This window comes from Pelodiscus sinensis, chromosome 22, assembly GCF_052426305.1.
Source record: "Pelodiscus sinensis isolate ZL-2025 chromosome 22, ASM5242630v1, whole genome shotgun sequence".
NCBI lineage: Eukaryota > Metazoa > Chordata > Testudines > Trionychidae > Pelodiscus > Pelodiscus sinensis.
In genome coordinates this window covers 14,595,073-14,715,766 of record NC_143073.1, presented here as the reverse complement: position 1 = coordinate 14,715,766, position 120,694 = coordinate 14,595,073, and the positions used below count along the sequence as shown (strand labels likewise).

Here is a 120,694-nt window from a genome sequence, read left to right as displayed (position 1 = left end):
TTTTTCTGAATAGTACATTCCCCTACTCCAAAATGCAATGTTTTGGCTCTGTCAAATGATTCATGAATTGCGGCTAAATAGTCTGGCTAAATAGTTTTGATAGAAGAAAAACTGGAATTTTGTATTTTAACAGTACAAATGGGTTGTTGTGGCCATTTGGAAATGACTTATCACAAAATGGCATCTGGCATATTTAGCTTTTCTAAAACCAACAAGAGGGACAAAAAGTCCCTGAAAAAGATGCAAAACTAAATGAAAACCCCAAAGAAACTTTGCTGTGGCAAGGAAAATGAACAAATTCAGTTTGTTTGAACCAAAAAGCTTTCTTTTCCCCCAATTCCACTCCTGACCAAAAAATCAACCAGATCAGCGCGGCTCTGAACTGACTTGGTATTTTAAATCAGGGACAGCTGCTATACTGTGCATCCCTTTCCTTGGCCAGGTTGTAACCCATGTAAGATCAGTGAACAACTTGTACTTGGCAATGCTGTTGATTGGGAATTTCCTCTTGGGTTTGCATTGCATTTCGATTAATTTCTCTGGCTCTGTCTATCAGACCGCTGAGGTGGTCATCTGCCCAGCTCCTACCAGTGCGTCTACATGCTAGCATGTCATCAGCCTGGCACTGGTGCCAGCCAGTTCTGGTAACACATCTGGGCGTGTCATTCCAGTGCAGGCCTGGTCCCAAAGGGCATTCTTCATTAGCTGTCCTTGCCTACTGTGTCCAGAAGATGGGGAGTAGCCTCATCCAAAACCATCTTTGGCACTGAGCAAGGAATATCTTTGCTTTTGCCAATCAGGGAATATTTCATCCCCCGGGTAGCATCCACTGGAGGACTCCTTTCGGTGCTTGGGTTCGGTTATTTCAGCCTATGCTGCTTGCTTGTCATCTCTACGTCTGCCCTGCTTTGTACCTCGTGTGGCTGCTGCGATTGGAGAAGCAATCCCTCCTTTTCCCATCCATTTCATTACTCCTATAACTCCGTGCCTCCATGCAATGGGTCATCGTGAGGTAAGCATTGGAATGGCCACACTGGGTCAGAACAAAGGTCCATCCAGCCTACTGTCCTGTCTTCTGACAGTGGCCAGTGCCAGGTGCCCCAGAGGGAATGAACAGAACAGGGATCATCGAGTGATCCATCCTGTCGCCCATTCCCAACTTCTGGCCATCAGAGGCAAATGACAGCCGGAGTAAGGGGTTATGTATGTGACCATCTTGGCTAAAAGCCATTAATGGACCTACCCTCCATGAACTTATCTAGATCTTTTATGAGCCCAGTTGTACTTTTGTCCTTCACCACATTCCCTGGCAAACAGTTTCAGAGGTTGACTGTGTGTTGGCTGGAGAAATATTTCCTTTGGTTTGTTTTAAACCTGCTGCCTGTTAATTTCATTTGGGGACACCTAGTTCTTGTGTTATGGGAAGGAGCATATAACACTTCCTTATTTACTTTCTCCATACCGGTCTTGATTTTATGGATCTCTATCATATCCCCTCTTAGTTGCCTCTTTTTTGAGCCAAAAAGTCCCAGTCTTATTAATCTGATGTCATAAGGAAGCTGTTCCATACCCCTAATCATTTTTGTTGCCCTTTTCTGTACCTTTTCCAATTCCAATATATCTTTTTTTTTTTTTTTTTTTTAAAGATGGGGTGGCCACAGCTGCATGCAGTATTCAAGATGTGGATGTATGGATTTATATAGAGGCAATATGATGTTTTCTGTCTTATCTATTCCCTTCCTTACGATTCCCAACATCATGTTAGCGTTTTTGATTGCCACTGCACAGTGAGTGGATGTTTTCACACAACTGTCCTCTGACTCCAAGAGCTCTTGAGTGAAAACAGCTAATTTAGCCCCCCAGCATTTCATAGGTAGAGTTGGGACTTAGATTTCCTACGTGTGTTACTATCAACATTGAATTTCATCTGCCGCTGTGTTGCCCGGTCACCCAGTTTAGTGAAATCCCTTTGTAACTTTTGGCAATCCACTTTGGACTTCAGTAGCTTGAGTAATCTGCAAACTTGACCACTTCACTGTTGTTCTGTTTTCTGGAACATGTATGAATATGTCGGACAGTCCCAGTCCAAACCCCAGGAGGACATCATTTACCTCTCTCCCTTCTGAAAACTGGCTCTTTGTTTCTACCCTTTCTTTCCTGTCTTTCACCTAGTCACTGGTCCATGAGAGAACCGTCCCTCTTATCCCACAACAGCTTACTATGGTTAAGAGCCTTTGGTGAGGGACTTGGTCAAAGGTTTTCTGGAAATTTAAGCACACTTTACCCACTGGATCCCTCTTGTCCACATGCTTGTTGACCCCCCTCAAATAACTCTAGTAGATTATCGAGGCATGATTTACAAAAAACGTGTTGACTCTTCCCCCAACAAATTGTGTTCATTCATGTGTCTGATAGTTCTGTTTTTTACTATCGTTTCAATCATGTCCCTGGTCCTAGAGTCAGCCTTCTTGGCCTGTTAAGTGCCAGGCGCCTGCCTGGCTGATCCCTTTGTTCTGTTTCCAGATGAATCGTGTCTGGTAGGTATCACAGGGTTTGAATATGTGGGATGATCTTTTAGCAGCTTTGTGGCAGGAAACCATGGTACCTCGTTGGCTCTGGATGTGTCTTTGGGTCCCACTGATGTGTGTGTTTGTGTGAATTTGGCCCAGGTGTAAAAGTTGCTTTTTTGAGCTGTGAGCTGTGGTATTTGCTATCTGCTATTTCAGCTGGGATATTTTCCCATGCAGTGTGCTTTGTTGCAGTGGCATTAGGATCACACTGTTGCACTGTTTTCTTTTAGCGTTGGTTGTGATTTCATTTTTTTTTGTAAGGCCAAAATGGATTCTTGCAACCTCACGTCATAGCCGGGGCTCGAGTCATCAAGGTTGGGGCAAATACTTTCTGCCACTCTGCTTGCGTTCAGAGAGGACTGATGCCAATCTGGGCCACGAGGGAAACTGTCAGTTCAGCCTGCTGCGGTGGTAGGTAGCCCTTTTGGAGATCAACAACACTGGAAGTGTGTGGCAGTATTCCCGCTAAGCTGTGTGTTTGAGTGGCTGCCCAGGAGAGATTCAAATGCTGCCCATTAAATTAGCAGAGCGTCCACAGCTAGGTTGTGTGTTTCTACTGGTGGTGTACATTTACACAAACTTGGGGTATATAAAATTTATTCTGCACACTGGTAGAAAAAAATCTGCCCATGGATGGAAGAGATTAGAGAGAACGTTGCTGTACGGTGATGTGTTTGGCCCTACCACAGCTGACAGATCCTGTGCCCTGAATGCCAAATAGAGGCACATCAACCAATTCCCTGTTGGGTCCTGCGCGTCAGTCTCGTCTCAGCACCGAGGGCCTAGAGTCACCTATTTCTTTTTCTGCCTTACGTTAATATCATCTGCCCACCAAAACTCGTCAGATTCGTTGGGGGCACCCACCATTTAAGCCCGATTGATTTTTTTTTTTTTTCTTGAACTCTCTTGGCTGCTGGCTTTGGTGTTGCCCCAGTGGAAACCAAGGGTATTTCCCATTATTGTATGTTTCTCCACAGGGCTTGTGGGTCGTCATCTGCATTTTTAGTTTCCTCCTCTGCATTGGGGCTGCACAGATGTGGGTATAAGAAAGTGGATTCTGAGGGCACTAAAGGTCTCAAGGGCACAGTGGAGAGCAAGAAGTCACACAAGCAATCCGCTTAGACACTCCAGTTCTCCTGTGCCACTCCTTGTACAGATGCAAGGTTATGAAAATCAGTCTCACCAAGGCTGAAAGAGTTCTTCTAATCCCAAAGGCGCAGCCACACTCCAGCTCAATTTATACCTTAGATCTTACCCAAAAAATCTCATTGCATAAAATCAAAGGCTATGTCTACACTACAGGTATTTGTCGGCAGAGAGTATGCTAATGAAGCACTCATTAGATTAGTTGCGCTGTCATTTGCATATTCTCTGCCGATGCTTTTTGTGCAAGAGGTTTTTGTGCAAAAACAAGCAGTGTAGACAGGTCCATTTTGCGCAAAAAAACCCTTTTGCACAAGATCTTTTATGCCTTAAAAAAGGAGGTATACAGGATCTTGCACAAAAGGAGGGTTTTGCGCAAAACAGACCCATCTACATGGCTTGTTTTTGCGCAAAAACCTCTTGTGCAAAAAGTATCCGCAGAATATGCAAATGACAAATGCTAATGAGTGCTTCATTAGCATACTTTCTGCCGACAAATACCTGCAGTGTAGACATAGCCTAAAGGTTTATAGAAAGAAGGAAAGAAAGTTAAAATTGTTAAAGGTATCAGATTGCATACACCAATTGCAAAGTTCTGGGTGCAGGCTTGTAGCAGAGGTGGAATAATCTGCTAGTATAAATCAAATCCTAGCAAAGATCCTCCAGAGATGAGAAGCCAGACTGAAGCCAAAATGCAGGAACTTCCAGGACCTTTTATATGAGGGGTGGGCAAAGGGCTTTCTGCGGGCCAGATTCAGCCCAAGCAGGTTAATCCAGCTCACGGCCACCTGCTGCTCCCACGCCCCCAGGCCAATTGAGACTTGGGGAAGGGGGAGTGTGCAAAGTCCCCTCTCCCCACCAGGGGCACAGAGCACCAGAGGGAACCACTTGCCAAAGGCTGCAGCAGCTGGCGCCCTAGGCAGAGGTGCTATCAGCGCCCCTGCAATGGCCGTGATGTCATCATCGGGCGCCCGGGCCAGCAGCGCCCTAGGCAACTGCCTAGTTTGCATAGGCTCATGGGCCGCCCCTGCACATGCCCCTGGTGGGGGTGGAGGGAAGACTTTGCATGCTCCCCGTCCCCTCAGGCAGGGCCGGATCGAGCCATTCCGGCGCCCCGGGCAGACAGGTTAATTGCGCCCCAGGTCGGGGGAGGGTGCACACGCGGCCCCTCTCCCGCGCTGGCGCATGGAGGAGTGCGCATGTGCGGCCCTGCACCGGTGTGTGGGGGAGGGTGCGTGGAGCTGGTGGCGGCAAGACGCACATGCCCGGCACAGCCTGACTACCACTGCTGGCGCATAGCCCGGGGCAGGCCGAGCCTGGCTGTCCAGGGCCCTGTGGCCATGGGGGGAAGGGCGCTGCTGGCTGGCGCTGCAGGGGTTAATGTTGCCCCCATCCCGGGTGGCCACTGCAGGGTGGCCACTAGGAGCTGCTGCAGCCCGTGATCCGGGAGTCGGGCGCGCGGCACCTGATGGCAGCTAGAAGGGGCACTGTGCGCCCCTTACAGCTGCCATCAGGTGCCCCCATAGGTTGGCGCCCTGGGCAGCTGCCCGGCTAGCCCATGCCTTAATCCGGCCCTGCCCTCAGGCCAATCAGGGCTTGGGAATGGGGGAGCGCACAAAGTCTCTTGCTACCCGCCCTCCCCTGCCAGGAGGGAACCACTCGCCCCTGGCAGGGCGGGGCGGGGCAGGGAGCAAGAGATTTTATGCACTCTACTGCACCCAGCCCCTGATTAGCCTCGAGGGAGGGGAAGTGTGCAAAGTTTGCTCCCCCCCGGCATGGGTGTGCTGCACCAGCAGGAGCCATGTCTCCTCCCCTGGCCCTTTCCAGTGGCTGGGAGGCAAGGCACCTCCCTTCAGCTCCCCTCCTGATGCTCCTTCCTTCCTTCTGGGGGAGTGCACCCCCCGATTGGCCTGGGGGGAGGGAGTGTAGGAAGTCTCCACGCACCACCAGGGCTGCACGGCACCTGGACGGAACCACCAGCTGTCCAAAGCTGTCTAGGTGCTGGGTGCCCCTGGCAGGGTGGGAGGCAAAGATTTCACATGCTCCCCCATCCCCAGGCCAGTCAGGGTCTGTGAGCGGGGGAGGACTCTAAGTCTCCTGGCCTCACTCCTTCCACCTGAGGCCCGTCTCCTTCTGGGGCAACTCACAACCACTTCTGAAATTCCCGAAGTGTCCCCCCTTTAAAAAAAATGATTGCCCACCCGTTTTATATCCTCAGCCGTGTGGTGGGAATCCCGTTGTTCTCGCTGTGTGAAATGATGTCCCAAGATGGAGCTTGTCACATGAGCAAGTCAGCTGCCCTTGCATGGCCTTTGCCATCGCCTACATGCTGGTCTGAGTACTCACCAAAGCTCCGCAGCTGTGGATCGGCACCACCTGTGGTACGTTGTCAGTGAAGTGCTGCTCCCCACTTGGTGTCTCCAAGAAGCAAGCATGTGAAATACAAGTCCAGAGCTAGAGAAGTGCTTAGGATTGACGGGGCCCTATGCAGGGCTATTAAACTGGTGCCCTATGCCCAATGGCAGTCCTGCAGGTTGATTTTTTTTAATAATGTGATTTTTATCATCTTCAGCAACACACTGATGAAATATTTTTAAAGCTAATTTTAAACTTAGGTCCTGTCAACTAACACTGTAAATTCAGAAATGGTCCAGATCTACCACGGATTGACAAAAGCCTGTTAAAGGGCCTCATTATCCCTCGAATGGCTCTTTCACAGATCAGTGTTGGCTAGTAGGTCTGGCAGGCTTTGTCACTTTTAAGTTAACTAGATCCTTTCCGGAGGAAGCGGAGCCACAAGGGAGAGGCGGGTGGGTGAACGTTAAGGCCCAGTGGTGCCCCAGATTTTCAGGTGCCCTACGCAGCTATGTATGGGTAAGGATGGCCCTGCGCTTAGCCAATACTCTCAGCTTCAGATTAAAAAATGATACCTGCATATGAATGGCATAAACAGAAACGTAAGCTTTTTACAAATATCTCACTTGGCCCACTTTTGTATGTGATTTGTTGTCAACGTATAACAGTGGTTGCTACAATGATCAGTAAGGACATACTGGAATCCAGTAACATCACTGCAGGCCTGTTTTTTTCCTTCGTAGTTTCATGCTGCCTCTGGACTACCAAGAGAATCCCTCTGGACTGCATGAGCTCCTTGTTGGGCTGGGGCCGGGGGCATTGGTTTGCACCCATCTGCAGCTTTTGGCTGGTTTCCTGTCTGTGCTTGCCTCTTTCCTTTATTCGCGCATTGTTAGTTCTCTCCAGCTAGGAGGTCCCACTTTGCCTTGCTTCTGTTGCTCAAGCACTTTCACCACCACCACACACTCACTCTGTGCCCCTTGCACACTTCTCCACAGGCGGGTCTCTGCGTCCAGCCATCCCCTCCTTTTATATGCCCTCCCATTCTCCAGGTGTTTTACATGCCCTCTCATTCTCCTCTTCCCCACAGGAGGGCCCCCCATGCTCTCCCGTGCCAGCGGTGGTGTGTACCCCTCCTCCTCACCTTTATCATTTCTTTTCTTCCTCTCTGGGAAACAGGTCTTTCTCAGCTTCTGACAAACAGAGGTTAGGGACACCATCCCTGCCCATCCTGGCTAATAGCCGTTGATGGATCTATCCTCCCTGAATTTATCTAGCTCTTTTTTGAACCTTGTTATAGTTTTGGTCTTCACAACATCCTCTACCAGGGAGTTCCACAGGTTGACTGTGTGTTGTGTGAGGAAGCACTTCCTTGTGTTTGTTTTAAAACTTTTAAACCATTCATTTCATTGGGTGATCCCTAGTCCTTGTGTTATGGGAAAGCATAAATATCTCTTCTTTACTCTGTCCACACTAGTCATGGATTTTATAGACCTCTATCATATTTCCCCCTTAGTCATCTCTTTTCCAAGTGTAAAAGACCCTCCCTTATTAATCTCTCCTCATATGGCAGTGGTTCCAAACCCCTAGTCATTTTTGTTGCCCTTTTCGGAACCTTTTCCAATTCCAGTATATCATTTTAGAGATGAGGCAACCTCATCTGCAAGCAGTATTATATAGAAGCAAAATGATATTTTCTTTCTTATCTATCCCTTTCTTAATGATTCCCGACATGCTTTTTTGAATGCCAGTTTCCATTGAGCGGATGTTTTCAGAGAACTGTCCACAGTTACCCCAAAATCTCTTTAGCTGTTACCATTCAAGAATTTATACCCTGTCATTTTCTGTGTCTCATTGGGATGTTTTCCAGCGTGCACAACTTTGTATTGATCAACATTGATTCTGTCCAGGGATGCCTGGAACAGTCTCTGACGTTGGAGCAGGTTGGGTGTGGTGTTCAAAGCAGTCACATCCTGCCTCCACTAGAGAAACGTCATCCAGTTGAGCGCAAGGCCCTTGGTGAACTGAAGATGTGACGGTCACTTGGATCAGACACCTTGGCAACACACGCTGCTTGTTCGCTTTTCTGGTTTTTTGGCCTCATTGGCAGAGGAAATATCTGTCACTTACTGACTCCAAGACCAAGGAGTTGGCTGGAGAACAGCCCCTGGATAATTCCCAGAGCAGATCTTCTAAAAAAACCTTCTAATCTGGATTTTAAAAAATTGCCAATGATGGAGAGTCTGTCGCAACCCTTGGGAAATTCTCCCCAGTAGCTAATTACTCTCAAGGTTAAACATTTTGCACTTAATTTCCATCCTGAATTTGTCTAAATTCAGCTCCCAGTCATTAGATCATGAACTACCTCCCTTTCTTGGCTGGATGAAATATTTGTTCCCTACAGCAGGACTGGGATGAAGTCACTCCATAGACTTCTCTCTAAGCTAGATAGAGGGTGCTCCTGGAGGATCTCAGGGCTAAGGCTGGTTTTCTAACCCTTGAATTGTTCTTATGGCTCTTCTTTGATCTCCATCTCCAAATTAGCCTTGTCCTTCTTGAGTGGCCGGCACCAGAACCGGGCCCAGGATCTCAGCTGCGAACAGAGTTAAATCCAGATGTAAATTTGCCCCTCCGCTCTGTCTCCAGACTTCCTGATTGATGCGTCGCCAGGTCGCGTTAGCGCTCTAGTCGATTCTCCACCACCAACCTCTGAGTCTTTTCTCTAGTCCCTGCTCTGCAGGAAGGCCTCCCTGGGCCTGGCGGCCTGGCGGCCTGGCTTGTATTTTCTGTTCACAGGCATATTTGGGCTTTCATGTAGGATATTTTTGAGACCACGTTGGGAGCTCTGCCAGGGTTAACAGCTCCTCCCGTGTGGCAGCTGTTGGAGCAGCTGGTGTGTTTGCCCAGACTGGCTTCCCAGGCTGCCTGCTCCTTTCCCTGTCGGGCTGGCAAATGCTGGGTAATGTAGCGAGAGACTCCAGGTGCGCTAATGACTTGGATGGGTTAATAGTTGGATTGTGCAGCATGCAGAGCCATGCGGGAGGCACATGAAGAAGCTGTGGGTGGCTTGTGAGCCACAATCTCTGTGTCGCTGAGCTATTGTAGGCCGAGAACACCTCGTGGCTCGCAGACAGCTCTGGGGCCTGGGAGAGACCTGGCACTGTAGGGGGTGTGTGTGTGTGTGTGTGTGTGTGTGTGTGTGTGTGTGTGTGTGTGTGTGTGTGGGGGTGTGTGTCCTCAGTCTATAGGGTGCGTATGTTTGTGTCTCTTGGCTCTGCAGGGGGTACATGTGTGGCTCTGTATGGTAGGGGGGCAAGCTCTATAGGGTTGCACACCGTGGCTGCCACAGATACAATCTCCCTCCCCTTATGGGTATCTCTGGGCCCGCCCTCACTCCACAGGTGGGTTAGGGCAGCCCAGCCCCTATCTTTCCGGGGTGATCCAGGCAGGACCCTACACACACCTTCTGGACCCTGACTGGGGAGCTCTCTCTGGAAATGAGGGGCTGTCCCCTGGCTCAGGACAGGCGAGGTGGCTAACTGGGGCAGTGGGGGCCATCATGACTGCAATGGGGCTGGGGAGGGGTGCAGTGAGGTAGCTGTGGGGCTGAGGAAGGGAACCCTCCTCTCTTCTTGCAGCCAGGAGCATCCTTGCGGAGGGGGGGAAGGGGCTGGTTCTCCTCAGAGCCCACCTCTGACTGGGGGGTCAGGTTGAAGGAGCTGGAGTGAGGATCAGAAGGGGGGGCTGTTTGAGCTGTGTACCATGGGTCCTGCCCCTCCCCATCCATCCCTTTGCTGCTGTCTGTCTGGCCTGGTACGTCATTCTCTGGCTGGCTGTCCATGCCCCCTCCAAGACCACTTCTTCAATCTGTCCATCCCCCTCACTACTTTCTCCATCCATCCATCCAGTTATCTATACATTACCCCAAACTTCGTTCTCCATCCATCCGTCTATCCAGCTATCCATCCATCCCCCCATGTCTCTTTCTCATTCCATCCATCCATTTGTCTATCTAGCTGTCCAACCCTCCCTCCATCTGTCTGTCCATCCAGCCATCCAGTACTGAAGAAGAAACACTATGTAATCCCCAAGGACTCAGTACCGAAGACTTCCTTTTCCCTGCTGCCGAAGCTGAGTGTTTTGGCTGTAGCTCCAACATGATGTATGGTACCATTGGAGCCAACAGTGAATATGTCTCCTGCATTGTCACCTGCCAAGGTTGGGTGTCTGCGTGTTGCTTTGCTTAGACGACTGGCTGGTGGGAGGCTGGTACAGGTGTTGTCCAGTTTGGCTGTTTATCCCACTTTCCTTCTACGTGCTGGGAGGCTGGTTATGGCCATGAAGCAATTGATCCCGACTCCTGTACTGGGAGGAGAAGTCACTGTGTGTCGTCCTGGTTTCTGCCATGGCCAAGTTTCCAAAGGGCATGGATGGCTGTGCACGTCCAGGACAAAAGTATCTTTGGCTTGTAGGGCATGAGGCCACGGGTGTGTACATGGTGCTAGATGGCTCTTCAGGCAGCTACCAGGCTGGGGTGGTTTCACCAGTCAGACGTTAGGCAGGGTTGATTCAAGTCCCCACTCTTGCCTTGTCCTCCCTGGGCTGGTGGGCAGAAGGACCGAACATTGACATAGGGGCCCCCTTCAGGACAGAAGAAGTGCTGTAAAAGTGTGTGGGGGGGAGGAGGGGGGCACAAGTGGCCAAACAGAGGCCCCATCCCCTGTACCACCCTGCCTCTGTACTACCTCCCTCCCAGGCCCTACCACCCCCCAGCTGCCTCTCCGCTGAGTCCCTGCCCCCACCTCTCCGCCACTCACCCTTCTGGCCAACACAAAGTGCAGGAGCCATGGCATCCCTGGCATCCTTTGCTTCTCCTCAACAGTCACCTTAGTCCCCAACTCATTGCCTGTGCATCGGGGTTCCTGTGCGGACACAAAGTCTCTGGTCTATCTAAAAGTTCAAGTGCTGTAGAAATGTCCAAGAATGGGGAGCCAGCTGCGTGGCTTGGGCAGTGTGACTCATCCAGGGACAAGCAGGGCATCAGGGCTAGCAGGGGACCCAGCAGCCATGCCGATGAACAAGGCAGCGCCCGATCCAAACCTTTGTGCCTTAGGAATTCCACATCGCCACCTCCGGCCACCTGAAAGCTGGTTGGCTTCAAGGTGTCCAAGGACAGCAGTTCTGAGTCCTGAGCAGATGTAAGGCGTTTCACTGAAAACCCGTCCCTCTGACTTTCTGGGAAGCGCTGCTATTACTGCCACCCCTGTGCAGCAGCCTGTTGGTGGGCTAAAGACCAACACTGCAAGTTGGGAGTGGAAGCGACCCTGAGGAGTTTTCAGTGGCTCTGGTGAAGGGCCACCATGAAAACAGGCAAAAAGCCACAAGACGATCTCCCTAAACAGGGCAACTGGGCCACAAAATGGCAGATGAAATCCAATGTTGGTTCATGCATGCTGAAAAACATAAAATCCCAACTACATTGGGGCCAACAGCCACTCCGGGGCAAGCTCTGTGCCCCTAGAAGGGGTGGAGCCAAGGGCAGTCAGCCCTTAGACCGTGGCACCTTGGAGCCACATGGAGCGCTGGGCACAGCACTCAGGTGCTCTAGAGACAAGTCAAAGGGGCAAAGGCCACTGATCACCACTGTTGTCACAGCAGCAGGGGTGGAGGCTAGAACTCCAGGCCCTTTTGAATTGCTGGGACCCGGGGCAATTGCCCCCTTTGCCCCCATCTCCTCATTGATGGGCCTGCCCAACTATGCCTATAAAATGATGGGGTTCAAGAGAGAAATCTTGGAATCACTTGTGGATAGTTCTCTGAAAACATCTACTCAATGTGCAGGAGCGGTAAAAAGCCTACTATTAGAAACTGCTAGGAGTGGGGTAGATAAGAAGACAGAAAGTATCTTAATGCCTCTTTATCAATCCATGGTATACCCGCAACTTGAAGACTGCATGCAGACATGGTTGCCCCATCTCAGTAAAGATCTATTAGAACTGGGAAAAGTACAGCAAAGGGCAATAAAATGATGAAGGATATGGAAAACTTCCATATGAGGCAGGTGTGGGCAATAATTTTTAAAATGGGGCCACTTCAGAAATTTCAGGTTATTGGTCTGAGCTTTGCTGTTGTTTCCACAAGATGCAGGTATGAACTCCCAGGATCACAGCCAACTTGTCCACCCCAGACTGTTGATCCTTCACCTTATAGCCTGGTTGCTTCAGGTCTGCTGCCTTTGGAAGGGGGTTGTACTATGGGCATGTTTCTAAATAGCAGAAAGCTTTTAGCTAGGAGCACTGAAAAGATTCTCCACCTGGCCCTGGGTTTCCCCATCTGGGGCTTCTATTCAGCACGCATCGGACTTTCTTCTCTTGGTGAAACAACCAGAGTTCGTTGTTGGCTCCATCTGAGTCCACCTAGCTGTTATCGTAGCTCTCCATGGATCCTGTTCATAACCACTCTCTCTTCGCTGATCCCATGTTTGTCAGATCTTAGAAAGCCTGGGGCAGATTGCATAGACTGGGAGAAGAACATGTTGCCCTGAATCTAGTTCCCATCTAGTTGATGGGCTCCCCAGCTGAGCCCTGGGTGATTTTTTTAGCTTCTGCAACCTTCATGAAAGTGGGTTTTGTTAAATTGCTATTTCCTTCAGCATGAGAGTAGGGAAATTGTGAGTTCTAGAATGGGAACCTCCCTATTTGGTCATCTTCAGAGACAAAGTTTACCTTCCCCCTCACTCCAAGTTCCTCATTCAAGTGGCTTCCAGTTTTCATGTTAACCAAGCCATTTATCTCCTGTCTTTCTTTCCAAAGATTCATGCATATGAAAATGAGGGAGAAACTCCATACGCTAGACTTTAGAAGCAACTTGGGTTCTGACTACAGAAAGAATGAAAGGCCATCTGGTGTCCTCCCAAGGGTCTCTTCGTGGAGATCCAGTTGTGTTTGTTTATGCTGCTGGAGGGTTGATGTCTCCTCCACCGAGTAGAGTAGTGCCCCATTCAACCAGGTCTCGGGGCTTTTCTGGCTCGTGAGTGTGTGTGTGTGTGCGCACGTGCGTGTGAGTGTGTGGGCGCGTGCCACCCGCTGCACCATCTCCCAGCCATCCAGAGCCTGTTCAGACCTCAAGCCCCTCTCCGGGGAGGGCCACGGGCTGGTCACCTGCAGTAGAATGGATGTTTGTGATTGCCTAAAAAGTAAAAAATGGTGACTAACCTTTCCCCTCTTCCCCATAATTGTTGTTCTTCAGGGTCCCTTCCACGGCTAGCCTCCCTCCCCCCTCTCTATCAGAGTCTAGGGCTGGCAATTCCCTCATGGTTGCCAGAGGTGGCTGAAATATCTCTTCCATTGTCCAAGGCGGAGGACTTTTGTTGGCTTTGGGACCTCATAAAGCAGGGTGCAGATACGCTTGAGATCCCCGAGACCTATTCTGGATGTTTCACATGCCTCAGCTTTGTCACAAGGGGCACTTCCGATGAACGAGGCTCTTCTCAAGCTGGCCAATATGACCTGATTCCCAGCCACAATGACTCCCGATCTCTCTCCGAGTGCTAACCTGCTACAGCACTCCCTACCTGCAAACAGAAGACGGTAAGAATAGCCAGACAGGGTCAGACCAAAGGTCCATCTAGCCCAGGATCCTGTCTTCTTTTGTCAGTGGCCTGTGCTAGGTGCCCAAGAGGGAGTGGACAGAGCAGGGAATCATCAAATGATCCCACCCTGTCTCCCATTCCCAGCTGCTGTCATACAGAGGCTAAGGACACTCTGCCTGTCCATCCTGGTTAACAGCCATTGATGGACCTAGCCTCGGTGATAGGGCCCCAGGACGAGGCAGCAGCAAACAGCTGGGAGTGGCAGAGGAGGGCCGCTCTGGATAGGAGAGAAGGAACTGCTTGGTGGAGAAGTGACTCCAGCGGTTTTGGGATGGGTTCTTTAAATTGTGCCTCCTCCAATTGTCAGCAGGTACCAGCTATCTCCACCCAAAGGGACTGAACCATTCCATAGTGCCACTTTGAGGCTGGGCGAGGGGGACCAAAGGATGAATTTTATTACAAATATCATGAATTTGTTTTAGAACAAGACTGAATTAAGAACCCCACTAACTTTTTCCACTCATGAGCGGAATGAACTTTATGTGCACCAAGGCATGCGCAGATGCGCACTACTAATAGAAACACATGCTGCTGCCCGAGGGCGCTCTGCTAATCAGTTGGGCGCCATGCTAATCTCTGTGGCTGCCCAGTCGCTCATCTTACAGGGAACACTGGACTGAATCAGATGCAACTTGATTACTGTGAGGGGGACTCTGAATGGCTGGGTTCTGTTAGGTGCCTGTGGAAAGGCCAGTTCTCCCCCCCCAACTTTGTGCCTCAGTTTCCCCTCCAAAGCTCCATCAGAGCTGTGGATGAACCATGGATTAGAGAGTTCTAAAAATGATTCTTTTTTGTGTGTTTGTTTTATTAGATGAAGAGAAGAGGGAAAGAGAAAACAAAATGGCAGAGGAGGAAAAAACTGAGTGTAGAGACCTTTTAGGTGAAAAATGTTGGGGGTAACGGGAGAAGAGGGTGAGAACAACTCTGTTAATTGATTTTTAGTAGAAAGTTTCTCCCTGTCTCCAATGCACTGGCCCTGCACCCTCCGTTCTACCCATTAAGGCTGCCCCTGTATGGTTAGAAGCGAGTGGGAGCCAGGCATGGAATCAGAGTTCCGTCCCTGACCTGATGGCTGAATGGGCTTGCAGGGCTGTGTGCGGAGGTCAGCATTTGACTGTCCTGATTCAGGGACTGTGTTGTTGGACGCGGTGGAGGTTGTGGAGTCTTCAAAGCATGTGGTTTTGTGTAACCCAGCCAGAGCAATGCTGAACTATGCGATGGTGCTGAAAGTTAGAGTGAAACTGGGGAGACTGGCTGGTGGATGGGTGGTGCTGCCCCTGCTATCTGCCCCAGAGACCATCCCTTCTGCCCTCCTGTCAAGACCATTCTCCACCCTGGTACTTCGAGTGCAGCAGGTGGAGGCCTACAAGAGACTTTAAAATACCCTGCAACTAACAAGTTGTGTTAAAACTCCCTAGGGTCACAGATTCCCTGGCCTTGACTTGGTATTGCCGCCACCACCCAATGCAAAATCCCTTTAAGAACCCAGGAAGGGGCACTTGAAAATTCCTTCCGGTGTGGGCACCCTCAATCTTTTTATCCCTCCCTCTGGAGAGAGGTTGGAAAACTGTAATTTCTTTTAATAGTCTGGCTTTGTGGTCTTAGGCATGCACACACAGAACCTCCTGCCCTCTAGGAGACAGGAATCAGGTCAGGGAGATAAAAGGGTGATTTTTATTAACAAAACAAAGAACCACAGGCTTGGATGGCCAGATGCAAAGGTGTGTGTGAAGGTGGGTGGATTAAAGCACAGAGAATTGCTGCCCTAGGATCCAGTTTACAAAGTCACAGTGTAAGGAGTTAGTCACATGTGATCTGCACAGAGATGTCCAACAAACCCCAGAATAAAGAAAATAACCTGATTTTGTCTGACTAAACATACAGGCTCTATCTACACTGGCGGCTTCTTGCACCAGAAATATGCAATTGAGGCTAAACGAGGAATATTGCCGAGCTTCATTTGCATACCTAATGAGACGCCATTTTTTCAGAAGAGGCTCTTGCGCCAGAAGGAGCGTCTACACTGCCCCTTCTTGCACAAGAAAAACCCTCTTGTGCAATGCCGTTATTCCTGAAAATAATCAGCATAGTGGCATTGCGCAAGAGGGTTTTTCTTGTGCAAGAAGGGGCAGTGTAGATAGCTCCTTCTGGCGCAAGAGCCTCTTCTGAAAAAAATGACGGCTCATTAGGTATGCAAATGAGGCTCGGCAATATTCCACATTTAGCCTCATTTGCATATTTCTGGTGCAAGAAGCCGCTAGTGTAGACATAGTCTCACTGTTCTACTCACATAGCTATGGTTTCAAGATTTAGTCCTTCCCTAGGCATGGATTTCACTGCATACTCCCTGCCTTGCTCTCTGGCTTAGTCTCCTAGTTCTCTTCTGGTCACACAAGAACAGGAAGGTCACTGCTTCTAATTCAAAAACCCCATGCTCTGTTTCCATTGGCTTTCCTGGTCTCCTGCCAACTCACTTCCCTAGCATTCCTGGGATTCCCTAGCACTCTCTGTCAATGGCTTTAACCTGTACAGGCAAGACAGTTAGGGTTAGGTCTCAAGAGTTAACCACCGTGAAAAGACTTTAGTTATCTGAATGGCTAGAACGCTCAGAAAAGGGTTTTACCCCTCCCATTCACAAGGTCCAGTGAAGACACCCTCTCAGTCATGCCTGGTTATGACAAACACAGCTGTGTGTGTCTGACTTGTTCTATCCTCACCTGAGCAAGGGTCTTCTGCCTCCAGCCCTGCTATGCTGGGAAATCCAGGCAGTTCTCCCAGAATGCATCAGTCAGCATGAAGCCTATATTGAGCAAGACATGATGGGGACATTCAAGCTGTTCTCCCAGGTGTGTCTACACAGAAAAGTTATTTCAGAATAATGGTCATTATTCCGAAATAACTATGCGAGTGCCTACACAGCAATTCTGTTATTTTGAAATAATTTTGAAATAATGGATGGCTTATTCTGACTTCTGCAAACCTCATTCTATGAGGAATAACGCCTGTTCCAAAATAGCTATTTCGAAATAAGGCGTGTGTAGATGTGCCACTTCTGCTATTTTGAAATACGAGAACCATTCTAAGTTATTACTCCTGGGGCTCTAAATCAAGATAACACATCTACATTAGGGAAGCTTTCCTAGGACTCATTTTGAGGCTTCCCTGCTGTGTAGACTTGCTATTTTGAAATACAGGTGGTCCCCGAGTTACGAACGCATTGACTTAAGACTGTTCGTACTTACGACCAACCTCCCATTAAGCGCATTACAGCCGGTCCCCGAGTTACGAATGCGCGATCTGCACTTACGAACAGCGCAGTCACATTTAAATGAATGGAGTCTGACTTACGAACAAATCGAGTTACGACCAAGTGTTTGGTATGTAACTCATTTGTAAGTCGGGGACTATCTGTAAGCTACTTCGGAATAACTATTCCGGAATAGCTTATTCTGAAATAACTGTGCAGTGTAGACATAACCCCAGAATACTTCAGCTGGTGTGAAGCCCTGTGTTAAAATTCTCCAACAAGTGGGAAAGCCAGGCAATTAATTCTCCCAGAATGCATCCGCTAGCAGGCAGCCCACAGTGAGCAACACATGCTGGGAAAATTCAAGCAATTCTCCCAGAATGCGTCAGCAGGCATGAAGCCAGAGCAATGCCATGGGGGATGCACAGAGAACCAAGAGTTGCGGTGAGGCTGGTGAGGACCAGTTGTGTGGCTGTGGTGCTAAGGGCTTGCCAGCAGGAAACGAACGACCAGGTGATGGGGGTGAAAGACCTGAAGATATTGCCAATTGCTGGGTGTCTATGAGCTGCCAATGGGAAAAGCAGATGCTCTCCAGGAATCCCCCAGATGTGGTGTTTTCAGTCAGACCAGGCACTGCTGGAAACTTGAGTTTGGCTCTGGTCCTCTGTAGTGAAGAAAGCTGCCTCCAAACTGGCCCAGGTGCAGAAAGATGGGCTGTGAGGAAGCCCAGGAGACTAGAGAGCCAGTCCCACCAGAGGAGACTACTAGAGCTTGCCTTTTTGGTCTGAGACGCAGCCAGCAAGGGATAAGTGTCATAGCTGTTCCTAAATCCATTGGCTAGGGGAGTTGGCAGTGTTGGTACCAAGCTGAACAGAGATAAACAGGACAAGAATCGATGGAGGCTGGAGAGCAGAAGGTTCCTACCCACTGGAGACAGGAGGGCCTGGTACAAGCTATGTCAACACTACAGAGTTTTTTTTGGAAAAATGGCCATTTTTCGGAAAAAACTTCACTTATGTCCACACTGCAATCGCGGTCTTTCGAAAGAAAATTGAAAGAACAGAGGAGTTTTTCCAAAATTGGAAAACCTCTTTCTATGAGGAAAAAGCCTTTTTCCAAAAGAGCTCTTTTGGCTCTTTTGTTTGTGGACAGGGAAGAATGAGTTCTTTTGAAAGAAAAGGAAAGAGGAAAAAGCACAGGTGCCCTGGTGCTTAAATGTGAGATAGCATCCATTCAGTGTGGACACTATCTTTTGAAAAAGCAGATCGCTTTTTCGATGCGCTTTGGCAGTGTGGATGCTCTCTTTTGGAAGAAGTTTTTTCGGAAGATCTCTTCCAGAAAAGCTTATTCTGAAAGGAGCCTGCAGTCTAGACGTAGCCACACCCACCCACAAATTGTCATGGGGCCTGAACGCATACTTTGTGTTGTAAAAGAGCTGGAGAAATATCTGAGTGGGGCTGCTCACGATGATTAGGGGCAGGGCTCACCAGTCTTGGGTTTTTTTTCCTCCCCTGGATTAGGTTTCATGTTTGTAGTGTTCATGCTTCAGGGCTTTAGCCTATCATCTGCAAGGGTCAGGAAGGGTTGTCACTCTGGTGTCTCCTGGCATTGTCTGTGTGTGTATAAATGTGTTTCCCTCTTCTGAGGGAAGAGCTTGGACACAGCTGAGATGGGACATAGGGCAGGGTGGCTGATGTGTTGAGCAGGTTTGAAGAATCCTGTCCCCAACTGTTTGCCTAAACAAATTCCTCCTGGGGCTCTAAATCAAGATAGCACATCTACATTAGGGAAGCTTGCCTTGGACTTGCCTCGGATTTGGGCCAGGAAATAATCCCTCCCTCCCCCCAGGTCAGTGGGGTGGGAACATTGGAGGTATCGGGTTATGCCTTCCTCTGTGCCATAGGTGCAGCTTGACTGTGCAGCTCATCTGGGCATGTCTCATGTAGTTGGTTTCCTTCCATGGCAAGGCCTCAGGCACGGGGGGCACCTTGGTTCCGCCTGTTCTCAGCCAGTTGAGTCCCTTATGTCAGTGGTACCACAGTCAAATGTTGGTGGTTGGGTGCAGTAGTTAGTGCAATGCAGGAAGTCAGTCTAGATAACAAGGTGGTCTCTTTTAAGCTCAGATTTGGACTTGAAGAGAACACCCCTGTTTAGTCCCTACCCCATTCCCTGCCCCCACAGAACCCCTTACCTGACCAAGGACCAAAGTCTGCACTGACCTTCCCAACTACCCATCAATCCCTCCGTTCTACCCTGCCCTCCCCATGGTCGCCTCCTTCACTTCCAGGCCCATCCACGTGGGACAGGCGACATGCAGGCTTGGGCCGCTGGAGATGAGCCAACACGTGGCTGCCAGGACCACTGGGCTGCTTCACACCTAATGCAACCAGGCATTTGGGGCCAAAGAGTTAATCCCAGTTTAGTTCATCTATGAGATTAGGATTGAAGGGGGAGGGGAGGGAGCAGGTTTATGGAGGCGCCGGGCGGCACGTGGAGTTGTGATTTGGCTAATTCCAGCGAGGCTGATGAGATTGGGTGGATTTAGGCCAGGACAGCTGTCTTCACCCACCATGACCCTCCACCTCGTCCTGCCATGGAAACGAGCCATGCAAGGCCCCGTGTGTGGAGTGGGAGGACAACTGTTCCTGCATGGAGGGGTCGATTTGCTATCAAGACAAAGGACACCTCTTTGAAGGCCCTGGTGGGCAGGTCTGGACTGTCGGACCCATGCACTGGAAAAGATGGTTGCATTGTTAACATCATAGCCATATTGCTAGCATCTTGGTGACAGAGCCGGTGTTGTTCACACATATGGTTGCTGCACTTGGTAACATGGCTGCCGTTGTTAACAATATGGCTGCTGTTCCCAATAAGGCTGCCATTATTCACAATATGTCTACTGTTCACAATATAGCTGTTGACAATATTGCCACTGTTGTTAACAATAAGGGTGCTGTTCGCAATATGCCTGCTCTTGTTAATAATGTGGCCACTGTGCACAAGATGGCTGCTGTTGCTTGCAATATGGCTGCCATGATTCGCAATATGGCTACTATTAACGACCATATTGCTGACACAGTGACAGTATGGTCATCATGCTTGGGGGTGGTGATGGCTACAAATGATGTAACATGATTTCCTGGTGATTGTCAACAGCCATCTGCCTCTTATAATGCTTTTTGATGCTGAAACAAACCTGCAGAAGTAAGGACCCACTCATTAAAGCACTAAATTGTGTAATTTAAGCACAGTACCTTGGTAATATGTCTGCCAAAGTTAAGGCTAGGGCTGCTGCTAGTGAAAATATGATTGGTGTGTTTGCAATATGGCCACCATGGTTAACAATATGGCTACCATGGTTGGCAATATGGCTGACCTTAGTGATAATTCAGCTGGCATGTCAGCAAATATGGCCACCATTGAGAACAATATGACCACCGGGGTTAGCAATGCAGCAGCTTTGGTTGGCATGGCAGGCCCAAGATGGCATGGCAGCAAGCCAACCAAGGCAGCTTTGGTTGGCATGCTGGCCCACATCAAGATGGCCTCTATCAGCCATTACAAGCCACAAAATGACCAGAACTGGCAATAGGCTGGTTGCTACTGGCAAGAGTAGGGGAGCCCTTGGATGTAAGATGGCTGCTGTCTAGTAACCAGACAGTACAATACACCTCAGTCCCCTCCCAGCTCTGGGGTTAGAATCCAGGAGTCCTGGCTCCCAGCACCCCCAGCTTTAACCCACCAGCCCCCATTTCCCTCCCAGAGCCAGAAAGAGAACCCAGGAGTCCTGGCTCTAAGCCCTTCTCTCTCCACATCCCTTTCTGACACGTCTCCTCTCTCTTCCAGACGCACCGTTTCCCTGCAGCTGTGGTAGCAGCAACCTCCCCTCCATGATGTTGGCTGTGATGAACAGACCCCTTTCTGCCAAAGGCTTTGGGCTCTGGGCCCCAAGGGACTAAATAGCCTGGTGCTGCCCCCCCCCCCTCCTGCCCCATTGTGCCCAGCACCCTTGCACTATGTCTCCTGCTTGGTTTGGCTTCCACAGGTTCCTTCTACGCCTCTCCAACCACCCCAGGTGGGGGCGGCGGCGGCGCCAGACTCTCCTACTCTGGCTCCTGCTGTTATGCTGGCCTGCTTGGGTCCACCCAGCCACTTTCAAAGTGGGGGTCATGGGCCCCTGGAGCTGTGACCCCATCTTTGCCCGGGCGTTGCCCGAAGCAGCTGCCCAGTTGGCTGTGGGGCGGATCAACAAGGACCCGGAGGTGAACCAGGGCTACTGGTTTGACTATGTGCTGCTGAACGAGGAGTGCCAGACCAGCCAGGCGCTGGTGGCTCTGGTCAACGCCGAACGCTATGCCTCCGGCTTCGTGGGGCCACTCAACCCGGTCGCATGTGGGATGGCTGGGCCATTGGGCCAGGCCTGGAACAAGCCGGTCTTCTCCTGGGCGTGCCTGAATAGGGATGCTGAGGTGGAGCGGTGGAACACCTTCGCCCGGCCTCTCCCGCAGGCCTCAGCCGTGCTCTACGCTGTCCTCAAATTTTTCCGCTGGGCCCACGTGGCCGTGGTCACCTCCCAGCAGGACCTGTGGGTGGAGGCAGGGGAAGGCCTGGCCCACTCGCTGCGTGACTTTGGCTTGCCCGTCAGTGTGGTGACCACCATGGAGGCTGGTGACAACGGGGCTCGCAATGTCCTGCGACAGGTGCAGAGGGCCGATAACGTCAGAGGTACTTTCATGGCAGGGGGACAGGAGTCCTGGGTTCTCTCCATGGCTCTGGGAGGGAGTGGCAGCTGGTGGGTTAGAGCAGGAAGGTTTAGGTGCCAGGACTCCTGGGTTCTCTCCCTGGTGCTGGGAGGGGAGTGGAGGCTGGTGGTTAGAGTAGGGGGTTGGGATCCAGGGCTCCTGGATTGTCTCCTCAGCCCTGGGAGGGGAGTGGATAGAGTGAGGGGCTGGAATCCAGGACTGCTGGGTCATGAATGGCTGGGAATGGACGCTGCACAAATTCAGACAGGAACTCTGGGGGCAACATTTCCTGGGGGGGGGGGGGGGGGGGGGAGATGTGGAATCAGCCCTCCAAGAGGGAAGAATGCCTCCTTGCTGGAGGGCTTTCAGCACTGAGGGGACTTGCTAGCAGAACTAGCAGCTGTGGGTTTGCAGGGCTCTGGGAGGCCCTCTGGGCTCTGGCCAGTCCTCTTGGGCCCTGCTGGCCTAGAGATGTGTGAATTTACATGGGGTGGGTGCCTGGATGGAGAGAGAAAGGTGTGTGTGTGTGTGTGTGTGTGTGTGTGTGTGTGTGTGTGTGTGTGTAGATGGACAGAGAGATTTGGGGGGTGGGGGCATGGAGGGAGGTATAGGGAGGTGTGTGTGTATGTGGGATGGTGGTGGTTAAAGGGGTGTGTGGATAACCAGGGTATCAAATGCAAAAAAACTGGGACAGGTTTTGGGGGAAATAGAAAACCAAAGAAAAAACTATAAGAAAAAACTCCAATATTGGAACTGTCCCTATGAAATTGGTCACCCTAGGTAAGGCAGAAGTGGGTGATAGATGAACGGACAGAGAGAGATGCGTGGGGATGGAGAGACAAAGGCCTGTATGTGTAAGGACAGATGGATAGATGGGGCAGTGGGACGGGGGATGGAAGGAGGAAGGGAGGGATATGTGGAGATGGATCGATAGAGGTGTATGGGTGGAGGGACAGGTGGATGGATACACAGAAAGGTGTGTGGTAGGGTAGATGGATGGATGGGAGTCTGTAGATGTGGGAATAGATGAATGGACAGATAAGAGAGATGTGTGGGAGAACGGATGGAGGAATAGACAGAGTTGTGGAGTAGATAGAGGCCTGTGGAGGAAGGAAGGATAGGTAGAGGTGTGGAAGGGGCGGATGGACAGACAGGGATGAGGGGAGGATGAAGGTGTGTGTGGGTAGATGGAAAGACAGATGGAGGGACAGAGGGGAATGGGGGTAGATGTATATACAGACAGGGGTGTGTGGGGATGGATGGCCAGATACAGCGGTGTGTGAGGGTGGTGGATGAATGGAGGTTTGGTGGTGTGGACGGAGTGTGTGGAGGGGATGGATGGACAGATGGAGGGAGAGATAGGGAGTTGTGTGTGTGGGGTGGATTGATAGGTACATGGGGGATGGGAGATGGCTAGACATAGGGCTGTGTGTGTAAGGACGGGAGGATAAATAAGGCAGTGCAGTGGGAGACAGAGGGATAGGTGTGGTGGACAGAGGTGTGCGTGGGGGGGTGGAGGAATGGACAGAGGGAGAGGTGTTTGTGAGGGTGCATGGATGGATGAAGGGATAGACAGGTGGGGGAGGGATGGATCCTGATGTCCTGGTGGAAAGGGGAAGCCCCTTCTCAAATCGTGAGAGGCCACAGACTACTGGCTTGACCCATTGCTCTCACCTCTGGGTGTTTTTCATCCTTCTGGTGTCTTCCTCCCCTCCTGCATTCCCTGACTGCCCCCTCCCCACGCACAGTGGTGGTGATGTGCATGCACTCGGTGCTTCTGGGTGGGGAGGAGCAGCGCCTCCTGCTGGAGAAGGCAGAGGACCTGCGCATGACAGATGGCACCTTTGTCTTCATCCCCTACGATGCGCTGAGCTACAGCCTGCCCTACCGCCGGACGCCCTACCCCGTGCTAGGCAACAACACCAAGCTGCGGCTGGCCTATGATGCTGTGCTCACAGTCACCATCGACGCCCCTGAGCAGAGCTTCCGCGAGGCTTTCCATGATGCCCAGCAGGCACATGAGCTGCCGGCTCACCTGGACCCTGCACAGGTCGGCTCCAGCTGCATGACCCTGGTCTTGACCCTGGCAGGGGCAGAGAGATGAAGGGGTGGGGACTACGACCAATGGGGAACCAGGTGGTAAAACTGTGGTCAATGGGGAGGGGAGATGGAGGTGCCTGGCTGTGGCCAATGGGTAGGTGGCATGGAGGTGCTGAGCCATCGCCAATGGGTAGGTGGGATGGAGGTGCCAAGCCATCGCCAATGGGTAGGTGGCATGGAGGTGCTGAGCCATCGCCAATGGGTAGGTGGGATAGAGGTGCCAAGCCATCGCCAATGGGTAGGTGGGATGGAAGTGCCAAGCCATCGCCAATGGGGAGGAGGGATGGAAGTGCCCAGTTGCAACCAATGAGAAGAAAGAAATAAAGTGGTGGCCAATGAGTCAGCTGATATATTGATGTCACCAATGGGGATGCAGAAAGGAGTCGCATTGGCCACGGTGGGGTCAGCTGGCATCCAGCCACAGCCAATAAGGATACAACACTGGAGGCCAGCTAGAAGACGTGTGCCAAAATCCAACCCCTGCCCTGCTCCCCCTCTGCCCTCAGGTGCACCCACTCTTTGGCACCATCTACAACTCCATCTACTACCTGGCCAAGGCGGTGGAGCGCACGCGACAGGCTGGCCGCTGGGTGATGGGCTCCAGCATTGCTGAGCACACCCAGGACTTCCAGCTGGAAGGCTTCTGCCAGCGGCTGGCAGCTGACCAGAACGGTGACCCTGTGGTGAGCTACATCATCCTGGACACTGATGGCAAGGGGAACCGGCTTTGGCCCACCTACAGTGTGGCCACAGGGCCCGAGGGGCTGCGCTTCATGGGTCATGCCATCCACTGGCCCCACAGCTCCAGCCCCAGCACCGACTCGGGGTGCTGGTTTGTGCCAACTACCATCTGTTCTGGGGGTGAGTACTCGCCATTCGTCCACCAGCCTCCCTGCTTGTTCCTCCTTGTAGGCATTGGGTCCATCTATCTGTCCATCTGTCTGTCCAGCCATCAGTCCTCACATCCATCCCCATGCACAACCATCAACTTGTCTCTCCTTCCATTCATTCCCATACATACTCATCCACTTGTCCATCCATCCATGTGTCCTCATATACACCCATCAACCTAAACATTCACCTGTGACAACGCACACCCACTTGTCCATCCATCCATCCATCCATCCATCCCCTCTCCCCCACACACACCTGTTAATTTGTTCATCCGTCCTTCCCTCCATATGGATGCCCATCCACCTATGTACCATCTGTTGGTCCCTCCGCCCATCCCCATGTACACCTGCCTTTCCATTTCTACTCATGCATCAAATGGTCTGTCTCTGTCCCATTCCTGCTTGTAGTGAAGGATTTTATTGGCACTAGGAACACAATAGACTGGCTATTTTTCTTTGAGTTGATCTTTATGGTCTGGACACAAAGCCCCCTCCCTTGTGTGACATAGACTCCATACTGATCCTACTCCTGGAGAGTTTCCTTTGGCTGGCGCCTGTGTTTTTGAAGCAGGCGATTCATGGCTCTGCGCCAGCCGTGAATTCTTCAGGTGGCCATGGATTTGCCCAGTTCCATGGGGGAGACAAGAGAGTCCCTTGAAGGTATTGGAGGGGGAGAGGAAGGGGGTTGGGACATGGGAACCCCTTTGTAAGGGATCGTGGGGTAGAGGGGAAACTGAGGTATTCCTGTGTGGTTTTCAGGGGGGAGAGGGAGGGCCGATCCTGAGTGGGGCTGGAGGAGCTGGAGGCATTCCCTCCCTTCCACTGTTAACCTCCCTGCCCCCAATCTTCCTCCTCCTCCAGGGGTGGAACCCAGCTTCATCCTGCTCCTGTTCATCTTGGCTTTCAGCTTGATCCTGGGGGGAACAGCTCTTGCTTTCTATGTCAGGTGAGTGCTAAGGAACCCCCATGCAACAGCCCTGGTGCCAGCAGGGAGCAGCTTGTCCAGAAGGGCCCTAGTGGGCAACTTCCTGCTGTGAGTGAATGGTGTCATTGTCAGCCATGTTGGATCCTGGCCCTTCCTGCTGTGGATTAATGGTGTCTTGTCTGGTGTTGCCACACCCCAGTGCTCAATGTGGGATGTTTTTCTCCCCATTTCCCAAGACGGGCTCCTGAGGGCCTTTCCTAGCAGTTAGGGGGGCAGCACAGTGGCCCTCCCATTACTTTGGGGTCCCCCCCATGTCTCTGTGTTTCTGCGCCTTGCAGGCGCCGGATCCTGCATGCCCAGCTCATGAAGGGCCCTGACAAGATCATCCTGACTATGGAGGACTTGACCTTCATTAACACCCAGAGCAGCAAGAAAGTAAGAGGCAGTGGGAAGGGGAAAGGATAGGAACTGCACTGGGGCCAAGGGGCAGAGGCTCTCCAGGTCGATGTGTGGGGTGGAGCTGGGGAGGTGGGTCATAAGAAGGGCTTGGGGGTCAGGATGGTGGGGCAAAGCAGAAGGCTGCTGACAAGCAGGGTCACAGATCAGGCCAGAGGGGGGATGGCCATGGTGACTGGGTGAGGGGTGTTTGGTGGTGGCGATCCGTGGGTCAGAGGGAGAGATTCCCCAATCCCCACCCCTTGTGAGGTCAGAGATGTCAAGTGGGGGGTCACAACCAAGAGGTCAGGGATCAGACACACCCAGCGGAGTCATGGAAGTCATGCCCCTTGGGGTCAGCAATCACAACCTAGGGGGGGAATCACAGCCTGGAGGTCAGGGGTCATGTTCTTAGGGGTCGAGAGCCACACACTAGAAGTCAGGGGTCAGAGACGCGGTCATGCCCTTGGGGTCAGGGGTCACATCCGTGAGGTCGGGGGTATGAGAGGCCAATGGGGGATCAGTGGGCAGCAGGACTGGACCCCGGGAACTGGGCTCAGCAGTTGTGGGCAGGTCAGAGGCGCTTAGAGGCCCCCTCTTCCCCACGCTGGGCTGACACACTACCCCCTCGCCCCGGCAGAAGGTGGACGACAGCCACACCAGCCTGGCAGGGAAGAGCGTCTCCGACATGAGGAGCTTCAAGAGCCTGGCAGCTGCTCCCGACAACACCAATGTGGCTGTAGCCCAGGTAACCTTCTCCTGGCGCCCCAGCGCCCCTCCCTCTGCGCTGGGGCGGGCAGGTGGCTCTTGGGTCAAAGGGCAGGGCCCCAGGGCCCCCAACCCTGCCAGGTCAATACCCCAGGCACTGCCCCCTGCTGGGCAAATGGCCTTTTGTGTATAAATACCCCAGGCACTGCCCCCTGCTGGATTCATACCTCTCCTGTATAAATACCTTGGGCACTGCCCCCTGCTGGATAAATCCCCCCCTGGGCATTGTCCCAACTGGGTCAATACTCCCTGGGAATTGCCCTGACTGAGTAAATATCCCCTGAGCATTGTCATCTGGTCCCCCTGCTGGGTAAAATTCCTGGGCATTGCCCATGGCAGCCTCTGCCAGGTATATACCCCTTCCTGGGTAAATATCCATGAGTAAGTATCTGCCTGGGCTTTGCTCCCTCCATGCCTCCCTTGAACCCTGGCCTCAGCCCCAGGGCAACGCAACCAGCCTTGGGACAACTCTGCTCCCCACCCCTATTCCTCCAGCTGCCATTCTTCCCCCACATCTCCACCACCTCCCAGTGTCCTACTGGCATGCCAATCCGATTGCCGCCTGCTCATTGCAGACCTCCCCTCCTCTGCCTGGACGAAGGTGACCCTCCCTTGCTCCTCCTCATCCAACCCCTTCCCCCCTGCTGCCGGCATTCAGGGAGACCCCCACCGCATCCTCCTGCCCTCCTCTTGCCACCACCTTGTGTGATTGACAGCTGCTTCCTGCCATCCCTAGGGAGATGAGAAGCAAAAATGCAACAGCCACGTCCCTTTCCTCCTCCTTTTGTTTAACAACCAAGGTCTAGTGGCAGCCGTGCAGGTAAGCGGCCAAAGGCTGCCAGGTGCTGCCTTTGGGCTCCCGTGTCCTCCCCCATCGGCTTCTTTCATTCCTCCCTTGCCTCCAGATTTCACTCCTTTCGCAAGGACAGGAGGGAAAGCAGCGGCTATGGCACCCGCTAGCCGCCCCCCAAACCTCAGATCTGCCCCCTCCCTTCCTGCTGAAATCAGGCATGCCACCGCCGGGCCTGGTTTCAATCCCCCTGATGGGCATTGCAGCCATGAGGTGGCCAGACCATGTTGTCCACCCACCGAATCCACCTGCCCCTGCAGAGGGGGGGAAGTCTCCCTTTGCGTGGGGGTGGGTATTTTGATTTTATTTTTTAATTAGAAGATTGACCTGGGTCCTTAACGCAACTAATTTTTGTTTTGCTTTATTTAAATCATTGCTCTGGGCTGGGGCTGGGGGTGAGGGGTTCAGGATGCAGGCTGCCATGGGGAAGGAGGACTACCCCAGCCCTCTGTCACTGCAGCAGCTTGGGACCAGGTGAGAAGCACCTCTCCAAGGCTGCTGCAGCTCCTGCAGGTGCAGCTGAGGGAAGGGGGCATGTTCCCTGGCAGGGGCAGGTCCAGGTTCCTCTGCCCCCTGTGCGCCCCAGCCAGAGTGAGGAATGCAGCAAATTGTGCACTTTCCATTGGCTCCCTGATGAGGGGGATCAGCCAGCAGTGTTTGTATGAATTGGGGGGAGAAAGCGTCAGCCTCCCCAGCCTTGCCCTCCCTAAAAGGCACCTGGGAGTGAGAGGCTCAGGACTGGGGCAGTCCCAGATGGGGGGAGGGGTGCACCTCCAGCCAGCTCCCTTCATTTGCCTGGTGATTCTGTCTCTTTTCTCTTTGGTTTTATGAGAACTAAGCAATCCCATTGCAGGCACATCCAGGCACATCCCGTTTTCCTGGCACAACCAAACCCTGACCTTGCTTTAAGTTATGATAAGAAGACACTCTGTATTGAATCTGGTGGTCCTAGTTCTTAACGTTTAGGAGGAGTTCTTGAACAAACAAGCACACAAACAGACAGACTCACTCTCAGTCTAAAATATACAATAGATAGAGTGAGACATGAGAATTTCTCCCAGCGATGCATCCGGTGTGCTGTAGGGGGTGCCATGGGGAGGTGGGAGTTGGTCTTACCATTGGCTTTCTAGGCTCCACCATGCCAGGCACTGCATCAATTCTGGCTGAGATCTGGGCCTCATTGTGTTGGGAGCTATGTGGACCCTGATGAGATCTGGGCCAATGTCCCCTCCAATCTTTTTCACCCATGTGTGGAGCTTTTCTGTCCATGTGCGGAATAAATTTTTGTAAGGTCACAGAGACATGTGTGAATGTGCACTACCCATAGAAAAAACCTACCTGTGGGCTCTGTTAACCATCTGGGCAGCACTGGAATCTCTTTTGAGTGGAAGCACAAGTGCACAGCTTACAGGGAATGCCAGTCTGGGACCTCTTGTGCCAGGTGCAGTATGTTGGAGCCAGGACTCTTCGGATCTTTCCCAAGGTCTGAGAAGAAATGGGGGCAGGAGGGTTAGAGCAGGGGGTGGGGATGGGAGCCAGAGCTCCTGGATTCTCTTCCAAGCTCTGGTAAGGTGGGGGAGGGGGGGGAGAGGGCTGTTGATTAGAGTGGGTTGGGGAGGGGCTGGGAGCCAGGACTCCTGGCTTTTCTCCCCAGCTCTGAGAGGGAAGTGAGAGCTGGTGGTTAAAGTAGAGGGCTGGGAGCCGGAACTCCTGGCTCTGGGATGGGAGTGGTTTCTAGGGGCTAGAGCAGGGAATGTCTGGAGCAGTGAGGAACAGACAGCCAAAGGTCCCAGGGCTGTAATCGTAGGAGGCAGCCCCCGTCCCTCCACTCCATACTTGCAGCATCTCTGCTGTCATCTCCCCACCATTGGAAGGCCTGTTTTCCCTGCCTTTTGCATGGATGCCCCTGCTGGGACCAGCTGGACACCATGAGACAGGATGGGGTGTCTGGCTTCTGACACTGCTGTTGGTTTAACAAACCTGGCTGGTTCCAGTCCCTTCCCCACTTCAGCTGGCTTCAGGTTTCCTCCACTCGCCTGGCTCTGGGGTTACGGGGGTGCTTTTCCATCTCCTTCTCTAGGGTGACTGGGTTTGGCTCAAGAAGTTCCCCGGAGACAAGCACACAGACATCAAACCGGCCACCAAAACCACCTTCTGCAAGGTGAGTGTGAATGACAGCAGGTGAATGAGTGTCATGGCTCCGCTGAGACAGGAAGCACTCCCCTGCCTGGCCACTGAGTGCCGCTGCTGCTCCGGGGCTGGGACTCACCCTGTGCAGTCCCCTGCAGGGCCAGCCACCGGGTGCTGCTGCTACCCTGGGGGAGGGCATATTCCCTGTTCATGACCTTGCCTGGCTATGGGGTTTCCCTCTTCTCCGTCCCAGCTCCGGGATCTGCGGCATGAAAACGTGAATCTCTTCCTGGGCTTCTTCTATGACTGTGGGGTGTTCGCCATCGTGTCGGAGCACTGCTCCCGTGGCAGCCTGGAGGACCTCATCCGCAACGAGGACATGAAACTCGACTGGATGTTCAAGTCCTCCCTGCTCCTCGACCTCATCAAGGTACGGCGGGGAGCGAGAAGGAAGCCTTAAGAGGCTTGGGGTGAGGAACTGGACCTGGTGGGGGAGGATCCTGGGAGTCTGCAGGCAAGGGAATTGAAGGTCATGGGACATCGGCAAGGAGGTGTGTACGTGTGTGGGGGAAGGTATCCGATTTCAGGGATCACCACCCAGAGGGGATCCGGTTCAGATGACAGATCTGCTGAGAGATCCACTCTCAGATCTGGTGGAGTAGGCCAGGGAATCCAGCTGCTGGCTAGGATCTGCTGCTCCAAGGGTGCGGGGAGGGGATGTCATGGCCATGTGGTCCCGGGGGGAACCCCCTTCTGTGCGACAGCCCCTTCTCAGGGGTCCAGTCCAGTACAACAGCCCCTTCTCAGGGGCTGTTCTCTAGGGGGTTGAGCCCCTCCTGGGACCGTGCCTTTCTGAGCCCCCACCACGCCTGCCCCTGCTGCGTGGGACCCCTCAGTGAGTCCACTCACTCTGGAATCCGGGCGCCTCCACCCTCGGAAGGCACAGAGCAGCCCTGTTCTCCAGTCCGGTGCGACTCTCAGCCAGCGTAAAACCAGAGGGTTTATTGAGCATTGAACACAGAAAAAACCTCAGACCTGCAGTCCTGGCCCCCCACAGCCCAGCATGTCGGAGTCTCCTCTGCAGCCAGGTGGGCTCTGCCTGCTCCCCCTGCCCAGTCCCCCTTTCCCTGCCCCAAAAAAACCCTCCTTATATCGGAGCCTCCAATATCCCTTTGCAGAAGCTCCTCTCTCCTCCTTTGTCTTGTGTCTGGGTTACCAGTGTCACCTGGGTCCCTCTCTCCTCTCCTCTCCTCTCCTCTCCTCTCCTCTCCTCTCCTCTCCTCTCCTCTCCTCTCCTCTTCTCTGCCCCCCTGCCCATCCCCCCCTTCCTCTGCCAGAGCCAGCTGGGCAGGTCCTTGGAGTCTTCTCTCCACAGCCCATTGTCTTCCCACTGGCCACATCCTGCAGTCTGAGCTGGGTTTCCAGTTGGAGGGGGATTTATTTTCAGGGAAATCCCCTTGAAGAGTGAGTCTGCTGCTGCTTCAGGCTGGGGTCCTGTCAGGCAGAGGGCTGAGCAGAGGGGATCTGTGGGGATCCCAGGAGAGGTCTCAGGAAGGGATCCTGATGCTTAGAGCACTTGCTGGAGGGGATCTGCTGGGAGATTCAGGAGAATCCACTCAGAAGAAGAAAGGGATTTATTTACTTCAGGGGCCTGGAGGCTGGAGTGGATCCACTCCCATTGGTGGGTTCCAGGGGATCCACTGGGCTAACCAGCCATTGGCCAGAGAGGTCTACTCAGTGATGGGATCAGACAGAGCCAGTGGGCTGCTCTTCTGACTGGAGATCTACTGGTACAACACAGAGACTGGGCAAGGATCCCCATGGCCAGTCAGAACAGAGGGGAGGAATCTCTTGGATCGACACAGGGTTGATCCATTATCCACTGGTACAACACACTGGGCAGAAAATCAAATGGCACTAGAGCTTTTGGCCTGACCATAGGGATTGTTCATGCAGCGGATGAGGGGGTCCATGGGATCTGCTGGCTACACACACTCAACAGCCAGGGAAGCCAGTTGGTAGATCTAGAGGTGACAGAAGGATCTCTTGGGTCAGGGAGGTGCTGGTAGGGATCCCCTGCACAGCCCAGTGCAGTAAAACTGGACAGGGGATCAAGTGGATAGACCATAAGACTGGGGCAAATGGATTGATTGGACCAATCAGGTTGGGGGATCCAGTTGGACCTTCAGGTTCAATAAGGTGATCAGACCAGAAACCCACTGAGTCGATCAGTTGATTCTGCGGATGGATCCGCTGGACCTGCCAGCCACTGCTGCCTGGGGGTTCACTAAGAACACAAACACCGCTCGATCATGGGTCAGTCAGAGGGATCCACTGGATCGCCCATGTGGCCAATCAGGGGCTTCGCACAGAGTGGATCTCAGTGCTGCTGATGGCACCGGGGACCAACCTGCAGAGGAAGCAGTTCTCACTCCTCTGGCTCTCGGTTCTCCCTCCCCAGGGGATGAAATATCTCCATCACCGGGAGGTGGTGCACGGGCGGCTGAAGTCACGAAACTGTGTGGTAGATGGGCGCTTTGTGCTGAAAGTGACGGACCATGGCTACAACGAGCTGCTGGAGGCCCAGAAGATCCCACATGAACCGCTCAAGCCCGAAGGTGATGCTGTGCCCTGGGTGGAGTGTCTGGGCTTGGGAGGGAGCATCTGGGTCCTGTGTGGGGATAGATTGGAGGGGTTGTGATGTGGGGAAGGGAAGGGCTAGAGGTGACTGAGCTGTCTCTTCTTCTTGGCCCCAGAGCGATTCTGGACGGCGCCGGAGCTGCTCCGGGACCCGACACTGGAGCGCAAGGGAACCTTCCGCGGAGACGTCTACAGCATCTCTATCATCATGCAGGAGGTGATCTGCCGCAGCACCCCCTACTGCATGCTGGACATGCCGGCCAATGGTACGTGGCAGGGAGGGACTACGCCCCCATCTCCTTCTGCTCCCCCCTCCCAACCCATCAGTCCTGCCAGTGCCACACACTCCCAACCCACAGCCCCTGCCAGCCCAGCCCTGGGCTCCCTCCAACCCTGCTGGTGCACCTTACTCCTGACCTGTAGCCCCTGCCAGCCCAGTCTTGGGCTCTCCCCGAGTTCCAGTGGAGAAGTACTTGGGGGTGGGACAGGGTGAGTAGGTGCCTGGGGTGACTGTGGGTCTCCTCTTGTGGGCAGAGATCATCCGGAAGGTGGAGAAGCCGCCCCCGCTGTGCCGGCCGTCAGTCTCAGTGGACCAGGCCCCGATGGAGTGCATTCAGCTCATGAAGCAGTGTTGGGGCGAGCAGCCAGAGCGGCGGCCGACCATCGACCAGATCTTTGACCAGGTAGCCAGGGGTGCCGGAGTCAGCATGGTGCCATAGGGTTGGGCGACAAGGGGTGCTGGAGTCAACCCAGTAGGTTGAGGGCAGACAGGAGGGTGCTGGCCCTGGCCCTGCTGACCAGGAGCAGAGCTGGGGGGAAGAACCTAGACACTTGAGCCAATAAGGAGTTAGGGTGCTAGAACGGGTTACAATTGGCCACGGGGTGCCAGAGCTGGTAGGAAGTGGGGATGTTGCAGCCAGTGCGCATGAGGAGCAGGGATGTTAGGGCGGGTGGGTGGCAGGGATGATGAAGCCTATGGGCAATGGGGCAGAGATGTTGGAGGCAGTTGATAGGGAGTGGGTATGCTGGAGCCAGCGGCAATGGGGAGCAGAGATATTGGGCAGTGGAGCACTGGAGCTGGTTGCAATACAGAGTGAAGGAGCCAAAGCAGGTATTTTTTGGGGGGGGGAGCAGGGATGCTGGAGCCAGTGCCCATAAGGTGCAGAGGTGTCTGAGTGAGAGCTGATAAGGAGTGGGTATGCCAGAGTCAGTGCCAATGGGGCACAGGGATGCTGGAGCTGGTGGCGATAGGGAGCCGGATTACTAGAGCCACTTCCAATGGAGAGCAGAGATGCTAGAGCCAATGGACAATGGGGATGCTGGGGCCAGCAGTGATGGCGTGCCGGAGCCAGGCAGAGTCACCTCTCATACCCCCTCCCTTCACCACCTGGCAGTTCAAGAACATCAACAAGGGCCGGAAAACCAACATCATCGACTCCATGCTGCGCATGCTGGAGCAATACTCCAGCAACCTGGAGGACCTGATCCGGGAGCGGACGGAGGAGCTGGAAATCGAGAAGCAAAAGACGGACAAATTGCTCACCCAGATGTTGCCTCCGTGAGTCCCAGCTGGGGAAGGGAGGGGAGTTGGACAGTGGGGCAGTTCGGGAGCCTGGAGCTGTCCATCCAGGTGGGAGGTGTCTTGGGCGCCATAAAGGACAGACTTGAGGCAGGCCCCAGAGAAACCACGTGGCACGGCTGCTGATTGGTGCAGGGGGCTAGCAGGTTGGTCCCAGCCCCACTGATGCCCCCTGTGGCCCAGGTCAGTGGCGGAGGCACTGAAGATGGGGACGCCGGTGGAGCCCGAGTACTTTGAAGAGGTGACGCTCTACTTCAGTGACATCGTGGGCTTCACAACCATCTCGGCCATGAGCGAGCCCATTGAGGTGGTTGACCTGCTCAATGACCTCTACACCCTCTTCGACGCCATCATCGGCTCCCACGACGTCTACAAGGTGCTACCCCGGTCCCAGCATGTTGGGGGGAAGGGTCCTGGCTTGGGCGGCAGAGCCTGACACAGGAGATTGAGGGGCCCTGAGATGGGGGGCAGTGTCTGGGGGGGCAGGGGCCCTGACATGGGGAGGGAAGGATCAGGGAGTGGCCCTACCAGAGGGAGGTGGAGGTTGGGGGCAGGGATCCAGAGTCCAGCCATGGAAGTGGGATTAAAGGGGGGAACAGGGATTGGGGACTCCCAGAATCAGGGCAGTGGTTGGTGGCACAGGGTGGGGGGATTGGAGGCACCAGCATGGGTGGTACAGGTAGGAGAAAGTGAAAATTGCTGGCAGGGTTGGGGGGAGCCCAGCACTGGGTGGTGGGGAGCAGGGATTTGGGGGCAGGACTGGGGAGTTCAGGTGCTCCAGGGGTTTTTGGGGGTAGGTGTGGAGTTCCCCACAGGGTGGGAACTGTCTCCCCATTCTGACTCCTCTCCTGGCAGGTGGAGACCATTGGGGATGCCTACATGGTGGCCTCGGGGCTACCGAAGCGCAACGGGAACCGGCATGCGGGTGAAATTGCCAACATGTCGCTGGACATCCTGAGCGCTGTCGGCTCCTTCCGCATGCGCCACATGCCCGACGTGCCCGTCCGCATCCGCATTGGCCTGCACTCTGGTATGGTGCGGGGGAGCCCTGGTGCTGGAGGCGGGGCCACAATGCCATGGCTACGCCTCTGCCCCGGAATTTTGCACACACCCCTCCTCCATAGCCACTCCACTCTGTCCTTTGCTCCTGCATGATAGCCACACCCCCTCCATGTACCTCCACCCCTGAGCCATGGCCACTCCCCTTCTCCATAACCATGTGTGCCTTTATCCCCTGTACTGTAGCTGCACCCCCTCCATGAGCCTCTGCTCACAGCCTTGGGACCAGGCCCCTGCCTTATGGCCATACTCCTGGGCTGTGTCTACATTGGCACCCTTTTCCGTAAAAGGGATGCTAATGAGACCAGTCGGAATTGCAAATTCCGCGGGGGATTTAAATATCCCCCGCGGCATTTGCATGAACATGGCTGCCGCTTTTTTCCGGCTCGGGGTTTTGCCGGAGAAAAGCGCCAGTCTAGATGGGATCTTGCGGAAAATAAGCCCTTTTCCGGAAGATCCCTTATTCCTACTTGAAAGGGAATAAGGGATCTTCCGGAAAAGGGCTTATTTTCCACAAGATCCCATCTAGACTGGTGCTTTTCTCCGGCAAAACCCCGAGCTTGAAAGTAGGAATAAGGGATCTTCCGGAAAAGGGCTTATTTTCCGCAAGATCCCATCTAGACTGGCGCTTTTCTCCGGCAAAACCCCGAGCCGGAAAAAAGCGGCAGCCATGTTCATGCAAATGCCGCAGGGGATATTTAAATCCCCTGCGGAATTTGCAATTCCGAAGTGTCTCATTAGCATCCCTTTTACGGAAAAGGGTGCCAATGTAGACACAGCCCTGCTGTGTGTGTCTGCCCCTTCATGATGGTCATGCTCCTTATTCCTTTGATCCCATGCCCAGGCCATGTCCCCATCTAGAGTGATAGCATCATGAGGTCCTTCATCTCCCCTGACTCCTCCCCACCCACCCCGGAGAGGTTTTGGTGTCAGCAGTGGGATCCTGGTACTTTCCCATGGTTTACCTGAACGTGGGGGAGTGGGAATCAGGGCTGCAGTGTTGTCCCCTCACAAACCCTCTTGTTCAAATGAGGCTTGCTGTGTTCCCCCCAGCACAGTGGGGTTGGGAGTTAACTCTGCCCCTCATCAGAGCAATGGGGCTTTTGGCAAACACAGGCACCACTGCTGTGTCTGCATGCCCTGTCCATCTGTCCATCCATTTGTTCCCCTTGTAAATCTCCCTCTCCCGGCCTTTCTCCCCTCAGGGCCCTGTGTGGCTGGTGTCGTGGGGCTCACCATGCCCCGGTACTGCCTCTTCGGGGACACTGTCAACACCGCATCCCGCATGGAGTCCACTGGCCTGCGTGAGTCTCCCGTGTCATTGTCACCCTCTGTCAGTGCAGCACTGGGTGGGAAGGAGAGAATCTCATGGCATGGAGCCATTCTTGTGCAAGAGGCATGGGATAGGGATGTCATGGTCTCACAGGTCATGCCCACACTTGGCCTGTACAGTTCCCGAGTGGAACCCCCTCCAGTGCGACAGCCCCTTCTCGGGGAATCCACTCCCTCCCGGGCATCCACCCCGCCGCCTCCTGGAACTGCCCCTCTGAGCCCCGAGCACGCCTTCCTCTGCCGTGGGCCCCTCCGGGACGGACGAGTGCCGCTGTGTTCTCCAGACCAGAGCGACTCAGCCAGCACAAAACAGGAGGGTTTATTGAGCTTTGAACATAGCAAAGGAACTCAGGCCTGTAGGCTTGGCCCCGCTCAGACCAGCACATCTGAGCCTCCCCTGCGGCCAGGAGGGCTCTGCCTGCTCCCTCACTGTCCAGTTCTGAAGCCCCCTTCTTCCAGCAGAGCCTCCAATATCCCCCTCCAGCAGCCCCTCCCCTGCCCATTGTCTTCTACCCAGGTAGCCAGGGTCACCTGGGCTGTCTCTTCTCCACCTCTCCCCAGACCTCTGTTCCTCCCTGGCTGAAACCAGCTGGGCAGGTCACTGAGGTCATCTCTGCAGCCCATTTTCCTCCCACTGGGTGGAACTGGCTGTGTCCCCCAGTCACCTGGTCACCAGTCGCTGGGGTCTCCAGTTCTGTGCTGGTCTCTGTCATAACAAATTCCCTCTCCGCTCCTCTCGTTAAACCAGTAACAGTCAGAGATGCTGAGTGCCCCCCTGTATGCAGCCCCTGCAACCCTTTCCCCCACAACTTCCCCATTTCATCATAGAGGGGTTGTGTTTGGGGATTCAGGGTGCTTACCTCTGTCTCCCCCGGTCTCCCCACCGCAGCTTACCGGATCCACGTGAACATCCGCACAGTCACCATCCTGCACTCACTGAAGGAAGGCTACAAACTGGATGTTCGGGGCAAGACGGAGCTCAAGGTAATGGTGCCCCTTGCTCCCAATCCGCTGTTGGGATTCAGTCTGGTCGGCAGCATAGGATAGGCTCCCTGCCCGGCTTCAGGGAAGTGACTGGCATGTCCCTCTGGCTCCCAAGTGAGGGGAAGGCCAGGACGGGGCTCTGTAGTGCCCATTGGCTGGGAACTACAGCCAATGGGAGCTGTTGGGATAAAACTTGAAGGTGGGGTGGAGTGTGGAGCTTCCTGTCTGTGCCTCCATGTAGGAGCCAGAGGGAGATTTGGTTCCTTCTGGGAGCTACATGAGATGGATACCCCTCCAGTACCACAAACTCCCTCCTGGAGCCTGCACCCCCTCCCACACTCCAACTTCCTGCCCAAGCCCTGAGTTTCCTCCCACACTCCAAACTCCCCATGGAGCCTGCAAACCCTTTCAGACCCCTAGTTCTCAGGCCTGCCCAGAGTCCCCTGCCCCCCAGCTTCCTGCCCCATCCCGGAGCCTCCTCCTGCACCCTGAATCCCTCATTCCTGGTCCCACTCCAGAGCCTGCAACCCTCCCACACTCCAACCTCAGCCTCAACCCTCCTCCCACAATCTGAACCCTTTGGCCCTAACCCCCAGCCCAGAGCTTCCTCCTCCACCCCAAACCCTTCAGCCTCACCCCAGCCCTCTGCCCCAGCCTGGTGAAAATGAACAAGTAAGCAAGGGTGGTGGAAAATGAGTGATAAAGGGAGGGGCCTTGAAGAAGGGGCAGGGCAGGCGCAGGGCCTCAGGGAATAGCTGGAGCAAGGGGGTTTGGTTTTCTGCAAATGGAAAGTTGGCAACCCTAGACTTGCAGACCCTCCCCTCAAGCCCTGCCAGTGCTACTCACTCCCCACCTGCAGCCCCTGATAGCCCAGCCCTGACCCCCAGCTCTACTGGTGCCCCTTGCTCCTGACCTGCAGCCCCCACTTCCCCAGCCTTGGCCCCCACCCCGTTCTGTCAGCGCCTCTTGCTCCCAGCCAACAGCTCACAGACTCTCTTTCCTAGGGCAAAGGTGTAGAAGACACGTATTGGCTGGTGGGACGAGAGGGATTCACCAAACCCATCCCTACACCCCCTGACCTGCAGCCAGGGTAAGAGCCCCAGGGGCCTGGAGCCCACAGATTTCTGGATGGGGATGGGAGGGGCAAAGTGGGGCGGGGTGGGGACCTGTTGCTCTCCATGCCTGGGCCCTGATGCCATCCCCAGAGGGGAGAGGAATGGGGTAGCCAGTGACCCCTGGTCAGAAGCAGGGCAAGGGGAGGCTGGAAGCCAGGACCCTTGGGCTCTCTCCCTGGCTCTAGGGGGTAAGTGGGGGCTGATGGTTAAAATAGGGGGGGCTGTGAGCCAGGACTCATTCTTCATTCCTTCCCCCACAGGGCAAGTAACCATGGCATCAGCCTAGACGAGATCCCAGAGGAGCGGCGGAAGAAGCTGGAGAAAGCGCGGTCAGGGCAGAATAAGTAGCAGGAGCAACCTGCGAGTGGGAGGCTGGGCTGTGTGGAGGTGAGGCCGCCCCTTCCCTGAATACACAAGTCCCCCAGTGACACCACTGCAAGGCCAAGAGGGGCTGGGAGCGTGGGCAGCTGCCAGGCCCCTCCTGCCCCTGCCTTCTTCAAGGCGGGGCTGCCATAGACTCCTCCCCCTTGCACCTCCCATTGGAGCCAGCCTGCAACCTTAGCTCTCCCCTTTCCCTGGGAGCGAATCCCTGAGTTCCTCCCTCACCTCAACCAGGTCTAGAAATCATGGGATCTGTGCAAATAAGCACAGCACTCATTTACATATTTGATTAATGTGCATTGGCTCATTTGCATAACTTCCCCATATTGTTCCTCCAACTCTTCGCCTTCCCTCCGAATTCTCCCACCTCCTATCATCCCCCCTCCCCAATCAGAGATCCTTGGTGGAAGCTCAGTTCCCCCCAGCCTGACCCATAGCCATAAAGACAGGGCTAGAATGTCAGACTGTAGCACCACTCTAGCGTCAGAACTGCTCAGCTCTATGGTCGTGGGTAACCTATATAGGCTGTCCCCATCCAGGGTTACCCTAGGATGTCTTGCACTTAGAGTCCTCCAGTGCTCTTTAACCATAGACATGTGACCTACAGCAGCCACTGACATGGAGCCACCATGCTGCCCAGTGCCTTGACTCTGTCTCTATGGTTGTGGGCAAGACCAAGGGTTGTGGGCAAGACCAGTGCCACAGGGTTACCCTAGGGCTGGATTGCATTTGGAGTCCTCCAGCGCTCCTGAACCAAAGAGATGTGACCTAAAGCAGCTGCCGGCATAAAGCCATTCTGCCCATAATACTGCCTTGGCCTTGTCTCTATGTGTAAGCGGGGGAATGGTCCCGCTATTGTGGGGAACTTTCCTGGCTTCTATACCACCCCGGTGAAATGGACCAGTGAAAGGATCTGAGTCCCCGCTCCCACTTCCTTTACCCCACGGCTCCCCTGATCCTGAGGGCTCCCCCTCCACTCTCCTGAGTAGCAGAGTCCTCGAAACCCCAACAAGGCTGGGCCCAGGTTTCCTGGGGCTTAATCCCTGACCTTGTAGTCACTAGGGGCAGGAGTTAGGGTGTCCCCACTCCGAGGTGCTCTCTTTACACTGCAGGCTTTCTTGGCCCAGTGATCATTTCATCAGGTTCAAAGCAAATACAATTTATTAAACATCAACTGATTAAAGAGAAAAGAATAAGAAAAAAATGAGAATGGTTAAATGAGAACACACAGCCCTGCTCTGTAGCACAGGGACATCAAAACAGCAGCCTGCAGAGTGTAAGGACAGTTCACAGTCTCTTCCTTAGAGGCCCTGGATGTGCTGCAGGGGGCTGAAGGCTGGACACACTTGCTCTGGCAGTGACCACACAGCCTCAAGCTCTAAGTGGCCAGACCCCTCTCCCAGTCTGGCCTGCTGGGCCTCTTGGCTGGTGATATCTCCCTGCCCAGAGCCTCTCCCCACACTTTGCTGGTCCCAGCTGCTCACCACACCCAGCTGCAGGCTGTGCTGCCTTGTCAGTGTCCAGTTCCTTGCGTTTCTTCTCTGTCCCTTTTGGCTTCTCTGAGCACTGCCAGTCTGCTGCTCAACACAGGGTCTGTGCTCCTTGAGCTGTGTGTGCCTGACTCTATTGCTGCAAAACTGTCTCTCCACACAGCTTGAACTCCTTGGGCTGTCTGTGTCTTGCTCTGTCGCTACAGGACTTCTTCAGCACACAGCTTGCACTGCTCTTAGCTGTCTCTCAGCTCTCTCCTTGCTCAGGAAGACCCAGAACAATCCCAGCTCACAGGGAGGACGGGGCCTGGCCTCTCGTTTTCCTCACTGGCCTGTCCAACCTGTCAATCAGGCTGAGCTGGAGTGCTGGCTGCTTTCCATTGTCTCTGGGGTCTGTCAGTCTCATGGACCCTTCCCTTTTTGATACTGCGAGCTAGCAAACCTAAAAACTCCCACAGAGTTTTAGTAAGGGGCTAACATTCCCCTTACCTATGGTCATGAGAGAGCTAAGGGCTGTCTTTACAAGATTTAGATTCCTCCAGCTTTCCCTCGCCATAGAGACTTGGCCTAGACAGCCTCCCCAATAAAAGCAAGGGGCTTGATGCTCATCTGGAACTAATTCTGACTAATTCTGCCTCCTTCTTCCCTTTCATCCAGTCAATGCAATCCACGGCCGATGCCACCTGATGCTTCCTGGCTAGTCCCTGTGGGCCATTCTGCTGTGGGACAGACTTAAATTGCTTCCCCCGACCCCGTGGGAGGAGGATGGACTGTGCCAGGTGGGCACCTTATGCTGGTCATCAGAAATGGACTCTCCCACGTGTCTGCTGGTATACTGGTCCCGAGCTGGGAATTGCTGATTGCTTTGTAGCCAAAGAGCCAGGTGCATTATGGAACTTGGGCTAACCTGGTAACTTCCATGCACCTTCTACTACAGAGCCATGTGCATTATGGGACTTGGGCCTTCCTTGCCCTCTGATTATAGAACCAGGTGCATTATGGGACTTGAGCCAACCTGATAATTTCTGTGCATCTCCTACTATACAGCCAGATGCATTATGGGACTTTGACCAACTTGGAAACTTCTGTGCACTCCTACTAAATTAACAGGTGCATTATGGGACTTCGGCCAACCTGGGAGTTCACATTCTTTTATTTTAACATACAGCATCCCCTGGGACCGGCAATTCCCCCCTTTCTGGGTATGGGGGCCAGGGATTCAGATTGCCACTGCAAGGAGATGGAGGTGGGTGGGAATTTGTGCAGCTCCTGGTAGCTTTCTACAGAGAACCCTGGACAGACACAGTGGGGGGGAATGGAGAGCCTTCCCCCATGGGCTTACTGCAATTCACCGGCTGGGTGCTGGGGGTCTAGGGCCCTCAAGGGACATTGGTGGGAATGTTCTGCTCACTCCTTGCTAACAGCTGGTGTGTTTGGGGTTCAGTTCCCGCCTGTGGCAGTGGAGGCCATATGCATGTGGCTTTCCTTTCCCTGCCTGGAATGGGACTCCCTGCATCTGTGATTATGACCCATTCTCAGCACAGTAATATTTGGGCTCCCCTCCAGCCACAGGAGGGATTGGCTGGCTCAAGGGGTGGGGGAGAGTGGGGAATGGGACATGGGGCTTTCCCACATCACCAGCATGGGAGAAGGTGATTGTTGAGTGGGCCAGGAGCAAATCCGTCTGGGCCTGGGATTGGCTTCAGCCCGATAACACCAAAATCCGTTCCGTTTCGGTCGCCGGCCTAGGTCTAGGGCTGTGCTCCCTGAAACCACAGACCTTGCTCCTGGACGTGCTCATCTTTTGGGCCACGTGTGAATGGCACTCCTAGAGGACAGTGAGGGAGCACCGCAGAACAGCCCTCCTGGGGGAATGTAGTCTTGCCACCACCTGCACTTTTGTGTAGCTGCCTGGCATTTCAGGGGTTAAAAAAAATCTCCCATAGTACACACCACTGGCCACTAGACGGCAGCTGGAAAAAAACTCTCCATCATCCCCATTGCTCTTAAAGGGGGCGGTGAGAATTTAAAGGGGACCCACCCTTGGAAGTCATGCGGGGGATGCTTCACCCACGATTGCAGGCTAGATTGGGTGTGGTTTTTTTAAAGAGCTTATCTAGCGCCCAAGAGAATTATTTTTGGGGAAGGTCTTTAGCCTGTGTTGTCCAGGAGGCCAAAATAGATGAGCAAAATGGTCCAGGCTGGCCTTGAAATCTATGAGAACATATTTTTACGGGGGATTTTCCTCTTTGGGGTGGATAAAGAGGGCACTTAAGGTTTCGGGTGCCAGAGGATTAGCTCCCTCTGGGAGCAGCAATGGAAAAATATCCTGTTCCTCCCTTGCTAACATAGTGATGTTTTGGTGCTGTGGCCCTGGGTTTTGTTCCTGACCATAGGGGCTGCATGCCTCTGTGCAGCTTCTTTCCCCTCTTTCTCTTCCCTCCAGCTCAGTTGTTTTCTGCTTGAAGTAACAAGTCTTCAGTGTTCTTGGCCTTGCCTGATTTTTAACCAGGATTGTTTTTCTCTTGGCTGTTTGTTGGTTGCTTGAGTGAAATAGACATCACCACAACAATACCCATGCAGTCATGAAAGGGCTGGAAATGCCATCAGGTTTCCCCTGAGTGGGGCCTGGGTGTCGTGTACCTGACATGTCTTTAGGCAGCCACATGGCCTCACCCCAGGGCTGCAATGTGATGAAAGCTAGGCAGCAATGTTAGCACATAGTCTGTCTTGTTCTCCCCTCCTATTTGTACAAGAAAAGAGATAAAAATAAGGTGCTTCAGGGGGTAGCCGAGTTAGTCTGTACAGAAAAAAACAACAAATGTTCTGGTAGCACTTTATAGACTAACAAAACATATAGATGGTATCATGAGCTTTCATAGTCATGAAACTCCGATCATCTGAAGAAGTGAGCTGTGCCCACGAAAGCCCATGATATTCTCTACATGTTTTGTTAGTCTATAAAGTGCTACCAAACCATTTGTTGTTTTTTTTAAAAAATAAGGTGTAAGCCCTGATCTTCCTGCTCTTGAGGGTGAAGGATCCAGTGATCTATAAAGATTTGCTAGATGCTAGCCAGGAAATTAAAAAAAAATTATGCCAGCCCAAGTGTGCTTGATTAATATTTGGCTACAGGCAAAAAATATAGTCACAAAGGCTGAAGGCTGATTGGCCAGGTTTTTCCACATGGGCATTTGTCATTGCTGAACATACTCAGTCCATAGTTTATCTGTAGGCAAAAAAGAAACCCAACAACAAACTCCCATCCTATAAAACCCATGCAGAGCTGGCATCCAAGTATCCATTGCACTCAGACAATATTTACTTGAAGTGAAAATGATTTCTTAAAGGGGTGGTCACTATTCAGCCACATGGAATGGTCAATATTTAGCTGCAGACAATAAAAACTCTTAAAGGGTTGGCCTTTCAATGAGCTGTCTGACTTGTTTATTTGGTGGTCCTTCATAAACTTGGTGAATATTTTTCTGCAGACAAAATTAGAATCTTAAAGGGATGGCCTCCAATCAGCCATATTATCAGAACTTCATTTCTGATGGTTCGTCACTTACTTGGCCAGAAGGTACCTGAAGTGTGTGTGGGGGTGGGGGCTGTTTTTTAAAAGGATGGTCATTTTTTATTCCGTACTTTTTTTTTTAAGGGGTGGCCTGTCACTAGCCACATTTGCTTAGTCTGCATTTTTATGGTGGTTTGAATTGTTTGGAAGAGATTTGTCTGCAGTCAGACAAAAAAAGTTTCCTTAAAGGGATGTATTGTAAGCATCCATCTCTTAAAAGGGTGGCCTGTGAGCGGACATCTTTATCTAGCCTGCATTTTTGGATGTACTTGGTTAATATTTGTCTGCAGATGAATATTTGTCTGAAGACAGAAACTGTTTTTAAGGGGATGACCTCCAATTGACCATGTCTTAAAGGCCCAGGAGGCTCATAGCTGTGAGGGAGGAGCTGGCTGCCTGGTCTGGGAATCTGATTGTCTATCATTTTTCATAGACTTGTGTATAAATTGTACTTTTTTTTGCTAATGACTTTTTGGACATATCTTGGGGAAGAAGCGTTCGGGGGTGGGGGAAGGGAATGTCTCTCTCTCTCTCTCTCTCTGTATATATATATATATATACTGTGTTTGGGGGAGAGGTACTTACTGGAGAGGACCTAGTAACCTCATGACTGGGATTGCTGATGACTGTATGTGACCATGTAAATAAAGAGTAATTCTAGATAATTCATGATGTGATAATTCATGTGGCCCCTCAGGGCCAATCTTGAGTCTCATTAGGGTTGCCAAGTGTCCGGTATTGAACCGGACAGCCCAGTATTTGTACCTTCTGCCTGGTAAAAAAAATTCAGAAACTACTGGACATCTAAAATGTCTGATAGTTTCTGTTTTTCCTGAGGTCCGGCTCAGGCGCCTGAAGGAAAGCTGCTTGGGACATCCTGGGGCAGATGGGAGCAGATGGGAGGTGGGAGCAGCCTGGGAATTAAAGGGACCGCAACTGCATTTCGACCCTGGTCTTTTTTTTTTTTTTTTGCTTAACCAAAATTTCCCCTGGCTTTTTTGGGGGGTGGTTTGTTATTCTTTGTGAAACCCTCTGGCAACCCTAAGTCTTATCCATATCAGAATCTGGCCCTTAGCTCCCCTGGGGTACAGCTTGTGAAACTGAGGCATGATGAGCACAGGAGGTTTGCTTAAGGACAATAAAACCCAGGAGACCTGGCTCATAGCCCCCTCCTCTAACCACCTGCCCCACTCCCCTCCCAAAGTTGGGGAGAGATCCCAGGAGTCCTGATGCCCAGCTTCCCTTTCCTGGCTGTACCCTACTAGATGAAATTATCCATTCAGAGCAGAGCAAGTCTGTGGTTTATTGCTCTCAGGACAGCATCGCAGGTATGGCACGATGGTAACAGCACTACCAGCTGCCTTGGGGGGTAAGGGGGGGGGCTCAGATGGACGTGCTGTTCTCAATTTCTTGGGGATCCAGGTAGCGGTAGGGGATGGGCAGGGATTTGTTCCTCTCTTGGATCTCCTGGGAGATCTGGGCCAGGTGCTCTTGGAAGGCCGTGATCAGCTGCTTTGGCTCCTCCTCCGTGAAGTGCTCGTCAGGGTATGTGCCCAGGGCTCTCTGCAAGGGAAAGGGAGAGCAGTGAGAGACAGCATGGATGGGTTGTCTTGCCTGGCACTACCTCTGGACTGGGGCAGCTATCCAGTGCCATGATGCCTCTGGGGCAGGGCAGCTAGTTACACAGGGGCCCCTCTGTGGCCAGCTCTGGGGTGGGCCAGCTGGGTTATACATGGATCCTACACACATCCTGGATTGCAGGGCAGGTGTTTAACAGCTGTGTATAAGCATGGGAAAGGGTTCAGGCCAGGCAGAGAAGGAGAATCCGCAGTCGGCTGAAACTCCAGAGGATGTGGCTATTTAAAGGCATCTCACTGGAATCCTCCAAAGTGCAGCAGGGCCAGGACACCTGGGCTCATGCCCTGAAATGTCAGTGCATCCTTTACTGTTCCCACAACGGGCTGGGGGGAAACCCCGACTGAGCCCCTGCCTCACAGCGCCCCCGAGCACTGCCCTGAGGCCAGCCCTGCCTATCAGGGGAGTGCCCACTGCTGAGCCTCTACCCAGCTCCCTGCCCCACAGCACCTCCTAGGGCCCGTGTTCTTACCGAGTCCCCCGGCTCGCAGCAGATGACCCAAAAGATGTAGATGGTGCGGCCAGTGGTGCTGATGTCTGGGATGGTATCCAGGTAGCTCTCCAGGGAGGTGGCACCCTTGGCCTGGGGTGGGGGGTTTCTCATGGAGGATGGGAAATTAGGCATCCAGGCCCCAAAGTCGAACTGTGTTCAAAGAGATTCCTGGGTCAGAGCAGCTAGGCACTCCCCAGCAGGGCTGCCAACCCACAGAAATTTCATTTACGGACAAAATGGGAAACATGTACAGACAGACACATTTTTTTACTGACATTTTTATACTATATTAAGACAACACAAATGGCCAAAAGTGAAAAGTAATCATTGTCATTCATGCATCACAAGAACAATGTATATAGATTTTTGACATTGTAAACTTTAATGGTAAACAATATTAAATTACATAAATTGCCAATGTGCTGACGCTAACTCGGCAGCATAATGTAGATGATAACATCATGTGGCTCATGTGATTCATGTTACGTCACCTCAACCTTTGACCTAAATAAACAACTAAAATGTCCAATATCCACCGCTCCACAGTAAAATGGCTGATGCAGCACAGAAGAAATGTAATTGCTATAGAATAATTGCTGTTTTTTTAAATTGTATTGCACTTTTACGAAATTTATGGACACCTACTTTTTTATGGACTTTACAGACATGTCCATTTTCAGCTAATTTTTATGGACTGTCTGTAAATTTACTGATGGTTGGCAACCCTGCTCCCCAGCCAGCTAGTGCCCCCCCCCCCCCCCCCAGCCTGGGACTCCAGGGTCTCCCAGCTCAGCCTGACCTGCCCAGACTAGGTTGGGCCCCCCTCAACCTTCCCCCAGGTCTCCACCCAGGGCTCCCAAACCCAGCTTGGGTCCCCCCAGTCCAGCCTGGGACCCCCCAGCACACCCTGGGCTCCCCCAGCACATTTGGGACCCTTTTCCTTCCCATCTCAGCTTTGGGGTACCAGCACAGGGAGGGCTGGCTCAGCCAAGGCACCCAGGGCTTGGTCAGATCCTGACCCACAGGCAGTGGGTGAGAGAATCAAGAAGGGTGAGGAGTGGTCCTGAGCTTTGTGGGGGAAGGAAGCAGAGTCCTGAGGTGTTTGGGGCTCTCAATGGGGCTGGGTGGTGAGGGGGGTAGTTGTTAGAGCAGGGTTCAGGGTGGGGGTATTAGTGTCTGGAACCCAGGGCCCCATGTGTGGTGCAGCTGGGAGTGTTAATGGCTGGGCACCAGGCCTGCGTATGGAGCAGGGAATGGGGGCCCCATGTTCCCACGCTGGCCTCTCCCTACCTGTCCATTGTTCAGGAAGGCATGTCGGGCCGAACAGCAGTAAATCCACATGGTCACATATTTGATGAGTTCAGAGACACTCTGCAGGGAGGCAGGGATACCTGTGGGGTGGAGAAAGGGTGTCACTGGCCTGGCCCTGCCCCACTCTGCAGCCCCAGGGACCTCACAGAGCTGTGTTCGATACCGCCCCCTGCCAGAGTTTGCCCTGGAAAGTTGTTCCCTCGCTCCCTGTCCAGCCCATTCCAATGGGGGGACCATTCCTGGTCACTCCATATCCCCTTCCCTCTGTCATGACGAATAGATCACGGTGGCCCTGCAGGATCAGGGCCCTTGCTCCCTATAGTAGGTCATGACCCCTGCCTTTGGGGCCACTTCACATCAGCTGGGGACCTTGCCCCATTGACTCGAGTGGAGAGACGCCCATTGACACCATGTGGGGTCTGGCTGGCCGTCATTTGGACTTGTGAATCACACACTCCAGAGATCTCCTCTAGCGACGCCTGGATAGAGCCCCTGAGAAGCTGCTGCAGGATTCTAGGCTCACGTGTCCCCTACCGGATGCCTTATTCCCCAGGAAGCCTTTTCTGAAGATCTCGTCAACCCAGGCTTGCAACTCGCTGTCTGCTAGGACATGGGCGTCGCTGTGATAATAGTGTTGGACGATGCCGGAGACAAAGCTGGGAATAACAGAGATGTGTCAACCTGGAGGGTCAAAGCAGGCATTGTTGCTCCCCAATGCACCTGTCACTCAACCAGCATCTGTAAGCTCACCCTCTGCTACTGGCAGTAGCATGGCTGAGTGGCTAAGACTCTGGCCTGACCTCCAGATAATCTCAGCTCTCACGGACTGTCTACCACTGAGATGAATTTTTCCTTTCAGACTGAACTTACTCTTCTAGGTGGGAACACACTGCATAAGAGTGGCTGTCAGGATGAAATGCCTTGGCTTGGCTGAAACCAAGAGCTTCCATTCACCCCCAGCAAGACCTTTCTCCTGAATTTGGTTTTGGGCAGAATTCCTAAAAAATTGGCTTTTCCTCTCCATTTTTGAGCCATGGGAAGTTTTTGTCCAAGTCCAACCCATCCATCAGACTGCACAAAGTGAATAACGAGGGCTAGGATAAAGGCAGGAGAGGGCTGTGACAGGCCTAGTTTCAAGGTCTACATTTATCACAGAACTCTCAAAAGTCAGCCCAAGTTGCTTTGAAAGTTTCAGGTGCTCCCTTTGTGGAATGCCAGTCTCCATGTAAAATCTGCCTGTAGTTAATAAATTCCAGCTCAAATTATAAAAGTTCGTGCACACCCTCGCCACATTGAGGAAGGGGCAGATTGGGTAATAAACCAACACTGGTCAGGCTTCTGAGCAGGGCAAGATGGTACAGCTCTGGGCAGAGTTCCCTCTAATTTTTCCCATCCATGTGCGCAATGAATTTTGTTACATGCACCAATATCGTGGTGAGGTGTGACACATGATGTCCATATTGGTGCACATAACAAAATTCATGTGGTGGGCGTGAGGCTGAGGGGTTTGGAGTGTGGGAGGGAGCTCAGGGCTGGGGCAGAGGGCTGGGGCAGGGGATGAGAGCTCTGGTTGGGGGTGTGGGCTTTGGGGTGAGGCCAGTGATGAGCGGTTTGGGTTATAGGCTCCCTTGGGGATACGGTGGGGAGAGAGGACTCCCCTCAGCTCACTGTCTCCCACTGCAGCGGCTCTAGGGCTAGGGCCATGGGATAGGTAACCCTCCTCCCAGCTATGGCAGGTCTGGGCCAGGGGAAGGGCACCTTTCCCCTGGCCATGGCAGGTCTGGGGATGGGTTGGGTCCAGGGGAGGGCAGGTCTGGGTCAGGAGGTTTTCTGAACAGCCACCCTGCTTACAGGGAATTTAGTTTCTAGGCTACAAAGCTGGGGAGACGGGGGATACTGACTAATGCTTTTCTCTGTGTGATTGGTGAGTGGCTCTGGGAGCATTTGTGAGCTCTGGTTGGGGATGTGGGTGCCACATGAGGTTGTGCTAAGTGATCGCAGCACCTGGAGGGGTTTGCTGCTTGTCACTAGCAAAGCACTGTGAGAAATAGCCAAGGCTGGTAGGTTAAGGGGGCATAATGATCCTACAGCCCCAGGCTGCACCCCAGGATCCTGTCCTGATATCCAAGAATGAAACTTACGGAGGAGGACTCCAACTAGGCATCCAATGTCAAATTGGCCTTTTGATCTGCCTCCATGTCTTGACATGGGACATTCCCAAAACTGAGGAGCTGGCAGATGGCCAAGGGAGCTTCATTTCTGAAGCCGGGTCAGTATTTATGGGGCTGACAGGGGGGCTGATGACTTCAGAAAAGAGCTTTTTGGGGAATTCCATTTTTTAACTCAAAATTGTTTGCACGGCAGGGAAGTCATGTTTTCAAGCCTCTCTGGTCCAGTAGGAATTTTCCACATTGTGTCTTCTCCTTTGCCACCCCCTTACCTCTCAATGGCCGACCAAATTTTCAGCCCATCATCTCTGTAGTAGTAATTAGGGATGTCATCAACCCCACGCTCTTGGATGTCATCAGGGAAGCATAAGGAGGTGTAGGTCAGGCCAGACATGCCCTTGGCCATCAGCTCGGTGATCCCCACAAGTCCCGAACCCATGGCCTGAGAAGGGACCAGAGACAGAGCCGTCAATCTCTGTGCCTCCAGGTGGTGGGTGGGTTAGAACGATATACTACTGTGATCTATTTCAGCACAATAGGCCCCATGATGAAGGGGGCATCCTTCTGTTCTGCTTTGTGTTGTACCCAAAAATGACCAATCTCTCGCAACACCCATGTTTTCACAGAATCCTAGAAACATGAGGCTGGAAGGGACCTGGAGAAATCATCTAGTCCAGCTCCCTTTGTTGATGCAGGATCAAGTCAACCTACATTATCCTTGCCTGGTGTTTGTCCAACCTGTTAGTACAAGCCTCCCATGATGAAGATTCCACTGCCTCCTTTGGATGTCTAGTCCAGAGTTAGCAATCTTCAGAGAAAGAAAGTTTTTCTAATATCTCACCTACACCTGCCTTGCTTCAGAATAAGCCCATTATTTCTTGTCCTGCCTTCAGCAGGCCTGGAGAGCAATGGATCATCATCCTCTTTCTAATGGTCCTCAACATATTTGAAGACTATCAGGTCTCCCCTGAGTCAGGACTTCTCCCAGGGCTAAACACATCCACTTTTATTTGACCTTTTATTAGGGTTTCTCAGCCTTTTATCGTGTTTGTTGCTTTTTTCTGGACTCTCTCCAATCTGGCCCCATCTTTCCAAAAGTGTAATACCCAAAATTGGCCCCATTTCTCCAGCTGAGGTCTCACTGGTGTTGGACAATGACCTCCTGGGTGTTACACATACCACTCCTGCTAAAACAGCCTAGGATGATGATAGTCTATTTTCCAGCTGCACCGCATTGTTGGCTTATATTCAGTTTATGCCCCAGCATATCTCCCAGATCCTCTGGAGAAGAACAACTCACCTCTGACCAGTTATGTTCCTTTGTGTAGTTGGGCACTGGAATTTTCCTTCCTCGTGTTACCTTTGTCTTCACTAAATTTCAGCTTGTCAATTTCAGTCCAGTTCTCCGAGTTGTCATGGTTTGTTCTGAGTTCTAATCCTGCCTGTCAAAGTGCTTGCGACCCCTCTTAGCTTGGTTTTGGCTGCAAATTTTACCAACAAACTCTCCACTACATGATCCAAGTCATTCTTGATAATATTGATAGAAATGTAGCCGTGTTAGTCTGGTGTAGCTGAAACAAAATACAGGACTATGTAGCACTTTAAAGACTAACAAGACGGTTTATTAGATGATGAGCTTTCGTGGGCCAGACCCACTTCCTCAGATCAAATAGTGGAAGAAAATAGTCACAACCATATATACCAAAGGATACAATTAAAAACAATGAACACATATGAAAAGGACAAATCACATTTCAAAACAGAAGGGGGATGCAAGGGGGGGGGAAGGAAGGTGAATACCTGTGAGTTAATGATATTAGAGGTAGGGAAGGGTAGATGTCTGTGAGTTAATGGTATTAGAGGTGATAATTGGAGAAGCTATCTTTGTAATGGGTAAGGTAGTTGGGGTCTTTGTTAACCCCCCACCTCCACCCCCGCGGAGGGCTGAACAAAGACCCCAACTACCTTACCCATTACAAAGATAGCTTCTCCAATTATCACCTCTAATACCATTAACTCACAGACATCTACCATTCCCTACCTCTAATATCATTAACTCACAGATATTCACCTTCCTTCCCCCCCCCCTTGCATCCCCCTTCTGTTCTGAAATGTGATTTGTCCTTTTCATATGTGTTCATTGTTTTTAATTGTATCCTTTGGTATATATGGTTGTGACTATTTTCTTCCACTATTTGATCTGAGGAAGTGGGTCTGGCCCACGAAAGCTCATCATCTAATAAACCATCTTGTTAGTCTTTAAAGTGCTACATAGTCCTGTATTTTGATAATATTGGTCGATGCCAAAGCAAGACTGATCTTTATGGGACCCCACTATATTCACCCTCCCGGTGTGACAGGGAACCATTGACAACTACTTTCAACTGCCCATCGTAAGTCCATCTAGTCCACATTTCCTGCATGTGCTTTTGAGACCATCATGTGGGAACATGTTGCAAGGCTGATATATCACATCCACTGCTTCTCCCCAGCCATGGGACCAGTAGCTCTGTCCAAAAGGGAAATTAGGTTGGTTCTGCATAGTTTGTTCTTCACAAATCCATGCCGGCTCTTCTTTTTCACCCTATGATCCTTTAGCTACATATTGGCTACTTAATACCTTGTTCCAGTATCTTCCAGTTAGATTGACTGGTTTTATAATTATCTGGGTCCTCTTTGTTCTTGTGTGTCAAGGCAGAGGCTGTGTTTGCCCCTCCCCTGCCTGCTGGGACCTCATCTGTCCTCCAGGAATTCTCACAGTTAATGGCTAATAGTAGCCATATGCTGAAAGTGGGGGCTGTATCCACAGGGCCATATGGTGCAAATTCCGGGATCAAATGAGATAGCCAACACCCCAAAGGATCTGCCTCCCAGCGGTTTTCACAGCAAGGCCACACAAGAAAAGAGCGGCGGGGGTTCCAGGTGAGCTGGCACCTTGGGTGCCAGGAGTGTTTTACTCTCAGATATGTGGCTCTGGGAGGGGAGTGGGGGTTGGTGGTTGGAGCAGGAGGGCTGGGAGCCAAGACTCCTGGGTTCTCTCTCCAGTTAGGGGCAGAAAGGGTGGGCTGTGTGTCAGGACTCCTGGGTTCTCTCCCTGGCTCTGGGAAGACAGCGGGGTCTTATGCCCTGCACCCTGGCATCCTCTCACCTTATCGATGATCCCTCCACGTCTCAGTAGCAAGGACCTGGCCAGGACGTTGACGTGCAGTACATAGCGTGTGTGGGGCAGCAGCAACTGGGCAGGAAAAGAGAGATGAAGGTGGGGGAGAGGAGGGTGAGGGCAAGCAAACAGCCATGCCTCCCACCTCTGCACAGATCCAGGGGCAGGGACCTGGCCCCTCTGAGAACACAACCATGGTTCCTTCTACCTCCTCCCCCTGCCCCGGCCACCCCAGGCAGATAGGGGCTGGGCTGTGATGGGTAGAACATGCAGGGGCTGCCGGGCACAGCTGGATGCTGGCAGCGGGGCCTGTCTGGCACCATTCCCCAGCTGGGCTCTTCTCTCCAGCACAGCTGGGCACAGCTGGCCCCAGTTCCCAGACGCATGGGGGGTCCATTCAGGATGCAGGAGCATGGGCGAAGCTGGCCACAGCTGGCCCCGTGTCCGCCTGTTGGCCTACCCGTCCCTCACCTTGAAGATCGGGTGGCATGTGGGCAGGTGGCGCAGGGTGGCCAGGGTGAAGGCCTCGTTGATTAAGTGAGTGAGCAGCAGGTGGCTGACGGCCTCATGTACCAGCAGCTCGGCGTTGCGCACCCAGGTCTTGGCCAGGAGCCAGTCCCACTCAGAGTCGCTGGGCAGGAAGATGGGGCAGTCGGGGCCCGGGTGCTGGCTGAGCTGCGGGAGAGAGAGACACAGCAAGGCTAGGGTGAGTTGGCACAGGCCAAGGGCCTGAATCTTCCTGCGCCTGGGGGGAGTGCAGGAATAGGGATCTGGCTGCCGGGATGTGAGGATGCAGCAAATCCAGTATGAGAAGGAGGAGATGTACACACAGGTGGGGGAGGAGGAAGCAGGGAGCCAGGACTCCTGAGTTCTTCCCCTGGCTCTGGGAGGGAAGTGGGGGCTGGTGGGGTGGAGTGCGGAAGGGGGGGGGGGCTGGGAGCCAGGACTCCTAGTTCTCTCCCTGGGCTGGTACGACTGCAATGCCCAGCCCTGGGAGGGTGCAGAGCTAAGGGGCTGAGTGGGAGTCCCGCCGGGCAGCGTGGGGGGCGTCGGGGGCTGGTACCTGGATGGCGACTGGGACGAGCTCTCCAGAGGGCTGTACGTACAGCAGGCAGATGGGCGCAGCGATGTACTGCTGGTAGTTATTGATCGTATTGGCTGTGATGTCCTCCAGAATTTTATAGTCAGCGATGAAGATGTTCCCCTTCTGCAAGGCACAGGGAGAGCTGAGTGGAGCGCAGGGGCTGCCAGGGCCCATGGGCAGCAGGAGAAAGCTGTGATGCCAACACCATGAGCTTCCTCACAGCCGTACCCTCTCCCAGCGCTGTGAGCTTCCCCGCAGTAGTGCCTACACTCTGTGCTGTGAGCTTCCCCACGGCAGTGCCCCAGGACTAGCCCTTGGAGCCAAGTGGTCAGGACTAGCGGGTCGTGTGGCTCTGGAGCTGGACCAGCTGGGCACCTCTGGCCCATGACTGCTGGTGCCCAGAGCAATGCTGGGGGAGGAGCTGGCACGAGAACTCTGACCACTGCGAGTTCCATGTGGGGGGTACCCTGGAGCCCCACTTACCTCCAGCTCATCCGTCAGGGTGGTGCCCTCCCCTAGGAAGGGGGCCACCATGGCTGACGTGACGGGGAAGTTCTCCGGAAGCTTGGTGCATTTCCGGATCGTCACTGGGTGGACCCCGTTCAGAAACTGGTACCCGAAAAACGTGTCCTCTCGCCAGTGCTCCTGCACGTACTCTGCGGGGACATGGGCAGGGTGAATGTGCTGGGCTGGGGCTCAGGGGGGTTGGGACTGAGTCCTGTCCCGGGCACCATGGCAGGGTCTTGGGGCCGTGGTATGTTGGGGCCACGGCCTCCACCGCTGGAGAAAGGGCTAAGGGTATGTCTACACTACCCCGCTAGTTCGAACTAGGAGGGTAATGTAGGCATACCGCACTTGCAAATGAAGCCTGGGATTTGAATTTCCCGGGCTTCATTTGCAAGTGCGGTATGCCTACATTACCCTCCTAGTTCGAACTAGCGGGGTAGTGTAGACATACCCTAAGGGACTAGTGGGCAGGGGTCTGAACTCAGTGTGGTCCTGGCAGCGCGCAGCACATTGGGGCCCCAAGCTCAGTTGAGGGGTCTGGGCAGCACATGGCACACAGGGAGGCTGGTGCATTTTCTAGCTGCAGAGCCCTCCTCGCCGATAGGCAGAATACGCGGCTGCGTAGGGCGCCCAAAAATTGGGAGCACCCCTTGGTCTTAATGTCCATCCATCTGCCTCCAACCCCTGTCCCATGGCTCCGCTTCCTCCGGAGAGGGTCTGGCTAATGTGAAAGTCACCAACCAAGTCTGCCAGGGCTCTGAGCAGAACCCCCATTCCAGAGGGAGTGACGCCCTTTCTCAGGCATTTGCCAAGCCCAGGTAGATCCGGTCTGACTCTGAATTTACAGCGTTAGCCGACGGGACCCGAGTTTAAAGTTTGTTTTAAAAATGTTTCACTAGGTTGTTGCTGAAGATCATAAAATCACATCTCTAAAAAATCATCCCCCCCCCCCCCAGACTGCCATCAGGCAGAGGGGCCCCGGGTTAACCATCCTGCGTAGGGCTCCAAAGAACGGCCCTGCCTCGCTGCGTCCCAACCCTCTGGGCTCGTGGAGGTTGGGGGGGGGGGTCTCCCACCTGTGATCGGGCTCTTGCTGAAGCAGAAAACCTTGCTGATGTCTTCCAGCTTTGCCCAGGAGTTGGTGCAGCTCAGGAAACCCTTCAGCCGCAGCCGCACCTGCCTGGAGGGACAGTGCAACATGTGGGAGCAGCCCGGGCGAGGGCCAGACCCTGGAGATGGACAGGGCTGGGGGGGGGGGGGGGCACATTAGTCCCTTGCCTGCAGCAGGAGAGTGGGGCCTGGGCGAAGGGTTAGGGTTTAATGTCCAGGGTCAGGCTGCATGGGGGGGCATGGGCAAGGGGAGTAGAGTGTTGGTGGCTGTTAGGATCAGAATTAGGTTAGTCCCTGGGGATGGGCCTGAGCGGGGAAGAGGGAGGAGCTGTACTCATGAGTTCACAGCAAGCAGGTCAGCGCAGTGTTCCTCAGCCAGTGGTACGAGAACCCTCAGGGGACTCGAGAGAAGTCTGGGGGGGTACGTCAACACAGCTGAAATTTGGGGAAAACTGAATTTTTGTTTTAAGTTTTACTGCGTTTTATTATTTTTGTACTTTTTACACCCAAAAATTTCATTGCCCACCCAGCTACGATTAAGTTGTTTAAATAAATGTGTTGCAATGGTAGAAAAAAAATTGTGTGTCTGAAAACTAGAGATACTGGGGGTACTTATAATTTTTTAAAGGGGTACTTTATAAAAAAAAAGGTTGAGAACCACTGGGTTAGAGTACAGGGGTTGGCTTAGGACACAGGGGTTATCATTCAGGTTTAAAGTTCAGATACAAGGTTAGAGCACAGGGTTAGGGTTAGAGTTATGGTTAGGAGTAGGACTAGAGTTAGGTACAGGGTTACGGTTGGGGTTAGAGTACAGGATTCAGATACAGGGTTAGGATTAGGGTACAGGGTTAGTGTTAGGGATGGGGCAGGGTATAAGGTTAAGGCTGGGGTAGAGGTAGGGGTAGGGTACAGGTTTAGGGTAGAAGTAGGGGTAGAGTACAGGTTTAGGGTAGAGGATTAGGGTTAACAGTAGGGTTGGGATACAGGGTTAGGGATAGGGTGTAAAGGGTTAGTGACTGGGGTAGAGTAGGGTAGACAGGCGTAGGGTAAAGGATTGAGGTTAGGGTTAGTGATTAGGGTTAAGGTTAGAGTTCAGGGCTAGGGGAAGGATACAGGATTCGGGAGGACGGTAAAGGGCTACAGCTGGGGCCAGTGCTTGGGCAGGGTAGCTCGCTGGGCAGTGGGGGCGCGCACTCACGTGTTCGTCGAGCGCAGCAGCAAGTTGGTGTTCTTGGTGACGGAGTACATGCTGTTGCCGTCCAGCTCGATGATGTTATCCACGGCCAGGCAGTGGGGCAACCCGGGGCTGTACTCCTTCCACCTGGGGTGGGAGAGAGTGTGGGGGTCGTGAGCGCCAGCCTGCCGCTGCCCTGCCTAAACCAGCCACCCTCCCTTGTAGTCCTGGGCCTGCAGCTCCCTCCGCACCCTCCATCCCTGGGTCCCCACACAGGCCAGACCCCAGAGAGCTCCCCACATGCCCACAGGGTCTAGCTCACTCATAGCACTTGCGTCGCTGCTTCAGCTCCTCCTCTCGCTGCTGCAGCAGCATTGGCTGATCAGCGTCGTCGAAAACCATCTGGCCTGTGGGTGAGGTGAGAATGGGATGGGTGTGTGGGTGTGGATAGACAGACAGACAGATAGATGTGTGTGTGTGGATAAATAGATAGATGGGGGTGTGGGACTGATAAAGGGGGACTGTGAGGAGAGAGAGGTGGGAAAGGTAGGTAGGTAGGGACTGGGGTGTACAGATATAGACAGAGAGGTACAGGGGGTGTACGGGGGTAGACAGAGAGGTATAGGGGGTATACAGGTATAGACAGAGAGGTACAGGGGTGTACAGGGGTAGACAGAGAGGTATAGGGGGTATACAGGTATAGACAGAGAGGTACAGGGGGTGTACGGGGGTAGACAGAGAGGTATAGTGGGTATACAGGTATAGACAGAGAGGTACAGGGGGTGTACGGGGGTAGACAGAGAGGTACAGGGGGTGTACAGGGGTAGACAGAGAAGTACAGGGCATGTAAGGGTATAGATAGATAGGTACAGGAGGCATACAGGCTAGTTACCTAGCTGTGATCCAAAACAGTTCCAGCCAGCCCCCCTGTTCCTGCCCTCAGGCTCCTACCTTTGCCCTCCCGCAGCTCCAGTGTGCGGTAGCCCTCGATCCACTGGTAGCAGGGGAAGCGGTAGCTCTGTCCGTGGGGGGAGACCACCTCCACGTAGCTGCAGTACCAGTTGTCAGTAGGGTAGAAGGCATAGGGCTCCTTGTGCAGCCGAACCAGGACGATGTCCCCCAGCCAGCGCCGGCTTTTCAGCTTGAACTCTTCCACCTGCCGTGACCGGGGTGGGTGGGGATTGGACAGGCGGGAAACCACAGCGTGAGGTTACAGCTTAGGGTACATCTACACTAGCTTGTTAGTTCGAGCTAGGTAGGGTAATTAGGGCAAGCAGAGTTGCCAATGAGGAATGAGGAGTAACGGTAGTTCGAATTAGGACCTTTAATTCAAACTATCTACTCCTTGCCGCGTGTAGCCACGGGCACGGAGTTCAGACTAACAGGGATTTAAAAATGGCGGCGCCCGGGAACATGCAAATGAAGCCCAGGATATTTAAATCCTGGGCTTCATTTGCAACTCCGCTTGCCCTAATTACCCTACCTAGCTCGAACTAACAAGTGAGTGTAGACGTACCCTTAGGGATTAATCCAGAAATTCAAAGGTTAAATGTCATCCTTCCCCGTCCAATTAAGAAACCTGTTGGCATGCTGTGCCCCCATTCTGTGTTTAATCGGAGACCTCCACACATCAGCCGTATCATTGTTTCAACGGTTGTTCTAATCAACACCTGCCTTTTATTTGCTCTTAGGCAAAACCTATGTCCCCTCTTGCAGTGTATAGGAGGCAGGTATGATACCTTTAAACCTTTCTCAGCTCTCCAGTAGCACTCACCATGTTTCAGAAACTGCCTTAAACCGGTCAGAGCAGCCATGCATGGCTATGCTTGGCTTCCATTAAAGCAGAGGACAGCATCTTGCTGCTGCTAATTTTTGCAGCCACCTCCCCAGCTATTCCTCTTTTCCAGTAAGCCATGCTGCCAGTTGCTGCTATTTAGCGCTAGTGCCCATAAGGGCAGACCCACCAGTGGGATAAATCAGTGCAGGTTGTGCAAGGCAATAGACTGATTCCATTCAATCAGGCACTGCACGGACGTCGGCAGAAATTGGGGCGTTATTCTGTGATAACATAGGTCTGTGTCTATACAGCCAGCAGTTACTTTGACATAATGTTGAAATACTGTCAAGCTGGAGGACTGCTTACTCTGACTCTTGTAACTCTCATTTTAGGAGGAAGAGTGCTCTATTTCCAAATAAGTGCCGAGTAGACAGCACCAAAACTTAAAATAAGCTATTTCAAAATAAGCTACACAATTGATGTAGCTCAATTTGCTTAGCTTATTTCGAGTTAGGCCCTGCTGAGTAGATGCACCATTAGAATCACAGAACTGTAGAACACTAAAACTGGAAGGGACCTCGAGAGAGCATCAAGTCCAGTCCCCTGCCCTCACAGCAGGACCACGCACCATCAGGATCATCCCTGATAGATGTCTATTTAACCTGCTCTTAAATATCTCCAGTGATGAAGATAGCCACACCCTCCCTCGGCAATTTATTCCAGTGTTTAACCACCAAGACAGCTAGGAAGTTTTTCCTAATGTCCAACCTAAAACTCCCTTGCTGCAGTTTAAGCCCATTGCTTCTTCTATCCTCAGCCAGGAGAACAATTTTTCTCCCTCCTCCTTGTAATATCCTTTTAGATACTTGAAAACTACTATCATGTCCCCTCTCAGGTTATGTCTACACACTATAGCCTTTTCTGCAAAAACATATGCAAATGAAGCGAAGCGTGGAATATTGCCGTGCCTCATTTGCATCTTAATGAGGCTCCATTTCGGCGCAAGAGGCTTTTGTGCACAAATGAGCTGTATACACGGCTCCTTTTTGCACAAAAACCCCCTCTTGAGCATGAGCCATTCTTCTGCTTTTTTTTTCTGGAAAAACGGCTCTTGTGCAACAGAGGGTTTTTGCACAAATAGGATCTGTGTAGACTGCTCCTTTTTGCACAAAAGCCTCTTGCGTAAAAATGGAGCCTCATTAATTATGCAGATGAGGCATGGTGATATTTCATGCTTTGCCTCATTTGCATATGTTTTGCGCAAGAGAGGGGCAGTCTAGACATAGCCTCAGTCATCTCTTTTCTAAACTAAACAAACCCAGTTCTTTCAGTTTTCCCTCATAGCTCATGGTTTTTAGACCTTTAATCATTTTTGTTGCTCTTCTCTGGACTTTCTCCAATTTCTCCACCTCTTTCTTGAAATGTGGTACTCAAAACTGGACACAATACTCCAACTGAGTCCTAATCAGCGCAGAACAGAGCGGAAGAATGAATTCTCGTGTCTTGCTCATAATACTCCTGTTAATGCAGCCCAGAATCATGTTTGCTTTTTTTGCAACAGTGTTACACTGTTGACTCATATTTAGCTTGTGGTCCACTTGACCCCTAGATCCCTTTCTGCAGGACTTCTTCCTAGACAGTCAATTCCTACTCTGTATGTGTGAAATGGATTGTTCCTTCCTAAGTGGAGCACTTTGCATTTATGCTTATTAAACTTCATCCTATTTACCTCAGACAATTTCTCTAGTTTGTCCAGATCATTTTGAATTTTGAACTTGTCCTCCAAAGCAGTCGCAACCCCTCCCAGCTTGGTATCATCTGCAAACTTAATAAATGTACTCTCTATGCCATCATCTAAATTGTTGATGAAGATATTGAACAAAACCAGTGCCAAAACAGACCCCTGTGGAGCCCCACTTGTTATGCCTTTCCAGCAGGATTGTGAACCGTTAATAACTACTCTCTGAGAACAGTTTATCCAGCCGGTTATGCACCCACCTTATAGAAGCCCCATCTAGATTGTATTTCCGTAGTTTATTGGTAAGAAAGTCATGCAAGACCATATCAAATGCCTTACTAAAGTCTAGGTATACCACGTCCACCACTTCTCTCTAGGATAAGACTTGTTATCCTATCAAAGGAAGATATCAGATTGGTTTTTACATGATTTGTTCTTTACAAATCCATACCGCCTGTTACCTTATTATCTTCCAGATGTTTGCAGATAGATTCCTTAATTACTTGCTCCATTATCTTCCCTGGCAAAGAATTCAAACTGATTGGTCTGTAGTTTCCTGGATTGTTCTTATTTCCCTTTTTATAGATGGGCACTAGATTTTCCCTTTTCCAGTCTTCTGGTGTCTCTCCCAACTTCCATGATTTTTCTAAGATGATAGCTAAAGGCCTCTATCAGCTCCTCAAGTTTTCTAGGATGCATTTCATTGGACCCTGGTGACTTGAAGACATCTAACTTATCTAAGTAATTTTAACTCTTTTTTTATTTTAACTTCTAAACCTACCCCATTTCCACTAGCATTCACTATGTTAGGTATCCTGTCACCATCAAACTTCTTGGTGAAAAACGAAACAAGTCATTAAGTACCTTTGCCATTTCCAAGTTTCCTGTGATTGTTTCTCCTGCTTCAGTGAGTAATGGGCCTAACCTGGTCTTCCTCTTGCTTCTAATATATTTGTAGAATGCCTTCTTGTTACCCGTTACGTCTCTAGCTAGATTTAGCTCATTTTGTGCCTTTGCCTTTCTAATCTTGCCCCTGCATACCTGTCTTGTTTGCTTATTTCATCCTTTGTCATTAGACCTAGTTTCCACTTTTTAGACAACTCCTTTTTGATTTTTAGATCACATAAGATCTCCTGGTTAAGCCAAGGATCAAACCATGGGCTTATCTATTCCGGTATCCTGCCTCCTCTGAGCTTCCCTGAGCAAACCAGAGGCCCATCTACTCTGGCATCCTACCTCCCACAATGTCCAGTCCCACCTGCTTGAAATCAAGCCACTCCCATCAAGGAGAAAGTTGCACAAACCTGTCAACGCTGTTTGTCCCTCCCTTCCATGCCCTGAGCGACTGGCAGAAGAGCAGCCCCTTGAGCGAACCATCCTTTCCCGTGTTTACTGCAGAAGGTGGAAAGCCAGATGCTGTCCCGGTTGTTCATAAAAGTATTTAATCCCCCTGAAAAGCCCTGCTAAGCTCCTCTGCTCCGTGGCTGTGACTCCTGGCCGGGAGTGGGGCGAAAGGTAAAGTCCTTTCATCCGATTAAGTTCTGCTGCTTTCTTTGACTGTCCTGAGGTTTTGTTTAACCATTATTTCTGAGAGCATGGCCCTGACTTAATCCCCGGGGAAGAAGATTCTGTGTCCTTGGTGGTTTTTCAATTTAGATTGGCTGGTTTGTTGTAATTTCTGGTTAATTACTTTCATAAACTGGATCTCATTTGCCTGGCTTCAACCCTCCAATACTGGCTCGTCTTAGATCTGCCTCTGCTAAACTGACAGCTCCATGATCAAATTTCTGCTCCCCCATGGAGGAGTTTACAGAATGGGATTGAGTCGCACCCCCACCCTTCCCACTGGGAAGCTGCACGGGTTGGCCTCCTGGAGTGTCTCTCCCAGGCTCCTCATCATTTTCAAGACTCTTCTCAAATTTATCCACCCAGAGGGATGCCAGAACTGGATTCAGGACCTCAGCAGCGGCTGCAGCAGGGCCAAATACACAGATAACTCTCCCCCCCCCACCAGCCATCCTGTTTCAAATGCCACTGAATTGCATGAGCCGCTTCTCTGCTGGATTATCCGATTTCCTTGACAGACAAGAATGGAAGTTCCCCGATGTGCTGAAGTGGGGATGCTGGGGGGTGGTGTCGAAGGGGCTGCATGCAGAGGGGGGGCTCAGTGCTCCTGTGTGTTACTGGTTTAACAAGTGAACAGAGAGGGACTTTTATTGTTACAGGAACCAGTATGGGACTGGGGACCTGGCCAGTGGCCTGGAGAATGGAGACCCCAGCAACAGGTGACCTAGTAAACAGGAGACCCAGCTCAGAAGGCACATCCAGGTCTGGCCTGGGGAAGACAATGGGCTTTGGACAGAGGATCCCAGTGATCCAAACAGCTGGTTCCAGGGAGCAAAAGATGGAGGAGGAGAGAGGCGGAGAACAGAGAGGCCCAGGTGGCCTTGGTTACCTGGGCAGAAGACAAAGGATGAGGGAGGAGCTGCTGGGGAGGGATATGGGGGCTTTACTGGAAGGAGGGGGCGGCTGCACTGGGTAGAGGGAGCAGGCAGAGCTCACCTGGCTGCAGGGCAGACTCAGACATGCTAGTCTGAGGAAGGCTGGGCCTATGGGCTCTGAGAGTCCCTGCGCTGGGTCAATGCTCAATGGGGGTATGTCTACACTACCCTCCTAGTTCGAACTAGGAGGGTAATGTATGCATACCGCACTTGCTAATGAAGCCCGGGATTTGAATTTCCCGGGATTCATTAGCATAAGCGGGGAGCCGCCATTTTTAAATCCCCGCTGCTTCGAACCCCGTGTAGCGCGGCTACACGGGGCTCGAACTAGGTAGTTCGGACTAGGGTGCCTATTCCGAACTACCGGTACTCCTCGTTTCACGAGGAGTAACGGTAGTTCGGAATAGGACCCTAGTCCGAACTACCTAGTTCGAGCCCCGTGTAGCCGCGCTACACGGGGTTCGAAGCAGCGGGGATTTAAAAATGGCGGCTCCCCGCTTATGCTAATGAAGCCCGGGAAATTCAAATCCCGGGCTTCATTAGCAAGTGCGGTATGCATACATTACCCCGCTAGTTCGAACTAGCGGGGTAGTGTAGACATACCCTAACTCTCCGGTTTTATGCTGATTGAGAGTCGCTGTGGGCTAGAGAGCAGGGCTGCACAAGTCCCTCTGGGGGTGCAGAGTGAGGACTCTCCCGGGGAGCCACAGTGAGAGACTGGCATGCTGGGGGTTCAGAGAGGTGTGGTCCCAGGCAGAGGCATTGCGAGGGTGTTATGCGCCCAGGGGCAAAGGCAAAATTTGGGCCTCCCCCCGTCACCGCACACTGGGGGCCCTAACCTGGCACACGGCTGAGCCCGACCCTGGGAGATGGGGGAGGAGCTTGTACTGTGTCTTCCACCACCTCCTCCAGTTTGGGGCCAGGTCCCCGCACACACTAACCTGCTGGCGGAGATAGAGGAGGGTTGGGCTGGGAGCGTAGAGGCAGAGAGGAGGCTCCAGCTGGTGGCGGTGAGTGGAGGAGGAGCAGGCGAGCCGAGGGATGACAGGGGGAGTGGAGGGGAACTAAAGTGGTGCCCTTCCCCAGCGTGGCACCCAGGAGCAACTGCTCCCCCTGCTCACTATGCCACTGGTCCCAGGAGGTGGAGGGGCTTAAGTCCTGAGAGATCCCTGAAAAGGGGCTGTCACACTGAAGGGGGTTCCCTTGGGGAATCCCCAGCCAAGCGTGGGCATGACCCGTGAGTCTGTGATACCCCCCCAATCAATTTTCTCCTATCACCATGTTCTTTCGTAACGCTCTGGCTTGCAAATGGCACAAGATAGCCACAAAGTACAACAAGCAATGGGCTTAAACTATGGCAAGGGAGGTTTAGGTTGGACATCAGGAAAAACTTTCTGTCTGGGTGGTTAAATACTGGAATAAATTGCCTAGGGAGGTTGTGGAATCTCCATCTCTGGAGATATTTAAGAGCAGGTTAGACACACACCTATCTGGGGCTATGTCTACTCTATAGCCTTCTTGCAGAAAAGCTTATGCAAATGAAGCTCGGCGTGGAATATTGCCGTGCTTCATTTGCATAATTAATGAGCAGCCATTTTTGCGTATGAGGCTTTTGCACAAAATGAGCCATGTAGACAGCTCCCTTTTGTGCAAAAACCTGCTCTTGTGCAAAAGCCATTCTTCCTCTTTTTTTGAGGAAGAACAGTTCTTGTGCAATAGGGGGTTTGTGTGCAAAAAGGAGCTGTCTACACAGCTCTTTTTTGCGTAAAAGCCTCTTGCACAAAAACGGCTGCTCATTAATTATGCAAATGAAGTGCAGCGATATTCCATGCCAAGCTTCATTTGCATAAGCTTTTCTGCAAGAAGGCTACAGTGTAGACATAGCCAGGGATGGTCTAGAGTAGTACTGAGTCCTTCCATGAGGGCAAAGGACTGGACTCAATGACCTTTCAAGGTCTCTTCCAGTTCTAGTGTTCTATGATTCTATGAAAGAGACTGACACATTTACAAGCACAAGGACCACTAGATCATTGCCTGTCTAGTGCAGGCTAGTCATTTTCACTCCATTTCGCACTCTGTAGAAGCCAGTGACTTGCAGAAATGGCTTTAAATCTGGGGCTCCTTCCATTCAGAGTTTGGTGTCCTGGTTAATTCCCCCGGGCTTTTAAAAATTTCCAGCTTGTTTCTAACTTGCATTTTGCCGACTTTAAATTCCAGATCTTGGGGCTGTTGTGTCTTGCTCAGCTAAGTCTTGGGCAGTTTTCTCCCTGTGTAGGACCTTACACCCCGGGATCAAGTCAGTGCTCTAGCTCCTGTTTGAGAAGTTAAAAAAATCAGTATCTTTCCATCACTGTTTGTTTTTCCAGCTCTCAGACCATTCTGGTGGCTTTTCTCCACTCCGTCTCCAATCAATTTGTTTGATTTGAGCCCTGGTTTTGTTAGCAGCGGTTGCTAGTCTCTGCCACCATGCAGGTTAGGCACTGCTTTTTTCACTCCTGTGACATTATAGGATTGTGGTATGATCATACAAATCATGGTGTGCCATGGGGACCAAGTGAGGTGTCCATGAAAAGCTGGTGATTGGCTGATGCTGTTTATTCTATTTGCATGCCTGTTGGATTTGAATGTTGGCTTGGGACTTGTATTTCAAAAGTTTGCTTCTGGCTGATATCAACAGGCTTGTTGTGAAAGGATTGGCAGTCAAGTGACTAGCAGCATTTGGCTAACCATGGGCCTAGGGGGTTCCAATTTACATCTGTGAGCGTTCAGACTGCCATGTAGGCGATGGCTGCTGCCTACAAAGAACCCGGTCATGCCTGGGCAGGTGACTTGCTCATGTGACAAACTCCATTTTGTAGCTGTACTTTTCCACCGAGAACAATGGGATTCCTTGCACATGGCCAAGGATATTAAAAGCGCCCTGGAGGTTCCTCCATTTTGTCTTCAATCTAGCTCTTCACTTCTGGAGGATCTTTGCTATGAACTGAACCTTGAAAGCAGGGCCAGACCGGCCATTCCGGTGCCCCGGGCAGACAGTTTAATTGCGCCCCGAGTTGGGGGAGGGCGCATGCGTGGCCCCGCCCCCGTGCTGGCACAAGGGGGAGGGTGCATGCGTAGCCCCGCCCCCGCCCGGTGCGTGGGGGAGGGCGCACAGAACTGGCAGCGGCAGGATGCACGTACCCGGCTCAGCCCAGCCCGGCTACTGCCGCTGGAGCTCAACCTGGGGCCATCCGGGGCGGGCCCCACGGCCGCAGGGGGAAGGGCACTGTTGGCCGGCGCTGCAGGGATTAACGTGGCCCCTTCCCTGGGCGGCCACTTCAGGGTGGCCATTAGGAGCTGCTGCAGCCTGCGATCTGGGAGCCGGGGGTGCAGCACCTGATGGCAGCTATAAGGGGCACTGCGAGCCCCTTACAGCTGCCACCAGGCACCCCCCATAGGTTGGCGCCCCGGGCAGCTGCCCGGCTAGCCCATGCCTTAATCCAGCCCTGCTTGAAAGACAGATGACCCATCCTAACACAAGATATATTCCAGAGACATGATTTAAGCAAGCAGACTATTCCACCTCTGCTACCAAGAACTTTACAATTGGAGTATGTAATCTGATTTCTTTCTTTCTTTCTTTCTTTCTTTCTTTCTTTCTTTCTTTCTTTCTTTCTTTCTTTCTTTCTTTCTTTCTTTCTTTCTTTCTTTCTTTCTTTCTTTCTTTCTTTCTTTCTTTCTTTCTTTCTTTAATACACCTTTAGATTTTAGATTCCAAAGGATTGGCACAGCATGCTTTTTTGAGTAAGGTCTGTTATAAATTGGCCTGGGAGCGTGGCTGGTCCTTTGGGATCAGAGGAACCTTTTTCTTTGGTGAGTTTGTTTTTCATAACTTCTCACATGTACAAGGGGCAGTGCCCAAACATGGCACGGGGGGGGGGGGGGGGGGGGGGTGAACGGGAGACCAAACTTGCTGAGCAAAAAAAAAAAAGGAGACTAATCTTTTGAGAAAAAAAAGACAAAAGGTTGCTGCTGCCCACCTCCACACCAGACACAACAGGGGAAAATGTCCCCACTGGCTTTCCATCTGGAGAAATCACATTTTTTTCTGTGTGTGTTTTTTTTTTTTAAACGGATGGAAGGTGTAATTACCAGACTGTCCAGGCAAAAACCGGACACCTGGCAACCCTAGCAGTGCTGGTGGTGGCACAGGTGAACTGGAATGTCTGAGGGGACTGCTTGCGTGAGTTCTTGCTAGTCAGTGTGGTGAATAGAAGTGCCCTTGGTGTCTGAGAGTGGAGGACTCCCGTCTTGGGCTGTAAGTAGCCCCATCTCTAAGCAATTTGCACTGAATTGACCCTCTCTGGAGTGTCCCCAGAAACCCTCCATTATTACAGACCCCCCACAAAATGTTCACGTGACTCCAGGTGCTGGGGCTTTGAGGGACATGCCCTGATGGGTACCAAAGACATGAGAATTTGCAACACGATGATGGTAACTCATTGCCAATGTTAAGTGTTCACATGCCATTGCTCACCCTCACTGCCAAAACTATCCTGAGTTTGGGCTCATAATCAGGAACGTGCTTCATATTTTCCATCTGTTTTATTTTTTGTGGTATTTGTAATGCTTATCTGGCATCCATCACCACTGAACACTGTAATTTATTTAGCCTCACCACACCCCCTATTGCAGGGCAATGCTATTTTCACCATTATACAGTTGGGGAAATCGAGGCAGGGAACGTCTTAGTAACTTGTTCAACCTCACACAGGAAGGCTGTGAGAGGAAAGGGCACTGAAACCTGATCAGCCACAGCCCAGCTGACTGCTCTAAGCACTAGATCATCCTGCCTTGTGCAACTGTGTCAATAATGGATTTTTTCAGTTTGGGCAAATCCTGTATTAAAATAAAGCCATTTTGAGTGAAAGCCCAAAATGAAATAGTTGGTTGATCAAAAAGGCAGAGGAAAAAATAATTTCAGGTGGATGAGCCCAGAACAAAACATTTTGTTTCAACTGGGGGCATTTTAATAAACGTTTTTTGCACTTTCTTAAAAAATGAAATTAAAGGAAAAATCATTTTAAAATGAAAACAAAATAAATGAATCGGGGGGGAGGGGCAGGGTACTTTTTAGGTTTCCCCCCTCCCTGAACCAAAACAATTTGCTAAGACTGACACAAATTTGCAAAAAAAAAAAAAAGTTTCAGTGACACTGACTCTTCATTTCTCATTTAAAAATAAAAACATTTCTGTCGGACATTTTCACCTGGCAGAAGCATCAAAGTTGGGAAGCTTTTCCCCATACTACCAAGGGCTAAAAGTTTATTTTATAAACCGAAAGCTCTGATTCTCCTAGTGTGATCATCCCTCTCCAGCAAGGGGAGCGCTAAGAAAAACCATAAATTATGTCCACACCCTTTCTCCTGCTCCACATTCACATGTTTAGACACCAGTGTGCACTCGCGACAGCTAGAAACTGAATGTGTTTGCAACAAAAAGGGGAGCATCACCTGTAATGATTCCATGACTCCAGAAGCTGCAGATTGATGGTCAAACACGCGTTGTCCCTACAGGCTGGATCTGCCCACAAAGCCTGGCCCCATTCTACTAGTACTTACCTTTCCAGGATTGAAGTCCTTCCCACAGTTGTCGAGGAGCTGTTTGTCGCTCTCCTCGTGGGTCCCCACCAGAGTGACAGAGATAGAGCTAAACGTGCTGGCTAGTAGGAAGTCCCCAGTGGCAACGCGGACTTTGTAGGTGCCCATCTTAGTTGGGGAGGCAGGGAGGAGCGTGTCAGGCAGGATCCCTTATCTGACTGTCTATCCGTCCCGGAGAGCTGGCGTTATTGTCTCTGGCTCCTGGCCCCTTGGTAGTTTTTATATTCAGTGCCCGCCCTCAGTGTGCAGCTGGTGACGCAGCCGTGGGTTCTTTCATGGCTCAGTCACTCCCCAGCCCTGGGGGAGGGAGCAGGAGAAGCAAATGGATGCGGGTTCAGCTAATTGGCACCTCCAGTAACCTGCCTGCCGAGTACCTGTCCATCCAGACAGGACTGTCTTTCTCTCAAGGGATGGCACCAGGGTGGGCAACACTTGCAACAGAAAGTGGGGGAAGCCTGGTTACGACAGCAAGGGGGCTTTCAGCCCCAGCTACCCCTGTCTCACCCGGACTTGCTGCAGCCAAGCCAGATTCCTGCAGGAGGCTTGTCCCATGTCCCTTCCAGTTCTCCAATCTGTCTTCCCAGAATCTCCACTGACATGTTTAATTTCAGCTCTTCCAGGCCCATTCTTGCTACACTGGACACAGGAGCCAATTTCCTTCTTTCCAGGTGGATGCTCCACCTCTGCTCTGCCCTGAGGCCCAACCCATTTTTCCCAACCCCACTTTCATCCTGCCTCTTCCCATCCTGGCCTACACTAAAAAGCTAGGTTAACCTAAATTAAGCTGTGTCACTCAGGGATATGAAAAATGTTAAGCTGTGTCACTCAGGGACACTGCTGAGCAATGTTCCCACTCATTTTCCCATCCATGTGTGGAATAAATTTTGTTATGTGCACAAAGGCATGTTAAGCGGTGCACCACCAATAGAAACACATGCTGCCAGCAGTGTGCGCTCTGCTAATCAGTTGGGTGGCATTTGAATCTCTCCTGGGCAGCTGCCCAAGTGCAAAGCCCTTTCTCCACCTGCCTCTTCCCAGAACTCCCCAGGGCGGCACAGCTGGGGAATGATGCTGTGCAGGCTGGAGCCCTCTGGCCTGAGTCTTCCCTGCTGCTGTGGCTGGTGAAGGGAGGGAGGGGCCATGCTGTACTACACTGCTGTCAGAGCTGGCTCTCCTGTTGGGTGCTGGCCAGCCCCTCCCACTTTGGGGCCCCATGTGCACGCCCCACACGTCACCTGTGCCAGAGATAAGATCAGCTGTTTATGGTAAGACTTTGCATGTAATGAATTTCTTAGTAGATCACAACTAGCTTGTTTATTTTAACTTAGTCATTTACCTTACTCTGTTTTCACTTGCAACCACTTAAATCCTATCTTTTATACTAATAAAACCACTTTTATTTATTATCAAGCCTAGTGTAAATAATTGTTACCTGTGGGGGAGCAACCACTGTGCATATCTCTCTTTCATTGATAAAGCGGTCTGACCTTGTGAGCTTTTTCTGTGTAAAACTTTTACACAGGATAAGGAGGATTTATATGGAGTGTTGGATCCTTTTGGGGGCTGGTTTCCTGGGTGCTGAAGCCTTTTAGCTGAGTCCTCCCAGAACTGAGCTGGTTCAGTGTCTGAGTTGCTCTTCAGGGGGGTGGTAACCACAACTCTGTACCTTGGCTGGGAGACACCAGAGGATCTGGCTCAGCAGGACAGGATGGTGGGGAGCCCCAAAGGGCAGGAAGGCAGGCATCAGTGACTTGATCAGCACACTGGGGGGGCAGTTCCAAGGGGATTTCTGTGATCCAACCCATCACGCACTCTGTTAGCCATAGGTGAACACTTCACACAAAACCATCACGGCATCCCTCCACATCAGACTTCTTGGTCCTCAAAGGAAACCTGTCCAATATCTTCCAAAGATAAGGTGACATTCATGACCTGGCTAGATCCTGAACATCAGGGCCTTACTAAAGACGCTAGATTTATGGCTTATTGCAACAATCTGTTCATTTGCTCTAAGAGTGCAGAGGTGTTTGCCTGGAATGGTCCCTTACAATGTGTACTCTTTACTATTATAAAGCACGTTGGGAATCATTAGGAAACTGATAGATAATAAGATAAAAATATCATATTGCCTCAGTATAAATCTATGGTAAGCCCACTTCTTGAATGTTGCTGGGAGATGTGGTCACTGCATCTCAAAAAAGGCATCTTGGAATTGGAAAATGGACAGAAAAGGGCAACAAAAATGACAGGGGCTATGGAACGGCTTCCAAGTGAGGAGAGATTAATAAGACTGGGACTTTTCAACCTGAAAAAGAGACAACTTGCGGGGGGGGGGGGTCTGAGAGCGATCTCTAATATCATGACGGGTGTGGAGAAAATAAATAAGGAAGTGATGTTTATTCTTTCACATAACACAAAACGGGGTCACCCACTGAAATGAATAGGCAGTGGGTTTAAAACAAACAAAAGGAAGCATTTTCCCCCCACAACATGCAGTCAACCTGTGGAACTCCTTGCCAGAGGATGTTGTGAAGACCAAGACTATAACACAGTTAAAAAAAGAGCTAGATACATTCAGGGAGGATAGATCCATCAATGGCTATTATCTGGATGGACATGGATGGTGTCCCAAGCCTCCGTTTGCCAGAAGATGTGAATGGGAGACCGGGGATGGATCACTGCTCTGTTTGTTCACTCGGGGGCACCTGGCATTGGCCGCTGTTGGAAGACAGGGCACTGGGCCGGATAGACCTTTGCTCTGACTCAGCATGGCCATTCTTATGTTCTTCTCCTGTGTGCAGGTAGAGGATGCCATAGCAGGATTTTGCCAGGTTGTGTTGGCCGGCCCTAGCAGAGCCTCATTCATCAGAAGTGCCCCATGTGTCAAAGCTGAGGCATGTGAAAATTCCAGGTTGGGTCTCCTGGATTTTCCCAAGAGGAATTGAAGCGTATCTGCCCCACGCTTCACTGGCACACAGGACACTGGGTTAGACAGACTTTTGGTGTGTCACAACAGGGCTGTTCCTATGTAACGAACAGTCAGACTGAGACAAACTAATGGTCCTTCTAGCACAGTATCTAGCCCAGTGTCACTGGCCAGTGCCAGGTTCTGCAGAGGGAATGAACAGGACAGGACAATTATCAAGTGATCCCTCCCTTCTTGTCCAGTCCCAGCTTCTGGCACACTGGGGCTGAGCACATCCAGAGTACAGGGCTGTGTCCCTGACCCTCTTGGCTAGCAGCTATTGATAGACCTATTGGCTCCACTAGTGGTAGATACGAGCAAGTGCCAAACTCAAAAATACCTGGTGCTCTCCTGTGTTTTGGTAAATCTGGATTCTCATGAGATCATAATGGTTTGCTTTAGTTCCTCTGCCTATGTCCCTGGTATATTCCACATTCTGCCGCATGCTCTTTGCTGTGCGTTGAGTCACACTTGGCCCAAATATTATCTGCCTAGCATTTGCTTTTGTTCTTTGCATGCCTCGATGCATCATTTCCTGCCTCATCTCATTAGGAATAATTGAATTAGCTTGTCACAAGGCATTAATAGCCATGTTCCTTCAAATTTTTTATATCCATGCACAGAATAAATGGCATTATGTGCAGTGAGGCCTGTGTGGATGTGCACCACAAGGAGAAACACAGGCTGCCGGCTGTGGGCGCTCTGCTAATCAGCTGGCCAGCATCTGAATCTCTCCTAGGTGGCTGCCCAAGCACACGGTGTACAGGGAGCACTGATGGCCAGCCCTCATTGCAAAGAGACAGCCTGCGTGGCTGCAGGCTGCGAGACTCCTACTGTGGTTACGTGTTTGTGTCCTCCTCCAGTTTGCCTAACCGACCCAGGCTGAGTGAAGAGCCTGGACGAATTTTGGATCGGTGGCTTCACGAGCTGGGTCTGCAGTATGGCCCGTGGGGGTCTTAACAGCGTGTCTGCAGTTAGCACTGATTCACCGCGCTCCTTTTGAACATGACACTCATATTTCTGTAGGCGGGGGCCGTGCGTAGCATAGGCCGGGAGAGGCCTCGCCTCGCCAAACAGCCCTGTGTGGTCCTGCCCAGGCTCCACCCCAGACTGCCTGCTGCCTGCCACTTCCCCCTGAGTCTGGGCCCCAGCCCCAGCAGGCTGCTGCTCTTCCCGGAAGTGGGCTGGGCAGTGCTCTGGGGCTGGGGCTGAGTGGTGCTCTGGGATTGGGCAGCCTGCCCTGGGCTGGAGGGGAGCTAGGGCTGGAAACACTTGGGTGGCTGAGGACAAGGGCAGGGACCCAAGAAGTTTGGGAGGGGCACAGCTTCAGGCAGAATGGGTGGGGCGGGCTGGGGGTAGCCACCCTGACCCCGCCATTCACCCACCGCCCAAGTCTGCAGCACAGGTTGTCACCTTGCAGGTGCTTTTCCAAGGGAAAATATCGACCCTCCTCTCCGACTTTCCTCCATCAGACGCTCCCCCAACCTCTCCCCTCTACATGAGCTGAGGAAATGTCCCGGTGGCCAACCCTGCGCCTTGTAAATCTTTCTCGATGTGGCCAGGTCAGCGTTCTGCCGGCTCTCGCGAGACACGGAACCGGGCCTTGGGCGGGACTGGCTTTGGGGAGAGCCGAAGGAAAGTCCCAGCACATGCAGATGTGGTTCCAAGGCAGCGCCGGGGCACGTTGCAGTGCCAAGTGACGTTCTCACCCATCTACCGCCTGGGGGGGGAGGAGGGAGCTGCCAAAAATGTTTCCCTGGGGATGTACCGTGCAAGAGATCTAAATCGGCCTGAGGGCCACGTGCACATCTTGTCCTAATGCCGACCCTTCTTGTGCCTAACTGTGGAAGTTTCACATTAGCTGCGGGTTCAACCCTCACTGGCATCGGGCCGGATTCCTGGGGATGAGAGAACATGTCCCATGTCTTTGGCTTCTCTTGCCATGCATTGGATGCTACTGGCGCAGTGCACCACATGGGGACCCAGGACGGAGCTACCTCGCTGCTGTCTGCCTTTGAGGGCAAAGATCCACACTGGGTGTTCACTGGGCTGGTCCCAAATGAGCAATTCCCACCAGCTGGTAAGATTCAACTCAGGACTTCGCTTCCCGCCTGTCACCGAAGGGTGGGGGAGTCCCTGAGCCCTGCACCCCCATCCACAGCCCGACGTGACTTTCAGCCAGCCGGGAGAACAGAAGGTTTATGAGTCGACAGGGACACAGCACAGACACCAGGAGCAGTTAGTACAATCCATTTCTGGGGGGAAGGGAGGAGGCAGAGCTAGGACCTGGCTCTTGTGCTCCCCAGACCAGACCATCCTGCTCTGTGCAGAAAACAGAGGAGGATTTCCTGCCTTGTGCTATGCCGCAGGTCAGACTGGAAGTGCCTGACGCCGGTTCTGTCTTGCTTGCAAACCTGTGACTCAAATGCCGTGGGGGCAACCAATCGTTGAGGCCGTGGAGGTGTGTCTGTGCAGCAAAGGGAGGCATTGCCGTCTCACAGGTGCTGACAGTGACCTGCCAAAACCCCTGCCTAGTTCCATGCACTTGAGGTGTTTGCGGTGGTTCCAGGGCTGTCCTTAGGCGTGATGGACCCCCACGCACCACTATTAAACTGGTGCCTCCCTGCCCAAGAGATCCTAATTCGAACTACCGTTACTCCTCGTGGAATGCTCCCTGTAAGCTGGGCTCTTGTGCGGCTGCTCAGGAGAGATTCTGATGTAGCCCAGCTGATTAGCCAAGAATCCGTCTATGCCTCAGTTTGTGTTTCTACTGGTGGTGCACATTTGCACCTGCCTCAGTGCACATTAAAACATTATTCCGCACATGGACAGAAACAAATTGGCACACGGGTAGAAAAGATTAGAGGGAACATTGGTCATGGATTTGGCTGGAAGGGGGCAAGCATGCAGACAAGGGTGAGCTGGAAGTGGTAGGGAAGAGAGTGGGAAGGAAGCAGGGTCTAGGTGGAGCTGGAAGCAGGGCTTAGGCAGGGGAGCTACTGCTTCCACAAGTGGAAGCTTCACCCACTGCCCATGATTAAGGGTGTGCCTATGCTAGAGACTATAGCATTCTTCCATCAACATAGTTGCATCTACACCGGGAATGTCTGTTGTGTTAGGTAGGTAAGGAGTTTGTTTATTCCCACCTTTATAGCTACATCCGATATAGCTACATCCACCTAACTTTGAAGTGCAGACCATGCCTCAGTGAGTCACGTTGCAAGGGTGAAGGAAATTACAGCTGGAGTTTGTTTCATGGGTCACGTGCAGGATCATAGCAGGAAAGGACACTGCACTTGGGCAATTACCCCCGCCATGTGTTAAGAGAGCTCTTCAAAGAGGTGATGCAACGGCAACAACATTCCAGCCACATGTCTGCAGACTGACATCTGGGTGCATCCTCCAAATGCTTCCCTTCTGCTATCTGTGCTTCTCCCTCCACATTCCATACAGGTGGCTACAGGTTTTGCATCCCTTGAAGCATGCTGGAAGGAATTTTTTTCTGCCAATCAAGGGGGAAGTATGGCTTAGCGGATGGAGCACTGGAGGCCTAGGGTCAGTTCCTGGCTTTTTTGGTGGGAGAGCTTGGGCATGGCACTGTAACCCTCTATCCCTCAGCTCCCCCATCTATAAAATTGGGTCATCCTACTGACCTTTGTTACAAAGGGCTTTGAGGTCTACTGATGCCAAGCACTAAGATAAGAACTTTATATTATTATTATTTCTCTCTTGGTTTTCTTTGGAGAAGCTCAGAAAGTGGATTGTGATCCAGGATTGTTACATTTTTTTAAAGGAACCCACAGAAGACTTTATTTTAAATAAGGGCTAGCATCTTTGTTTTGTCTTTATGATGGAAAAAGAAGGCTTATAGTTTTTAAAGTTGTGGCTTTTTTAAAAAAACCCTTGGAACTAGCAGGGTTGTAAAATCTGCTTTAGAAGTTCTTGTACCATTCTTGAAACTGCAAGCAATGACAAAACTTTCACACTGACTTCCTTTCTCCAAACTGTTAGTTAAGCATTGTTATATGTGAAGCATCCTTTGGAATCTGAGAAAGGATCCCTGCCTATCACAGGATTGGGCTAGATGAGGAAGAAAAAGAGGGGATCATGGGTAGCTAGAGAGTTGGGAAATATGTTTCCTCTTTTCTCTGGGCAAGCTGAAGTTTGTATTGTTCAGTTCCTTTGCAAATATAAAAGGAAAACTTTTGAGTTGTGAATAACATTTTATTTTTTTGCTGATTGCAAACAAACATTCTCTATGCATGGTCTATTATCTGTAGAATTAGAGAGAGGGAGAAACAGATTGTTTCAGTGATCAGGCAATTCTGAAATAGAGAAAAAAATCTGAAATAGAGAATGAAATCATTTCCCAACATTTGTATTAATCGGAAACTCAAAAAATTCCATTTGGAGTTGAATAAGATGTTTTGTTGCAACCAAATGAAACTTTTAGTTTGGATTACAACCTCCTTTTTTCCCATCAAATGAAAGGGCATTTTGAAATGAACCTCTTCTCATCAAAACACTGATAACATTTCATGTTTTCATTTGAAATGTTTCATATCAATTGCATGTGGGTTTTTTTAAATCAATTTTAAGAAATAAAATTAAAATAAGTTTTGAAATGACAAGTAATTTCAAATGGAAAACTGGAAAATTGAAACATTCATTTACAAAATATGTCAAAACTGGCCTTTTCAAATGATTAGGGATTATAAGATATCTTTTTAAAAAAACAATTTGGCAAAAGTGACATCAGAGGTCTGATGGGCAGAATCCCCTGGGATGCTAACATGAAGGGGAAAGGAGTCCAGGACAGCTGGCAGTATTTTAAAGAAGCCTTATTGAAGGCACAGAAAGAAACCATCCCGACGCGTAGCAAGAGAGGCAAACATGGTAGGAGACCAGACTGGCTTACAGGGGAAATCCTTGGTGAACTTAAGCACAAAAAGGAAGCTTACAAAAAGTGGAAACTTGGACAAATGACCAGGGAGGGGTTTAAATGTAGAGCTCGAGAATGCCGGGGGGTTATCAGGAAGGCAAAAGCGCAAATGGAATTGCGACTGGCTAAGGATGTGAAGGATAACAAGAAAGGTTTCTACAGGCATGTTAACAAGAAGAAGGTGATCAGAGAGGGTGTGCGGCCCCTAATGAATGAAGGAGGTAACCTAGTGACAGATGATGTGGGGAAAGCTGAAGTACTCAATGCTTTCTTTGCCTCTGTATTCACGGACAAGGCCGGCTCCTGGACTTCTGCGCTAAGTGACGCAAGATGGGATGAAGAGCCCATGGTGGGTAAAGAACAGGTTAGGAACTATTTAGAAAAGCTAAACGTACACAAATCCATGGGCCCAGACTTAATGCATCCGAGGGTACTGAGGGAGTTGGCAAATGTCATTGAGGAACCTTTGGCTATTATCTTTGAAAAGTCGTGGAGATCGGGAGAAATCCTGGATGATTGGAAAAAGGCAACTGTAGTGCCCATCTTCAAAAAAGGGAAGAAGGACGATCCAGGGAACTATAGGCCAGTCAGTCTTACCTCGGTTTCTGGAAAAATCATGGAAGGGATCCTTAAGGAATCCATTTTGAGGCACTTGGATGTGAGGAAAGTGATTAGGAATAGTCAGCATGGATTCACAAAGGGCAAGTCGTGCCTGACCAATCTGATTAGCTTCTATGATGAGGTAACTGGCTCGGTGGACATGGGCGAAGTCAGTGGATGTCATATACCTTGACTTTAGCAAGGCTTTTGATACGGTCTCCCACAATATTCTTGCCAGCAAGTTAAGGGAATGTGTGGCACGTTGCTGGATCTTGTGGGGAGCAGCCAGATCACTGATGCACCCATAGGTGGAGGTGTTGGCCCCAAAAATGGTATAGAAGGGGGCCATGTGAGGTATTGAATAGAAACGTATTATCTGATAATCCTATGTACGCTGTTCATGTGTTTGTATAATGTCTGTGTGTGCAATTATTAGCATGTACTTGTATGGACACTGAAGATTTCCCTGCATGTGGTTAAGCATTGGGCAGGGCCGAGCCTGTGGACATGCTAATTACCTGTGGAACAATGGCTCTCAATGGGCCAAAGACACACCCAAAGAATGGGGGCTGTCACCTGAGAGCAGCCAGCAGGGAACACAGAGAGGCTGAGGACCAGGTGACCTGCTGCATACCAGAAGAGGCCAGGAAGGAGGTATAAAGAGGCCATGTGGTCGATGCCATTTTGTTCTCAGCTCAGCACTTCATCCCAGAGACAGCATTGCAGGGATTGAAGAGCCCGGAAGACCTGTGAACCCATCCTGATCGTAGGATGTGCAATAAGAACTTTTAAACCAGCAGCTGCAACATCTCTGCTAGAGCCTGCATCGAGAACTGGGAGATTCGGTGCATGTAACGTACTGTACTTTAATAACCTTACTCTCATGCTTTTCTTTATTGTAATAATAAACCTTTAGCTATAGATTCTAAAGGATTGGCCCAGCGTGATTTGTGGGTAAGGTCCAGAGGGTAAATTGACCAGGGATCTGTGGCTGGTTTCTTGGAACCGGACAGAACTTGTTCGGGGTAGGTGGGATTGGGTGCTAGGACCCCCCACCTGTTTATGAGGCCCGGGGCCATCTGGGGCACGGATATGGCTGGGGTGTTGGAGGGGTTTTGCTGGTGAGGCTTCAGACAGGCAGCTGAAGCGCTCTGTGAGACTGGTTTGTGGCCTGTTTGGAGAGGTCACCAGTCTGGGGGCTGTAAGGAGCCCCGGATTTGAGCAATTCGCCCTGAGCGGACGCCCTCAGTTGTGCCCAGACACGGCCCGGTCCGTCACAATGTGGATTGGATAAATGGTCTGTAAGATGGATAGAAAGATGGCTAGAAGGCCGGGCCCAGCGGGTAGTGATCAACGGCTTGATGTCAGGATGGCGGTCGGTTTCTAGCGGAGTGCTCCAAGGTTCGGTTCTAGGACCGGTTTTGTTCAATATCTTTATTAATGACCTGGATGAGGGGATGGATTGCACCCTCAGCAAGTTTGCGGATGACACTAAGCTGGGGGGAGAGGTAGATACGCTTAAGGGCAGATATAGGGTCCAGAGTGACTTAGACAAATAGGAGGATTGGGCCACAATAAATCTGATGAGGTTCAACAAGGACAAGTGTAGAGTCCTGCACTTGGGACGGAAGAATCCCAAGCATTGTTACAAGCTGGGGACCAACCAGTTAAGCAGTAGTTCTGCAGAAAAGGACCCGGGGGCTACAGTGGATGAGAAGCTGGATATGAGTCAATGGTGTGCCCTTGTAGCCAAGAAGGCTAACGGCATATTAGGTTGCATTAAGAGGAGCATTGCCAGCAGATCCAGAGATGTCATTATTCCCCTTTATTCGGTTTTGGTAAGGCCACATCTGGAGTATTGTGTCCATTTCCGGGCTCCCCACTACAAAAAGGATGTGGACGCATTGGAGAGGGTCCAGCGGAGGGCAACCAAAATGATTAGGGGGCTGGAGCATATGACTTATGAGGAGAGGCTGAGGGACTTGGGTCTGTTTAGTCTGCAGAAGCGTAGAGTGAGGGGGGATTTGATAGCAGCCTTCAACTTCCTGAAGGGAGGTTCCAAAGAGGCTGGAGAAAGGCTGTTCTCAGTAGTGACAGATGGCAGAACAAGGAGCAATGGTCTCAAGTTGTGGTGGAAGTGGTCCAGATTGGATATTAGGAAAAACTATTTCACTAGAAGGGTGGTGAAGCACTGGAATGGGTTCCCTAGGGAAGTAGTGGAGTCTCCATCCCTAGATACATTTAAGTCTCGGCTTGACAAAGCCCTGGCCGGGTTGATTTAGTTGGAATTGGTCCTGCCTAGAGCAGGGGGCTGGACTTGATGACCTCCTGAGGTCTCTTCCAGTTCTGCGATTCTATGATTCTATGACATGAATCCACGATACATTTCAGTGTCACTGCAATAAAAGTTTCAGGTGGAAAATTTCACTTGGATCTAATTATAAGTTTACCTGATCCTGCATCACTTGACTTGGTAACAACTTGGGGTCTTTTTCAGACAGGAGTGGTAGAAGCATCCTAAAATGGGGGGGGGCGCATTAAAAGGGATGGGGAGGGCCCTGGCTTGGTACAGTACCTGAGCCTAGGCCCTGCCTTTCTGTGCTGTCTCTAACACCATGGCTCCACCCCTGTATGGCCTCTTCTCCCAAGACCCCTCCTCCCTGCTCGCTCCTTTCTGCCCGTCATCCCTGTCACTCAACCTTAGGGATTGTAAAAAGTGGAGGGCGCTTTGCCTCCGGAACCCTCCCTAACCTGTTCCAGCATCCCATGTCACAACAGCAGAAATTCTAAGCTGAGATGATGAGAGGAAGCTAAATCTATTCAGGACGTGCTTTGAAGCAGATGCTGGCCAGCCGCCCGCTCTCGCCCGGGGCTGCAGGTGTGAGTTAAAACCTGGCAAACTCCAAGCTGGGGCCCAAAGCATCACGCCAGTATGTTAAGCTGTGCTCCAAACATTAGTCTCATGCCAATATGTTTAGAATCCATGACAAGCTTGTAAGCCGCTGTGTGTATTAATCTTGCTTGTAGCATCTCTATCCCCTGTCGAAAGGTAATATTAAAGCCTTCGCTCTGAAACTGGAAACCTGCCCAGGCAGAAGAGAGGCTCTGCTCATATGGCAGGGGAGATATCCTGTCCTGCCTGCCCAAAGATGGCCCAAAGACGGCAGGAAAACTGCTGTGAGACATTGGAGAGTGAAGACTTTATTTGATCGCTTCCGTCCAAAGCCCAGGGAGAGGAGATGTGCCGGGGTTGGGGCTGCTTTGAGCAGGGGGTGAACTCAATGACCTCCTGAGGTCCCTTCTATAGGGAGTCTATGAACCCTGGCAGGTGGCAGCAAAACCTCCAAGCAAGCTGAAGTTGCATCTGTTCAGCTGTCTGAGCTCTGAAGGGTTAGAGATCTCCAGCAGCGGTGGCCCACGGCCACCCTGACGCCCGACGGATTCCTGGAGGTTTGGTCATGTGGTGCCATCTCTAATTAAAGGTTCATCTTTAATTCCTGGAGACAGTCCAGGAGGATGGGCGGCCTGACGACAATTCTATCTCTCTGGATTTTGCAGGTAGCTCTCTGGTGTGTCGCCTGCCAATAACTCTCCAATCTCACTGTCCGAGTTCATGAGCCTTTAGAGAGTTTATTCTGGGATTGGCTTCAGGTGTTGCCTTTGGTGGGAGATTTAGCGGGGTCTGTAGGTCTGGGGTAAGTGGCTGGTCTCTTGGGACAAGAAGCAGCTTGAATGTGGTGCATATTTTCCTGCTCTGTCCTGAGGCCTCCCCTCCCCACCCCGCCCAAGCCACAAAACCCTGCTCTTGCTCCGCCTTTTCCTAACCCTGCTCTGCCCCCTGCGCTAGGCATCTCTTGCCACCTGCCAACCAGCTGATTGATGGCAAGAGCTGAGAGGTAGGAAGGCGATTTCATGCCCAAGCACTGATCTGAGCCAGTTGCTCCATTTATAACAAGGTATCTCATGGCTTTAATCTCCCATCAGATCCAGCCTGAGACACCTCAGCACATTTTGCTCTGTCTTTATTAAAAACGTCCGAGCCAGGAGCTGATGGACAGGCAGACCCTGAGAAGCCGCTAGGCAGGCCAAGTGGCTACGGATGTGAGCCATGGCTCCTTCCCACGGGCACCTGCAATCCAAGGAATGAAGGCAGAGAAGCAACACGCCAGCCAGGAACTTCAGTGGCTCGGGAACTAACATGGGAGAACTGGGCTGGCACGTTTCACCAACAGGCTAACCATAAAGTGGATCAGGAGCCAAGGGAAATGGAGGCAAAAGGGTCAGGAAATGGATGCAAAGTGGGTCAGGATCTAAAGGAAACAGGCAGGGGCCGTGGGTATCATAGGCAGGGGAAGGCACTGTCTTCCCATACAGCCAGCCTGGTCCCACCCAGGGATCGGGGTGATGCAGGAGTCAGGGCAAGGGTAGGGATGTGGGAGGTGCAGGAGTTGGGGCAGGTGGTTGTAAGGTGGGAGGGGCTCAGGGTTAGGGAGTGTGTGGGGAGCTTGGGCCTGGGGTGCTACCTACAATGGCATGGAGCCAATCTGTGACCACTAGCATCACGTATTTCCAACAGCCAGAGAAAGGACATTAGATGGGAAGGGCTCTGAGCTACTACAAAAAATGTTTGCCTTGGTGTCCTGCCGGTGGGACTTGCCCACGTGTTCAGGATCTGACTGACGGGCAGATCTGGGGTCCAGAAGGAATTTTCCTCCAGGTCAGAGTGGCAGAGACCCTGGGGCACAAGTCTCTTGCAGGTTAAACTAGAGCGAATGGTGGAGAACGAATGAGCGAGGTTCTGTGGCCTGCAACGTAGCAGACGAGAAGATCGCGATGTCTCAGTCTGAGTGAAGGTGCAGCAGCTGCACCAAAACCACCAGTTGGGTAATTACAGACCTGTCTGCCTGACACCGATCCCAGGAGAGATAATGGAGCAGCTGACAGGAGCAATATCTGTCATGCCAGTCAAAACAGCATAATGGAAACTAGATCCCGTCAGACTTGATACCTTTTTATTTTATAATGAGATGACACGGGGGGTTGATTAGGTAACTGAGTTGCTGTAATAGATCTGGAAGGCTGGCACGTGTCCGATAGATTCAAAACTGTAAACGGGGAACTGGCGTCAAGCCAGGGCGTTGCCAGGCAGGTTCTGCCAAGATCAGTTCTTGGCCCTGTGCTACTTAAGGATTTTCAGCCAGGAGTTGGAGGGAAACTTAAAACCAGCCCCCATAAGTACATAGAGGACACCGGAAATAGGGGGAAAGGCAAATAAGAAAGAATAGGAGGTCACTGGTACAAACAAAGGGGCTTCCTCGCAACCTCCACCCTGCACTTCCCTGCCACATACCACCTGATGCCACCTGATGCGCTGAAGCATGACACCTCTGCCAGCCCCCGCTGCCTGCAAAATCAGCAAAGATGTGGGACTCTCAGGGCCTTGTTGCATGACTCCTGCCCCAGTTTGAAAACCCAAGCACTGAGCAAAGCAGATTTTTTTACACTTCCCTGAAATCTTTCCCCGACATAGCTACATAGAAAACTTCTTTCTCCCTGGCAAAGAAGTGAAAGGGGTAAACAAACAAACCCCCAAACGAACACCCCCCCCCACTCTTACATACACATCCTTTGCAGATCACCTCAAAAAAAATTCAAAACCTTTTGGTATCATTCCACCTGCTTAGCTCCTCCAAGGAGAACACCAGGAAAATCAGCAGAGCAAGAATAATATTTTTGGGTATGTCTACACTACAGCACTAATTCGAACTAACTTAATTCGAATTAGTTAATTCAAACTAAGCTAATTCGAATTAGTGCACCTAGACCTAAAAACTAATTCGAATTAGCGTTTTGCTAATTTGAACTAGCATGTCCACATTGAGTGGACCCTGAACCGAAGTTAAGGCTGGCCGGAACCAGTGCCGGCAGGGCATCAGGTTAGGTCTTAGAGTGTGGAGCTGCTGCCTCAGGCTAGCCCAGGGCTGTGCTTAAAGGGACCCGACCCCCACCCCGGACAGACAGTTCTCAGGGTTCCCCGCTTGCTTGTCTACCTTGATGAGGGACAGCAAAGCAGTCCTGTCTTGGAGTGCCCAGCACTTGGCCATCAGCCCAGCTGCACTTGCCACAGGCTGCCATCTGGGGGTCAATTGGGGGGCTGTCAGGATCCAGGAGGCCCTGCAGGAGAGCTTCCACCCCGAGGAGCCCGCAGAGCCACCCTAGTCCTCCCCATCGGGGGCTCGTGCTCCATTCCTCCCTCATCTCCTTCCACTTACCCCTCCCTAGCCCCCCTTCCTAATGTAAAAAATAAAGGACACGTGTGTTCAAAAATAGAAACTCTCTTTATTTAACAAAACTGGGGTTGGGGGAGAAAAGGAGGTGGGAGAGGAGAAGAGAGAGGGTGGGAGAGAGGAGGGGGAAACCTGGGAGAAGGGAGCTGGAAGGGGGAAGCCAGGGGAAGAAGGAGGAGGGGAAGTATAAAACTATGGTACGCCATATCTTCAGTACTGTGTACAGATGTGGTCTCCTCACCTGAAAAAAGATATTTTGGCCTTGGAAAGGGTTCAGAAAAGGGCAACTACAATGATGAGGGGTTTGGAACAGGTCCCATATGAAGAGAGGCTAAACATACTGGGACTTTTCAGCTTAGAAAAGAGGAAACTGAGGGGGGATATGATAGAGGTCTATAAAAGCATGAGTGGTACTATAACAGAGTTTAAAGAGAAGCTAGATAAAAACATGGAGGTTGGGTCCATGGAGTGCTATTAGCCAGGGGGTAGGAATTGTGTCCCTGGCCTCTGTTTGTGGAAGGCTGGAGATGGATGGCACGAGACAATCGCTTGGTCATTGTCTTCGGTCCATCCCCTCCAGGGTAGCTGGTGTTGGCCGCTGTCAGCAGACAGGCTACTGAGCTAGATTGACCTTTGGTCTGACCCAGTACAGCCATTCTGATGTTCTTAAATTCTACGCTCAGGGCTCAGGGTTGGGGGGTCTCACTGGACCAACTTGATTTTCACGCAAACCTTCTCCTGGGTTCGCATGTGGCCTTTGGTGGCCAGGCTGGCAGCTATCCCGCCCTAGACGGCCGCATTCCTGTGCCTAGTGCAGAGGTCGTGGATGTTGGAGGCCTCCCCCCAAACCTCGATGAGGTCCACAATCTCCGCACTAGACCAGGTGGGCACCCGCCTCTTGCGGCCCCAGGCAGGCTCCTGGGAGCCGCCAGCCTGGTCCCGGGAAGAGGCGGAGGGCTGGGTGGCAGCGGGTGGCTGGCTCATGCCTTGCCAGGTGCAGGGTCTGCTGGCTGGGTGCTGGCAGGCTTGCAACTGGCACAAGCACTGTAGCCAGACCGTGCCCCTTTAAGGGCTTCGGGGCCGGGAGGGGGGCAGAAAAGTTTCCCTGGTTTGACCCAGAGTGGCCACCAGGGCAACCTGGGAAGGGCTAGCCTTCAACTAGTTTGAATTAAGTGGCTACACAGCCCTTAATTCGAACTATTTAATTTGAACTAGGCTTTAGTCCTTGTAGAATGAGGTTTACCTAGTTCGAATTAAGCGCTCCGCTAGTTCGAATTAAATTCGAACTAGTGTTTGCATGTATAGCCGCTATTAAAGTTAATTCGAACTAACGGCTGTTAGTTCGAATTAACTTTGTAGTGTAGACATACCCTTTGAGCTCTTGACCATTTTGAGATCCATCAATAGATCTCAAAGGGTATGTCTACACTAGAAAGTTAGTTCGAACTAACGGACGTTAGTTCGAACTAACTTTCCTATGCGCTACACTAGCGCTCCGCTAGTTCGAATTTGAATCGAACTAGCGGAGCGCTTAGTTCGAACTAGGTAAACCTCATTTTACGAGGACTAACGCCTAGTTCGAACTAGCTAGTTCGAACTAAGGGCTGTGTAGCCCTTTAGTTCGAACTAGTGGGAGGCTAGCCCTCCCCAGGTTTCCCTGGTGGCCACTCTGGCCAACACCAGGGAAACTCTATGCCCCCCTCCCGGCCCCGGACCCCTTAAAGGGGCACGGGCTGGCTACGGTGCCCGTGCCAGGTGCAAGCCTGCCAGCACCCAGCCAGCAGACCCTGCACCTGGCACGGCACAGAGCCACCCACCCGATGCCCCCCAGCCCACCCCCTCTTGCCGGGACCAGGCTGGCGGCTCCCGGGAGCTTGCCCTGGACCGCAAGAGGCGGGCACCTTCCTGGGCTAGTGCGGACATCGTGGACCTCGTCCACGATCTCCGCACTAGGCACAGGAAAGTGGCCGTCTAGGGCAGGAGAGCTGCCAGCCTGGCCACCCAGGACCAGGTGTGCATGAAAATCAAGGGGGTCCACTGAGACCCCCGACACTGAGCCCTGAGCTTACAATGGCCGTCCTGGGTCAGACCAAAGGTCCATCTAGCCCAGTAGCCTGTCTGCCAACAGCGGCCAACCCTAGGGACCCTGGAGGGGATGGACCGAAGACAATGACCAAGCCATTTGTCTCGTGCCATCCCTCTCCAGCCTTCCACAAACTTTGGGCAGGGACACCACTCCTACCCTCTGGCTAATAGGACTCCATGGACCCAACCTCCATCACTTGATCTCACTTCCCTTTAAACTCTGTTCTAGTTCTAGCCTTCACAGCCTCCTGCAGCAAGGAGTTCCACAGGTTAACTATTTGCTTTGTCAACAACAACAACAACTTTCTCTTACTAGTTTCAAGCCTGCTACCCATTCCTTTCCTTTGGTGTCCTCTAGTCCTTCTTTATGGGAACTCAGGAAGAACTTTTCTGAATGCACCCTCTCCGCCCAACCCCTGCTTTTAGAGACCTCTATCCTGTCCCCCCTCCGTCTCCTCTTTTCTAAGCTGAACAGTCCCAGTCTCTGTAGCCTTTCTTCATCTGGGACCTGTTCCCAACCCCTGATCATGTTAGTTGCCCTCCCCTCTCCCAGCCTCTCTCTTCCCCTCTCCCACCTCCTTTTCCCAGTCTCCCCCAGTTTTTTTCAATAAAGACAGAGTCAATGTTGGAAGAAACGTTATCTTTATTTTGTACATCAATAAGAAGGGGGGCTAGGGAAGGGCAAGTGGAAGGAGGTGAGGGAGGAATGGGGTACGAGCCCCCGATGGGGAGGACTGGGCTGGCTCTGCGGGCTTCTGGGGGTGGAAGCTCTCCTGCAGCCCCCCAATTACTCCCTCTCCCCAGATGGCAGCCTGCGGCAAGTGCAGCCGGGCTGATGGCCGAGTGGTGTGATGTGCCCAGTGTGGGCACTCAGGGCACTCCAAGCCAGAACTTCTTTGCAAGCGGGGCACCCCTTAGAACTGTGTGTCCGGGGTGGGGGTCGGGACCCTTTAAGCGCAGCCCTCGGCTAGCCTGAGACAGCATCTCCATGCTCTAAGTCCTCCTTTTATGCCCTGCCGGCACTGCTTCCGGCCATCATTAAGCCCTGTTCAGAGTCCACTCAATGTGGACTTACTAGTTCGAACTAGCAAAACGCTAGTTCGAACTAGTTTTTAGTTCTAGATGCGTTAGTTCGAACTAGCTTAGTTCGAATTAACTAATTCGAACTAAGTTAGTTCGAACTAGCGCTGTAGTGTAGACGTACCCAAAGCTCTTTGCAATACAGGCTCACCTCTATGTTTACTATTTTATGGCTGAGGAAACTGAGGCACCAGGCAGGGCAGCATCAAGGTCAGCCAATACTGGATAAGAGCTTGAAATCATCATTATTATTCTCCTGATTTTCTGAGTGTTCTCCTTGTAGGCGCTAAGGAAATGGATTGGGACTAGGGTTTCCAGATACTTTCAAAAAAAAATACCAAACATGGTGGGAAAAAAATTGGTTGAGCAAAAAAAAAAAGGTCACTGCACCTTGACGTATCCCCACACTTCCCGCTCTCTTCCACCCCGCCAATGATGGGAAGAATGATGTTCCCACAAGCCTTCCGGTTTTTTTTACCAGACAGAGGCAGCAAAAAGCAGACTGTCTGGGTGGAAACCGGATACCTGGCAACCCTAACTGGGACCAAGTGTTTTTAGATAAGAGCTGCAAAAGCAGCAGAAAAACTGGGAATCAACCCCCAGATCCCCAGTACTGCATCCACTAAGCCAGACTTCCCATTTAACAGACAGCAAATAAATTGCTGCAGGAAATTGTCTTTCTAGGCCTCTTAAAAGGGTGCAAACCCTGCAAACACCTATGTGGAACCCAGACAGAGAAGCATAGGATGCAGGAGAGAAGGATTTGGAGGATGCAACCAGAAGTTGGTCTGTGTGCACATGGCTGGAATGGTGCCACTGTTTCATTAACTCTGTAAATAGCTCTTACTAAACAGCTGATGTAATTACACCAATGTGGCATTCTGTCCTGCTATTACCCAGCAAATGGCCCATGAAACAAACCAGAGCTGTAATTTCATTCAGTGTTGCACCTTTCAGGATGACTCACGAGAGACCACCTGGTTCTTCCAGTCTGAACTACACCCTAGCACGGGCCAGGAATTGATTTCTGTACCTGTCCGAGAACTTGCCATTGTACTGGATCTTCTAGAAAGAGACACCTAAGTTGACTTAAAGCCAACTCTGCCATTTGAGTTATTCTTTTAAACCAGAATATAACATAACAGCGGCCATACGAACTCAGGCCAATGGTCCATCTAGCCCAGTGTCCATCTAGCCCAGTGTCCTGCCTTCCAACAGTGGCCAATGCCAGGTGTCCCAGAAAGAATGACCAGAACTGGTCAATTATTAAGTAATCCATCTCCTGTTGTCCAGTCCCAGCATCTGGCAAACAGAGATTAGGGACACCTAGAGCATGGGGCTGCATCCCTGACCACCTTGGCTAATAACCATGGATGGACATTGTGATGAAGTGGGGATTGTATTCCTTGTTATGCTGCATGAGTATTCTACTGTCCTGCAGTAACCCCGTGTGTTGCTTCAATTCACCAGGCCCTGCACCCCTATCCACAGTTAGATGGTGTCTTGCTCACAACACTCCAGTTAATACAACCCAGAATGTCACACTGTTGACTCATATTTAGCTTGTGGTCCACTATGACCCCTAGATCCCTTTTGGCAGTATCCTTCCTAGACAATCGCTTCCCATTCTGTGTGTGTGAAATGGATTGTTCCTCCCTAACTGGACTACTTTGTATTTGTCCTGACTTAATTTCATCCTATTTACCTCAGATCATTTCTCCAGCTTGTCCTGATCATTCTGAATAAAAGAAGACAAAAGGAATATGATCTGGCTTAACACCAGCTAAACACTGGTCAATCCAACCCTTCAGGTTTTCCAGAATCAAATCGCCCAACCACATCAGCAAATAGCACTTATATTCTGTCCAGGGCTATCTCCGGCAGGTGACTTGGTTTAGATTTTTGACTATGAGTCCCTCAAGATACATCTGCACTTGGCGCTCAATGATGTAGTTGCATGCACAATGGAAGGAGAATGAAATTGATATTAGCCTCGCGGCATAACCAGTGGGGGTCCCACAGTTTTGGGACCAGTTATGTTCAACATCTTCATCAGTGATTGAGATAATGGCACCAAGAGCACACTTTTAGGCTACGTCTACACTGGCCCCTTTTCCGAAAGGGGCATGCTAATTTGACAGGTCGTAATAGGGAAATCTGCGGGGGATTTAAATATCCCCCGCGGCATTTAAATAAAAATGTCCACCGCTTTTTTCCGGCTTTTAGAAAAGCCGGAAAAGAGCGTCTACACTGGCCCCGATCCTCCGGAAAAAAGCCCTTTTCCGGAGATCTCTTATTCCTACTTCAAAGATTGCTGGACCGTGGATTTTTTTCTCTGCCGGTTTAGTCTCCTGGGAAGAGAAATTCTTCTGCCTAGCTAACATCGCTGGCTCTATACAGCCGTAGCTAGGTGAAACTGACTAGCTGCGAAATCAGATGGATGGTCTAATAAACTGAAACCAGAACTCCACAAAACAGGCTTTGATTTCCCCTCCCAAACTTTCCAGGAAAAGACCTTTTTGGACTAAGTGTTCCCATGTGAAATGGGGTGCATGAATGCGAGGACCCAGGGAATAATTGGGCTATGCCATGGAAGCATAGTGGAGACAGACACCACTAGTTTGTTTGCTACACCAGTGCCTGAGAACTCAGAGGGAAGGTTACAGATAGACAAACCAGGGCTTTGTCTACACTGGCGCGATCTTACGCCAGAAATATGCAAATGAGGCTAAGCATGGAATATCACAGAGCCTCATTTGCATATCTAATAGCCGCCATTTTTGCAGAAGAGGCTTTTGTGCAAGAAGGAGCATCTACACTGCCCCTTTTTGCGCAAGAAAAACCCTCTTGCACAATGCCGTTCTTCCTGAAAATAATCAGCATAGCGGCATTGCGCAAGAGGGTTTTTCTTGCGTTAGAAGGGGCAGTGTAGATGCTCCTTCTTGAGTAAGAGCCTCTTCTGCAAAAATGGCGGCTCATTAGATATGCAAATGAGGCTCGGCGATATTCCATGCTTAGCCTCATTTGCATATTTCTGGCGCAAGATCGTGCCAGTGTAAACATAGCCCAGGAGTGCAGGGGGTGAGGGGAATCTGGGAGCTGGCTACTTATGCTTAATGCTGTTCCCTGAAAAAGGGAATTTGCCAGAGGAAAAAGCAACACAGGATGTAAGAACATGAGAACGGCCACAATGGGTCAGCCCAAAGGTCCATCTAGCCCAGTGTCCTGTCTTCTGACAGAGGCCAGTGCCCCAGAGGGAATGAATAGAAGAGGGAATCGAGTGATCATCTCCTTTCAGCCATTCCCAGTTTCTGGCAAATTGCACCTAAGGATACCCCCTTGTGGTTGTGGATGCGCCAGGGTAAGATCCCTGAAGGGTGCCTCCCTGAAAAATAACTAAAGGCAAAGGGAATTTGCCCTCCTTTTCCCCTCTGCAGATACCAGCTGGGGAAGTAGAATTCACAATGAAGAAAACCAGGTGAGCAGAGGGTGGGTTTGACCTCTCAAACTCTGCCCCTGCTTCTCCTGTGCCATGAAAAAGACAGAGGCCGTCTGCTTCTGCACATTGACTGGGAACAGTGCTCTGCTGAGCACCAGGCTTTTTTCTCAGTTTTCTCTCCTGTTCAGTCATGGGAATCACATAAGGCCAGTTATGTTAATTAGCAATATCGGTTGTAGCAGTAGGACAGATGGCACCATGGAAGGGAAAGGGTGACACCTTGAGGTGTCACTGAAATGCTGCATCTTATTAAGATTAGTTCATATTATTTCATTGAATTTTTAAGGGCCCATCAGAGCATCTCATCTGACTTCCATGTTGGTCAATTTCACGCAGCTACCCCTGGATTGACTTTAGACCAGGCATGTCAAACAGGCCTCTGGAGGGCCGCATGTGGCCCGATCGACATTTTTTGTGGCTGTGAGCATGTGGCTGAGTGCAGATCACCGGCCGCTCTGCGCATGGCTCCTTAGTGACTGCTCACGGCTGGCCGGCCGCTCTGCACATGTATCAAGCGCCTGCTCACAGCTGGCAGCTGTGCTCATGATGCCCCAGTGCCTGAGGAAGAAATGTACGGTGGTGGCTCTAGGACCTAGGCATTAGGTTGGGGGAGCTGGGAGTGCCTGGCTCTGGGGGAAGAGAGAAGCATTGGGTTAGAGGGGGTGTGTGCCTGGCTCTGGGAGAGGGATGAGGCATTGGGTTGGAGAGGGGTTCTGGGGGAGCAGAGGGGAATTGGGTTAGAATGGGGGTATGGGAGTGCCTGGCTCTGGGGGAGAGGAGAGAGATATTTTGTTAACATTTTGTTTTTTATTTATTTATTCCCAAATAAAATCACAAAATGTACCTTAATTTTATATCCATAAATATGTCATTTTTTGCATTGTATGAATATTACGTTTATGCAAAATCTCAAACTTACAAAGTATCTGAAATTTTCACAGAAGCCTGTTTTATTTGATTAACCATGGTCTATACCTGTTTTTATTTCAACCAAACAAGTTAAGTATCATTTAAAAAATTAAAAAGTACATTAAATATATATTTAAATTAAAAATGATTTTATATGGGCAAATAACAATTTTACACATCAAGTTATGGTATTATATTAAAACAAGACCTGAAAAATTATAAAATATACCTAAAACATAATCTAGAATAATAAATAATTACGACTTTCCGATAGAAGTACATTTTCTCTGGTGGCCCTGAAAGCTATCAGTTTTCATTTGTGCAGCCCTCAGTAGGCTTTGAGTTTGATATGCCTGCTTTATGCCAAAGCCTCTTAGCTTTGGACTTGGAGTGGTTATCGACCATTGCTGCTAGACTTTGGTGCAGCCATGTGGGTTCCTCCAGTCCAGTCAATAAGACTGTCTGGTTAAGGAGGAACATCTGCCGCAAGCCAACTGCAATTTAGCGGCGAGTTCCTTGTTGCTTGCTAAAGGGCTGGAGCTCACTGATCTCAGCTCTGCTGCAAGCCCTAATTCCTGACACTGTGCTGGTCAAATTCCCTGTGTACACAAAGCTGGTGGCTCAAGTGGGTGGAGTTTATTTGGTGGGAGGACCTTGGAAGAGGATTATCAGGGATGCCTGTGCCATGGCAGCTTTTGGGCCAATATCCCTCCTCGTCCAGCCCACATGCTGTCCCAAAGACTGTGCTGAGTGAGAGGGGAATCAATGTCTCTGATGACCTTGGAGGGACTCTAGAGTCCCTCCGGAGTAAGCGAGAGAGAAATTAGTACTTCTGACACCAGCAGAGTGACTCCTGATTCACATGGAGGATCGGTGCCCTAGCCCTGGTAGGGGGCTGGCAGCACATGGCTCTCTGTGCCATGATGGTGGAGTTTGCTCCAGGTCAGATGATGCCAGTGCAGCTCAGTCTTGCAGTTATCAATTCCAGCCTGCAGCTACAGACCCATCCTAACCAGGTCGGCCTCATCTCTGGAGCACCTCAATCCTGGCCTGTCTGCAGGATTCCTCCACAACTGGGAGGGTTTGTTAGGTGGAAGGAGAATCAGAGAGTGACTCCTGAACGCTGACCACCCAAGGCCTGTGCCTCTGAACATCAGGGGATGCAATCACCAGCTCCTCACTGCGACTTGGGGCTCACTCCCCCGGCCCCAGAATTGACCCATACGCAGCCTACTGTGTCACCCACCTGTCCAGCTCATAGATGCCTGCTTGGCATTTCATCTAGGGATGTTAAGGATTCGTCGACTAGTCGCTCCCTCTCTTGCTGCTTCTATCAGAGGAGGAGAGAAGGGGGGAGGGTACTTCAAAGCGGCAGTGCCGTCCTATCGACTAATCAAATAGTCCATGCAAAAATGCATCAACTATTCGATTAGTCAATTACACAATAATTAACATCCTTAATTTTGCCCAGAAAATACCCCTAGGGTATATTTACACTACAACGTTAATTCGAACTAACTTAGTTCGAATTAGTTAATTCGAACTAAGCTAATTTGAACTAACGGCTCCAGACTAAAAAACTAGTTTGAATTAGCATTTTGCTAATTCGAACTAGCAAGTCCACATTTAGTGGACCCTGAACCGGGCTTAAGGATGGCCGGAAGCAGAGCTGGCAGGGCATCAGAGAAGAACTTAGAGCGTGGAGATGCTTTCTCAGGCTAGCCGAGGGCTGTGCTTAAAGGGTCCCGACCCCCACCCCGGACAGACAGTTCTCAGGGGTGCCCCGCTTGCAAAGCAGTCCTGGCTTGGATTGCCCAGAGTACCCACACTGGGCACATCACAGCACTCGGCCATCAGCCCGGCTGCACTTGCCGCAGGCTGCCATCTGGGGAGAGGGGCCAATTGGGGGGCTGCAGGAGAGCTTCCACCCCCAGAAGCCCACAGAGCCAGCCCAGTCCTCCCTCACCTCCTTCCACTTACCCTTCCCTAGCCCCTCTTCTTGATGTACAAAATAAAGATAACATGTCTTCAAAAATGGAATCTGTCTTTATTGAACAAAACAGGGGGAGACTGGGAAAAGGAGGTGGGAGAGGGGAAGAGAGAGGCTGGGAGAGGGGAGGGCAACTAAAATGATCAGGGGATGGGAACAGGTCCCATATGAAGAGAGGCTAAAGAGACTGGGACTTTTCAGCTTAGAAAAGAGGAGACGGAGGGGGGACAGGATAGAGGTCTCTAAAAGCATGAGTGGGGTGGAGAGGGTGCATACAGAAAAGTTCTTCATTAGTTCCCATAAAGAAGGACTAGAGGACATCAAAGGAAAGGAATGGGTAGCAGGCTTCAGACTAGTAACAGAAAGTTCTTCTTCACAAAGCAAAGAGTCTACCTGTGGAACTCCTTGCTGCAGGAGGCTGTGAAGGCTAGAACTAGAACAGAGTTTAAAGGGAAGTGAGATCAAGTCATGGAGGTTGGGTCCATGGAGTGGTATTAGCCAGAGGGTAGGAGTGGTGTCCCTGCCCAAGGTTTGTGGAAGGCTGGAGAGGGATGGCACGAGACAAATGGCTTGATCACTGTCTTCGGTCCATCCCCTCCAGAGTCCCTAGGGTTGGCCGCTGTCGGCAGACAGGCTACTGGGCTAGATGGACCTTTGGTCTGACCCAGGACGGCCATTGTAAGCTCAGGGCTCAGGGTCGGGGGTCTCACTGGACCCCCTTGATTCTCCTGCACACCTGCTCCTGGGTGGCCAGGCTGGCAGCTCTCCTGCCCTAGCCGGCCACTTTCCTGTGCCTAGTGCGGAGATCGCGGACGAGGTCCACGATGTCTGCACTAGCCCAGGCGGGTGCCCGCCTCTTGCGGTCCCGGGCAAGCTCCCGGGAGCCGCCAGCCTGGTCCCGGGAAGAGGGGGAGGGCTGGGGGGCATCGGGTGGATGGCTCGATCCATGCCAGGTGCAGAGTCTGCTGGCTGGGTGCTGGCAGGCTTGCACCTGGCACGGGCACCGTAGCCAGCCCGTGCCCCTTTAAGAGGTCCGGGGCCGGGAGGGGGGCAGACGAGTTTCCCAGGTGTTGGCCAGATGGCCACCAGGGAAACCTGGGGAGGGCTAGCCTCCCACTAGTTCGAATTAAGGGGCTACACACCCCTTAATTTGAACTAGCTAGTTCGAACTAGGCTTAATCCTCGTAAAATGAGGTTTTCCTAGTTCGAACTAAGCGCTCCGTTAGTTCGAATTAAATTCGAACTAGCGGAGCGCTAGTGTAGCGCCTATGAAAGTTAGTTCGAACTAACGTCCGTTAGTTCAAACTAACTTTGTAGTGTAGACATACCCTCCGTCAGCAAGATCTCCATGTCTCGTCTCTCCCAGCAAAAGCACCAATCACTACAAACAGGATTTGAACCTGCTAAGGGAGATCTCAGGGGATTTCAAATTCAGTGCGTTAACCAATCAGCCATCACAGCTACCTAAAAAGCATAATCTCTGCAGTCTGCTGCAGAGAGTCTATTCTATGTGGTTGTGATGAGGTGCTGTGGTTCAGGGTTCTTGTTTTCTAAGCAAGAGCATGGGGGAAGGAAAGGGGAGTAGGTAAATCAAAGGGCATTGGGGGGGAGTACATAGACAGATAGGGTGGGAATGTAGAGAGATTCTGTTCCTTAATGTTTACTATACAAAAGCATAAATAGATGAAAAATATGTTTTTAGATTTCCGCCCTATGCCTGTAATCTCAAGACTCAGTCATTCTTCTTATGCAGTCAGTGCATCAGCAATCGCTGATGTGTGGCTTTGTATGTTGATTGGAGGATAGCTGGTCTGAAATTATCTTGACCTTTGCTGATCGGAGGGAACATGGGTGTAAGTCAATTTGTCCAATGCTGATTGAAGGCCGCATGGGTTTAAATAATTTTCCCCTTGCTGATTGGCAGGAAAAAAGATTTAACTTGTTGACTGCCAGATGTTTGGATATAAATACTTGGGCTGTGTCTAGACTGGCAAGTTTTCCGTTAAAAGCATTTTTGGAAAAGAGCATCTAGATTGGCACGGACGCTTTTCCGCAAAAGCACTTTTTGAGGAAAAGCGTCCGTGCCAATCTAGACGCGCTTTTCCGCAAAAAAGCCCCAATCACTATTTTCGCGAACGGGGCTTTTTTGCAGAAAACAAATCTGAGCTGTCTACACTGGTCCTTTTGCGCAAAAGTTTTGCGCAAAAGGACTTTTGCCTGAATGGGAGCAGCATAGTATTTCCGCAAGAAGCACTGATTTCTTACAGTAGGAAGTCAGTGCTTTTGTGGAAATTCAAGTGGCCAGTGTAGACAGCTGGCAAGTTTTTCCAGAAAAGCGGCTGATTTTCCGGAAAAACTGGCCAGTCTAGACACAGCGTTGGAGGGAGTCCAGCAGAGGGCAACAAAAATGATGAGGGGGCTGGAGCATATGACTTATGAGGAGAGGCTTAGGAATTTGGGCTTATTTAGTCTACATCAGTGGTTCCCAACCTTTTTGAGCCCATCCACAGAGGATATGGAGAGAGGGATCTCCTGGCCAAAGCAGCTCCTGCCCTGGCATTCCTCCTGTGGCAGGGCATGGAGCCCTGGGGGAGAAAAAAAAGAAAAGGAAAAGAAAAGAAAAGAAAAGAAAGTGAGGATTGGGCCCCACTGTGGGAGTAGGGCTGGGAGTGGGGAGAGGGCTGGAGTATAAATGGCAGTGTAGCTGGTGGCTGGAGGACAGATGGTGCCTCCTGAGGTATCAAAATCCAGTCTCAAGGGCGGGAGGCAGAGTGTGCGTGACTGCTTATGAACAGTGAGCCCTGGGCGATAATGGCCTGGTGGAAAGTCCCAGTCCTGTGGTGGGCCTGTTCTTTTCTTTTCCTAAACTTTCCACAGATCCCCTACAGTACTGGCATGGACACCTAGGGGTCTGCAGACCACAGGTTGGGAACCACTGGTCTGTAGAAGAGAAGAGTGAGGGGGGATTTGATAGCAACTGTCACCTTCCTGAAGGGAGGTTCCAAAGAGGATGGAGAGAGGCTGTTCTCAGTAGTGACAGATGGCAGAACAAGGAGCAATGGTCTCAAGTTGCAGTGGGGGAGGTCCAGGTTGGACATTAGGAACAACTATTTCCCTAGGAGGGTGGTGAAGCGCTGGGAGGGGTTCCCTAGGGAGGGGGTGCAATCTCCATCCTTAGAGGTGTTTATGTCCCAAAGCCCTGGCTGGGATGGTTTAGTTTGGGTTGGTGCTGCTGTGGGCAGGGGCGGGACTCGATGCCTCCCTGAGGTCTCTTCCAGCCCTGGGAGTCTGTTAAACCATTTTGCCCCTTGCTGACTGACAGATACCTGGGTATAAACCGTTTTGTTGCATGTTGATTGGAGGATACCTGGGCATAAATCGTTCCCACTGTCCCTGGATCCTTTCTTTACCGAAACCATTTTTCAGCCTCTCGCCGCAGGGAAGGGCTTCCCAGGGTAACACCCCCAGCTAGAGGCTGAAATAACAAAAAAAAAACTGGAGATGCCGGGGATTGAACCCGGGGCCTCATACATGCAAAGCATGCGCTCTACCACTGAGCTACATCCCCTACATGGAAACGGTTCCTCCCACAGAGGAACTTCATAGGGCCGCTGCCCTCTTCCTGACCTCAAACAAGATGGCGATTTAGGACTCGTCCTCGCCGTCAGACGGGAAGTTCTCGCGACATCTCCACCCAGCGCGCAGGCGCGCCTCTCTCTATGGGGCGAGGCCAAGGGATGCACGTAGAGGCGGTTGCCTCGGGCAACGTGGGGGCCTAAGCGGGATCACGGCCGCGGGTGGGAGCGCTGAGGGTTCTTTTCTATGAGAGGGGGAGTCCCACGGCGGAGGGTTCCATGGGGGGGAAGAGTGCGGGGAGGAGAGTTCCATGGGGGGAAGAGTGCGGGGGGGGGGGGGGGGTTCCATGGGGGAAGAGTGCGGGGGGGGTTCCATGAGGGGGAAGAGTGCGGGGAGGAGAGTTCCATGGGGGGAAGAGTGCGGGGGGGGGGTTCCATGGGGGGGAAGAGTGCGGGGGGGGTTCCATGAGGGGGAAGAGTGCGGGGAGGAGAGTTCCATGGGGGGAAGAGTGCGGGGGGGGGGGGGGGGAGGCGGGGGGGGGGGGGGAAGAGTGCGGGGGGGGGGGGGGGGGGTTCCATGGGGGGGAAGAGTGCGGGGAGGAGAGTTCCATGGGGGGAAGAGTGCGGGGGGGTTCCATGGGGGGGAAGAGTGCGGGGAGGAGAGTTCCATGGGGGGAAGAGTGCGGGGGGGGGTTCCATGGGGGGAAGAGTGCGGGGGGAGGTTCCATGGGGGGGAAGAGTGCGGGGAGGAGAGTTCCATGGGGGGAAGAGTGCGGGGGGGGGGGGGGTTCCATGGGGGGGAAGAGTGCGGGGGGGTTCCATGGGGGGGAAGAGTGCGGGGAGGAGAGTTCCATGGGGGGAAGAGTGCGGGGGGGGGTTCCATGGGGGGAAGAGTGCGGGGGGGGGTTCCATGGGGGGGAAGAGTGCGGGGAGGAGAGTTCCATGGGGGGAAGAGTGCGGGGGGGTTCCATGGGGGGGGGGGAAGAGTGCGGGGAGGAGAGTTCCATGGGGGGAAGAGTGCGGGGGGGGGTTCCATGGGGGGAAGAGTGCGGGGGGAGGTTCCATGGGGGGGAAGAGTGCGGGGGGGGTTCCATGGGGGGGAAGAGTGCGGGGAGGAGAGTTCCATGGGGGGAAGAGTGCGGGGGGGGGGTTCCATGGGGGGAAGAGTGCGGGGGGGTGTTCCATGGGGGGGAAGAGTGCGGGGAGGAGAGTTCCATGGGGGGAAGAGTGCGGGGAGGGGTTCCATGGGGGGGAAGAGTGCGGGGGGGGGGGGGGGGGGCTTCCATGGGGGGAAGAGTGCGGGGGGAGGTTCCATGGGGGGGAAGAGTGCGGGGGGGGGGGTTCCACAGGAGGGGGCAATGGAGAAGGAGGTCTCAAGGGGATGGGGGTGCAGATGGTGATGCAGAGATGATGATGGGGGGGTAGGGCAATAGATATGGGAGGTATTGGGGGGGGACTTCATGAGGGAGGGGAGATGTCACCACGCAGTGAGGATGGGGTGAAATGGGGTGCGCCACAGGGAGGCAGCGATGGAGATGGAAAAGGAGCTGGGGTGGTGGAGGAGTGATGGACATGGGGCTCTACTGGGGAGATGATGGGGAAACTCCTCAGAAATATGGTGGGGGGCCTAGTGCTTCCTTTGGTCTCCCCAGTCTGACACCTTTGCTCCCCCCAGTCAGACCTGCCCAGAGGACCCTGACCACGTGAGGGACACGGGCCATATGGCGCTGGTCAGCGGGCTGGTGCCTGCCCGCTTCCTGACCCTCACAGCTCATCTTGTCATCGTCATCACCATCTTCTGGTCCCGGGTAAGAAACCCTGACTGCGCATCCCCCTGTGATCCCCACAACATACACCCTGCACACCCACCTGTGCACCCAGACAATACACACCTATGTGACATCCACCACGTACACCAACACAGCACGCCTGCCTGTCCACGCCAATAACGCACACCGATCTGATGCTTGTGGTGTGCACCCTTATAGAATGACTGCCCGCTCACCCCAAGCATATCCACCCTTCTCATGTTCAGCTGTATCACATGTCCATTCTGAAGGTGCATATCCATCTGATAACCATGCCTATGATGTACTGTACACCCATACAGCATGCCAACTTTGATGCCACACTAACGAATGATGCCTGTAATGCACGCGAAGCCCAACAACGCGCATAACAACAACCATATCTACAGCATACACAGATACAACAAACCCACCCTTACCACGCCTATGACTACAACATGCAACATGCCTGGCCCAGTGATACGCATCCGTGCAACACCCATCCATACCATGCACACCTGTATGACATGCTGTATGCTGTCCTGGCAACACCCGCCTGCCACTATGAGGCACAAATCTGCGACACATTTATAGCTTTCCCAACACACGCACCCCCTCTCCCAGTTTACACAGTCCTCCAACATGCATCCTTGCAGGGCTCCCATCTCACCCATCCAGCATCCTCTTCTCATTCCTCCCCCCCTCCCCCCCCACACACATACAGTCACTTTCCACAGGTGAGAAGAGCATACAGTGCATGGGCCGCAGGAACCAGGGAGGGGTTGTGGCTGTAGGGAAGTGGGTAGCAACAAGCTGGATCAGGACTCCTGGGTTCAGCCCTTGCTGTGGCAAGGAGGTAGAGGCTAAGGGTGGTTGGGAACTGAGACACCTGGGTTCTTTTTCCAGCTCTGGGAGGGGAATATGAGCTGGTGGGTTAAGGACTCTTGGATTCTTGTCTGCTCCACTGGTGTGCTTTCCCTTGCATTTGCTGTGTTCTTCCTACATCTCCCATGCTGAATTGTATGCTCAGGACGCTGCACCCTGCAGGGCTGACCTCACTGCCTCCTATCTTCCAGGACAACAATGTCCGTGCCTCACTGCCCCTGCAGTACAGCCAGCAGCAGTATGAGCGCCAGGACGTGGAGTGAGTCAGTCAGCCAGGGACCGGGTGTGCCAGAGGTCAACTGGCCTGGCCTGGCAGGGCTTGGGGCCTATCGGGGGGCACCTGGGAGGGGGGGACAGGAAAATGGGCCAGGAAGGGCATGAGGGAGAATATGCTGGGATGGCAGGAATGGGCCCAAAGAGTGGAAGCAGCATGAGACAGTGGGAGAAGGGACAGGGGAGCTGGGCCTGTGGAGAGACTGAGACAGGCAGAACTGGCCTGGGAGTGGGGGTTGGTAGGCTCTGGGGTGGGGGCAGTTGGGGGGGTTATGCTCTCCAGCCTGCACCTGTGTAACTCTCTCTCTCTTCTGGGCGTTGGCACTGACCCTCACAGGCTGGTGGTGGCCTTGTCAGTGACGCTGGGCTTGTTCGCCGTGGAGCTGGCCGGCTTCCTCTCTGGGATATCCATGTTCAACAACACGCAGAGCCTGCTCTGTATCCTTCTGCCCTGCTGATCTCTGCACCCCCTCCCCGCACTGGTGTTCACATCAACCCCTGGGGACATACCTGCTTTCCCCTCTTCCCAGGATAGTGACTGTTGTCCCCAGGAGGCGCTACCTCTGGTCTGCACTAGCTGCTCAGGGGTAACCCTGTTTCTGTTCTGGGCGTTGGTGCTGACCTCCATAGGCTGGTGGGGTATGGGACATGTTCCCTCTTAGGGGTGCCATCTCCCATTAAGGTCCAGCTGGCTCGGGGAGTGGGAAGGAATGGGGTAGGGACCTGTCCCCTCTGGGGGTATCAGCTCCCATCCAGCCCCAGGGCAGGGACTGGCTGGCTCAGGGGGACAGGGAATGGGAAAGACAAGGTGTCACTCAATAGAGCACCCTGGCTGGCATCGCTGGCATATGCAGTGGAGAGATTGGGCCCACCTCTGCCTCTCCAATCAGTCCCTGTTGTTGGTCTCTGACTCTGCTCCCCCCAGCCACTGGGGCCCATGCCTCTGCTGCCGTGGCCCTCCTCTTCTTCCTCTTCGAGCAGTGGGAGAGCAGCCTCTACTGGTGGATCTTTGCCTTCTGCAGGTCAGTGGCACCTCCTTCAGGAGCTGCAGCCCCTTCCCCCTGCCTGCATTGGAGACTGGCAAGAGCACAACACACCGCTCCAGGAACCCGCGTCCCCTAGCAAGGAAAGGCCCTGTGCCCTATTCTCCACACCCGAGCCAGCCGGTCTATGCCCTGTGACCAGATGGGATCCAATGCTTCCTAGAGGGGATAGGCTCCGTGCCCCATTCCCCATCCCCCTGAGCCACCCAGTCTCTGCCCTGGGGCCAGATGGGAGCCAGCACCTCTAGATGGCAAGTGCCTGTCTCCCAGGACCTGTTCTCTCTGATGGGTTATTTCCCTGACGGCTTCTCCCAGCAGTGGCTGCCCACTGCAGCGCCTCCATCTGTCTCTCCTTCTTTGTGATAGAGCGCTGGGAGAGCGCCACCTACTGGTACATCCTTGCCTTCTGCAGGTAGATGCCCCCTGGGGGGGGGGGGCAGGATGAGCCCCTGGGGAACATCCCGCTTGTGACAGACACTGACCCCATCTGCTCTTGTGCTCCCAGTGCCCTGCCTGCTGCCTTCGAGATCCTGCTCTTCGTGTCTGTCTTCGGGTTCAAGAGGAAGCCCCTGTGAAGTGGAGCTGGACCCCCATGGGAGCTGTGTGCTGCTGGCCCCAGGGGCTTGGAGCTGGGGAGTGCGGAAGTGGATATGCTGACCAGTGCCTACCACTGCTAAATGGGGCAGCTGGCTGTGGGGTAGCTGCATAGGGGATCAGGACCTGGTCCTCTATCTCTAGGGGTGGGACTGAATTATCCTTATAGGAGCCTGTGGCACCCCCCCAGGAGCCCATAATGGTAGCAGGTGGTATTCCACCTGTCCCATGGGAGCCTGCATCGGCCCCCACTGGCAGCAGGCAGTACTGCAGCCTACCTCAGTTTGTGGGTGTCTGCAGCGCCATCCCAAGACCACAGTGGCAGCAGGTGTTACCTGGATAGATTGATTTAAATCATGGTGATTTAAATCATAGGGAAAAAATCATTGATTTAAATCAACTTTCCCACTGTTACTTCTTCACGTATTTCTTCAAGCAACAGTGCAAATCTAATCTAATCTCTAAAACATGTACATTTACTCCTTGGTACAGCATTTTACAACATCTAAGAGAGTATGCTCTGTGTAATTTTTTTTTAAAACTTGATTTTTATCAGTTGAGAAAACAGTACATAATTCTCATTGCCTGCAGATGCAGCAGCCGTGCATTAAGAATGGGAAGAACTAAATTATACATACAAACACAAATAGCACTTGTTTTACTAAACTAAATCTTAAATGTTCCAGAAATGATTCACATTTGCCATTGCAACAGTCTTCGTAGTTCTCAGCTGACAACTATCCTGAAAGTCATTTTTTTTTTATTTTTCAATTTGTATGAACTCTAACAGACAAATCCTCAGAACAGTAAATATACAGTGTCCTTAAAGCTTCTACATTAACTCTCATCTTCTCCGGTCCCACTGTCATTTTGATGCAGATCCAATTGCATGTTACCAGAAAAGCTGAGACTAACAGGGCTTAGACTGTGCTTAATTTTGAAGTAAGTCCCACTGAAAACAAGTATAGGATGGGGTTCTTGTGGGAAAGGTGAGTTGTCCTGAAGTAAAATAGGAAATAGACTTATGGCATCATCATTATGATCTGTGACCATCATCTTCCAAAATAAGGGGCATGTATTATCTACTATATAGTTGAGAGAATTTGTCTGTTCATCCATCTGTTTGCTCAAGAACTCCTCCTAAACGGTAAGAGCTAGGAGCACCAAATTTGGTTTGCAGCTTCCTCCTATTTATAACTTAAAGCAAGGGTTTAGTTGTACCAGGAAACAGGATATGCCTGGCATGAGATTGCTTCTCATAAAACCATACCGAAAAAAGATAGAATCACTATGTCCATCTGCCTCTCTCTTCTCCCATTCCCGTCCCTCCCCACAACCAATGTTCCTTCTAATTTTCCCCACACCTGAGCAGAATGAATTCTATTATGTGCACCAATGTGGAGTGGACGTGTAACATGGACAGGATGTGCATTACATCACCTCCCTGTTGGTGCACCTCAAAAATGATGTGATGGGGGTGAGACTAACAGGTTCTGAGTACAGGAGGGGGTCAGACTGGGGAAGAGGATTAGGGTGCAGAAGTGTGAGGGCTCTGGCTGTGAGTGTGGGCTCTGGAGTATGGGTGGAGTTGAGGGGCTCAGGCTGGGACAGAGGGTCAGGGTGTAAGGGCTCTGGAGTATGGGTGAGGTTGGGCTCAGGCTGGGACAGAGGGTCAGGGTGTAAGGGCTCTGGAGTATGGGTGGGGTTGAGGGGCTCAGGCAGGGACAGAGGGTCAGGGTGTAAGGGCTCTGGCTAGGGATGCAGGCTTGGGTGGGACTGGGGCAGAGGGCGAGGTGCAGGGGTGCGAACAAGATTCAGGAATTGGAAAGTCCATGGCCTTGCCACTCCAGCTGTTAGGGAGCCTAGCCATTGCAGAATTCCCCATGCCTGTCTGCCCCTCTGTCCTTCCTTCCCATCCATCCCCCCATGCCCTCTTTTTCAGCCATCCACTTCCAACACTATATGTTCTATCCCTGTCTGATCTGTTTTCCCAGCTCATAGATGTGGGCCGTGCGGGGCTGCTTAGGGTTGGGGGAGTTCCCAGGCATTGGGAGCTTTGGGATGAAAAGCACTGGAAGTCTGTGTCTACATTGGCACCTGTCTACCGCCTGTCTTGCCGCCTGTCTACACTGGTATTGTAGAGTAAATACGCAAGTATTTGCTCAAGAATACTGATGTTCTACTGTGCGCAAGAAGCACTGATTTCATACAGTAGAACATTAGTGCTTCTTGCGCAAATACTCTGACGCTCCCGCTCAGGGATAAGTCCTCTTGCGTGAGTGTTCTTGTGCAAGAGAGCATCTACACTGGCACAGATGCTTTTGCGCAAAAGCAAATCTTTTGCGCAAAGGCACATGCCAGTATAGACGCTCTCTTGCGCAAATACTTTTAATGGAAAAACTTTTCTGTTAAAAGTATTTGTGCAAAATCATGCCAGTGTAGACGCAGCCGAAGGGAAAGAGGTGAATTCCCACCTCTTGGCTGGCACAGGGGCAGTGGGTCGCTGGGGCTAAGGGCACAGTCATTACTGCAGCGTTTACTCAGCATGGGTGCCCATTAGCTCTGAGCAACAGGCTCCAATCCCCGTCGGTGGCTCTAACACCCCTTACACACAAAGAGGAATAGCCCTGATCTCAGCTGGGGTGGGATTTGGACACACTGGCATGAATAGGCCCCAGTTTCAGTCAGGGTGGGTGTGTGTGGGGGGGGGGGTGTCTGGGCAGTGCTTGTCACAACAGGTCCCAATCTCAGGTGGGGGTCTGTGCAGCACCTGGCACAAGAAGGCTACGTCTAGACTGCATCCCTTTTTCGTAAAAGGGATGCAAATTAGACGTATCGCAATTGCTAATGAAGCGGGGATTTAAATCTCCCCATCCCTCTTAAAATAAGGGATCTTTCAGAAAAGGCTTTATTTTCTGAAAGATCTGCGTCTAGACTGGTGCTTTTTTCCGGCAAAGCTCCGTGCTGAAAAAAAGCGGCAGCCATTTTTATGCTAATGAAGTGGGGGAGATTTAAATCCCCGCTTCATTAGCAATTGCGATGTGTCTAATTTGCATACCTTTTACGAAAAAGGGATGCAATCTAGACGTAGCCGAAGGCTCAAATTTCAGCCAGGGAATCCGGGCAGCGTCTCACTGGTCTCAGTCCCAGAGGGGTCTAGCAGTGCCCAGTGTGATGGGGCCTGACTTGCTCTGCTGCCCTTGTGAAGTCCCAAGCATCCCTGTGGCAGACACCACTGCCAGGTTCATGTCTCTGTGTGACATGAGTGTGATGGGGCTTAACTATCCCACCCTTAGCAAAGAGGCTGGCTGGCCCTGATTGTGAGGGAAGCTGTGGGGGGTGTGCAGGAGCCCCATGGAGAAAGTGGGGGGTGTAAAGCCATGCCCTTTCCCCTGCGGAAGTACAAGAGATGGGGTGTCAGTTCTCACAGCTATCAGCTGCAAATCAGCTGGCCTGTCTTTTCTGGGAGCTATGGTCCCAGCCCTGGCGCCGCTGATATGAAAAATCGCATTCGCCTCTTTCTGGGGAAATACAGTCACTCTTTGTGTGGGCCTATGCAAATAGGCGCCGCGGGGAATGGCGGGAAGAAAGCCACTGGGGCCCATAGGGCGCATCCGGTGGCTGTTTGAGGATCTCTCCGGAGCCGTACAGGGCGAAGGAGTAGGAGGAGCGAGCATATGGAGGACTTTCTCCCGGACGCGGGAGTGGAAGCACGCGCCTCACCGTGATTGCTATCATTATGGCTGGACATTGGGTCCCGGCGGCGGTAAAGCGTCAGTATCGTCAGTAAGGTACATCCTTACCTGTTCCCCCGCCGGGGGGCAGTCTATGATGATTGGAGAGCGTATGAGACATGATTAGAGTCTCCGCGGCCACGGTCTGCAACGCCGTAGCCCGCTCCTTTCTGAGTTTCCCCGGCGGCTTACGCTGATGCTGTGACGGGGACTGTTTTGTGGGTCCTCTGAGCGTGTTTGGCTGTAGTGCTCGTTTTTAATAATGTTGTAAAAACAAAAGGTTTGGTACATAAAGTATTTGTTGTATTAAGTGATTAAAATAGATAATTTTGTTACGGTCGTGGTGTTCTACTCGCCGTGAGTTCTGCAAAAGTGAGGTGCAGCACTACAGTGTTACCCTAATATCGTGGTGGCAGAGAGCAGCAATGGTCACAGTCTACTACTTTACAATAGCAAGAGAGGTTGTAATGTTACAGTCTCAGTCTATATTACAGTCACAATTTATTCTTCTGCTGTAGTAAGCATGGAACAGAGCAACAAAGTGGCAGCAACGATCAATTCCTTGCAGTTCCATAACGGGGAGTAACATTGTAATGTTACGTACAAGCTCCTTGCGAGAGTGGGGAACAACATTGTAACGTTACAGTCACAATCTTTGAAATAGTGGAAGACAGTGTTGTAACCTTACAATCAAAATCGATCCCTTAGCAATGACCGGGGTATTCTGTCTGTCCTAGTGCAAAAATTGTAACGTTACACCCGCAGAAAAAGAAGCGTACAGTTCACTGGTGGGACTCCTCGCCACTGGATGTGGTGCCAGGATAAGGGGCACCAGTGGGGTGGGAGCCTCGGGGCTGCTCTTATTGGCCGGGCGAGGCAGCAGCTCTTCCTTGTTATTAGCTGGACCAGCCCACTCGCTTCATCGTGATTGGCTCTTTCCCCTTCTGATTAGATGGGCTTTGCACCGGTTCTATCCTGTGATTGGTCGGAGGAGGGGCAGCTGCCTCCTCCTCCTCCTCCTCCGTGTCCTTCCCTCCATTGTATCCCCTCTCCCTCCGAGATTGGCTGGGCGATACCCCCGTGTTCCCAGCAGAACCCCACCTCCCTCACCCGCCTCTCTGATTGGCCGCGGCCCGCAGTGATTGACAGGGCTTGCCCCCTCCCGTTCGTTTGAAACGCTAAAGAAGCCGGCGCTAGACCCAACCGCACCCTAGTGACATGAAAACAGACGCTCACCGTGGCAGCCAATCGGAGCGAGGCGTCCTGACTCCCGAATTCCCGCCCCAAGGCCGTTGAGTTGGCTGGGGATTGGCCAAGGAACCAGGCAGCCAATCGCGAAGGAGCGAGAGGGCTGTGAAAACCTATAAAGAAGCGTAATCGGAGAGTGGAGGAAGGGCGTCGCGGCGGCCAATAGTGGAGTGGAAGGGGCGGGGGCGGCTGGGTGCGACGGCCAATGGCGGATCGTAGCGGACAATGACGGAGCGGGGGTGGACACACTCGCATCCCGGCCAGTTGGCTACCAAGAAGAGATTTTGAATCGCGAGCCCAGGGCCGTGATTGGCCATGTCGCAGGGGGCGTGGCTTGTCCGGCCTGAGTGATTGGTCGGTGCTCTTTCCTCCCCCCCCCCCCCAACGCGTGGCCGGTCGGGAGCAGCAGAGGCCGGCGCGGCGGTGGAGCGGGTTGAGCGCGCGGCCCGAGGCAGGTACCGGGGAATTGTGGGGGGAGGGGCACCGCGGTTTGGGATTATGGCGTGGAGAGAAGCGGAGCTTGTGGGGGCGGGAGAGCCAAGGGAATGGGAGGGGGGATATGGGCGGAGCAGGAGGAAGTGGGGGAGGGGTGCTATTGGGGGCTGGGGCAGCGGGGGGTTATAGTGGGGGGTGGGGGGAGGGGGGTTGGGGAGGCGCGGGGTGATGAGTGTGGGGGTGGGGGGAGTGGTTCTTGAGAGGTTTATGGGGGCTAGGGGTCCCGGGAGTTATGGTAGGGTGCTCTGGGGATTATGGGCTTACTGCAGCAACGAGGAGTTATTAGGTTATGGGCTTGGGAGAGGAGGCTTATGGGGCTGGACTGCTGGACATGGGGGCATATGGTGGATGTGGGGCTGAGGGTCACCCTGGGACATGGTAGGGAGTCTTTGAGCCAGGTGGAGTGTGGCTAGTATCAGGGGACTGAACGTTAACTGATGTGTGGGGAGTAGGGGTCTAGGATATGAGTTGAGGCTAGGGGTGTGTACCCGAGAGTGGGATGAGTCATAGGAGGCAGATCCTGAGAATGGTGATGGGAGTGAGGCTTGAGTTGGAGTGCTGCGGTGGGCTCAGGCAGCTGAGGGGTTGGGTTGGGTGCGAGTGGCAGCCCAGTATGGAGGTTATTGATTAGGGCAGAGTTTGTGGAGTGGGCCTGGCTTGGGGGCTGGGCTGCACCAAGACACTCCATGGACTAACCAATTGAATCAGCTGGTGAATGGGCCATTAACTTTAATGGGAAGCAATCAAAAAATATGTAAGTGGACAGGTCTGCCAGGTGTGGGATTATTACTTGGCTTTTCTTGGGGTGCATGGCACATCCCTCTGCCCACTGGGGGGCACCCTTGTCCTGCCCCGGTCACAGACTGAGCCCTGCTTTCAAGCAGCCCAAATGCATCTGCTCTTGTAGCCTGTCCACGTCCAGTTCTCGCTAGCATGCCACTTGACGTAGCAGGTGGCTTGGTTGCTTACTTTCAGGGTTTCAAACCTGTGTTCTGATGGACAAAGTAGACATTGTTCTCCCATTGGGCGGTCTGGGCCCTGATTGTCAGGGGGTGGAGGAGTGAGGTGGGGCCTGGGCAGACAGGCCTCTAGCTGTGCTTTGCTCCCCATGGTGTCTAATTCAGCAGGCTGGTGGAGTGGGAAGCAATGGGTCTTGCTAGGATGGAACCATGGGAGCTGCTGTGCCAGCATGGGCTAGTGGCTAGAAGATAGTGGAGGAGGAGGAGGAGGTGGTCAGGGCTCTTGGGATCTATTCCTGGCTCATTGGGTGATCTTTAGCACCTTCCCCTCCCCCATGCCTTGATTTCTCCCTCCTATCCTCTGTTCGTATAATGTTTCCCAGGGCACATCTGCTGTAACCAATGCTGTGGGGCCATAATCTCAGCTGAGATCTCAAAGTGCTGGCACAATACCTGTTGGGGTGTGTGGCCCAGCACCTTGCACTCCAGGATGCCTCACAACCCTCCGCTATCCCCTGCTTCCTGTGTGTCCTCTCCTGTTACACCTCTGTCTGGGATTTCCTGTAACTCTCTCCATAAGTATTTCCATTCTCCACACCATACCAAGGGCTTAGGTTCCCATCTTTCTCCCCAGTGTAGGGGTCTTTGTCTTTTCTTCCCCTCCACATTGGAGCTAGGGATGTAAAATTAACCAGACCTTGTCCAAACCCCGTTGGATGACCAGGTGTGCCAGGCCAAAGCAGCCCCAGCTGCCTTAGGCCAGCTGGCATATCCTCAACTACTCAAACATGTTGGGGCAACAGAAGAGCTGGGAAAGTGTTACTGGTTCTAATTACCCCTAACCTGTTAACAGATAGTGCAGTTCCCACAGGGGGTTGCTCCAGCCCCACAGGGCGCTTGCTTTGGGTTGGGGCTGTTCTGTCTGCAGTTGGCTTGGATACCCCACAGGAAGGGCTGATTAACCAATTAAAGGGGATTTTACATCCCTAGGCCCAGCTGTGCAACAGGCAGACATGACTTTGGCAACCTTCATGTTGGGCCAGCTGGTGGATCCCGGCCATGGCTGCATTGGGTAGGCAGGTAGGACCAGGGCCATGGAAGGCAGGCTCTGGCCACAGCAGGTAGGCGGGGCCATGACAGAAGTGGCCTTAGTCCTATCCATGGGGGGCAGGCTGGCCTGGAGCAGCCCCCGCCATCCCTGGTAGGTGGGACTTCAGTCCCAGCTGCCCTGCAAACAGTTAACCGGTTTGTAACCGTGATCCCTGTGGGAGCCAGCTGAGGTCACTCAGTTTGCATGAACTACAAATCGAATGGGGCAGTGCTAGATATTTTAATATTGAAATTTCCAGAGTCAGCGCAAAACAGCTTCTGTTCTATGTCACTGGTTACTTGGATGTCCAAACAACTCAATTCCCTTAAAGTATCCAGGTCAAATAGGATGACAATTACTGAAAATCTCAGTTCATCATAAACAAGAAAATATTCTGATCTCAAAGGACTAGCTGCACCCTCAAATCAATATTTAACTTAGATCTTACCCAAAATACATGCTTAGAGCCAAATCTTATTAACTTAAAACTTTATTTAAAGAAAAGAGAGAATTGGTTAGGGATGTGATAGTGTATATGTGTACGATGTTAACCAATGAGCCTGGGCTCATCCGGTAATGTTCATGGTTACATGGGCTTCCTCCTCCCACCCTGCATTGCTGCGTCTGTGTCAGAGGCAGCAGCATTGGCGGCGGGGGGGGGGGGAGTGGATAGGCAGGAGCCAGCGTGCATAGAGAGCTGGCAGTTCTGTGAGGAAAGCTGCCTATCAGCGTTTATTATGCAGAGGAGATTTTTTTTTACTGTAAGTGAAAAAGTGAGCAGGATCCAAACGTTTTGAGATGTCTTGTTTCTGTTAACTAGACTTGGACAGGTTAGGTTTTTATGGGTGAAGGTCAATTTCACTGCATGTGCGAACTGGTGATAAATACTTCCATGTGTAATAATCAAAATGGACAGGCAAAGTAAGAAAAATGCTGCTTGCAAACAGTTTAATTTAAGGGGGTCTTCACTTTGTGTATTTTGACATGAGATATAGACATATGGCTGTTTGTGGGTTAATGATTACATAGCTTTCACTTTTTCAGTCTGTCAACTCTAGTCATTAACTCATGGTCTGATGCCTGCCAATTTCCCACAACTGAAAATTGAAAATGGAAAGGAAAATAGATGTTTTACAGTAGAGCTATAAAGATATTAAGGGTTAACTGGTTACCCAGTAAGCATCACCCTTGCAGGGTAAGCAGTTAACAGGTGGTCGCGCTTGGCCCCAGGAACCCCCAGCGCAGCCAGTTAACTAATTAATTTTAACATTAAACTGGCAAACTTTTAAAACTGGATTTTATTAAGGATGTTAAGTATCGTGTAATAGACTAATCAAATAGTCGATGCATTTTTGCATCGACTATTCAATTAGTTGATAGGGCAGTGCTGCCCCCTTTGAAACACCGCAGCAGCGTTTTAAAGGGGCAGCACTGCACGGAGCCCGGGGTCAGCTGGGAGTTCACAGCTGACTCCAGGCTCGAAGCAGTGCTGCCACTTTGAAGTACCCCTCCACTCCCCCCCCCCCCCCCGCCTCCTTTGCAGCCTCTATCACTGTGGTCTCCAACCAGTCAATAGCGATCGGGGGGCAAGGCCCCCAAGAAGCAGCCCCTGCTGATGCTACCTCCAGTGACAACAGAGGTAGTGCCAGCGCACCAGGTTCGGGGCCTCAGGAGGCATGTGGGCTGCTCTTCCCCTCCTCCCCCCCCCCCCCCCCCCCCCCTGCAAATAGCCAGCGCACTTCCTGAAAAGCTGGGTCTGTAATTTTCTGAGACCAGACCTGGCATGCAGCTGCAGGATCCCCAGGTACTGGCCCGAACTGTCCCTGTCCCCTCCCTCTGTCCAGACCCCCCCACTAGCACCTGACCCGTGCCCCAGCCACCACCAGCACCCTGACTCCTGGCCAGACTCCCCTGCACCCTGCCCAAACCCCCACTAACCTCTTGCCTCTGCCCCCTAGCTAGACCCCCCACCAGCAACCTGCTCTTGCCCCCTCTCTCATGGCCAGATACCTACCTCCAGCTTGCTCCTGTACCCTATTTTCCACCCAGATTCTGCACCCCCATCCTTATCCTACTCACTGGCAGCCCTGTCCTGCACACTGGATCCCTCATTTTTTACCCCACCTCAGATTGTAGAAGGGCCCACAAATTCCACTAACCCTGGAACCCAGAAGAGTTAATCTGGCCTGGGGCTAGAGTGCCAGGGGAGTGAGGAGTCTCAGTTGGGGCCACATTAGTGAGGATTGGGGGGTTTTGGGGAGGTGTGTGTTTGCATCTCACTTGTGTGGCCCCCAACTGACTTTTCTGTGGGTCAGTGATCCCTGACTCAAAACAGGTTCCGTGCCCCTTTCATAAATAAAGACAATGCTGAAACATTTTGTTTGACATATTTTATTTAAAATGAAGCCTGGCCAACAAGCCCCCAGTTGGGATCAAGCCCCCATCTGGCCGCAGCATCATAACACTCCTACACACACCCCCAACCCCAAACCACCCCAAACCTGAGCCTATCATACACTGGAACCCCCTGTCCTGAGCCTCTCATCCCCAAACTCCTGCACCCCTACATCCTGTCTTCTACCACGACACTCCTGCACCATCCACGTGCTGCAAATCTGTCCTGAGCCCATCATACTCCCTGCCCTGAGCCCCTCATGCACCCCAGCCCAAACTCCAGCACCCCAAACCCTCCACCTGACCCCACCACTCCCCAGCCTGGAGTCCCCTCCCTGAGCCAGCATCCCCTTGTCCTCCACCTGCACCCAAATTTCTTCCCAGAGCTTGCACCTCTCACCCCTTCCCACACCCATATCCCTCATTCGTATCCCAGAGCCCACACATCCTGTCTCAACCCAGTGTGAGTAAAGGCTGGGGACAGCAAGTGATGGGAGAGAAGGGGAACACAGAGGGTGGGGCCTCAGGGAAGGGGTGGGGTCTTGGGGAAGAGATGGAGTAGATCTTGGCTTGTCCTGACATTTAAAAAGTGATCTTGGGTGTAAAAAGGTTGAAGACCACTGCCCTATCAGATAGAGGCAGCAAGGGGGGGAAGCGACTAGTCCTTAACATCCCTAGTTTTTAAGCATTTTCTCCCCAATTTGCACAGCTGGGATTTAAATATGTAAACACTGGGGAGGAAATGCTTCAAAATAAATATCAATATTATCTTTTGAAATTATAACTTTTGGCAAAATGTAACCATTTGCACAGAAATTGTCCAGCCTGGGTCCAGCTCAGGCTGACTTTTAGGAGCAAACTTCAGCCAAAATGGTCCAGCTGTTTCTGAGAATAGGAAAAGTTATAGCATTTTCCCCATTCTTTTTATGAGCTGCTCTAGCGCCGCCCAGCTTTGGAACAGAGACTTTAAATTTGTTGGTGACACAACTGTGATGTTAGGGACATGGCTTTTGCTGTTCTTGGGAAAACCGAGTTTTAATTGCTTTATTGTATACTAGTTATTCCACAGAACCCCTGGCTCAGTAGGTGCACAAGATGGGCCGGCTGTGAGCATGAATTGGAGTGGTGCAGGGAAGGTGACTGATATCCCTGCCTCTTGTGTGACAGAGCTTGGAAGGGGGTGTGGTCAACGAGGCAGGAAGGATGGTCTCATGGTGAAGGCAGTTGATTGATGCTCTTCTAAAGAGCTGGATTCTGGCCTTAGCCTCTGTCACTGAGTTTCCAGGAGACACTGGCCAAGTCAATTACAACACATTTTTCCTAGGTGGCTGTTAAATAAGTCTTCCTACCTGGTTGTCCAAAATGAGCCCCCAGGGCCTGATTTGCTGCTGGTGTCATGGTAAGCTGTGCTGCATGCACACCAAACAAGGGCAGAGGGAGCCCTTGGCTGGCAAGGCTGGCCCAGTGAGATCAGAGCATGGGAAGTGCTCTGCTCTCAGAGGGCCAAACGCTGGCAGGAGACGGGGCGTCACAACTTTAGCACAGGGTTAGAAGAGGTGACCGGAAACAAGCCAGGTGGCCGCTTATTAGAGGAGGAGACAGGCTCCTTGCACGAGCACCATCCATACAGGGTGCTGACTGAGGCTGGGATCCTATGGCAAATGTAGCATGTGATTGTGCAGCTGTAGATGTTACAGGGGCAGTCAGAACTGCATTTCCTAGGTTCAGCTGGGAGACACTAAATCCTTGACAAGTCTGAAGTCAGAACCAATACACAGTCACTGCCTGCTCTGTTCATTCTTAAAGCTGGCTTGTGCAGGGGGAAGGGGGGTTCATAGGAATGGGTGGGAGGGGCTTTAAATTCAGATCTTCCCTTAGCTCTTTGCACCCTGGGGCTACGTCTACACTGGCCCCTTCTTCAGAAGGGGCATGCTAATTTTGAACTTGAAAATAGGAATAAGAGATCCTCCGGAAAAGGGCTTTATTCCGGAGGATCGTGCCAGTCTAGACGCTTTTTTCTGGCTTTCCCCAAGCCGGAAAAAAAGCGGCGGCCATGTTTATTTAAATCCCGCGGGGGATATTTAAATCCCCCGCGGATTTCCCTATTCCCAAGTTCAAAATTACCATGCCCCTTCCGAAGAAGGGGCCAGTGTAGACGTAGCCTGGGAGAACAGGCTGTGTCACTCCAACAGCTGGTAGAAAAGTCGTCTGTGTTAAAGGTCCCCTTCAGAGTTGTTTGATCTCCAGTCTGTATTTCTGGGTCCTCCACAGAAACCTCTTGCAAAGTCCAGGTTGGTGTGGACCTAGGAGAGCTGGACATGCTTATTTGGGGGAAGAAATTGGCTTTCCAGCCTTCATCATAAAGTATTGTTTATCTGCTTGTCCTCCCCAAATCGCTTCTCCAGAAGCAATTGTTTGTGCGTCAGGTCCCCTGGGTGAGCTGGGGCTGCTGATTCAAACAGCAGATCTGTTTCCAGCAGGATCCTGCAGAGATCAGTTCTTGACCAAGTGTTTAACTGGGGATGTGAAAGGTTAACCGACAAGCATCACCTGTAACGGATAATACTTGCCAGTTCCAGTTAACTGGGGGGAGCTGCTGCGGTTGTGTGGAACAACTGCTGCTTGCGGTGGCAGAGGCAGCGCCAGCCCATCTGGCTGCCCTCCCTTTAATCGGGTAACCAGTTAAACACCATATTTAACTGGTTAACCAAATAAACAGGATTTTGCATCCCTGTATTTAACATGGCCTGGAAGAAAACAGTTAAATGTCCTTAACAGGAGCATGGTAAATAACTCAGTCTGGGTCACAAGGGACTCTGGATCGCTTTGGTGAACCTGAGCGCATGCAAAATACATGCTTTGATAAGGCTAAATGTAGCCATCTGCAAATGCAGGCGAGCTGTACAGGGCCGGGGAGTTCTTCTTGGGAAGCAGAGAGTTGGAGAAATATTGGGGGCTGGGGGGAGAGGAGGGTATAAACTGGACATGAGCAAACATGATCATTAAACGGGGGCATCTTGAGTGGACACAGAGAGGTCATTTTCCTTCTAGATTTGGTCCTGGTGCATCCACAACTGGGATTCTGGGTCCAGGTCTGGTGCCCCCAATCCCAGAAGGATATGGACTAATTTGAGAGGGCTCAGAGAAGAGATGAGAACAATTCAAGGGTTAGAAAACCAGCCTGGAAGTGAGAGACACCAGGAGTTTGATTTAGTAGGAGAAGGCAGAGCTAACGGTTAGACTACTGGGTTGGCCCTGGGCTCCCAGTTCCTGTATGACCCTGGCTCCATCACTGAATCACTTTGATCTCTTCTGTAAAGCAGGGAATCTTGTGCTCTGTGGGATCCCCTGATCCAGGCAGCCTGGAGTGGACACAGTGTGGATGTTGGCTAGTTGTAACATACCTGCTTCTCCCCACAGAATGGCCTATAAGGAGAATGTGACCCCTTGCGCTGGTATCAGCCTGGCAAAGGTAAGCCAAGCGTGCAGGCCCTGGGAGGAGGGATTCTGTCATGCTAGGCATTGTGCGAAAGCCTGTCCCCCCCGTCAGAAATCAGAGACTCCCTTCCCTCATCTGAGATCAAGGCCCCCGGGTACTATATAAACACTCTCCCACTGGCTGACATCAGGGTCTCCTGGCTGAATGCTGTATGGTGTCCTGGGCCCCCTCCTGCCTGAGATCGAGGTTCCCCCATCCAGCTACCATGTGGAACCCTGTATCTTCCTTACTAGATTGGAGTACCACATGGACTCCCTTGCCCAAGATCAGGTGCCCCCCTACACCAGAGCCAAAGTGAAGTCCCTGCTCAGTGCCCACAGTACAGGGTTGGTGGCCAGCCACCACAGGCTGGTGCATCCACCACTGGGATTCTGGGTCCAGGTCTGGTGCCCCCAATCCCAGAAGGATATGGACTAATTTGAGAGGGCTCAGAAGAGATGAGAACAATTCAAGGGTTAGAAAACCAGCCTGGAAGTGAGAGACACCAGGAGTTTGATTTAGTAGGAGAAGGCAGAGCTAACAAATCTGTGATTCCGAGTGATCTAATAAACTGGGCACAAGCAAATGGTGTGTGTGACGTGATCCAACAGCTGGGAGTTGGAACTAGACAAATTGACTAGACTGGAAACGGTGTATGTTTTTAATGCTTGAGTGAGGGGCATAGGGGATTCTCCATTGCTAACAATTTCCCAATCAAGATTGGCTAGATTTCTAACATCTGTTCTAGTATTTCTTTTGAGGCTGTTAGCAGAGGAGATGATCCTGCTGCTCCCTTTGGCCTTTGGATCTATGGGGACAGCTGGCTGCCCATGGCATGGCCCTGGGAGCTGCTGGCTGCCATGCCTCTCACCACCAGAGCTGTCCCATCTATAGGATGCTTTAGGAGACCCCGTGGAAGCTGCCTCAACTATCTTATGGGCAGGACCCATGGAGCCCAGGGCAGCCTGGAGTATTACTGGGGGGGGGGGGGGGCTAGAATGGGGCAGCAGCAGGGGATAGGGCCCCCTGCACTCATCACGGTGGTGGGAGCTACTGGAAGCAGAGTAGGCTACTGGGATCACTCTACTTCATGCAGTTCCAGCCAGTGTGGTGAATGTGGGGGCCTGACCCCTGCTGCTGCCCCATGCATGGCCCCCCAATAATTCCTTAGGTTGTGTGTCTCAGGGAAGTGGTGCAGTGGGGGCAGAGCAGGAGAGGGTAGGGTGGCTCTGGAGCTGGGGCAAGCTTTGAGGGAAGGGGTGAAGTGGAGGTAGAGCAGGGGTGGGACCTGGGGTGGGGGAGTTTGCCCCAGATCTTGTACCTTCCCAGGCACCACAGCTGGTATTCAAAGCTGGGGCAGCTGGGCTGTGTCTCAGACCCAGTCCAGTCTCTGGTGCCCATCTCTGACCTTTGGTTGTTCTCTCTCTCTCTCCCCGTAGCATGGGGTGCTAAGTGGGGTGGGCCCCCAGCGAGTCCCACGGAAAGATCCCTACATGGCCATCGGCACCCCCTCTGAGTTGCTGCTGGCGCAGAGAGCCATGGCCAGCACCAATAAAATCATCCTGAAGCCTCCTAGCATCCAGAAGCCAGGTAAGGAGGGGCAGACTGGGGGGCAAAGAGGCTTCAATCCACGTGGGCTGTAATCCACGTGGGCTGTGTTTTGAACAGATCTGCTCTAGCTCGGCCAGCAGGATGGGGAGGTTCTGGGGTGAGCAACTTAGTTACACAGAAGGGCAGGGCAGATGTTCCTGAGGTCTAGGAGCTCGGGACTGGACAAACATCAAAGGGATTTCTGACACAGCACTTGGAGGCCAGATAAGCCCATTAGATTAGCCAGTCTGACCTCCTTGTTTGCCCAGGCCAGAGAATCTTCCCCTGGATGGAGGCAGGTAGTTAGGTTTGGCTAAAGTGTCTTCCAAACCCACTTCCTGACTGGATCTGAGTCCTCAACACTGGCCCAGCCCCCCACTTCCTGCATAGCTCCTTCCACTGGAAACACTGGGGTTTAATCTCCAATGCAAATGTGTCTGATACCTGCTTCCCACTTGGTTAGACCTGGGATTTTCTTCCCAGGCAAGTCCTTCCATGCCTCCACCTTGACACGCCTCCCCTGCCCTGATGGCCCTGCTATCCAGCGCCTGCTCTGACCCTCAAGTTGATTCTATGTCTCTTCTCTTCCCCCTTCTCCAGCATCCTTTTGACCCCTCCCCTCCCCACCCACACACACACACCTGCAGTGGCAGAGACTGGGGCTGCCCTCTGCCTTTGAGAATCATGTATGCCCTTTACCCCAGCACCACCAGGGCCTCCTGCTGGGGGACTCCAGCTCCATGGCACAGTCCCTGCTTTCTGAGATCTGGCTGGCCTGCCTCCCTGGCTCCTCAAAACCTGTGACCCACACTCCTTGACCCTGTTGTCATTGTTTGTCCCCCGGATTCAGTTGAACATGGGTTCAGTGTCCCTCCCATAAGGTTGGGGAGGGGCTTTTAGAACGTGGGCGGGCTTTGCCCGCCCACCTTCCCATGATTTCAAATAGGCCCTGGCTCCTCAAAGCTTAACCCGGCAGATGAGGCTGGGAGCTGCAGCCAGCTGTGCCGGGGAAAGTGGTTAACCATGAAAACAGCTTGCCCAGGGTGTTGGTGTATGGGGCTGGGATGGCATCTAGCTCAGCTGGGAACTGCGGGCACCTGTAACATCTAGGCTGCCTGCTGGGACCTGTCTTTGGGAATTGGGGGACCTAAAGCAACAGAGAGTGCTAGCCTGTGACACTCTCTCCCTCTCTGCAGCCATCGCAGGCAGGGTGCTTGCCGAACCCAATTCCGGTGCCCAGAGTGCTCAGCCCACTCCCCAGTGAGTACTTGTGCTGGCCAGGAAGGGGAGGATCTGGGGTGAGCAGGCCTTGGTGGGAGGGCTGCGAGGGATGGGGGAGGATTGGGGGCAACTGCATTCTGGCGACAGGGCTGCCCCAGGAGGGGAGTGGGGATCTGAGAGGACCTCTGGGGTGAGGTGGGAAGGGAATCTGGGGGGAAGGCTGTCCCAGGATGGGGAGGGTTGTCCCAGGGTGGAGATAGGGCCTGGCTGCCCCAAATCCCCTAGGAGAGGAGTGGGGCTGGGAGAGAAAATTTGGAGTGAAGAGAGGGGTGGAGCCACCTGCTGTTCCAGAAGACCCTTAGCATCCCTTGTTCTGTGTCTCCCTGTGGCCACCTCCAGGAGAGTCTTTACCATCAACGACTTTGAGATTGGGCGGCCACTGGGCAAGGGCAAGTTTGGCAATGTGTACCTGGCCCGGGAGCGGGACTCCAAGTTCATCGTGGCACTCAAGGTGCTCTTCAAGTCACAGATGGAGAAGGAGGGCGTGGAGCACCAGCTGCGGCGGGAGATCGAGATCCAGGCCCATCTCCAGTGGGTGGGGATGGGCATGGGTGGGGTAACTCAAAATGCTGGCGCGCACAGGGGGCCCTGGGGAGCTGAGCAGAGCCCTGCCTTCTGCAGCTCATATGGGGCAGGGTGGTCTAGGCTGAAGGCTTGACCCTTGAGAGTGGTTGGTGGGGTAAGCCCAGCCTGGAAGCGAGGGACCCAGGAGATTAAGAGGGGGGGACAGCAGTCCCTCAGGGGAGGAGGGTTCCTAGGCAGAGCTCTGCAGCCATAGACTAGACCAGATAGGGAGGGGCCAGCTGGGGCAACCCCAGCCACCCATGACAGCTCCCGGTGACCCATGTCTCAGGTTGTGTCTATAGGGCTCTCTCCAGCAGAGGGATCTGAGGCATAGAGGCTCCCCTCATGACAAGTGACAGTGTTGCTTCCCCACACACACCATCCCAAGCTGTCCTACCCCTCCATGATCTGACCCTGATCCCAGTCATCCCCCAGCAGCTGACATGCTGCAGGATCCAAAGGGTTCCTGGCTTCTCACAGGGTTGGGGGCTGGCCCCTAGGGGGCACTATGGGGCAGAGGCTCAACAGGGAGCCCTCTTCCCTGGCAGGCCAGTCTGAGTTACGGGGCGCTTTGGGGCAGGGAATGTGGCGGTGATGGGGGCACAGATAGGGGATGCTTTCTGCATACTCAGGCCTGACTGACTGCCCCGCACCTTTGGCCTGCAGACACCCCAACATCCTGCGCCTCTACAACTACTTCCACGACAAGAAGCGGGTCTACCTGATCCTGGAGTACGCGCCCCGCGGCGAGCTGTACAAGGAGCTGCAGAAGTGCCGGCAGTTTGATGAGCAGAAGACAGCCACAGTGAGTGCTGGGTGGAGCAGCACTGGGAGAGAAGGGGCCAGGGGATGACATTTGCAGCTCAGAGCATGTGGACTGCAGCTCCCCCATTAGATATGGGCTTGGCATGCGGTATCTCCACCTTGGCTGTGAGGGTGTCATGATCTAGTGGGTACAGCACTGCCAGAGGGTCAGGACTCTTGGGTTCTCTCCCTGGCAGGAGAATGGTGCCTAGTGGTTAGAGTGGGGAAGGAGCTGTGAGGGTTATGTTTTTGGCTCTGCTCTGACCTAATAGGCACCCTTCTGCAAGACATTTCTGCTCTGTTGCCTCAGTTTTCCCATCTGTACAACAGGGGTGAGGCTATACCTATCTACTGAGGACAAGCACTAAGCGAGAGTAGACCAGTCTTGAGGCCTGTATTGTCCCAGGGAGGCACTAAGAGGTGATGTGGGACAAGGGGAATATTGTTGAAAGTTGCTCTACCCATGGCAGAAAATATTTTTTTCTCCACTAACATTTATTTTTAAGTTTTGCCCCTGTTTTTTGTGGGGGCAAATAGAAGGGACCTTGGGAGCATGTGGAAATAAGTGGGAATTTTCTTCTTTTCAAGGTGTTTCTTCTCCCCTCCAACGTAGTTTGGATTTGAGGGGGCAATAGCAGGGAAAATAGGTGATTTCTGTTCTTCCTCTTCCCCCCCCCCCCCCCCCCCCCCACTCCGTGCACACCATGCCTCGTGCTCACAGCCTGTGCTCTGCCCACAGTTCATGGAGGAGCTGGCGGATGCACTCATTTACTGTCATGCCAAGAAGGTGATACATCGGGACATCAAGCCGGAGAACCTGCTCATGGGCCTCAAAGGCGAACTAAAGATCGCTGACTTCGGCTGGTCCGTGCATGCGCCCTCGCTCAGGTGAGAGCTGCCCAGGGGGTTCTGTGGGGATCCCTGCCCATTCCACAGCTTGGCACTCACCTCCTCCCCACCCCTGCAGGCGGAGGACCATGTGTGGCACACTGGATTACTTGCCCCCCGAGATGATTGAGGGCAAGACTCATGATGAGAAGGTGGATCTTTGGTGCATCGGGGTGTTGTGTTATGAACTGCTGGTAGGACACCCACCCTTTGAGAGCTCCACCCACACGGAGACATATCGCCGTATTACCAAGGTTAGGCCGCTACCCCATCTCCTTGCCAGACAAGGAGTCCCAGTGTAACCAGCTGCCCTGCCCCAGAAGTGGTTGCATTTCATCACTGGTTGAGGGAAGGATGTGGCAGAATAACTCATGGAACACCATGGGCTTTGGTTGTTGGGGGGGGGGGGGGGGGCACGAGCTGTGAGGGGTCCTGCCTTGCATATGGGCACAAGTCATTAACTATGGGCTGAGGACATTTTAAACCCACCCGGGTGGGAGCAAAGGAAAGTCCTTCTGTAGGTTCTACATCAGAGAGAGAATCCTGGCTTTGTGCGCCCCTCCCCCTGAGCTGTGTATTGGGTCAGCCTCTCTGATTCTGTGTGCCCCCCGGCAGGTGGATCTGCAGTTCCCGCCGTTCATGTCAGAAGGCTCCCGGGACCTGATTACGAAGCTACTGCGTCACAATCCTGCGGAGCGGCTGCCGCTGCGGGCTGTGCTGGAGCACCCCTGGGTGAAGGCCCACTCTCGGCGGGTGTTGCCACCCGTCTTTACTCCCGCCTCTGCCAACTAGCCCTGCCCCACAGCATCTATCACCCTTCTGCAAGGGGGAGCAGTCACAGTGGTCCCCCTCTCGGCTGGTCCCAGCCAAAGGCAGGTGGCTGCCACGCATGTTCAGAACGAAAAGTAAAGGACCATGGCTCCAGAGAGTTTCTCAGTTTTGAGGGATCTGGCTCCAGGGCCCCTCCCCAGTTGTCCCTTTTGCTGACTGCGTTCCTGGCTGTCCAGCCATTTGCGACCCTTGGGATGTCAGGGAGTCCCTGCCTGCCTCTTTTCCTGCCTCTGTGCCACGGGGCCAGGAGCTGCCCTGGAATGGCCTGTTTTAAATGTGTCTGGGGGCGCTGCACCCTCCTTTCTAATAAAAGTTGGAGTTATTTTTCTGTGGAGTCCTTGTCTGTGTTTCAGGTACATGGGGGGGAGGGGGTTCAGCAACCCTCATCCTCAGCCTTTTATCCCCTTCCTTTTATCCCCTTCCTTCTATGTCTGCATGCCTATGTTGCTTTCTATGGCACCCTGCTTCCCTTATCCAACCTACTCTGCAGTCCCCTGCTCCTGTTGCTTGCAGGGGTTGTACTCTACTCGGGCTGGCACTGGGGCATGGACAGGGCTTGGGGAT

The 120,694-nt window shown here is 52.1% G+C and overlaps 4 protein-coding genes and 2 non-coding genes across 14 annotated transcripts; 4 read left to right on the top strand and 2 right to left on the bottom strand.

The window, feature by feature from the left end:
• Positions 1 to 15,926: 15,926 nt before the first annotated feature.
• GUCY2D (guanylate cyclase 2D, retinal) lies at positions 15,927 to 45,138 on the top strand. Of its 2 annotated transcripts, XM_075908184.2 has the most exons (20): positions 15,927 to 21,691; positions 23,457 to 23,758; positions 24,315 to 24,669; positions 25,563 to 25,647; positions 25,965 to 26,061; positions 26,702 to 26,809; positions 27,566 to 27,649; positions 29,760 to 29,840; positions 30,063 to 30,239; positions 32,271 to 32,427; positions 32,566 to 32,715; positions 32,984 to 33,132; positions 33,844 to 34,007; positions 34,212 to 34,404; positions 34,884 to 35,058; positions 36,293 to 36,391; positions 37,309 to 37,403; positions 38,408 to 38,493; positions 38,779 to 38,905; positions 41,047 to 45,138. In XM_075908184.2, exons 1-19 carry the CDS (start codon positions 20,983 to 20,985, stop codon positions 38,864 to 38,866), a joined length of 3,354 nt encoding a protein of 1,117 aa, XP_075764299.2. In that variant the 5' UTR covers positions 15,927 to 20,982; the 3' UTR covers positions 38,867 to 38,905; positions 41,047 to 45,138. The 2 variants fall into 2 exon arrangements, with proteins under 2 accessions (XP_075764299.2, XP_089628590.1); XM_089772464.1 differs by lacking the exon at positions 27,566 to 27,649.
• Positions 45,139 to 45,265: 127 nt separating this feature from the next.
• On the bottom strand, positions 45,266 to 68,463 carry LOC102450844 (arachidonate 12-lipoxygenase, 12R-type). Its single transcript, XM_006116181.5, has 14 exons — positions 68,222 to 68,463; positions 57,557 to 57,761; positions 56,928 to 57,012; positions 56,630 to 56,752; positions 55,398 to 55,501; positions 54,298 to 54,470; positions 53,794 to 53,937; positions 53,202 to 53,405; positions 52,719 to 52,805; positions 49,843 to 50,012; positions 47,937 to 48,058; positions 47,382 to 47,482; positions 46,071 to 46,241; positions 45,266 to 45,526 (listed from the first exon to the last, which is right to left on the bottom strand). The coding sequence occupies exons 1-14, from the start codon at positions 68,366 to 68,368 to the stop codon at positions 45,347 to 45,349; spliced, it is 2,016 nt and encodes a 671-aa protein (XP_006116243.3). The 5' UTR covers positions 68,369 to 68,463; the 3' UTR covers positions 45,266 to 45,346.
• A 27,650-nt stretch (positions 68,464 to 96,113) lies between these two features.
• On the bottom strand, positions 96,114 to 96,185 carry TRNAA-UGC (transfer RNA alanine (anticodon UGC)). Its single transcript has one exon. It is a non-coding gene; the product is annotated as a tRNA-Ala (tRNA).
• A 104-nt stretch (positions 96,186 to 96,289) lies between these two features.
• TMEM107 (transmembrane protein 107) lies at positions 96,290 to 101,609 on the top strand. Of its 4 annotated transcripts, none has more exons than XM_075907004.2 (6): positions 96,290 to 96,414; positions 97,872 to 98,000; positions 99,056 to 99,123; positions 99,475 to 99,575; positions 100,496 to 100,592; positions 100,686 to 101,609. In XM_075907004.2, the coding sequence occupies exons 2-6, from the start codon at positions 97,914 to 97,916 to the stop codon at positions 100,753 to 100,755; spliced, it is 423 nt and encodes a 140-aa protein (XP_075763119.1). In that variant the 5' UTR covers positions 96,290 to 96,414; positions 97,872 to 97,913; the 3' UTR covers positions 100,756 to 101,609. The 4 variants fall into 4 exon arrangements, with proteins under 4 accessions (XP_075763119.1, XP_075763120.1, XP_075763118.1 ...); XM_075907005.2 differs by having other exon boundaries at positions 96,299 to 96,414; positions 97,868 to 98,000; positions 100,499 to 100,592; XM_075907003.2 differs by having other exon boundaries at positions 96,299 to 96,414; positions 97,868 to 98,000.
• A 2,308-nt stretch (positions 101,610 to 103,917) lies between these two features.
• LOC102449030 (aurora kinase C) lies at positions 103,918 to 120,464 on the top strand. 5 transcript variants are annotated; one of them, XM_075907000.2, is made up of 10 exons: positions 105,946 to 106,207; positions 112,019 to 112,093; positions 114,115 to 114,166; positions 115,612 to 115,762; positions 116,959 to 117,022; positions 117,383 to 117,574; positions 118,274 to 118,412; positions 119,151 to 119,299; positions 119,379 to 119,553; positions 119,915 to 120,464. In XM_075907000.2, the coding sequence occupies exons 3-10, from the start codon at positions 114,116 to 114,118 to the stop codon at positions 120,089 to 120,091; spliced, it is 1,098 nt and encodes a 365-aa protein (XP_075763115.1). In that variant the 5' UTR covers positions 105,946 to 106,207; positions 112,019 to 112,093; position 114,115; the 3' UTR covers positions 120,092 to 120,464. The 5 variants fall into 5 exon arrangements, with proteins under 5 accessions (XP_089628615.1, XP_006116234.3, XP_075763115.1 ...); XM_006116172.5 differs by lacking the exons at positions 105,946 to 106,207; positions 112,019 to 112,093 and adding an exon at positions 104,135 to 104,565; XM_075907001.2 differs by lacking the exon at positions 112,019 to 112,093 and having other exon boundaries at positions 105,946 to 106,211.
• On the top strand, positions 104,555 to 104,683 carry LOC112544664 (U8 small nucleolar RNA). The gene has a single exon (XR_003088011.1). It is a non-coding gene; the product is annotated as a U8 small nucleolar RNA (small nucleolar RNA).
• Positions 120,465 to 120,694: the final 230 nt, after the last annotated feature.

What these genes read in the sequence shown, in the direction of transcription:
- TMEM107 (XM_075907004.2), top strand. Translation starts at nt 97,914, where the DNA reads ATGGCGCTGGTCAGCGGGCTGGTGCCTGCCCGCTTCCTGACCCTCACA. An exon ending in CAACACGCAGAGCCTGCTCT is followed by an intron (nt 99,576 to 100,495) that starts GTATCCTTCTGC and finishes GGCTTCTCCCAG; the next exon opens with CAGTGGCTGCCCACTGCAGC. An exon ending in TACATCCTTGCCTTCTGCAG is followed by an intron (nt 100,593 to 100,685) that starts GTAGATGCCCCC and finishes TTGTGCTCCCAG; the next exon opens with TGCCCTGCCTGCTGCCTTCG.
- LOC102449030 (XM_006116172.5), top strand. Translation starts at nt 104,351, where the DNA reads ATGGCGGGAAGAAAGCCACTGGGGCCCATAGGGCGCATCCGGTGGCTG. An exon ending in AGTGCTCAGCCCACTCCCCA is followed by an intron (nt 117,023 to 117,382) that starts GTGAGTACTTGT and finishes GGCCACCTCCAG; the next exon opens with GAGAGTCTTTACCATCAACG. An exon ending in CATATCGCCGTATTACCAAG is followed by an intron (nt 119,554 to 119,914) that starts GTTAGGCCGCTA and finishes GCCCCCCGGCAG; the next exon opens with GTGGATCTGCAGTTCCCGCC.
- GUCY2D (XM_075908184.2), top strand. Translation starts at nt 20,983, where the DNA reads ATGTCTCCTGCTTGGTTTGGCTTCCACAGGTTCCTTCTACGCCTCTCC. An exon ending in GCTGGACATGCCGGCCAATG is followed by an intron (nt 32,716 to 32,983) that starts GTACGTGGCAGG and finishes TCTTGTGGGCAG; the next exon opens with AGATCATCCGGAAGGTGGAG. An exon ending in GGGGCAAGACGGAGCTCAAG is followed by an intron (nt 37,404 to 38,407) that starts GTAATGGTGCCC and finishes TCTCTTTCCTAG; the next exon opens with GGCAAAGGTGTAGAAGACAC.
- LOC102450844 (XM_006116181.5), bottom strand. Translation starts at nt 68,368, where the DNA reads ATGGGCACCTACAAAGTCCGCGTTGCCACTGGGGACTTCCTACTAGCC. An exon ending in CCCTGACGGATGAGCTGGAG is followed by an intron (nt 53,938 to 54,297) that starts GTAAGTGGGGCT and finishes TGTGCCTTGCAG; the next exon opens with AAGGGGAACATCTTCATCGC. An exon ending in TCGTCCCAGTCGCCATCCAG is followed by an intron (nt 53,406 to 53,793) that starts GTACCAGCCCCC and finishes TCTCTCCCGCAG; the next exon opens with CTCAGCCAGCACCCGGGCCC.